Source organism: Sorex fumeus, unplaced genomic scaffold, assembly GCF_029834395.1.
Source record: "Sorex fumeus unplaced genomic scaffold, SorFum_2.1 ptg000044l, whole genome shotgun sequence".
NCBI lineage: Eukaryota > Metazoa > Chordata > Mammalia > Eulipotyphla > Soricidae > Sorex > Sorex fumeus.
Window position 1 is genome coordinate 52,702,900 of NW_026606101.1, and position 144,179 is coordinate 52,847,078.

The 144,179-nt window shown below is 42.3% G+C and overlaps 3 protein-coding genes across 3 annotated transcripts; all 3 read left to right on the top strand.

Moving 5' to 3' along the window:
• Positions 1 to 26,911: 26,911 nt before the first annotated feature.
• On the top strand, positions 26,912 to 41,739 carry LOC130030563 (fetuin-B-like). The gene is made up of 8 exons (XM_056121884.1): positions 26,912 to 27,003; positions 32,728 to 32,953; positions 33,446 to 33,559; positions 34,648 to 34,735; positions 36,317 to 36,480; positions 37,284 to 37,385; positions 39,607 to 39,690; positions 41,332 to 41,739. Exons 2-8 carry the CDS (start codon positions 32,729 to 32,731, stop codon positions 41,671 to 41,673), a joined length of 1,119 nt encoding a protein of 372 aa, XP_055977859.1. The 5' UTR covers positions 26,912 to 27,003; position 32,728; the 3' UTR covers positions 41,674 to 41,739.
• Positions 41,740 to 65,383: 23,644 nt separating this feature from the next.
• HRG (histidine rich glycoprotein) lies at positions 65,384 to 80,065 on the top strand. Its single transcript, XM_056121133.1, has 7 exons — positions 65,384 to 65,644; positions 67,654 to 67,770; positions 68,612 to 68,702; positions 71,091 to 71,257; positions 72,107 to 72,187; positions 74,766 to 74,867; positions 79,148 to 80,065. Exons 1-7 carry the CDS (start codon positions 65,453 to 65,455, stop codon positions 79,973 to 79,975), a joined length of 1,578 nt encoding a protein of 525 aa, XP_055977108.1. The 5' UTR covers positions 65,384 to 65,452; the 3' UTR covers positions 79,976 to 80,065.
• Positions 80,066 to 83,333: 3,268 nt separating this feature from the next.
• On the top strand, positions 83,334 to 114,816 carry KNG1 (kininogen 1). The gene is made up of 11 exons (XM_056121134.1): positions 83,334 to 83,673; positions 89,273 to 89,386; positions 91,583 to 91,667; positions 93,494 to 93,666; positions 94,791 to 94,898; positions 102,545 to 102,629; positions 105,606 to 105,778; positions 109,865 to 109,972; positions 110,077 to 110,163; positions 112,143 to 112,211; positions 114,622 to 114,816. Exons 1-11 carry the CDS (start codon positions 83,479 to 83,481, stop codon positions 114,685 to 114,687), a joined length of 1,263 nt encoding a protein of 420 aa, XP_055977109.1. The 5' UTR covers positions 83,334 to 83,478; the 3' UTR covers positions 114,688 to 114,816.
• Positions 114,817 to 144,179: the final 29,363 nt, after the last annotated feature.

The following is a 144,179-nucleotide window of genomic DNA, read 5'->3' on the forward strand; positions in this document are numbered from 1 at the left end:
GATTTTTTCTTGCAATATTATGATGATTTGTGAACGTGATGATTAAAACAACCCCAACCATGGTGATAGCACCAAAGTACTGTGTTAACGAGAACAGAAAATTTCTAAGATCAAGAGGGTTGGGATTTCATGCATTAGATAACCTTCATGCAAGCAGGAATTATAATTCTGCTTTCCTTGAGTTCAACAAAGTAGTAATCAACTATCAATGATCTAGTATGAAATAAGAGGCCCTTAAAGAAAAATACAGATGAAACAAGCTCAGTACTATTGATCAGTTGATAAAAATGTTGTGATCATATGCTCTCCCCCTCTCATACACATATAATGAAGATTTCTATATTCTCCTAATAAATACCTCTTCTGAAACTGTATATTTTGTATGGGTAAAAACACACTTTTCTATAACTCACTGCACTGAAACTATGTAGTTTCAAGATCTTTAGCAATCTGATGAATGAAAAAGCATGGCCAGCTTATAAGGATGTTGAATCTCTGAAAAATTTCCTGGTCTATTAGACACCTCCCACTCGAACCCTCATGTGGTTGTTTCCTCAGTTCTTAGTAGACTCTTTTTAGGGAAGTCAAAGTGAAGTCATTTAAAAAGCAATAATTGGAGGAAAATTCAAATTTCAGATTAATTTTACTCCTTGTACACAATCCTACATGTTTGAAATATGACATGAGAAAGTCTTAGTTCTCTTGGGCTTCCTAATCTTGGAAGAGCAAAGAACCATCCCAACTTATATAAGAAAGACAGGTATGTATAAAAGACAAGGTCCATTTATATAAGATAATAAATTTTTCTCTTTAGAAAAATATGGAAAAGAGTACAGAGGCAGGCGGGTGGGAGGAGTGGGAGGAAAACTGGGGACATTGGTGGTGAGAAATGCACACTGGTGAAGGAATGGGTGTTGGAACATTATATAACTGAAACATAATCATTAACAACCTTGTAACTGTATCTACTGTGATCCAATAAAGGAAAATTTAAAATAAAATTTTAAAAAAATGTATAGGCCTAAAAACAACAAAAATTAGATATATAACAGCTGCTATCTAGAATTAAAAATGAAGTCATTCAGATAGAGAAGGGAGCACCAAATAAAGGGTGTTGGGAGGATCCTCTCAGGATGGGAGAAGCATGCTGAAAGTAGACTATAGACCAAACATGATTGTCATCCATTGCCTCTTTTGCAAACCACAACACCCAATAGGAAAGAGAGAACAAAAGGGAATGCCCTGCCACAGAGGCAGGGTAGGATGGGGGGGATGGGGGGGTGGGTGGGATACTGGGACCCGTGGTGGTGGAAAATGGGCACTGGTGGAGGAATAGGTACTTGATCATTGTATAACTGAAAAAAATAAAAATAAAAGCATAAGACAGCTAAAAAAATGAAGTCATAAAAATTGTGTCATGGCTTTTCCCTCACATCATACACTATAATTGACTGATCCTGAGAGATTCATCTCTCAGCTCCAATGTATATTTTTCCAACCCTGGCCTCTCTCACTTGGTGGTAAACACTCATTGAGCAGGCAATGTCTTTATACGTCATCTGGATTTCCTACCGTCATTAAACCAATATTTGTTTTAAGTTAAGTCCCTCATCTCTTTTGGACCTTTCAGTCAAATTTACTTTTCCTCCTATTACATCTCCTTCATGGTCCTTTTCTTCACCTCTTCACCAAATCACACCTCTGCAGACATTCTTGACCTTTCTCCTCCATGTTCCCCGTGCTTGCTGAAGCCCTCACAGGGCATCTCATTGGAATGAATGAATTCTCCAAGGAGATGACTCAGTGATTTAGCCTTGGGTGCCAACTGTTGAAACAATTCCTTCTGACAGTATCAGGATGCAAAGACCATGAGGCAGAAATTAGTAAACGTAATGGAAGGAGGAGGTGAATGTAATAATAAGGAAGAGGTAAATATAACAATAAGTATATGGATTGGAATGGAGGCTGGGTCAGTATAGGCACAGTGACAGGAACAGGGACCCAGGGTTTCAGAAGAGGGGCAGGGGTCCACTGTGTGCTGAGTCACTTACTAGGTGCCTCAATAAAGTGATATACATGATAATCTTTCAGCAGCAGTATTACAAACCACAGTGCCTAAAAGGAAAAGAAGGAGGAAAGGGGGCGAGAGGAGAGAGAGATGGAGGGAGGGAAGGAGAGAGAGAGAGAGTAGAGAGAAGAAAAGTGTCTCCCATAGAGGAAGGAATGGGGGTGGGAGGGAAACTGGGAACACTGGTAGCAGAAAAAGTAACTAATGAAGAGATGAATGTTGAAATATTGAATGGCTGAAATCCAATCATGAACGACTTTCTAATTGTGTATCTTATTTTGATTCAATTAAAACATTTTTTAAAGAATAAGAGAGAGAGACAAAGAAGAAAAGTGCCTGACACAGGCAGGCTGTGGGGGGGGGGGTGGAAGAAGGGATACAGAGGAATATAGGTGTTGGGAAATGCACACTGGTGGAGGGAGGGGTGTTGGAACATTGTATGACTGGAACCCAACCACAAAACCTTTGTAACTATATCTCACAGTAGCACTGTAGCACTGTCCTCCCGTTGTTCATCAATTTGCTCAAGCGGGCACCAGTAACATCTCCATTGTGAGACTTGTTGTTACTGTTTTTGGTATATCAAATATGCCACAGGGAGCTTGCCAGACTCTGCCATGTGGGCGGGATAGTCTCGGTAGCTTGCCGGGCTCTCTGAGAGGGACAAAGGAATCAAACCTGGGTCGGCCATCTTGGCCTACATTGATTCAATTAAAAAAAAAGATTTAAAAAAATGGCCTCACTCATACTAGGCTTGTGGCACTGTGAACTGGACTTTTTGGAATAATGTAGGAAGTTCTGATTTGATCTTCAGCACCTCATGGTCCCCAAAATATATCACTGGGAGTAACTCAGAGCATTTCTCGGTGTGATCCCCAAAATAAATACGAATTTAAAAAATTAGGGCTAAGAGGGATAGTATAGGTGCTTGCAGTACCCAATTCTAAATACCATATGTGGGTTCGGAGGTACTGCCAGAAGTAAGCCCTGAGCACCTTCAAGTGAGTCCCCTCCAACAATTAAAATTAAAATAATTTCTTAATATATAAGCATCAAATTCAGAAAATATACCATACTTAGATTAGTATATAATTTACATACTATATGCATATCTGCTGTGTCCCATGGTGTTCTTTCAAGTAATTGTTCCTCCTTTCCCCAAGATTCCTGCAGAAGCATATTGGAATCACACAGTTCCTTTAGTTCCAAAGTTCTTATTTATTTTTATTTGGGGACGTGGGAATTGAGCCACCCCCGGTGCTCTCAGTACTTAGTCCTGGCTCTGAGCTCAGGGATCATTCCTGGTGGGTCTCTGGGAACCATTTGCCTGGTCAAGGATGGAACCTGGGTCAGCCACATGCAAGGCAAGCACCCTACCCATTGTACTATCTCTCTAAGACACAAAGTTTTTGTTGTCTATTTTAACCTAGAACAGGTCTTCAAAATATCTTTGTTCATCATGAGTTGACCTTTTGGGAGAGTGAACAAATTGTTCAGCAGAATGTCTCTCAGTTTCAGTTTGTCTAACCTTTTCTCAGGATTAAATGTCCCATAGGACAACCCTTCTCCAAAGGGAGATCGGAGATCCATCATTATCCTCAGTGCGTCACAACAGGAAGCAAGTCGTGTTTGCTTCTCCCATTATTAGTGATGTTGATCTTCACCATTTGGTAAAGGTGGTTGGTTGCTGGTGTTTTGCTGATAAAATTATAATTTCTCCCTTTAGAACTTTGTAGCAAATAATGATTTATTAGGATTATTTAATAAGTAGCATGTGAGAGAGGTTTTCATACTCTACACATAACCCGTTACATATAAAGTTTCCACTCAATAGTTTTATTATACACTGATAATTAATTCCTGACACCAACAATGATGGTGTCAATCAATGTAGATTTTTTTCAGGAGTCACTCCTAGCAGTGCCCAGGGTTTATTTCTGGCTCTGAACTTAGGGATCACTCCTTGTGATCATGGGATACCAAACCAGATGCTGAGGATCAAATCCAGGTCAGCCGCATGCAAGGCAAACACCCTACCCACTGCACTATCGCTCCAGTCCCTCAATGTTGTTAATTTTTTGACTCTGTCTTCTACATTTAGTAATTGCCCTTTTATTGTCTACAAGAGTTTTTTCCTTCTTCCTTATTTAGTTAAGTGTTTTGTTTTGGTTTTTTCTATGAACTGATTTTTCTGTGAAAGAATTCGTAATTCCTGGTTATTTAATTCCTAGTTAATCCTTAAATCCTTAATTCCGCTTGTGCTTTCTTAATGGGTCAACTCTCATGCTATCTATGAAAAAATATCAACTCACACTGTACCTCTTATAGCAACTCAAACTAACAATATTTTTGTCTTCCACTTTTTCACTCCTCCGGTGATAAACCTGCTTCCCACATAGCAAAAGAACTATATCACTTGCTCAAAACTGTAATACACAAAACAGGATCAGGAATCATAATCCTCTTCCATTATGGAAAAATAAAAGTACTCAGCAGTGCTCAAAATTTGTTTGTGATTCTTTTACCTTTAGACTGGTGATATATAATCAAAGAATTGAGAGGCGGTGTTTTTTTTGGGGGGTGGGGCATGGGGACTGGTATGGGCCACACTCAGAATGTTCAGGGGAGACTCCTGACTCTGCACTCAAGGATCACTCCCAGAGTGTTCAGGAAACCACAGGGGATGCTGGAGATTGAACATGGGTTGGCAGTCCTCACCAGCTGTACTATTGTCCCAACCCTCCAAAAAAATTGATCTTAAGAGTTACCTGCATTCGTTCTCCTTTCCTGTTTCATGTGCTGGCTGATATTTCTGGGCAACAATTAGGCTCATCAGAGCTGAAGTGATAGCACAGTAGGTAGGGTGTTTGCCTTGCACGTGGCAAACCCAGGTTTGATTCCCAGCATCCCAAGAGGTCTCCCGAGCACTGCCAGGAGTAATTCCTGAGTGCAGAGCCAGGAGTAACCCCTATGCATCGCTGGGTGTGACCCAAAAACAAACAAACAAACAAACAAAAAAGCCAATTAGGCTCATCATTCCTGTTTGTATTCAACTTTCCTTCTCCCACTCTACCTCAACTCCCACTTAACGGGGTAGATTTTATAGTTCTAAATATGTAAGATAATATAATTCCCCAAATATTAAATTTCTTACAGAACATTCTGAAACGTTCTCCTGGCAAATTTCAGTAATTTTTTCTCATTTTTATATTTAGAATTTTCTTTTAATTTTTAGTAAAATGCCTCCCTCCGATAGTAGTGGTGAAGTAGCCCATTGAACACATTTCCTCCGTGATCCACTCAGCTCTGACTATTTTATACTCCCTTTTCCCCCAAATTCATTAGGGTATAATTAACACAACATTGTGTAAGTTGAAGACTTGCAACATGATTTTATATACATATATGTATATATATCTATGTATAGATATATATATATATCGGACTATAGCTGAATCTCATGAAGACAATGCTTATGAGAAACGATCTCATTCCTGACATTCCATTCGCTCTCAACGGAACAAACATCTCCGAATGCAACAGTTATGTGTACCTAGGTTGAGAAGTCAACATGATGAATGAACTGGCACCTGAATTGCTCAGGAGGAAGAGAGTGGCTTGGAACGCTTTCAAGAGTGTCGAAGAAATAGCTAAGAGGACGAAGAACCTCTGGCTCCGGACACAACTCTTCCATTTCACAGCTCTTCCTGCATTAACATATGCCTCAGAGACCTGGGTCCTACGGAAACAGGATGAGAACTGAGAATGCTATCCAGGTCTTCCAAAGAGGAATCAAAAGAGCTATGCTTGGAGTATCATGCTTCACTCAAGTGAAAGAAAGAATTCAGAGTTCCGACCTCTGTTGACGATCAAGAATCAAGGATGCTGTCTTGTTTGCCAAGTCATCAAAAATCAGATGGGCTGGACAAGTAATACGATTTGGAGATGACCCCCTGGAATAGAGCCATTACTGACTGGATTCCATGGGACGCCAAAATATCACGTCGCCGCCCACCTAAGAGATGGTCAGACTTCTTCGTCAAGACCCTGAACAATCAGTTTGAGGCTCTTTGTGTTCCTGGAGCGAGCAGATGCCATTGGTCTACACTAGCACGCGACGGGGATGAGTGAAGACGTTACTGGCACCCACTTGAGCAAATTGATGAGTAACGGAATGTCAAGTGATCAAGTGATGTATATATATAAATATGTGTGTATAAGTAATTTCTCTAATAAAGTTGGCTAAACTTTCATTTGCTCACATAACATATTTTCTTTTATGTGTATTAGGTGTCCATTAAAGGCCCTCCCGTTGATCGTCGATTTGCTCGAGTGGGCCCAGTAACGTCTCCATTGGAGACTTTGTTGTTACTGTGTCTGGCATATCGAATACTCTCGGTAGCTTGCCGGGCTCTCCGAGAGGGGCGGAGGAATCGAACTCGGGTCGGCCATGTTGGCCGCTTGTAAGGCGAACGCCCTACCCGCTGTGCTATCGCTCCTATATTGGGGGAATACTTAAAAGCCACTCCTTATCACTCACATATAATTCAGACTGTGAGTGATAGTCACCTTGCTGACTATCCTCAGATCTTCGGCAGTTGATATAGTTGATAACATCGATCCTCTTCACCCATACTTTCTTTTATTAGATTTTTTATTTCTACCTGTCTTCTATCAGACTCTACTTACTTCCTAATCATCATTCCAAATCTGACCCTACTTTATTCTCGATCTTGTAGTTTGCATTAATTCCTTCCACTCTGTTTGAGTGCCATCTTTCATTTAGTTGCAAATATTATCTTCTCTGATCTGCTAATATACTTCCTCACATCTCAGACCATCCCCTCCTCTTTTGTCCAGTCTTGCACTTCTGTCTTTCATCCACAAATTTCTTACCATATAGTCCTCAGGCTCCAGCTCTGTAGATTCTTTTCACTCATTGGCTGAACCAAAATTGCTGTGTTCTAGAATTGGAATCTGAGTTTCTACAACCATTTTCCCAATGTTATTCATATTTAAAAACAATGTCTAACACTCAGCTCCAAGGAGGACGGATCGTTGCATTTGGGTTTGTTTTATTAACATGTTTACTCTGATGCAACAGTGGATCTCATTTTTAAAATGTGGTTTAATTAACACAAATTGCAGCAGCAGTGACAGGCTTTATAAGTGTGAGTGCTAAACTTCTAAACTGATTTTTTTTTTGCTTGAGAAATTAGTGAGCAGCTAAATCTTTTTCATCTAATTAGATTGAGTTGCCCTTGATTTCAGAGAGCCTACCACAAAGTCAAGCATTCTGGAGATTCTTAATAAGATTTGCTGATTTCAAGATTCTACCATGAATCTACCTGTAGCACAGCTACTATGTGTGCCAAGCACAGGTGTGCATTATGCCCTGTGAGACAGGTTTCTTCCATTTTATAGATCTTGAGACTCTGATGGAGGGACTCTGGCACTGTGGTAGAGGGTGTGGTGTTAGAACGCTGTGTGCTTTAAACCCTGTTATTCACAGTATTGTAAATCACAGTGCCTAAAAAAAATTTTTTTTTAATTTCACTTTGTCTTTTTAGTTATGAAAGCAGTAGATGCTCACGGAGGAAACTCGGTGTTAACAGTTCACTTCCTTTGAGAAAATGTCTTTTCATCTCCATCCTTACTGAAACTGAGTATTGTATTATTTTTCCTTCAACCTCCACTGCTGTTGCTATGATATCATCTATAGGATTAGACACATTCATTAAGGAGTTTTCTTAAGATTCTTTGGTGTCAACATTTTCTCCAACATTCACGGTGTGCACACCCAGACTGCTCAACTCACCATCAGATCCCCAGGGTGACAAATTTCTCCACTAAGTCTTGAAAAATAAGCCAGTGAACCCCAAAGTAATACTCATCTTTGAAAGACAGCAGTACTTCTAGCCAGGTAAGACAAAACACCCAAGTCTTACACATCACACAGCAGTGATTCCATTGTTGAAATCCACACCCACCACTGTGAATCCTAAGCGGAGAGCTGACTATCAAGCCCTCCTTCAGAAGCTTCCAGAAGCCTTTTATTCCTTCATTATTTGTTAGACCTAATACATAACAATCATGTTTTGGGTTGTGAGTTATTTCCATGATTACTTTATTGTCCATAAGGTAAGAATAATTAACTTTGTTTCCTTGGGTGAGTCTTAACTCTTTACTACCACTTTGTCATATCTGATTGTCATAGATTATTCAGAAAGCCAATTTGCTTCATGTTAAGGCCTACAGTGAATGTTGAGTTTTATGAGTTAGAGCTAACACACCAAGCTTATTTGTATGTTGCCGATATCTACCATACCAAGGGAAAAATTGAATCCTGGTCTGCTGTATGCCAGGCAAGCTCCCTACCCACTGTACTATCTCTCCAGCCCCATAATTAACATAGTTCTAAGCCTGAAGTATACACTAGGGCATCACAATAGAGAAACATGATATAGGTGGAAAATTAGTTTGTGTTGGGAAGTTATATTGCGGAGTGGGTTTTATTAAATTCAAGGGAAACATTACCATCCACATTTGCATAATCCTCTTTCAGTCATTTAAAAGTTCTGACTCAAGCTCTTTTCTTCAAACTTCCTCCCATATTCTCTTCCCCATACTCTGCAGGCGCTTCCATCCTTCTACTTCTTTCCCTAAAGTTCTTGAGTTCCTCTTTGGCTTACCTCATTAATATTGCTTTTCTAACTGTTATTTGTCCTGATTTTCTTTCCATATCAAGCAAATTCCATGAAGGAAAGTGAAGTAGGCAGACAGATTGAGAAACCACCCTCAGTTTCCTCCCTTCACACACACACACACACACACACACACACACACACACACACACACACACATTCTCCCCAAAGCAGTGAGTTCTTGAGAAGTAATTAAACCAAACTAGTCCTAAAACTGCTAATACCTACTTGTGGACCAAGGAACTTAGGCCTGATCATACCTTTAATGGCACCAGCACAGACCCAGAGAAGTCTGGACCCCTCTACAGAGAGAAGTTCCTCTAGAAACAAAAGCCGGGAAATGCATATCAAAGAAGGACCATCAAAAGTTCCAAATTCTTCCTTTTGGTAAGCACCAACTTGGGGGAAAAAACCTATTAAAGTGGACTTGAACAGGAAGCACAGCAGATAGGACAGCTCAGCACTTAGGCTAATCAAGCACATGTATGTACTGCATTTCCTCTCCTGAGATGGGTTCTCTCTGCCTTTGGAGAAGTCTGCATTCTTTCTTGAGTGCTTTACTCCCTGCCCTCGCCTCTTTCTCCCCCTTTTTTACCTCCTCCCCTTCTTCCTCGAAACTCCCCAATAAAACCTGGTTTTACTTCACAGCATCTCCTCCTGAAATTCTTCTCGGCAAGGGAAAGGCAGCAACCTGAAAGACCTGAGAGAGATCCAGGACTGACTTTCAATTCTTACAAAGAGCAATTCCTCACTTCAGAGTCTACAGCTCCCCGCCAAAATCAGGCAGTAGGGATCAAGTCCCATGCTGCAAAGAGCAGGTGGATGTCAGGTTCAGTTCGATGCTGCCTCATGGGGCTAGTGAGAGATGAGGTCTGTGCCGTGCCGGGGCTTATCTCAGTCTTTCTCCACTTCTAAGATCTCCCAGACATTCCTGGGGTGGCAGAGACGGATAGAGAGAGTGAGGTCGATTTTCTCCCTGACTCTCTCCTCCCTACTTCACAGAAGTCACTCAGAGACCCCCATGGCATCAAAAGCAAATCCAATAACCTTTCAAAGAATCTCAAAATGTTGCAGTCATTTAAGTATTTGAGGTTCTTCTATTAAAATAATTTATAGTTTTCAAATTTCCAACATTCAAGTTCTGTGCTAAAACTTCAACATTTAGGCTTTTACTGTTAACTGTTAAATGTTTTTAAAGAATTTTCTGTACTAGGACTGGGGTGATAGCATAGCAGGTAAGGCATTTGCCTTGCACCCGACTGACTCAGGTTCAATTCCCAGCATCCCATATGGTCCCCCGAGCACTGCCAGGAGTAATTCCTGAGCCAGGAGTAACTCCTGTGCATCACCGGCTGTGACCCCCCCCCCAAAAAAAAATTCTGTGCTAAATCTGTATGGGTGTCTTCCTCATAGCAAGGATATTTCTCAATATATTAAAAGTAGAACGACCATATAATTCAGTAATTACATTCTTACTTATCCACTGGGCACAAATCTGAAAAGTTACATGCACTTAGGTTGATTGCAGTGTTACTTCCAATAGCGAAGATCTGGAAACAATCCAAGTTCCCAGGACAAATGTACAACTAAAAAAACTGACGGTATGTATACACGACAGAAGTTTCCTCAACTATAAAAAAGATGAATGATTGCTTTTTTTTTAAAGATGGATAGAGAAAAGTATGGAGAGAGATATGCACTCAGTTCTCTGAGCATCTCCTTGGCCTTAGTGGAGTGTTATAGACAGAGAGAAAGGAAGGGCTGGTGATGGGTGAGCTTTTGGCAAGTAATAAAACTAAGAAGAAATTGCACCCCCCACCTCCACCCCACTGAAGTTGCTTAAAGGCAGAAGAATACATTTGAAATGCAAATCCTGATCTCTTTGGAGATGGAGAACCTGGAACACTACCCAGATGAGAAGCTGAGGCCTCACTTAGAGGAAGGTGGACCCCCTCAGAAAATAAGCTATAGGAGAATCTAAAGGCCATAAATAAGAATATTTTTTAAAAGAAAAACAACAATAACAGTGCAAAGTTTTCCCTGTGACAATGCCTAGATTAATTTTTATGTATGTGGAAACAGGCCAGGACAATTGGGAAGAATTTTATATAATCTCCAAAAGCCATTCAATGTTATTCTTCAAGTATTCATTCTTTCTTTATTTATTGCTAAAATAAAACCCAATTTTACTGTGCATTGTTTAACACATATAATGTAATATATAAGAAAACTGGTATTCTGGATGCTAATCATGACTTACTTTGACAAAAGTCTTGTATGGGAGGTAATGCTATTAAACAGATTATGTGATGTTTGGATCCACCCCCTCAATGGAGTAAATCAGATGTCAAATACTTCATCTCTAAGAATATTTATGTGATAAGAAGGATATCCTGGAAAGAGGGAGGTTTCCCATTCAGGTCAGTGAGTTCTGAGTTCCTGCTTCTTATCTAAAAACTCAGCTCCACGGGTAAATACTTGCACTTGCTTTTGTGAAACACCCATCCGATTCTGCACACAGGCACTTCAGAGCATGGTCTAGCACTGCCTAAGGAAGTCATTCAGGGAGTGGCCCTAACCACACAATGTAGGCTATGTGAGTGAGCTCCCTAGCATTGTGCAATGCTAAGCTTTTTTTTTCCATGCTCCCCCAAGCCTGTCCTTCCTCTCTTTTGTATGCTGTCATATATGGCTCACAAGCATTTTAATTTATTGGCAGTCTCTTTCACCTTCTTCCTCTGTGAAGTTTGTCATGGCTGCCACAGATGGTGCTAAAGAAGTCACAGACCCAGCCATATCCAACATGCTGGCAGAAAGGTAAATCAAATCTGGTGGGTGGCAAAGCCCGTTCAAGAACACATTGTTAGAGCAAGTTAACCTCCTGGGATTGTAGAAAAGATAAAGCAGGGCACAATATCCAGCCAAGCCATGAGTTCTTCCTCAATTACTTTCTCAATTATTTACCTCTTGGTGACTTTTTAGTTACAACTAATTCATCTTCCAAAATTACTGGATTTCAGGATTATTTTTTAATCTATGTGTGACAGACACCATAAATAATAGTTGGTGTATATTTGGATAGTTACACTTTTATAAAATTCAATTTTTAATTGAATCAAAGTAAGATACACAGTTTAAAAAGTTGTTCATAATTGGACTTCAGTTATGTCATATTCCAACACGCACCCCTTCATCAGTGTACATTTCCCTCTACCAATGTCCCTAGTCTCTCTCCCACCGACCTCCACCTCTGCCCTGGCAGGCACTTTTCTTCTCTCTCTCTCTCTCTCTCTCTCTCTCTCTCTCTCTCTCTCTCTCTCTCTCTTTCTCCCCCTCTCCCTCCCTCCCTCTCTTCCCTTTTGGGCGGCATAATTACACTTTTTAAAAAAAATCATTAAGCTATAATAACATGAAGCTTTCAAATAGTTGAATAACAATTAAAAAATCACTCAATTTTACTCTGCTTGTCAAAGGGTATTTCACAGCATTCGGAAGTCATCTCTTGCCAATGAGAATGCCTTGTACTAAGAAAGTCTCAGACACAGTTTTGTAGAGATAATGTTATAGCAGACACAGGTGCTGAAGTTCTTGGTTTCAAGCAGTCGATATTGAAAGGAAGGGGCCAGACACCGCATGGTTGAATTCAGAAAAGACGTTATTTAGGGGAAAAAAGGAAAGGAAAGGAAGGCAAGGAAGTTCTCAGATATTGGGAGGGGTCTCCTAAAGCAGGATCCTAGAGAAAGGCACATGCCATTCCCATTTTATTTTATTTTGTTTGGGGCGATACCCAGGGGTGTTTGGGACTTACTCCTGGCTCTGCACTCAGGGATCACTCCTGGTGGGCCTTGGGGGGACCTATGGGGTGCCAGGGATTGAACTGAGGCCAGTGAAGTACAAGACAAATGCTCTATGCACTGCATCACTGCATCACTCTATGCACTGTGTTCCCCTTTTATGGCCCTTTAACAAAGATGAGAGTTATCAGCATTCTTTCATTCCAAGAAAAACAGGGCAGAGGACACGGAGATGATTGTCTTCTGTTTTCCAAATCCAGAAGGGCCTGGGTCATCCAGGTTATCAGGTGCCACGTAGGCCACCCTCGTGACCTTCCATACCCGATGATTCCCTTTCTCTAACCGGGCCCTGCCTGCTGCCCTTGTCCACATCAGCAAGATTCGTTCAGTGCTGCCAGTTCCCCCAACAGCTCTGCAGTGGCAGAGAGAGCGCAGGGAGCACCCAGAGACTGCAGCACTCTCTCCTCTCTGTTTCTTTGGGGCAAGAAGTCAGACCCGACACACCCCTGTCTCTGCATTGCCTTTCAGAACAGTTTATCACTGTCTCTGCCACTGGACTGCCCCTTCCCGTTTTCATCACTTTCATCACTTTTACTCTGACAGTCCCTGGTGCTGCTCCTTCATGGTCCTTTCAGGCTGCAGTGCTGCTCAACCCTGCCCCAGCCAGCTTGACTGCTCCTGCTCAGGGTTCCACTGTCTGACATCTGAATCACTCCTCATCCATCTGGCCTGCTACTCCTGTGGCTGCCATTCACCTTCCCCCATCGCCACACCCTTGAGGAGCAATTGTCTCTCTCGGTGTGGCAAACCTTGCTCCACCTTGGCCCTGATCTGAGCAGCCTTTTATTCCACTGCTCATTAAGCTTTGGGGAGGTGGAACTTGACTTGCAGCCTCTCTGTGGGCTCAGGGTGTGCAGGTTCCCACATCCCCCAGTGGATCATTCGCCCATTCCCATTTCCTACCTGCAGGTCCTGCTGAGAAACTTCTCCTGGCTCAGTTAGATGCCCTGTAAATGTTATTCCTCTTCTTTGGACCACAAGACTCCCCACCCTCCTGCTCTGACTCTTCCCCTCAATACAAAGGCTAATCCTCCTATTTGAATCTGTTAAATCCCAGATCACACTCCTGTAACTCCACCCTTAACAGACTGAAACTTCTAGTTTCCAAATAGAACAAATACTTCAGATAAAAAGAACCCCTCCCTGTGGGGACTGGAGAGATCGTATATAAGATAGGTACTTGGCCCTGGGTTAGATCCCCAGCACCCCATAGGGTCCCCCCCAAGCACTGCCTGGAGTAATTCCTGAATGCAGAGTCATGAGTAAGTCCTGAACATGGCTGGATGTGACCCAAAAGCTAAAAAAAAATCCCCATAACCCCTCCCCCCCAATTCCCTTCCCTCCCTAAAGTTCTGAAGTCACCCATTGTAATACCCTGCTCTTGTTCAGAGTAGGTGGGTTCCTATTGCCTCCCTTCCCCTAGTCCTTTGCCCATCCCAGAATCCCTTCTCTTCAAGGTCATGCATTTCTCTGTCACTCCTCTCTCCCACCCCTTCCCTTCCCAAGAAGCCTCCTTTAAAAATGTTCTCATAGTGGAACCGGAGAGATAGTACAGTGCATAGTGAAGTACACTTGCCTTGCACACAACCAACCTGGGTTTGAACCCTGGCACCCCAAGTGGTCCCCCAAAGCACTGCCAGGCATGATCCCTGAGCTCAGAGGCAAGAGTAAGCCCTGAGACCACCAAGTAAAGGGTGCTAGAAGACCCGCTTGGGATGGGAGATACGGGCTGAAAGTAGACTATAGACCAAACATGATGGCCACTTAATACCTCTGTTGCAAACCACAACACCCCAAAAGAGAGAGAGAGAGAGAGCAAGAGGGAATGCCCTGCCACAGAGGCAGGGTAGGGTGGAAGGGGATGGGGTGGGAGTGGTGAGAGGGATGCTGGGACAATTGGTGGTGGGAAATGGACACTGGTGGAGGGATGGGTACTCGATCATGGTATGATTGAAACGCAAGCACAAAAGTTTGTAAGCCTGTAACTGTACCCCACGGTGATTCACTAATAATAAATAAATAAATAAGCCCTGAGCACAGCCAGATATGCAAAAACAAACAGTAAAAATTAAAAATGTTTCCATGTTTTTTCTAAAATTTCCATGCTCCGGGCCGGAGCGATAGCGGGTAGGGCGTTTGCCTTGCACGCGGCCGACCTGGGTTCGATCCCCGGCATCCCATATGGTCCCCCAAGCACCGCCAGGAGTAATTCCTGAGTGCAGAGCCAGGAATAACCCCTGAGCATCGCTGGTGTGTGACCCAAAAAGCAAAAAAATAAAAAATAAAATAAAATTTTCATGCTCATTAAATAAAAATTGGAAAATACTGGAATTCTCAAAGAATAATGTGATGTCTTCCATCATCTCAAACCGTTGTAATACAGATAACTTTTCTGTTATAGTCACTCTAGTTCCCATGCCACTTCACTGGAGGTTGAGTAAAACACAGTACAATTGTCCTGTAGACTCAAAGGTCAATTCAGCTTTTGTGTTTGTTTGTTTGTTTTTGCTTTTTGAGTCACACCTGGCGATGCTCAGGGGTTACTCCTGGATCTGCACTCAAGAATTGCTCTGGCGGTGCTCGGGACATGGGATATGGGATGTTGGGAATCGAACCCTGGTCGGCCTCGTGCAAAGCAAACACCCTACCTGCTGTGCTATTGCATCTGTTTTCCAACTGCACTTGCAACATAAAGAAAATTGAATACACTCCACAGAGACTGGCACACATAAAAAAAAATGAACTAACAAGCAAACAAAAAAAAAAAAACAAACAACCAAGAACAGTATCTGCCACAGAAGCAGGCTGGAAGTAGGAGACAGGTGGGAGGAAAACTGGGGACATTGGTGGCAGGAAATATACACTGGTGAAGAGATGAGTATTGGAACATTGTATGACTGAAATTCAATTATAAAAACTTTGTAACATGTATCTCATGGTGATTCAATTAAAAAGAATTTTTTTAAAGAGAAAGAACAACCATTACTGGTGGGGATGTGTTGAGAAAAGGACACTCATTCACTGCTGGTGGGAATGCCAAATGATCCAGCCTTTTTGGGAAGCATTATGGACATTCCTCAAAAAAAAACTAGAAATTGAGCTACCATCACTGAATCACTGTCCTCCCTTTGTTCATCGATTTGCTCGAGCAGACATCAGTAATGTCTCCATTCGTCCTAGCCCTGAGATTTTAGCAGTCTCTCTTTACTCGTCCTTCCCAGTGGTGCCACATTGGAGGCTCTTTCAGGGTCAGGGGAATGAGACCCATCATTGTTACTTGGTTTTGGCATATCGAATACGACACAGGGAGCTTGCCAGGCTCTGCCATGTGGGCAGGATACTCTCGGTAGCCTGCCGGGCTCTCCAAGAGCGAGAACTAGACAATAACAGATCCAGGAGTTTGGTTTTATAGTCTCTGGATCTTGACCGTTGATGGGCTTAACTACTGGAAGATGGGGGATCTGGGTGGAGGAGGCTCAGTCCCGATCCAAGCAGTCTTGGAGATCTCAGCCCCAGGTCCTGCACACTTGGGTTTCTCTGCCAATTCTTTCATGCGTGAGGCTTGTTTGAGCATATGGAGAGTGGTCTTGGGCATGGCTGTGGCTGGTTCCGGAGATCTTCAGCTGCTGGGGCCCTGCTTGGTGGGGGGAGGGGAACTCAACCCATCCCCCTCCAAGGGGCCTCAATGAAAACAGCCAGGCACAGGGGCAGTAGACTCTGCATTGTTCTCTTTCAGGAGCTTGATTTTGTAGTCTGTGGGTCTTGGCCATTGATGGGATTACACAGGCGCCAGGGGAAGTTGGGAGGTGTAACTGCATAACTGCTGGAAGATGGGGGATCTGGGTGGAGGAGGCCCAGTCCCAATCAGAGCAGGCTTGAAGATCTCAGACTCGGGTCCCACACACTTGGGTTTCTCTGCCAGTTTCTTCATGCTTCCATATGAGCTCCATATGACTCAGCAATACTGATCCTGGGAATATACACCCAAAAACAAAATGCAGAAAAGTCGTCTTCACTCCTATGTTCACTACAGCATTATTCATAATAGCCAGAATCCGCAAACAGCCTAAGTGCCCAAGAACAGATGAATGGATAAAGAAACTGTGATACATATATCTCATGGGATACTATGCAGAAACATAACTCACTCCTGGATCTATGCTCAGGGATCACTCCTGGTAGGGTCAAAGAACCATATGAACTGCCAGGGATCCTTTTGACCAGCTGCTTGCAAAACAAGCACCCTACCCTCTTTGCAATCTCTATTATCTCTATGACCCTATAATAAAATATTTTAAAAAATTGTAACATAAAAGCATTATAGTTTTAGGATAAAAGATACTTTGAATCTTATAGGCCTATCCAGTATTTTTACTGTTCATTTTTAATTTAAAGGTTTTCAAATTTATTTTTATTTTATTTTACAAAAGTTTTATTTTGTTTTATATCCCACATATGAGAGACGTCTTTGTTTCTTATTATGGAGTTGGTGACACCTACATACATATTGATGAATAAAGCTAAATTGGAAATTTCACAAAATTGAAAAACAATTATAATTGAATAAAAGTATTTTCAAAACCAGGTACCTTTTTGTAGATACATAAGTTAAAATTAATAGCATGAATAATTTGATCATGATACATTTTTAATTTTACATGAAATAGGCAAATTTTACAATATGCAACTGAGTAAGATAAAAAGAGAAGAGTTTAATTTTTTTTATTTTATTGAATCACCATGAGAGAGTTTCAAGCTTTTATGTTTGGGTTACAATCACACAATGATCAAACACCCATCCCTCCACCAGTGCATATTCCCCACCACCAATATCCCCAGTATACCGCCCCTTTCCCACCCTCCCCCTGCCTCCAATGCAGACATGATTCCCCATAATCTCTCTCTACTTCTGGGCATTATGGTTTGCAATACAGACCCTGAGAGGTTATCATGTTTGGTCCTTTATCTACTATCTGGACACATCTCCCATCCCAACCGATTCCTCCAGCCATTTTTTTTCTTAGTGATCCCTTCTCTATTCCAGCTGCCTTCTCCCCTTTGCTCATGAGGCAGGCTTCCAGCTATGGAGCAATCTATCTGTCCCGTGTATCTACTATCCTTACGTGTCAGCCTCATGTTATTTTGTTTATACTCCACAACTGAGTGCAGTCCTTCAATATCTCTCTCTCTTTCTGACTCATTTCACTTAGCATGATACTTTCCATATCTATCCATTTATAAGCAAAGTTCATGATTTCATCTCTCCTGACAGCTGCATAGTGTTCCATTGTGCAGATGTACCAAAGTTTCTTTAACCAGTTATCTGTTCTAGGGCACTTGGGTTGTTTCCAAATTTTGGCTATTGTAAACAGTGCTGCAATGAACATATAGGTACAGATGTCATTTCTACTATGCTTTTTTGCATCCTCGGGATATATTCCCAGAAGTGGTATTGCGGGGTCATATGGAAGCTCAATTTCTAGTTTTTGAAGGACTATCCATATTGTTTTCCAGAAAGGCTGGACTAGTGGGCATTCCCACCAACAGTGAAATAGTGTCCCTTCTCCCCTCACATCCATGCCTTCACTGGTTGCTTTGGAACAAGGAAGGCCTCTTCAACAAGTGGTGCTGGGAAACCTGCAAAAAAAATGGACGCCAGGCACAAAAGTCAGATCAAAGTGGATTAAAGACCTCAATATCAGACATGAATCCATAAGATACATAGAGGAAAATATAGGCAGAACTCTCCATGACATTGAAGCTAAAAACATCTTTAAGGATGAAACAGCACTGACCATGCAAGTGAAAGCAAACATAAACAAATGGGACTACATCAAACTAAGAAGCTTTTGCACTTCAAAAGAAACAGTGACCAAAACACAGAAATAGCCTACAGAATGGGAAAAAATATTTACCCAATACCCTTCTGATAAGGGATTAGTATCCAGGATATACAAGACACTAGTAGAATTGTACAAGAAAAAAACCTCCAACCCCATCAAAAAAAAATGGGGAGAAGAAATGAAGTTTTCTCAAAAAAAGAAATACAAATGTCCACAAGACACATGAAAAAATGCTCCACATCGCTAGCCATCAGGGAGATGCAAATCAAAACAACAATGAGATATCATCTCACACCAGAGACTGGCACACATTCAAGACTTTAAAATTTTTTAATGAGAATCTGCAAAAGGGTATGTTGTACAGTCAACCTCTATGGAAAGCAACATGGAGATCTCTAAAAAAAAAATAGGAATAGAACTCACATACAACCCAAATCTTGGCATCTATTCCCAAAATACAAAATCATTAATTTGAAAGGATATATGCACACCTATGTCCACTACCACATTTAGCACAATAGCCAAGAAAGGAAAACAACACAAATGTCCAACTACTAGTTGAATGGATCAAGAAGTTGTGCCATGTATACACCATGAAATACTATGTACCTCTAAGAAAGAACAAAATTATGCCCCCCCCCAAAAGAACAAAATTTGCACCATTATGTTTGCAACTAGAGGATATCATCCTCACTGAAGTAAGAAAGGAATAGATACAGAATGATCTTACTCATTTATGAGACTTAAAGATACATAGCAAGGTAGCAACAAAGCAACAAAGGTATCACAGTGAAAGAGCTGATCCACACAATTAAGTTGCTGGCGGAAGGAAATTTAAGGGGAGGGTTTGGGGGTTCAATGTGGAAGAGACGTCGATACACTGTTGTTGGGTGTGGCATTGAAATTATGTGCATGAGAAACCACCAATGATAGAACTCTAGCACTGCACTGTAGCACTGTCCTCCGTTGCTGTTCATCGATTTACTTGAGCGGGCCCAGTTGTGAGACTTGTTGTTACTGTGTTGTGGGCTGGAGCATAGCACAGGGGTAGGAAATTTGCCTTGCACGCGACAGACCCAGCCGACCTGGGTTTGATTCCTCCGCCCCTCACCGAGAGCTCGACAGGACTCTAATCAATAAAAATAATTGAATCCCTTTGATGCTGTTTCCTTGGTTTCTTCAAGGTGGTTATCTTGGGTGTATTAAGATGAAATCCTGGGGCTGGAGAAATAGCACAGTGGGTATTGCATCCAGCTGACCCAGGTTCGATTCCCAGAATCCTATATGATCCACTGAGCACCACCAGGGGTAATTTCTGAGTGCAAAGCCAGGAGTAACCCCTGAGCATCGCCTGGTGTGACCCAAAAAAATGACAATAATAATAATAATACGAAATCTTTAGAAATAAAAGTAATTTAAGTGTCTGTCATTCTTCAAAAAAAGAGAAATTGAGTTTCCATTTGAGCCAGCAACACCACTACTGGGGTTATATCTTGGGGACCAAAACACACTGCCAGAAGTAACTCCTGAGTGCAGAGCCAGGAGTAACCCCTGTGCATCACCAGGTGTGACCCAAAAAGCAAAAAAAAAAAAAAAAAAAAAAAAGAACGGCAGATAGGTTCTTGTAAAAGACAAGACCCATCTAATAAGCTAATGAATGTCTCTTTAGAAATTTATGATAAAGTACGGAAAATAATATGTAAATATTAAGCATAGTTATAGAAGGATCTAAAATCCCAACTAATGTTGTATAAAAATTGTCCTTTACTTATCCTTCACATCATTCACTGTAATTAATTGATCCTTAGGGATTGTCTCTTGGCTCCAGCAGGTCATCTTCCAGCCCTGGCCTCTCTCTTGGTAGTAAACACTCACTGAACACATTATCTGGACTTCCTATAGTCATTAAACCAATATTTGCTAAAATAAGTATCTTTCCATCAAATCTATTCTTCCTCCCAATAGATCTCTATCATGGTCTCCTTTCTCACCTCCTCCCCAATAGCTCTCCACCTGTTCCTCACCTCCTTCTCCCTTGATACCTATCACCTACTTGCTGAAGTCCTCACAGAGTATCTCACTGGAATGAGTGGACATTGCAAAGAGATTACTCAGTGATTTGGTCCATGGGTTCCGATTGTTGAAACATTTCCTCATGACGTTATCATGATGAAAGGCCATAAGGCAGAGAATACTAAACGTAATGGAAGGAGGAGACGCTGGGCTGGAGACTGAGTCAGCATAGGTAGCACCAGGCTTCATAGACCAAGGGCTCAAGAATTGCTACAGGGCTCACCTTGCTGAGTCACTTACTAGAAAAGAAGGTATCACTCAGACAGGGAATGTGACACTGAATGAGGCACTTGGGAATCATGTATAAAACTGGTGTTGTAAATGTTTCAAACCAAAGCAAGGACACAAAATCTAAATATTCTCATTGGAAAATTGACAGGGTCCAGCCCCAGTGAACTGGATCAAAGCGAGGGCACCCAGGGAGATTAAGAAGCAAAACAAGGGGGCCAGAGAGATATTACAGCAGATAGGGCATTTGCTTAGCACATGGTCTACCCAGGGTTCTATCCCTGGCATCCCATATGGCCCCCCAAGCACTGCTAGGAGTAATTCCTGAGTGCAGAACCAGGAATAACTCCTGAGCTTCAGTGGTTGTGGCGCCCAAAAAAGTCCCAACTGTCCTTCATGTTCAATATTTATTGCTTTGAACCAAGACTCATAGAAGGAGAAAAACAGTACTCTCTGATGATGAGCCAAACTATCCTAATCTAACTAGAATAGGCTTTTACAAATCCGCGGGCCTCAGCATGTTGGAACAAACGTCTGTATGTGAGCTTATCTCAGGGGATTGTTACCTCTGGGAAGAAAAGCAGAGATCAAGTAGTCACTGGAGCCGTGCTCCGATGACTATAACAGCTGGTGCCAGCTTTCTGCTCCGAGTTCCCGTTTTCCTGCCCATTCAGCGTTTTCCCTTATTCTTTCTTTTTGTTTTGCTTTTGCTTGTTTAATTTTTTTATTGAAAATCTGTGAAATAGACCATTACAAAACTATTCATGATCAGATTTCAGTCATACAATGATCCAACGCCCATCCCTCCACCAGTGTACACTTCCCACCACCAATATGCCTCTATGGCAGGCACTTTTCTTCTTTCTTTCTCTCCTTTTGTGCATTATGGTTTGCAATACAGGAACATAGAGGTCATTGTGTTTGCTCAGGGCATTCAGTATTTTTACTGGGAAGGTAAGGCTGGAGTAGCTTTTACAGCTGGGTGGCAGCTTTGGGATGTGATGTGATTGCCAAGGCTTTTAAAGTACAGGAGGTGGGGAATGGTAGGCCACCCCGTCTCTAAGAAAGGAGATTTCAGTCACAAAACCCGCATACCCAAATTTTCAGTAGATTACATCTCCGTGAGGTCTCTCCTGAGATGACGGAGTCCAGCTGGGGGCATGTCAGCGATTTTGGATTGTGGAAGCAAATGGCTGCCAGTGGCTCTGCTTGGGTAGGTGCCAGGCTGATGCGCCCCCCTCCGGTTAACCCCAGTCTCTTCAGTCTTGCACGGATCTGAGATTAACTGCAGCTTTTGATCTCTTTTGAGATTTATTTATGGTTCTCTGAAGCAAGGGCGATAAAAGAATGTGGATCGCTGAGTCAAAGGTGATTTGTGGTTGTGGCTCCCACATACCTAATATTTGGCCATTTAATTTCTCTGAAAAGTTCATCCCGAGAGTTGGGGTCTGGCAATGTTGGGATATCAGGAAGCTTGAAGGTGCCATCAGGCTGCTGATGCACTTACCCCATGCGTACAGATTGACCTGCTGGTGGCACCGCATCCCCCTCTTTCTATTTTAAACCTTAGTTCCCAATAGGAAATCAGCTTAAAGTTCGGATTTCTTGTTCTTAGAGATAGTCTGTTTGGCCAGTATAAAAATACACACTAGTTAGCCTGATAATACATATGCAGCTCACTCAGAGCTGGCACACCATATGGTATCCCAAGCCCACCAGGAGTGAGTCCTGAATGTAGAGACAGGAGTAAGTTCTGAACAGAGCCCCCCACCCCAAATATATATACATATATATATAAAATATACTACAGTATATGATATGTCATATATTAGTATGTGATGTGTAATATATATAATAGAGCAGTCTTTCCCAATGTGGATCTTAATCACTACCACCAGATCAGAGGTGTGCTGAAAATATTGGGGATAGTACCAGATGAAATTAGCAAGTTCTGTAGGTTTGCTTAAAGATGATAGATTTCTGGTGGTGGGGCATGGGGGTGGTGAAGATACTGAATTTTTTTCTTTTGAAAGGAGAATTTCAGAAAAAATAAGCTTGTGAACTTCTATGCAATAGACTAAGATTTTGCCTGTGGAATTCCTTTCTCATGGTTCTAGAAATTCTTATTTACAAGTTCAAAGCCATGATGTTGGGATGGAAGAATTATTGATGAGACCACTTTCTTCTTAAAGACAGTCACCTGTTTGCTACATTCTCACTTGTTCAGTCATTGATATTTTCTCACATTCTTTCTCTTTGTCTCTCTGCTATGTGTACATATATTCACAGCATTGTTTTCCTAACTAACTAAGAATAAGTTCTAGTTTTAATGTACTTCTCCATCCCCAAATACAATGTGTCTTTTCTTAGAAAAAAGCACATTTTATTACAGAACCAAAGTTTCCTCATGCAAACATCTGTAGCACTGTAGCACTGTCCTCCCATTGTTCATCAATTTGCTCGAGTGGGCACCAGTAACATCTCACAACAAATTGTGAGACTTCTTGTTACTATTTTTGGCACATTGAATACCTCACGAGTAGCTTGCCAGTCTTTGCCCTGTGGGCGAGATACTCTTGGTAGCTTGCCAGGCTCTCCTAGAGGGGTGGAGGAATAGCACCCGGATCGGCCACGTGCAAGACAAATGCTCTACCCGCTGTGCTATCGCTCCAGCCCAAACATCGAATTCTAAAAATGTAACAATTTTATCCTATTATACAATTTACATTCCACATGCATATCTTCCTGCCAACAAGGACACTCTTTCAAGAAATCACTTGTTATTTTCCCAAGATTCCTCCAGAGGTACACTAGAATCACAGTTGGTTTTTTGTTTGTTTGTTTGTTTGTTTGTTTTGGTTTTTGGGTCACACCTGGTGATGCACAGGGCTTACTCCTGGCTCATGCACTCAGGAATTACTCCTGGTGGTGCTCGGGGAACCATATGGGATGCTGGGAATCGAATACGGGTCATGTGCAAGGCAAACTCATACCCCCTGTGCTACCGCTCCAGCCCCAAATCACAGTTTTTTTAGTTATAAAGTTCTTGTTCTGAGCTTTGATCTAGAACAGTTCTCTCAAATTTCATTGTCTTTCATGAGTTGACCTTTTGGAAGAGCACAAACAAATTGTTCTATAGAATGTTCTTCCCTAGTTCCGGTTTGTCTAACCTTTTGCCAGGATTAAACACAGATATTACCTCCCTTTCCCCTAGGAAGATCAGAGTGGGGATCCTGTGTCAGTGCCTCACATGGGGAAACACATAGCATCTCCTTCCAATATTGGTGATGCTGATCATTTGATTAAGGTGGGATTGTGTTCCTCTTTTCTATCCTACGTAGGACTGTAGCACTGTCCTCCCGTTGTTCATCGATTTGCTCCAGCAGGCATCAGTAATGTCTCCATTGTGAGACTTCTTGTTACTGTTTTTGGCATATCGAATACACCACAGGGAGCTTGCCAGGCTCTGCTCTGTGGGCGGGATACTCTCAGTAGAGTTTCCGGGCTCTCTGAGAGGGACAGAGGAATTGAACCCAGGTTAGCTACATGCAGTACAGAAAAAAAAATAATTCTTTCTTGGGGGGAGGGGGGTCGCCTGGCAGTGCTCAGGGCTTACTCCTGGTTTTTCTCAGATCATGTAATTATAATTTCCCCTTTATCGCAGTAGCAGTCAACATTCATTATAACCATGTGGTAATATATAATCTGTAAATAAATATTAGGCTTTCATTCAGCAGTTTATCATAAACTGATAATTCTTGCCTGAATCAGTTTTTACAATAATGGTGGCAACTCTATTTTCTAACTCTGTCTTCTACACTTAGTAACTTTCTTTTTAATGTCAGCAAGAGATAGTTTCCTTCTTCCTTATTTAATTAGTGTCAGTATGGATTTATTATTTGCTCTTTTATTTAGTAGGCTAAGGAATATCATTATTTCCCTAGAGGTTGTTTCCATTTTGGTAATAGTCTCTATCAAGTGTTCTTCTGTTCAATTCCTTTTGTTTTTGTTTTTTTTAACATGAATTGATTTTCCTGTGAAGACTTCCTGAATCCTGGCACAAGGGCTTTCTGTACTCTCTCATGGTCCAGTTCTCATTTTTGTTATCTATTTATAATTATGAATGCATATCAAACCTCTATTACTAATCCAAGCACACAAAATTTTTCTTGTCTTTCCACTTCTTCTCTCCTTCAGCAACAACATGGTTCCTAAAGAACAAAAGAACAATAGAATTCACTCAGTTGCAACACACAAAATAGTATCAGGAAACACTATCCTCTTCCACTGTGGAAAAATAAAACCTGTAAGCAGAGTTCAAATTTTGTTTGCACTTCTCTTTTCTTTAGACACATGACATGTATTCAAAGAACTGTGTTCAAGAGCTAATAAAAGTTAGCACTCTCTCTCCGCCCCCCTGCTTTGGCATGTCTGACTGTGCCTGTGAAAAATACAGGCTTTAGACTCTTTGTTCCTGTGAGTATTTTATTTCTGATCTTCCCCTGCACCACCTAATTCTAGCTTTCTAGAATGTATTTTATAGTTTTTAATATATAAGGCATTTACATGACCTCCAAATTCAAGTTTATACAAAAGAAAGGAACACTGTGGAAACTTTTCCTGGAAATTTTTCAGTGATTTATTTTTATCATGTATTCATCCAATAAGACTGTTGGGGTAGCCCACTGAACACATCTCCTTGATCCAATTGATAATAGCTGTCCTTTATCCCTTTTCCACCTGACTTTATTAAGAAATGATTAAATTTCAACAGCATGCAAATTGAATATTCACATGTTCATTTGATATACATTCTTCATGAAAATAATTTCCATAATAAAGTTAGTTAACACAGCCATCACCTCCCATGTCATTTTCCCTTCTCTGTGTGTGTTTGTGAAGAGAATATTTAAGATCTACTCCTTATCATCTTTCAAGTATAAGACTATGAATGATATCACCATCCTCAACATTAGTCAGATCTTGGTCATCTGATAACTAGAAGTTTTAAGTTTGACCACCCCCTCCCATTTGTCTTGCCCTTCAGACCATTCCTTTTGTTGGTGTGTTTTGTTTTGTTGGCACATAAAGAAGCATTCAGAATTTATTTCTGCCTCTATGGTCAGAGATCATTATGTCCGTGCTCAGGGAACCATATATGGAGTCAGGGATTGAACCATGACTGGTCACAAGCAAGGCCTTGAGCCTAGCACTATTTTTCCAGCCCCTCCTGTTCTTTATTTCTTTCTCAGAGTCATCAATCCCCAACATTCCACCCAAATTCAGAAAAGAAGCAACTGAATCATAGCTGAGCTTTTCTGAAAGAAAATATGACAAGGGTCAAGAAGATAGTTCAAAGGGCATGTCTAGTAAATGGGAGACCTCTACTTGAGTCCCAACAGCACATGACCCTCTGAGCATCACTGGGGTAGTACTGATGTCCCTTGAGTACTGGTGGCTGAGAGGCTGAGACCCGAGTGGTAGCTCCCAGCACCACTGAGCAAAACAGGACCACACCATGGGGACCTGAACACCAAAGTGTACAAACCACAGGTTAATGTCACTCGGTGTGGCCCTTGGATGTCTGAACACCGCTGGGCTGACCTCCCCCATCAAGAAAATGCGACAAGCCTATAGCCCCTGCATGGGCATGTGTACTGCAGTCAAGATCTGGTTCTATTAATCTGATAGATGTTACCACACACAGGGTGTTGGAAAGACAAATGCTTAGTTGTGACACAGTCATCACATGGGAATGAAGATACCTCCCAACAAGCTTGGTGAAGATTAAGCTCTGTACTTCCCATTCAGTGTACACAGTAGGCACCCAGCAGAGTTACTATTCTTTTTGTCTCTGTGATCCGTGGAGTACCATAGGAGACGCACCTATGCTGACTCCCAGCTCCCCCCTCTCTGCCTGGTGTGGCTTGTAAGGAATCCTAGCCATTTCAGGGCGGCTGCTAGAGACAAAAGCTCCCCATAGGAGATGAAATGGTTCTCTACATCTAGTATGGTGCCCTATAGAACCAAAGGGCACCAACTTAGTGTGGAACTTTGCAATAAAACCCCCCATCGGCAGTGAAACCCATGAGAACCTGCATCTCTAGGAAAGAAAATCATTCTTCTGCACAGTGGCTGTATCCTTTCAGTGGCTTGTGAAGGGATTGGTGACATAATACTGGAAGAGCCCTGGAATGAGCAGCGCCAGGCAGGTCCTCGGAAAGAGATTACAGGTGATTAAAGTTCAGCCTTCCGCCCCAGACCCCGCCTCTCATCCAGGAACCAGGGTGTAAGCCAGGTGTGACAGGTCGCTAAAGGAAGCTGCGACCTGACCAGGGGATTGCCTGATGTTCCACGAAGTGACTGTGCGCAGGGTATAAAAGGTCCGCGAGAAGGGAAGCTTGTGAAATCCTGGCGGGGAGACGCAGGAGAGGTCTCCCTCTCCACTGAAACAGCTCGCTTCTGGTTTGTTCCATTAGCTGCTTGTGTCTGCGGGTCTGCGTGGGCTCTGCAAACCCTGGAGAAGTGACCTGCCAAGCTGAGACAACCTCCTCCAATCTCATTCCCCAATGTGAGTATGAGACGTGGGCTTGCCGCGCCTACCCACCTTCGCCAAAGGTGCCTTCTGACTTCTCAGAATCTCCTTAGTGAGGTGCTTAGTGGAAAACTTAGTGGAATCTCCTTAGTGGAAAACTGTGCCAGGCATTTTATTTGGGTGTGGAATGTCAGCTGCCTTACACCCATCCTGTGGACCCACCATTGGCCGCATTTTATCAAAGAAGACGTCACGACGAAGTGAAGGCAAGAAACTCACCTTTGATCACACAGCTGGCAGGGGCGGAGCTGGGATTCCAACTTGTCTGAGCCCAGAGACTGTCTCTCAGACGCGGTGCCTGAGCGATCTGAGACAAGAAATCCCACTCTGCACACTGTAAGGTTAATTGGTTCTAAGACTATTTTTTGATACTGAAAAATCTCAACATTCTGATGTTTTTCCTACAATGCCCAAATATGATTAGTAAAAGAGAAAATTCCGTGCATAGGGTGCTTAAGAGACAGACTTCTAAACGCTGACCTGAGGTTACTATGGGGTGGGTATCCATTTGGTAGGGAGAAAATTGGAAAGGCAATGGTCCTTACGGTGTCCACGAGGTACCTGCCTGTTTGTCCCTCAAATCTCAACCCAGGAGCTGAAACGATGGCACAGCAGGTAGGGCACTTGCCTTGCACACGGCTGACCTGGGTTTGATTCCCAGCATCCCATATGGTCCCCCTTGGCACCGTCAGGAGTAATTCCTGAGTGCAGAGCCAGGAGTAACCCCTGTGCCTCGCTGGGTGTGACCCCCCCAAAAATTTTTTTAAAAAAAAAACAACCCAGAGCCCCCTCCAGAAACCCTTTCTTGACCCAGCAGAACTAGTTTCTCATTCTGTTGCTTCCATAAGTGTCCTCTCATTGAGGGCTGGGCTTTGCCTTCCTCTAAGAAACAATGGAAGTTTAGTGCAAGCCCTGACTGTAAGGTCAGGGAGGCCACTTCATTTCTGTGCACCTCCATCCCCATCCTCGTACCTTGGGAATGATTGTGAGACTTGCCACTCTGGTGGGTGGTGAGTCTGAAGTGAGAGGAGGACCACAAGGTGTTTGGCACAGGGCTGGGCACATCCTAAGAAAATCATCACTTATTTTTTATGATTTCTTATGCTGGAGCTAGGCAGGATAGGGAGAATTGTTCTGTGTGTGTGGAGGGAAGGAACAGAATGGAAAGGGAAGAAAGAAAAATCTCCTGTGGGGGTCTTTGACCAGGGGCAGTGCCAAGTTCAAGGTTTTGCAGCTAAGGCTGCTGCCCACTTTTTTGGCATTCCTGGTTTAGCCCTCCAGTCATGCTAGGTAACTACTCCTATAACTCTCAGAGTTCGGGTCCCGTGTACTGCACCCCTTCCAGCTCTACAGCCAATAGTTCCTCACCTACCTGATTTCTTCTTGGTCTAACGCTCATAGTCCTTAAAGGTACCTGATCACACCTGCGCCAGGGAGGCAAGAAGCCTGCTACCACCTGGTCTGCTTCAAGAACAAGAGGTCCTTTCTCCAGACCTGCTCACCTATTTCTCCTAACTTGGCTCACCTGGTGTTGGTTCCATTCAGGTGGACCTGGGAAAAGGTGACAATAGAGTCACGTGGGCTCACCATAATGTAAAACCAGGTGATGATCCGAGGAACAGCCATGGTACCCCCAGCAGAGAGCTGACCCAAGGGGAGTATGACCAGGGCCAAACCAGGCTGAATGGATCCCATCTGCTCCGTTTGTTTGAGTGCTGCCTCTCATTGTAGCTGCAGAAATGGTCTTCCCCTCTGCACATGCTATCCCCTTCCTCACATCTTAGACCTTGCACTCCTGTCTTGGCACTTTTCATCCCTATCTCCCACCCTCCAATCTGCTTCCATACAGGTCTCAAGCTCTATGAATGTCTGTTTTATTTATTTATTTTTTAACTAGAGAAAAACTTTAGTTACATAGAATTTGAATTCTAGTTTTCACCACTCTGATCCTAGTGTTGCTCATATGTGAAGATAGTGTCTGACAGCTCTAAGGAGCATGTGTTTGATTTCCTTATTAAGCTTATCAATCATTGTGTTTGGTTTGCTGAAGCTTAAGCTTCTAATATTGTTTCCAAAAATTAATGTGGAACTATTTCTTATTTAGTTAGATTGGTTAACCCTTGATTCCGCAGAGCCTGCCACAGAGCTATTAATCTAGAAAAATCTAAATAACGCTGGTTGAATTTCAAGAAACTACCTTGATTCTACCTGCACAACAGCTACCTGTGTGCCCAGCACAGCTCCAGCCTTCCATATGCATGACCTCCTATGAGGCAGGTGCAAAGATAAAAGAAGCTCATTTTGAGCTGGAGAGACAGTATAGTGCATAGGGTGTTTGCCTTGCATGCAACCAAGCCAAGTTTGATCCCCACCCCTATGGTCCCAAGCCCTGTCAGGAGTCCAGGAGTGATTCTTGAGCAGAGAGCCAGAAGTAAGTCCTGAGCACCACCAGGTGTGGCTCAAGAACCAAAAAAATAAATAAATGAAAGTAGCCCATTTTACAAATCTGGTTGCTAAAATGTATAGTGATTTTGTTCACATTCATTGTTAGCTCATATTTGTTTATTCTTATTAGAATGAATGGGAATTAAAAATTAAGCTATTGCTTTACAGTTTACTCTCATGAGAATATTCTGAACCAAAAATTTCTCTAACAATTCTGTCTCTAATTTACTGATGATTTTTTTATAGGCTCTTCATCTTCCTAAAGCTCTGTTTTCTCATCTGGGTAATAAGCTAATTGAATTTGCTAAATGACTTTAAGTGTTGCTTTTCATAAGTCATCTATATCATTATGTGCTCAAGAAGATTATGATTTATTTAGACTTCAAGATCATGGTTATTAAATGAGAGAGAAAAAACTATTTTGCAGTCAACTTTAATGAGGAGTGACTTTTTTTAAGAGTCACAGTCAGTGGAGTTTGGGGGTCTGGGGACCACACCAGGTGATGTTCAGCATGATATTTTAGGCCTAAATGTTCATGTGTAGGCCCAATACTATTCAACTTGGATCTGGAGGCCTTTGCAGCCAGCAAGGCAATGACTGTTGGTACTTAGTGGTCACCAGGCTACACCAAGAGGTGCTCCATTTGATGCAAGGGATTGAACTCAGAACCTCACACATGCCAGTCAGGTAATCCACCACATGAGTCATATCCCCAGCCAGTAATTTAAATTTGATCACAATAGGTTACATGAACAAAATTAGACTTATTTCTTACTTTGACAAAGACTGAAGTTTTAAGCAGGTGTAGAGAAAACTCTTTTTGGTTTGTTAATGTCAATACAAGTCATTGTTTTTAGTTTAGTATGAAATTAAAGGTTTAGAATTCACATAAATAATAACATTTTTTCTTATACTTTGTCTACTGCTTTCCATCATGCTTTAACATGATGGATTTAGTTCAGGCCAGAGGGTGCAAAACTTCAGTTTTGTGAGCATAGGAAATTTTGGCTTAAATGAATCCGCTCTTTTTCTCCAACCTTCAGAAAGACTCTGTCACTGTCACTGTCCTCTGTTCATTGATTTTTTCGACCAGGCCCAGTAACGTCTCCATTGTAAGACTTTGTTGTTACTGTGTTTGGCACATCGAATACATCATGGGTTGCTTGCCAGGCTTTGCCATGCAGGCGAGATACTCTCGATAGCTTGATGGGCTCTCCGAGAGTAGCGGAGGAATCGAACCTGGCTCAGCCATGTTGGCTGCGTGCAAGGCAAACGCCATACCTGCTGTGCTATCGCTCCAGCCCCAGAAAGACTACTGAGTTAATATGTAAAGTGACTCTATAAGACTGTACATCTTTGTGCAGCAATTCCTACATTCATTTCAGCACAGATATTGTGGGGGAAATGCAAAAACTGGAAAATGGGGCTGAGGCTGAGTGGGCTGGGCAATTCGTCTGGTGGTCCAGGATTCCATGGAATATTCTGTGTACCCTAATCTAGAAGCGTCCCTCCATTTTTGGCTTTAGTGAGTTTGATTTTTGAGTAGAATGACTTTGAAGATAGTTGAGTTTTGTATCATTCCAAACAATAGAATATTTCTGAACATCAGCAGAAATTAACAAAGAGCAAGCGTGCTCGGCACCCCCCTCCCACGTCTGGGGGGATGAGGGCGGAACCCCCATGCAACCACAGAGCGGCGGGGAAGGGAGGGCTCTGCTACGGGTGGCTGACAGCACAGGAGAGGAGGGACCAGCAGCTGGGGGATCTGTACCCCAAAGGTGGAGCCATAGCACAGTGGTAGTGTGTTTGCCTTGCGCGCAGCCAGCCCGGCTAAAACAGGTTCGATTCTTCCACCCCTCTTGGAGAGTCCAGCAAGCTACCGAGAGTATCTCGCCTGCACGGAAAAGCCTGGCAAGCTACCCGTGACCTATTCGATATGCCAAACAGTAACAACAAGTCTCAAAATGGAGACGTTACTGGACCCGCTCACTTGAGCAGAATTGATGAACAATGGGAGGTCAGCAGAAATTAAAAGAGAAAAGCCAGAGTCCAAATTAGCATTCATGGATATTCCTGCACCTGAAAAATAAGTATCTTTTAACAACGGTATTGGGCTTTGACTTCGTAACAAGTTTGCTTCCAGAGAGCTCAGTAGAAGGGAGTGTAGATTTAGAGTGAGATTCCAAAAATGTTGACCTACCAGTTCTGGGAGGTATTTTCTTTTTTTTTTACTTAAAGTATTAATTTTAAGAAGCCCAAATCAGGCCAAACAGAACTTTCAAGTTACATATCCAAAGAGCTTAGGACTTCCTGGAGCTTCACGTAGCTGATGGAAGGGTTATACCTACTTGTATGCTCTGTTGAGAACAATGAGTTTGGGAATGAGACAGGAAAGGTAAACTGTCTGAAAACCACCAGCGCTGGGATTCCAGACACCAACCCCGAGTTAACTATTAAAGTTTCCAAGGACAACATGGGTATTAGCTGCAGGGCAAGTGCTGCAGGACTTAGGAAATTGTGCTAAACCTGCAGACACTGGTTCAAATGCAGCCCTGGACACAAAGAGAATCCAATCATAACTCACTGACAGCTTTGATCCATGTGTTTACTATGTCTCCTGATCAAAAGTTAGAGAACATGAATCTATATGCACACACACACACACACACACACACACATACACACACACACACAGCACACGCATGCGCAGAAAAGTTAAATCAAAGCATCAGGGAGATTGAAGGTTAGTTATATTGGCAAACCCTGCCAATGCACTAACTCCTAGAAATCCATGTTTAGATTTTAAATCCTGATCAATAGTTTAGATACAGTAATAAAAGACGCAGATGGCTTCACACACCTACAACCAATCTGGCCTGCCAGTCCACACGCTGACCTGAGCTTTGCTCCCCACAGAATGATGCTGCTCCTTTCCCTGGTGCTCTGCGCCCTCACTGCAGGCTGCAGAGCTTCATTTCCAGCCCAGCAGGCTATCACACCATCCCCCATCCAGGCCCGCAGCTGCAATGACAAGGATGTGCTGTCTTTTGCTGATTTTGCCCTGGACGACATCAACAGGGACAGGAAGGATGGCTATGTACTCAGCCTCAACCGAGTGAGCGATGCCTGGGAACAGAGACAGGTAAGCAGTGGCCCCTAGACGGGCAAGTTTCTCACAGGTGCTGAGGCAAGGAACCCTGAGGCATGCGGGGTATATGGAACCAAACTGAAGAGACAGCTCAGAAGTCTGTTCTTCTCTGCTGAGTTGGGCTGCAATGTTCTCAGGGACTGTTCTTGGGGACAAGTACTAATAGTTATCCTACTTGACACTTGTTAAGGGTTCTAGAGAGTCAAGAAGGAATTTCACAAGTATCAATGGCTTGACTATGCCATTGAAAAAGGTGGGGGGAGCTGGAGCGACAGCACAGCAGGTAGCCAACCTGAGTTCAATTTCCAGCATCCCATAATGGTCCTCTGAGCACCACTAGGAGTGATTCCTGAGTGTAGAGCCAGGAGTGACCCCTGTGCATCGCTGGGTGTGACCCAAAAAGAAAATAAAAAGACTGCTTTGATTAGTTTTTTTGTGTTTGTGTTTCATGTGGAATGTGTTATAATTCTCCATCCCTGCCCACAGGCTGATGGTATGGGATCTTTGTTCTATCTTACCCTGGATGTGTTAGAGACAGAGTGCCATGTGCTGAGTGGGAAATCCTCAAAGGACTGTGAGAAGAGGAGTCTGCATGAATCAGTAAGTGCCTGTATCAGGGACTCTGTGGGGAAAAAACACTTCCTGCCTGAGGAGTGAGATTGCTTAGCATGGGGCATCTAAGTAGTCACATGATAATCTCCTGGTCATGGTACCCATATGGTAATCCCAATTCTATAGACAATGTAGAGGTGAACTAATTGGAGGGCTGGAGTTATTTTGAGAGTCTCTTTAGTAATATGAAGAAAATAAATGAAAAGTTGCCGCCAAATTGTTTCCTATCTCCAGGACCTTCCCAGATCCTGCCCCCAATGTCTAAATTGTGAGGATGAGATCTTCAGTAAAGGACTTTATGCACATGTTTAAGGCAGACTGAGTGACAATGGAGGACTAGTCTACTTGATTTATTTTGCTTTTTTAAAAGAGTATTTATGATGTTTGCAGCTAGAGAGTAAAAACTTGGAGTACAGGAGCTCTCAGAAGAAGGAATTTGTGGAATTATTTCCTGGGTACTTGAACCTAATGAACCTCAGGATCAATCCTTTAAAATAATAGCCATGGAAGAGACTTGGAAATAATGGTTGGGGCCGGAGTGATAGTACAGTGGGTAGGGCTTTTGCCTTGCATGTAGCTGACCTGGGTTCAATCCCCAGTGTTCCATATGGTCCCCCAAACACTACCAGGAGTAACTCCTGAGTGCAGAGCCAGGAGTAACCTTTGAGCATCGCAGGGTGTGACCCAAAAAGAAAATCATGGTTATTATTTATATTTATTTGCAAATTATCCTGACATTATTTCTTTAATCAATAAGAAAGCATAATGGGAATGAAGAATTATGTTAAGAAGGAAGCTGTTTGATTAAGATATTATCTTTTCTGGGGCCAGAGAAAGAGTACAGCAGGTAGGGCACTTGCCTTGCATAAGGCCAACTCGGTCCCCTAAGGTCCCCTAAGTCTATGGAGTGCAGAATCAGGAGTAAGCCCTGAGCATTGCTGGAAATGTCCCCAAAACCAGAAATAAAGTAAAAATAATAAACAATATTTTAAAAATAAAAATCAAATGCCTATCGAGGGGTAGTGTTTTTGGCTATAATCTTTCAGTACATTATAAAATGTGTTCCTTGGTTTCAGGTTTATGGTCAATGCAAAGCATTATTTTACATTAACAAACCAAAGAGAGTTCTCTACACACATGCTTATAACTGCACTCTTCGTCCAGGTAAGAAATAACTCTAATTTTGTTCATTTAAGTAAGAGAGTGGGGACAGCATTTAAACTTCTCGCACCCAAATGTATAAGAGTTTGCCCTTCTATTTATCTAAACCCAGATCGTTAATCAATTTTTATTCTCCACAATTTCACAATTCAGCTTCCAAAGTCATCACAATAGCTCATCATGTGCACTGCATCAATTCCTAAAATTTAAGTTTGACAGAAGAGGCATAACTCCTAGGTTAGGTCCCCTGGCTCCCTTTCAAGACATTTCTGCCAGTATTTCTTTGGTTATGTGCACTCTGTGCCCCTTCACTGAATGCCTCGCAATTTTCTGAGCACACGCTATACTTTCCAAGTGACTCTTGCCGAGCCACTCCTTCTGCAGAGGTTCCCTCCCTTGATATTTTCTGTCCCTGGCTCTCTTGCCCATCCTTTTAGAATCTCTTGAAAATCTGCTGCCACTGCCACGCTATTCTATATTCAAGAACAGAATGGCACCTTCCTGTGCCGCATCCCTCTAAAGCTTTAGCTCCACCACTCATGAAGCACAGACCTCATACATTGCCCTGGTTTGCAAGATGCATTTGAAATATGCACCTGCAATGATTTGGGTCCTGCTTGAGAGAGCAACAACCATGATCTGGGAAAATAGAACATGATGGCTTGTCAATGATTTTGTGCATGTGAGTCTCCAGGAAGATCTTGTTCAAAGGCATATACTAATTTGATCGGCCTGGGCTAGTTCTGGGATTCTGTATTTATTTCTAACAACCTCTAGGTGGTGCTAGTACCTCTGGTTTCTTTCAGGGACAAGAGAATAGAGCAAATATTTTATGAGTCACAGTTTAAGCTCCTGATTTTGAAGATGAGAGTTGGTAAAATAAATTAGAAAACAACCAGTAAGATGGTCAGGACCTCCTCTGCTGTCATAGGCACCAATGCTTTGGGAGGCCATGAGACAATCTATGCAAATAGGTTTCGGAGAGGCTGAGTGTGAGAGCAATCCCCCATAATCTCCTTGGGCTCCAGATGCACTCGGATAAATAATTAATGAAAACAATGTGTTTACTCTGTGAAACAACGTTTAGACCAGTTTTCTCCTATTTGGGGGAGGGGCGTTCCCAAGAAGTACTCAGGGAAACTTGGGGTGATTCCCAGAGCTACTCAGCTAACCGGTCTGAAAGATTTGATGTTCAGGTGCAGTGATGTGGTGCTGCTCAGGACCTGTGGTGCTCAGGCCACCAGAGCAAGCTAATGACACTCTCAGAGAACTTCCAGGGCTAAACTCAGTAGTGCTCGGAGGGGCCATGGTTTTTAAGGGTCCAAATTTGAGTGCGCATATATATGTATATATATGGGGTAGAGCTTCATTGCTTAATTTTCCAGTTATGAAAGTAATGCATATTCATTACAGAAAACTCTGTGCTGATGGTTCTTTTATTGCATCAAATATCTTTTTCTATCTTTATTGAAACTGAGTATTTTATGCCCCTTCTTCTATCTTTGTCTCTGTTATAATTATACACATAGGACTGAGAATCCTTTAGGGGTTTTATTGCTAAGACGCTTTCTTTGGCATTCACAGTTTCTCGAAGAAGTATTCAAATGATGTGTCCTGACTGCCCCAGCCCCAGTGACTTGTCAAATCCTAGTGTGTTAGAAGCCGCCACTGAATCTCTTGCAAAATACAACCGTGAAAGTGCCTCAAAGCAGTATTCTCTTGTCAAAGTCACCAAGGCAACTAGCCAGGTGAGACTGAAAACCCTTGCTAACACCAGTGATGTGCCTCATTTCAGCTGCCACAGGTTTAAACAGAAAGAATGTCATCTGACAACAACTCAAGAGATACTTCTTAATTCTTTTATTTAATCAGTTTTTGTCGAGGTATCCTAGCTTACCATAGAATTACTATTACTGTTTCCTCTTTGTAGGCCTCCCATACCATGCCCAATACCAGCCTTTTCTGCATTCTCTACCTTTTGAGACATGCTAGCTCACAAATCATATTTTGGTTCTGAGATATTCCATGGATTTTTCACAAGGTCTGTGACTCCATTTGTTTCATTGGCCTTAAGGCGAGAAGGGAAATAGATCCAGTCTTCTTGGGCTAGTTCTGCTTAGATTAACTGTTCCCTTTCTCATCTGGTTGACACGGATTACTTAGAACATCACTCTGTATCTTGTTAAGGTCTGGAGTGAGTGTTGAGTTCTATGAATTAAGGGGAAATTAAGGCTCATTGTATTAGGTTTTGATATCTACTGTACTGAAGGAAAGCTAATCTAATAGAAATCTATGTCAGAAAAAAAATCTCACCCAAAGGAATGTTTTTAGAGCCCATTCTTGTCCTTAATAAAGAAATAAAGGTGTGACTGTCCTTTCAAATAAATAAAATAACAAAATTTTGATGATGATGGGGATCACAAAAACAGGATACCCATAATGAAAATTATTCTAAGAATATGTGGTTTTAGTCAATATAATGCTGAAAACCCAACTCATTTTTCATATACATAGGAGTAATTTTTATTTCTCAACTCTTGTTTCATACCAGTGGGTGAATGGCCCTGCCTACTTTGTGGAATATTTAATCAAAGAGTCACCATGCACCAAATCCCAGGGCAGCCGCTGTACACTTCAGAGCTCTAACGCTGAGGTGAGTATTTCTAAATTTTTCAAAATTTCAGCTTCTGGTTTTATATCAGATACATCTATTGAGCATATTTTAAGTATGTTATCCTCAAGGTATTATAATTTTTGTTTTCCTCAGTGGCAACCAGAGATTATGCTTCCCATCTGCAAAAATAAAAAATTTTCTTTTGACTATAGGTGTGATTTAATCAACATATGATACCTTTGGGAGGAAATGATCATAGGAGGATCTCTGTCACTGTCACTGTCCTCCCATTGTTCATCGATTTTCTCGAGTGGGTGCAGTAATGTCTCCATTGGAGACTTTGTTGTTACTGTGTTTGGCATATTGAATATGTCATGGGTAGCTTGCCAGGCTTTGCCGTGCGGGCGTGATACTCTTGGTAGCTTGCCGGGCTCTCCAAGAGGGGCGGAGGATATAAAATATAAATGAATCTCCTCAGTGATTATGATGGTTACATTTGAAATACAGCATGCTATTCCATTCCTTGTACTGATCTTCAGAATGACAAAGTTAAACAGGCTTTTATCTTAAAAATGTATCTGAGGGGCTGGAGCAATAGCACAGCGGGTAGGGTGTTTGCCTTGCACGCGGCCGACCCAGGTTCAATTCCCAGCATCCCATGTGGTCCCCTGAGCACCGCCAGGGGTAATTCCTGAGCGCAGAGCCAGGAGTAACCCCTGTGCATTGCCGGGTGTGATCCCCCCCAAAAAAGAAAAAAAAATGTATCTGAAATGGGGGCAGATGACATAAATGGATTTTTCTACCTAAGGAATTTATAATCTACTTCCATGGCTAAGAGACAATTGATAGATTAATAAAAAGGAATCAACTTAAATACACTTTAGTAATGAGTATTTTTAAGCGTTCTCTTTTAGAAGTTGAGACATTTTGTTATAATATTCTATGAATACTTTCAAGCTGCACCCTATAAATTTACCATAAGAAACTACTGATAAATGAAAACTTAGAGCTTTAATGTCTTACAGTTTTTATTACTGTCTTAACTTTTTTTGATTCAATGTAGCATTCAATAAAGGAAAATTTGTTTAAAAATAAAACAGAGGAGAATAACATTTATATAAAGATACTCAAGATTATAAAACACTAAGAAAGCATTTTCACAATATATTAAGTGATAAGCAGTTATAAAATAATATAGATTATCCTATTTTATTTAAATTATTAATATGTAGAGAACAAGATTAAAAGTTATCAAAATGTTTCAGTGGTCAGGTACATTTTATGAATTTTTGGTTCTTTTTTGCTAATGTCTTCTAAATAATTGTTGTATTTGTAATAATAAAATATGAGTATATTTAAAATAGAAGAATTTGAAGGAACTGTGAGTAATTTTGTCCAGAATAGAAAATTCTGGTAGATAATACACAAATAACTGCTATATCACGATCACGACCATCCTGTTGTTCATCGATTGCCTCAAGCAGGTTCCAGTAACGTCTCCTTCGACCTAGCCCTGAGATTTTTTTAAAAGTGCCATATTCAAAGCTCTTTCAGGGTTAGGAGAATGAGACCCATCATTGTTACTGGTATTTGGCATATTGGGTATACCACGGGGAGTTTGCCAGACTCTGCCATGTGGGCAGGTTACATTCGGTAGCCTGCCAGTTTGTCCAAAGTAGGAATGAGATGATAAGATGTCACGCAGCCGCAAATGCGGCCGCGCGCTTCCAGGAGCTGAGTGTGATAATCTCTGGATCCTGGCCGTTGTTGGGGTTACACAGCAGTTGGTGGGTGTAACTGTCTAGCTACTGGCAGGTCCAGTCCCAAACCGTGCAGGCTTGGAGATCTCAGCCCCGGGTCCCACACACCTGGGTTCCTCTGCCAGTTCTTTTATGCGTGAGGCTCATCCCATTAATTAACTGCTATATGACAGTTGAAAAAAATGTTTTATAGTTGACAGAAGTGTAGAACTAAAGTCCCAAAACAGATGATGAAAAGACAGTTTCTACACCAAAGCAAATTTCTAATATTCAGAGTTGACCTATTAAAAAAGCTTGAGTTTTCATCATTGAAGGAAACTCTATGCATTTTAGGTAACTATGTGGTAAGGATGATCTAAACAGAAGTGGAGCAGAGCTTGTCTTTTGCATGTTTGAAATGTTGGCAGGTAGATATCCACATAAATCAGAAAGCAAAATGACTTCCATTTATCATCATCATAACTGAAATATTCACACAACATTGTGTTTTGTTTCATTAGCCTGTTGGTCTTTGCCAAGGTTCTCTGACTAAAATCCAGACAGAAAAATTCATCTCCGTGAACTGCAACTTCTTTAAATCACAGGTATTTTTCTAATTCTTTATCATTCTTTTATTTCAATTTCAGCTATATCTTTTTTTTTATTTTCCTAAAATCTGTGATTACTACTTTACTCAGGGTGTACTAAAGCCACACCTACAGGACAATGGTGAAAGAATTATCATGCTCTAACCACAATGTCGCCCACAGAATAAGTTACTCTCTTTCACAAATAAAGACCTACTAACTTGGATGCCTCAGGCTTCTGAGACAAAACTTCAGTGTTCCAAAAGCTCTCACACTGACCAATACAGAGAAGTTCATGTTCTGGTATAATATTCCTTCCTTTTTTTAATTTTTATTAGTGAAGCACCATGAGGTACAGTTGTAGACTTACAAACTTTCGTGCTTGGGTTTCAGTCATACAATGATCAAGTATCCATCCTTCCACCAGTGCCCATTCTCTACCACCAATGATCCCAGTAGTCCTCCCACCCCCACACCCCATATCCCCCACTCCCACCTCACCTCTGTGGCAGGTCATTCCCTTTTGCTCACTCTTTCCTTCAGGGTCTTGTAGTTGCAACAGAGGTACTGAGTGGCCATCGTGTTCGGTCTATAGTCTACTTTCAGCATGCATCTCACATCCCAAGCGAGTCCTCCAAAAATCCTTTACTTGGTGTTCCCTTCTCTATCTGAGCTGCCTTTTCCCCCAGCATGTGCTGTCAGCTTCCAAGGCCTGGAGCAGAGCTCCTGGTACTTATCTTAACTATTCTTGGGTGTTCAACCCCATTCTGTTACTTTATATTCCCTAGATGAGTGCAGTCTTCAAAGATTAGATGATCACATGTTTGCGGGGAGATGTCAGTATGGAATATTCCTTCCTTTTGCAGAAGAATTTATTTAGCACTCCCATAAATCAGGCTGGGGGGAAGGTTGACATCAGCAACTTGGGTTCCAGTCCTGCTCTACCACCAAGAGCTGTGTGACGATGGCACATCCGGCCTCTCTGAGTCTCAACTGCCTCCTGGGTAGCTGGGATGGCAACAGCTCCTCCCGCAGATCCCTGGGAAAGAGTGTGCAAGGCCCTGAGTGTTGAGGCTGAGTGACCTGGGAGAGCAGAAACCATCACATAGTGACTGCCATGGCTCTACTGGAGCAGGGATGCAGCTCACTGGGACCTGGACCAGGTCACTGTCCTCTCTGGACTGTTGTTCAGATTTAAGTTCACATGACTTGCCATCAGATTCTAGCAGGTTTTGGTTCACCCTGGCCTTTTTCTCTTTTACTTTTTTTTAAAGAGGGAAGCTCCCAAGCAGTGCTCAGGGGATCCAGAGGCCACTCCTGGTTATTTTTTGCCTATTGAATGTTCCATTGATACTAGGGCTCAAGGATACAGTGCTCTTCTTTGGTGCCAGGAATTCCCAGGAACACCTCAGTGGTGCTCAGGGAGCCATGAGGTACTGGAGAACCCCAATGTAATACATGCAGGGCATGAACCCTGCCTGGGTACTGTCTCCTTGGTTCTCTGTCTATTTTCAATCCTTTAGTCAAAGGCCAATTCTTATAGGTGATTTCTCTTTGAAAAGTTCTACCAGGAAGGAACAGCACAGCTTAGACTGGTACTAGGCACAGTGAGGGTTTCGCATGGGAACACTCCCTCATTCTAAAGTGTTCTTATTTCAGGCGGCTGGTCTTGGAAGTAAAACCTCTTCTGTAAAACAGCAACCTGCAAGGCAACCCAAGCAGAAAAACACAACCCCCTCAACCTCAAAAGGATCTGTCCAGAACCTTCCTGACTTGGATGATGAGAAGACCAAAGGCTCCCAGAAGGCTCCTGTGGAGGCCTTCCCTGTAAATCTGGATCTAACCACCAATCCCCAAGGAGTTACCGTAGACATCTCCTTCCTCTTCATCGGGGCTGGTAATGAGAAGCTGCTTGTAAAACCTTTCCCCAAAAAAGACAAACGTTCTGCTCAGTGTCCAGGAACAGCTGAACAGGCCAACTCTTCTATCCTTCCCCCATGAGAACCACATAGAAAATTCCATGGGGACTTGGAGTCCTGATGGATATGAAAATGGGTACAAGGGAATGACAGATGTACACCATGGGTAATAAATACATATCTCTGACTACACCTGGTCTCAGTATGTTGGCTGGAAGTGGAAATAATGATATCGAACTCTTTATGTCTTCTGCCTAGAAGTTTCCAGTTTGTAAAAATTTAGAGCTGGGGGCCAGAGTGATAGCACAGTGGGCAGGGTTCTTGTCTTGCACACGGCAGCCTAGGTTTGATCTCCAGAACCCTATAGGGTCCCCTGAGCACTGCTAGGAGTAATCCCTTGCTCAGAGCCAGAAGTAACACCTAAGCATCACCAGGTATGGCCCCCAAAACAAACAAACAAACAATTACCAAAAAATAAAAGTTTAGAGTTGGGGCCCTAAGAAAGAGAAGTGTGCCTGTGACCGGGCTAAGCACAGTGGGAACACAAACCACAACAATTTTTATCCCTTGTAATGATTTATTTCTGTAAAGATACTAAAGAGGCCAACATGACATTCAATCATATTTTTCCATATGTAATATGTAGGATAACATTGGTTTGTCCTTCCTCCCTTGCCACAAGGAACTCAGGTTTATTGAGGCTCTTTCATTCCATTGTGTTTATCTGTAAACTCTTTCCTATGCTCTCCTCCCCAACCAGTTAATCAACTTTTCCCCCTAATCAGACTCTGTTAACTTGTAAGGTCCGATTCCTCAGAAATCTATGATTTTATATGTATGAGTGAAATAGGCAGAGTCTCCTACCCTATGCCTGACTGTCTCCACCAGGGCCCAACAGCTGAAGACCACCGAGGCCCAGCCAAGGCCATGCTGGGAGCACTCTCCACACACTTGGATGAGCCTCACGCATAAAAGAACTGACAGAGGAACCCAGGTGTGTGGGACCTGGGGCTGAGATCTCCAAGCCTGCACAGTTTGGGACTGGACCTGCCAGTAACTAGACAGTTACACCTACCAACTGCCGTGTAACTCCAACAACGGCCAGGATCCAGAGATTATCACACTCATCTTATCATCTCATTCCTATTTTGGTCAAACTGGCAGGCTACCAAATGTAACATGCCCACATGGCAGAGTCTGGCAAACTCCCCGTGGTATACCCAATATGCCAAATACCAGTAACAATGATGGGTCTCATTCTCCTAACCCTGAAAAAGCCTTGAATATGGCACTTTAAAAAAAAAAATCTCAGGGCTAGGACGAAGAAGACGTTACTGGCACCTGCTCAAGGCAATCGACGAACAACAGGGTGGTCGTGATCGTGGTTGAGTGAAATACTACCTTTCTCCTCTCCTTCTGTCTTTTGAATAGTTTACTTTAAAGCAATCTCCTTTTTGTATAGATACAGGAAGACAGTTAATATTATGCTTTATAACTTAGGATTTAATTAGCTTTGAATATTATTCACTCTTGGGCATCTGCTTTCTCGACTTAAGCCTCAGTTGCCCTTAGTTCCTAACACCCCAAAAGCAGGGTCCCGACGAGGGACTGGATGGACCCAGGGCAAGCGGTGAGCTACCCTGGCATCGAAATGGGCCAGGCCAAAGTGCCACAATTCTTAACTATAAGAGCTTGATCATAGACAAATGCTGTCATGATCCAAAAGTAACGATGAGATTAGGACCCTGCTAGGGAGAGGAAAGACTATCTGGCCTGAGCACTGTAGTCTGAGATCGAGGTGGCCCTAGAAGAGCAATTCCATAAGCTTAATGTATTTCTTACTGTGCCCATACAAAATGATTAACATTATGAATGCTTACATGTTTGTTGGACAAGGAGAGGAGAAACCCACTCATGGGATTCCCCTCTAGGGTGGGTCGACCTGCTAATGAGACTCTGTCCTAGAAGTGGCTTTCCCCGAGGAAAAGAACTCTACCCCTATTGATTGTGACCACACCTATGTGTAATTGTTATCCCAACCCCTCATGCTGGGGAATATAACTAGACTGTAAGAGTGGGCTGGAGAATCAGAATCCAGACTCCAGAAGAGAAGGAGAAAGGGGAATCCAGATCCAGATTTCAGAGCCAGAAGGAGAATGAAGGGGGATCAAAGAGGAGAATGAAGTAGCATGGGGGAGGCAGAGGAGAGACAGGAGTGAATGGAGAGAGGATTGGAATAAACTGCAACTAAGACCAACCAGCCTGGCCCTCGTTCTTTCCTTCGCCTGCCCATTGTCATCGACCTCCCCGGGGTGGGGGAACTGGCGTGAGACTACCGAACGTCGGCGGCGGGAGAGATAGACCGCTGCCGTCTTTTTGAGTTTACACAGTAATACATATAGATAAATATATGTGTGATTATTTCTATATATGTATATATGAGACAAGTTTACTCTCAGAGAGTGAAACACAAAAAAAATAAACACAAATCTTTAAAGAGGACTTACTCCCAATACTCTTTAAGCTTTTCCACGAAATTGAAATATCAAAAACACTTCCAAACAGTTTCTACGAAGCAAATATCACACTGATACCAAAAGCAGACAGAGATACCACAAAGAAAGAGAATTACAGGCCGATATCCCTGATGAACACAGATGCAAAGATCCTCAACAAACTACTAGCAAATAGAATCCAACTACTCATCAAAAAGATCATACACCATGACCAAGTAGGATTCATCCCAGGGATGCAAGGATGGTTCAACATTCGGAAATCAATCAACATAATCCACCATATCAACAAAAGAAAAGATAAAAAGCATATGATCATATCAATAGATGCAGAGAAAGCATTTGATAAGATCCAGCACCCCTTTATGATGAAAACCCTAGCCAAAATGGGTATAGAGGGGACCTTCCTCAACATAATTAAAGCCATCTACCACAAGCCTACAGCAAGCATCATCCTCAATGGGGAAAAACTGAGAGCCTTCCCTCTAAAATCAGGGACGAGACAGGGATGCCCACTCTCTCCACTGCTGTTCAATATAGTACTGGAAGTACTTGCAATAGCGATTAGGCAGGAAAAAGATATTAAGGGCATTCAGGTAGGAAAGGAAGAAATCAAGCTCTCACTATTCGCAGATGATATGATACTCTACTTAGAGAACCCAATAACTTCCACCAAAAAACTCTTAGAAACAATAGACTCGTATAGTAAAGTTGCAGGTTATAAAATCAATACCCAAAAGTCCATGGCTTTCCTATACGCAAACAGTGAGAGAGAAGAAAGCAACATGAAAAAAACAATCCCATTCACAATTGTGCCCCAGAAAATCAAGTACCTAGGAATCAGCTTAACTAAGGAAGTAAAGGACCTGTACAAAGAAAACTACAAAACGCTACTTCAGGAAATAAAAGAGGACATGAGGAAATGGAAAGATATCCCCTGCTCATGGGTCGGGAGACTTAACATTGTCAAAATGGCAATACTACCGAAAGCATTGTATAAATTCAATGCAATCCCTATAAGGATACCCATGACATTCTTCAAAGAAATGGAGCAAACACTCTTGAAATTTATATGGAACAATAAGCCCCCACGAATAGCTAAAGCAATTCTTGGGAAAAAGAAAATGGGAGGAATCAACCTCCCGAACTTCAAACTGTACTACAAAGCAGTAATAATTAAAACAGCATGGTACTGGAACAAAGGCAGAACTGCAGACCAATGGAACAGGGTTGAATACACTGACATCTCTCCTCAATCATATGCTCATCTAATCTTTGATAAAGGTGCAAGTAATGTGAAGTGGAGTAAGGAAAGCCTCTTTAATAAATTGTGTTGGCATCACTGGACGGCTACATGCAAAAAAATAGGCTCAGAACTCTGCCTAACACCATGTACAAAAGTAAGATCAAAATGGATTAAAGACCTCAACATCAGACCAGAAACCATAAGGTACATTGAAGATAAAGTTGGCAAAACCCTCCATGACATTGAAGCTAATGGTATCTTCAAAGATGCCACGCCACTGGCCAAGCAAGTGAAAACAGAGATAGACAAATGGGACTATCTTAAACTAAGAAGCTTCTGCACCTCCAAAGAAACAGTGACCAAAATACAAAGACAGTCTACAGAATGGGAAAGGATATTCACCGATTACACATCTGACAAGGGGTTGATATCCAGGATATACAAAATACTGGTTAAACTCCACAAGAAGAAAACATCCAACCCCATCCAAAAATGGGGCAATGAAATGAACAGAAACTTTCTCAAAGAAGAAATCCGAATGGCAAAAAAGCACATGAGAAAATGCTCTACATCATTAATCATCAGGGAGATGCAGATCAAAACCACAATGAGATACCATCTCACACCTCAGAGACTGGCCCACATTCAAAAGAACAAAAGCAACCGATGCTGGCGTGGTTGTGGCGAGAAAGGGACACTCCTTCACTGTTGGTGGGAATGCCGACTGGTTCAGCCCTTCTGGAAAACAGTATGGACGATTCTCAAAAAATTAGAAATTGAGCTCCCATTTGACCCAGCAATACCACTCTTGGGAATATATCCCAGAGAGGCAAAAATGTATAGTCGAAGTGACATCTGCACTTGTTTGTTCATTGCAGCCCTCTTTACAATAGCCAGAAACTGGAAGAAACCTGAATGCCCAAGAACAGATGACTGGTTAAAGAAACTTTGGTACATCTACACAATGGAGTACTATGTAGCTCTTAGAAAAGATGAAGTCATGAAATTTACATACAAGTGGTACAATATGGAAAGTATCATGCTAAGCGAAATGAGTCAGAAAGAGAGGTATAGACATAGAAAGATTGCATTCATCTGGGGGATATAAAGTAACAAAGTATGAGATTAATACCCAAGAATAGCTGAGATCAGCACCAGGAGGATTACTCCATAACTTAGAGGCCAGCCGGGTATCCTAGAGGAAAGGGCTATTCAGATAGAGAAGGGAGCACCAAATAAAGGATGTTTGGAGGATCCTCCCAGGAGGGGAGATGCATGTCGAAAGTAGACTATGGACTGAACATGTTTGCCACTCAATGCCTCTTTTGCAGACCACAACACCCAAAAGGAGAGAGAGAACACAGGGGATTGCCCTGCCACAGAGACGGGGGGATGGGGGGATGGGGGTGGGAGGGATATTATCCATGGTGGTGGAAAATGGGCACTGGTGGAGGGATGGGTATCTGATCATTGTATAATTGAAACCAAAGCACAAAAAATTGTAAATCTACAACTTTAAAAAAAATAAAATAAAATAAAGGGGAAAAAAAAATTTCTGTTATAATAAACTATTGCTCAAACTTAAAAAAAAAAATAAACACAAACACATCCCTCTATAAGACATTTTGTGGGGGCCGGAGTGATAGCACAGCAGGGAAGGCTTTTGCCTTGTACACAGTCAACCTGGATTCAATCCCCGACATCCCATATGGTCCCCCAAGCACCACCAAGAGCGATTCCTGAGCACAGAGCCAGGAGTTACCCCTGAGCATTGCTGAGTGTGGCCCAAAAACTAAAAAAAAAAAAATTGTGACATTTTGACTACAAGTTTGCAGATAGAATTATTGTCCTCCAACCAGCCTTAGTTTTTTTTTATGTTTTGTTATAGTTTGATTTGGGGGCCACCCCAGTGGCAGGTTTAGGGCTTGTTCCCGGTTCTCTGTTTAGAGATCACTCCTGGCAGGGTTTAGGGGATCATATGGGGTGGTAGGAATCAAACCCAGGTGGGCCTGGTATGCTCTATCAGCTGTAGTATCGCTCCAGCCCCCAGTCCCCAGCCTTATTTTTTAAGAGGGGGACATATTTGTGCCCTGGTTTGCTTGCTTCAGAGAAGTAAACTATATTTGCATGCTATTGCTTTTGGTTACTTCCCATAAGAATGAAAAGTAATTATGTAAAAAAAAGTAATTATGTATATCTATAGGTGTAATATAGGATCTAGGTACACATAGCTGTTGCATTCAGAGATGGTTGTTCCATTGAGAGCGAATGGGGCGTCAGGAACGAGGCTGTTTCTCATAAACATTGTCTTCGTAAGATTCAGCTGTAGTCCTACCTTTCCACACTCACAGTCAAAGTCGGCCAGCATTTGTGCCGCTTGGCTGATGTTTGGTGTTATTAAAACAATGTCATCAACAAAGAGGAGGTGGTGTAATTGCCGACCATCTATCTTCACTCCCATTCCTTCCCATTCCAGTCGTCGCATGATGTTCTCGAGGGTGGCACTGAAGAGTTTCGGTGAAATGGTATCACCCTGCCGAACCCCTCTCTTGACATCAATGATCACTTCTTTGTAGAATGGTGAGATCCTGGTAGTGAATCCGCAATACAGCTCACGGAGGATCTTGATGTATTGGGCTTGAATGCCCTGATTGGCTAGGGCTTCAATGACCACTTCCGTCTCCACAGAATCAAAGGCCTTCTTTAAATCAATGAACGTTAAACAGAGCGGCATCTTGAACTCCTGAGAAATCTCAATGAATGCAACAGCTATGTGTACCTAGGTCGAGAAGTCAACATGACAAATGACCTGGCACCCGAGCTGCGCAGGAGGAAGAGAGTGGCTTGGAACGCCTTCAAGAACGTCGAAGAAATAGCTAAGAGGACGAAGAACCTCCGGCTCCGGGCACATCTCTTTGATTCCACTGTTCTTCCTGCATTAACATATGCCTCAGAGACCTGGGCCCTACGCAAACAGGATGAGAACACTATTCAGGTCTCCCAAAGAAGAATAGAAAGAGCTATGCTTGGAATATCACGTTTCACTCAAATGAGAGAAAAAATCCAGAGTTCCAACATCCGTTGACGATCAAGAATCAGGGACACTGTCTCATTTGCCAAGGTGTCAAAAATCAGATGGGCTGGTCACGTAATGAGATTTAAAGACGACTGCTGGACTAGAGCTGTTACTGACTGGATTCCACGGGATATCAAAAGACCGTGTGGCCACCCACCTACCAGATGGTCAGACTTCTTCGTGAAGATCATGAATGATCAGTTTGAGGCTCTTCATGTTCCTAGAGCGAACAGATGCCATTGGGCTACACTAGCACGCGACAGGGACAAATGGAGACATTACTGGTGCCCGCTCGAGCAAATCGACGACTAATGGGAAGTTAAGTGATTAAGTTAAGTGAATATAGGATCTCAAACATTTTAGAATCTGTCAGAAACAGAATGGTGTAATGGGTGATTTGACTAAAGAGACATTATTGAAGGGACTGGAAGAGGCCTTGTGGGTTGAATGAAGGAGATTTCAGGGCTTGCTGAGATGTCTAGAAAACAGAAAGCCTTTACACTATTTAACAGGATTTAGATTTAACAAGACTAGGGGAAGTCAGGCCTGATTTAGGAAAGCTCAGCTGTGAAGGCGCGCCCCCTGGTGGAGGGTTGCCTGCGCTGCCTGAGACTGGGCTCAAACTTAAGGATCAGGAAACCAACATCTGCCCTCTCGGCCTCCCTCTGATTGGCATCCAATGGCGTTTTGACTTTATCAGTACACCAGACAGTAGAGGAACCGGCGTCATTCAGTGCATTCAATATCCTCAACGACAGAGACAAAAGGGAAAGGCAAAGAATAGATCTGTGGCAAACAAGAAAACTTCACTAGTCCCATGGAATTTCTCTAAAGGTGCTCCCCAGCGTTCTCCCCTGGGGTGGTGGAGGGATATATGGAAGGAAACTTGAGATTGAATGCCAACTTGGGTGGACCCTAGTACTATCACAGAGGATGCAGGAATAGGAGTAGATTTGACCAGGAAGTTGCTGAGTTGAGTTGCCTTTATTACTCTTAAAGGAAACATTCTTTTCCAACTTGACTAACCTTCTTGTTAGAATATGCAGTACGGGGTTGAAGCAATAGCACTGCAGGTAGGTTCAATTCCCAGCATCCCATATGGTCCCTTGAGCACCACCAGGGGTAATTCTTGAGAGCAGAGCCAGGAGTAACCCCTGTGCATCGCCGGGTGTGACCCCCCCAAAAAAAAGCACTGTAGCACTGTCCTCCCATTGTTCACAAAATTTGCTTGAGTGGGCACCAGTAATGTCTCCATTATGAGACTTGTTGTTTAGCATGTTGTTTTTGAATGTGCCACTGGGATTTTGCCAGGCTCTGCTGTGCAGGCAGGATACTCTCGGTAGCTTGCTGGGCTTTCCGAGAGGGACAGAGGAATCGAACCTGGGTCGGCTGCATGCAAGACACAAACCATACCCGCTATGCTATCGCTCCAGCTCCAAAAAAAAAAGCAAAATGAGGAAAAAAAAAGAAAAAAAAGAATATGCGGTACAATTTTTTTTTTGAGGTGTGGATGTGATTTTGGATAGTGTTCAGGGAATACTCCTGGCTCTGAGCTCCCAGAGTTTCTCAGTCTACATGTGGTGCTGGGGCTCAAATCCAATCCAGCTGTCTACTAGGCAAGCATGTAAGCCCCTATACTCTCCCTTTGACCTAGAGTCAACTCTTGCTTTTCCCTCAAACTATCTCACATAGGCTGTATACCACAAACTCCAGGTACTTCTTCCTTTAGACAACTTCCTGTAAAGCCCTCAGCTCCCACTTGGTTTCATCTCTAGATCACAGCTGTTCTGGCTATTGATTGATCACTACTTCAAAATTTACATTCAGGCAAGCTAATCCAAGTCTTGCTAATAATAATCAAAACGCTACAGCCATTAATCATGTATGGTCCTTCTGTTTAAACAATCAGTGCTTTGAAAGTCATCAACATTAATCTTAAAATGTCAAGCTTTGGGCATTTCTAATTATAAGGTATTGAGTGTTCTCTTTGAAAAACCGTTTAAAGTGACTTACTCCCGGGACAGACATATTACAATGGCTAGAGCTCTTGGTTTGCATATGGGAGGTCCACGTTCCATCCTGGCATTACTTTACCACTGGAGGTGGAATAGCCTCTAAGCAACACCAGGTTTGGGCCCCCAAACAAACAAATAAAAAAAGAACAAAAAGTGACTTATTAAAAATTATAAAATGAATTATCTTGTTAAAACTAAACAAAATATTTGAATGTATATCTCATTTTTTAAAAGACACAGGGGCATATAAGCACATGAAAATATATCCAGTATCATGTCACTAGGGAATAAAAAGCTAAAACAATGAGAGACCACTGTATGCCTTTTCAGAATGGCCAAAACCTAGAACACTATCTAAATTGAATGCTGATGAAATGTTGAACCAACATGACATTCACTGCTTTGTGAACACAGAATAATGTGGTCACCCTAAAACAGTCTCACATGTCTTAAAAAAGCTAGGCATACTAAAGGGGAATGCCCTAATACAGAGGCAGGGTGGGGTGAGGGGGATAGGGGGGTGGGAGGGCTACTAGGATCATTGGTGGTGGAGAATGGGCACTGGTGGAGTGATGGGTGTTTGATCATTGTATAACTGAAACCCAAGCATGAAAGTTTATAAGTCTACAACTGTACCTCATGGTACTTCACTAATAAAAAAAAAAAGCTAGGTATACTGTCATACAAGAACTTTGCATACTACTGAAAAATAAAATTTGACAACAATGAAATATTATTCAACATTAAAAAATATATTGGAGACTGGAGCAAGAGTACAACAAGTATCAAGATGCACAACCACTGCTCGGCTCTTTCTAGAAGAGGGGAAGTAACAATCTAATCCAGAGGAAAGATTAAAGGAGCCCAAATTAAGGACAGTCTATTGACCAGCTATCTTTTACTCTCTAAATACTCCAATTCATGAAAGACAAAGACTGAAAACAGTTCTACAATATAGGGGCTTAAAAAGACTCTAACTCTGGAGCCAGAGAGATAGTACAACTTGTAGGGCATTGCTTTGTACTTGGCCAACCTGGGTTTGATCCCCAGCACTCTATATAATCCCTTTGTGCCTCCCGGAGTGATCCCTTAGCACAGAGCCAGAAGTATGTCCTGATATTGCCAGGTGTGGCAAAAAAAAAAAAACCCACGAAAAACAAAAGTAAATAAAAAGACAATGTGTGAATCCAGTCTGATAGTGGATGATTCTTGGAATGAGGAGGAAAGACTGCTCTAAAGAACACCTTTTGTGTAGCTGGCTCTAGACTATAAATTCTATAACAATATGTATGTGTTTCTGTTTCTGATACTAATAGGTGTATACTTTTTAACTCTGGTCTCAGAGAAAGTAAGATGCCTTACCAGCAGCTCTCCTGGAGCTATAGGAGAAACAGGCTAGAGTTCTAGCTCTTGTCACATCTCAGTAAGTTCTGATATGGAAATATGTGATCAATAGATGTCACCACTGCTACTGTCAATGTAAGAAGTTGTACTAAATAAATTGCCATAGATTGGTTGTCGAAAACACCTTTATTATAGCAGAAACAATTTTAACACTTTATACATAAATTTTTTGATCACTTGATCACTTTACTTCCCATTAATCGGCAATTTGCTCGTGCGGGCACCAGCAACGTCTCCATTTGTCCCTGTCGCATGCTAGTGTAGCCCAATGGCATCTGTTCGCTCTAGGAACACAAAGAGCCTCAAACCGATCGTTCACGATCTTGATGAAGAAGTCTGACCATCTGGTAGGTGGGCGGCCACGCGGTCTTTTGACATTCCGTGGAATCCAGTCAGTAACAGCTCTAGTCCAGCGGTCGTCTTTAAATCTCATTATGTGATCAGCCCATCTGATTTTTGACACCTTGGCAAACAAGACAGCGTCCCTGATTCTTGATCGTTGACGGAGGTCGGAACTCTGAATTCTTTCTCTCATTTGAGTGAAATGTGATACTCCAAGCATAGCTCTTTCAATTCCTCTTTAGGAGACCAGAATAGCATTCTCATCCTGTTTGCGTAGGGCCCAGGTCTCTGAGGCGTAGGTTAATGCAGGAAGAACAGTGGAATCAAAGAGATGTGCCCGGAGCCGGAGTTCTTCGTCCTCTTAGCTATTTCTTTGATGCTCTTGAAGGCGTTCCAAGCCGCTCTCTTCCTCCTGCGCAGCTCGGGTGCCAGGTCATTTGTCATGTTGACTTCTCAACCTAGGTACACATAGCTGTTGCATTCGGAGATGGTCGTTCTGTTGAGAGTGAACGGAGCATCAGGAACGAGGCTGTTTCTCATAAACATTGTCTTCGTAAGATTCAGCTGTAGTCCTACCTTTCCACACTCGCTGTCAAAGTCAGCCAGCATTTGTGCCGCTTGGCTGATGTTTGGTGTTATTAAAACAATGTCATCAACAAAGAGGAGGTGGTGTAGTTGCCGACCATCTATCTTCACTCCCATTCCTTCCCATTCCAGTCGTCGCATGATGTTCTCGAGGGTGGCACTGAAGAGTTTCGGTGAAATGGTATCACCCTGCCGAACCCCTCTCTTGATATCAATGATTACTTCTTTGTAAAATGGTGAGATCCTGGTAGTGAATCCGTAATACAGCTCACAGAGGATCTTGATGTATTGAGCTTGAATGCCCTGATTGGCTAGGGCTACAATGACTGCTTCCGTCTCAACAGAATCAAAGGCCTTCTTTAAATCAATGAACGTTAGACAGAGCGGCATCTTGAACTCCCGAGAAACCTCAATGAGCTTGGTTATCATGTGGATATGGTCGATGGTGCTGAATCCTGCTTCCACCAACCACCAGAGACCCAGGGATTGGATTGCGCACAGAAGACCCACCCTACCCCTACTGGGACCATACATAAATAATCCTACATAAATTTTTTAATATTTCAAAACATATGGGACTGGAGCCATAGTACAGTGGGAAGGGCACTTGCTTTTCATGCAGCCAACCCAGATTTGATCTCAGGCATACCATATGATTAACCAAGTGTATACCAGAAGTGATTTCTGAGTACAGAACCAAGAGTAAATCATGAGCACTGCTGGGTATGAACCCTTCCAAAAAAGTAACTTCAAATCATACCATAACTACAAAACTGACCCTTGAATGTCAAGGTTAGATATGGGAGTGATGTCGGTGGGCCCCATGGGTGACTTATGTGAAGTGGGGAGGAGAAAAATGGTCACTTTCTTCCCAACCACCTCTGCCACCCAGGACCCAGGATTACTGGGTTCTTGTCTCACCTCGCAGAAAGGAATTTCTGGAGTAGATGGTCACAGTCACGGTCCTCCCGTTGTTCGTCGATTTGCTCAGGTGGACCCAGTAACGTCTCCATCGTGAGACTTCTTGTTACTGTGTTTGCCATATCGAATACATCACGGGTAGCTTGCCAGGCTTTGCCGTGTGGGCGAGATACTCTCGGTAGTTTGCCGGGCTCTCCGAGAGGGGCGGAGGAATCGAACTCAGGTCAGCCATGTAGGCTGCGTGCAAGGCAAACGCCCTACCGCTGTGCTATCGCTCCAGCCCTGGAGTAGACAAGCAGTAAAATAAATAGATTTTATTTGGAGGATTTTTAAGGTGTGGAGGGGGAGAGAGTGAGAGAGTAAAGTACTCAACACGGGCTTCTCCAAGGGCGAAGAGAGCCCCTACACGCAACCTAGTATTAGACACGAAAGCATGGAAGTGCACATCTCAAGAGGGGAGATGCAGGTGACACATGTGCTCCACCACATGGGTGCAAGCAGCACATGGGCTCAGGCAGCAGATACGTGCCCTTCCTTTGTTCAAGGTGGCCTTTATAGGGTTTCTCCAACCTGCCCCCAAGTGGGCCTGTTGCTAGGGAGGTTACCAGGGAGGTTGGGAAGGTGATGGTCTTCTTTGAAATTGCTTTCCTGGCCTTTTATTTCTGCAAGAGCTTCCCTGGGTCTGTTGCTATAGATAGGTGAGGGTCTTATCAGGCCTTAGTTCCTGTTTTTCCTATTTTCTGCAAGGCTGGCTTTTGCCATTGCCTTGGGAGGGGGCCTTCCCTGTCTACCTGCCTACATCAGAAGGATCCATTTATACTTTTTTTCTCCCTATGTTTTCCTCGTTCACAAATTCAACCAACCTGCAGTGTTGGTTGCTTAAATTCCCAGATGTGGAACTTGTATGTATATCAAAGTTACATGTGAATGTTCCACTGGGGGAGGAGGTACACTTTCACCCTGTATTGCTCAAAAGTTAATTGTTAAGACCTTATGTCGAGATACTGAACCAGAGGTGACAAAGGGACCATGGTGGAGGGACTTGGGTGAACAAACAGCAACTTTGTTCATCAAAATCATAAACTCTATTGTAATCATTTTCCCTAAACTATAACTTTTTTTAAAAAATGTTTTAAAATGAACATTTGGTCTTGCATTCCTTCTTGAATTTGGTTAGAGGAAAGAAGTTGAGGTGCACAGAGACGTCTGTAGATCTTTGAGTAGAAGTTGTGCCAGATCTTTGAGAAGAATTTGTACCAGATCTTTTTCTTCTTTTTAATTTTTATTAGTGAAACACCATGAGGTACAGTTGTAGACTTACAAAGTTTTGTGCTTGGATTTCAGTTATACAATGATGGAGTACCCATCCCTCCACCAGTGCCCATTCTCCACCACAACTAATCCTAGTGTCCCTCCCACCCCCCAGTCCCCATCCCACCCTGCCTCTGTGGCAGGGCATTCCCTTTTGTTCTCTCTCTCCTTTTGGGTGCTGTGGTTTGCAAAAGAGGCATTGAGTGACAATCATGTTTGGTCTATAGTCTACTTTCAGCATGCATATCCCACCCTGGGAGGATCCTCCCAACACCCTTTATTTAGTGCTCTCTTCTTTATCTGAGCTGCCTTTTCCCCTAGCATGTGTGGCTGGCCTCCAAGCCATGGAGTAAACCTCCTGGGAATTTGTACCTTGCTACTTTGTTAGAATTAACTTGACCAATTTTCTGGAGGGGAAAATGCAAGTTGTCACAATAGCAGATTCTTGAAAAGAACCAGGAAGTAGTGGGGAGAGGAAGAATGTGAAGATCCTTGAAGAAAGTTGCCCCAAATCTTAAGACATTTCTCCCATAAATGTACTACAGTAAAAGGGGCTGCCTATATCACCCTTGACCTCAGTGTTCAGAAAGGAGAAAGACAGAGAAGGAAAGAAATCACGGGGCAAGAAGAAAACTGGAGGTAATGGATGAACAGACATCAATATTTCAGTTACACTGGTGATGTGGGAGACTGGTAGCCACATATCCAAAACACAGACTCAAAAACACTGTAAGTGTGAGCTCTAAGCTGCAACCACTGAAACTTTGTGATATGCATGTCAACTTGACAGGCGGGGATCAGGTGGGGGTTGGGGTAGGGAGGAAATTTGGGAACACTGGTGGAGGGAAATTAACATTGATGTTGAAATATTTTATATCTAAAATACTATCAATAGCTTCGCAAATCACAGTTCTTTAATGAAAAATTAAAACAATAAATAAATCAATGAAAAAGAAAATGTTATAGCACAGCGGTAGGGCGTTTGCCTTGCACGCAGCCAACATGGCCGACCTGAGTTCGATTCCTCCGCCCCTCTCAGAGAGCCCGGCAAGCTACCGAGAGTATCTCGCCCGCACGGCAGAGCCTGGCAAGCTCCCCGTGATGTATTCGATATGCCAAACACAGTAACAACGAAGTCTCCAATGGAGACGTTACTGGGCCCGCTCGAGCAAATCGACGATCAACAGGAGGGCCTTTACCTTTACCTTACCTTTCTATTTAATGTCTGGAATTTTCTTCCTTAAGCATATGTCTCTCTAAGTTTGGTGAAATGGGTTCTTTGAGACACTGGAAAGGTTTCTGTCAGTCTTATTTATTTATTTATTTATTTATTTATTTATTTATTTTAGCAGGTGGGTAGGTCACACATGGCAATACTCAGGGATTACTACTGGCTCTGCATTCAGCAATTACTCCTAGCAGTGCTTAGGGGACTATAAAATACTGGGGATTGAACCTGGGTCATCCACAAGCAAAGCAAATGCCTTACCTGCTGCACTATTGCTCCTGTCATGCTTCTTGTAAGATGTACTTCCTGTATTCTTCATAGATTGTATTTTCTCACAGAATAAGACAATTGAAAATAGACATGTCCTTGAGATTTAACAGAATAGCCCTACCCCAACAGAAATGACATGACTACAGTCTTAAGAAATTAATTTGTCTAAAGCTACACAACCACCAGTATTGATCCTCAAGCCCCAAAACAGTGATTTTTGTGGTGAGTGGGTGGTGTTTGTTGTTCTCCTTCCTCAGGGATCTTATTGAGTCATATTCAGATACATAGAGTATTATCCATTAACTACGGGGCAAAGCCAATATACACCCCCACACCTTCGATCTAGTTTCAGCTAATGTAAGAGCCCCTGGCTTCTGATGGGCCTGTTTCAAGGACAATGACCTATGCAAGAATTTGACTTCACCCTTCTCAGTCTGGCCCTGGCCTCAGAGGTGGGTCTCCTGAATGGGGTCTCTTTTGAAGTTAATGAAGAACCTTTTATTAAAACAGAAAGAGAATATAGAGATAGTACAGGAGTAAAGCATGTGCCTTGAATGTAGCCAATCCTGGCTCAATACCCAGAATATATGGTCCCCTGAACATTGCCAGGCCAAAGCCAGAAGTAAGCCCTGAGCTCAGGCAGCTGTGACCTTCAATTAATTGATTCATTTAAATAGAAAGCTCTTAAGTATATTTATATTGAGGATGCATGGTTATATAAAATATAATAAGAAAATAAAAAAGAAAATAGAATAAGAAATATAAGAAAATAGAATAAGACATCTAATTGAACTGGAGTTTTGAATGAGAGATATAAAACATGAAGTGAGGAAAATCATGAAGAAAAATCCAGAGACTAATATTTGATGATGACTAAGGAGATATAAACAGGGAACGGCTTGACCTTGTGAGATAAATCTTGTGCCGTCAAACATGACAGAGAATAAACAGTGTAATGGGCCCAGAGTGAGAGTATACTGGAAAGGGCACTTTACCTGGGTTTGATCCTCTGCACCCCTTATGATCCCCCGAGACTGTCAGGAATGATCTTGAGCACTGAGCCAAGAGTAAGCCCTGAGCACCTCCAGGTATGGCCCCAAAATAAAAGAAAACAAAAATTGAGAAGACCCCAAAACAAAAGAAAACAAAAATTGAGAAGACAGTCTGAATGACTGGTCTTGCCAAATAAGGAGGTAAAAGTTTAGTTTGCACCACAACAATTTTATTATGTTATTGTAAATATGAGCCAAATTATAGTAGGTGAGATAAGACAGAGATTTTATAAATAAATCTTAGTTATTAAAGGAGTTTGGTAACTGGCACTTTTGGTGGGGAAATGACAGTGACAGGTTCAGTGAAATTTTTTCTTGTTTTTGGTGAAGCAAGACAATTTTTATTGAAACTTTTTAAGAAAGATTTAAAGTGAAAATGTGTTTGAGAGAAAACACAGTCTTCTCCAAGTGGAAATAAGCAAGCAAATAAACAAAGGAGCGAGGTAAATGTTCAAGGGAGAACACAGGCTTGCAAAGCCAGCCAAGTTCAGTGGAATTTCATTCAGATTGGGGAAAAGTGTTTGGAAAAGAATTAGGTAATAAACTCTAATAATCTTACAGTATCCATATTATTTTTGGAGATCTATTTCTGACACTATCCTTAGATTATTCAGAAATGTTGAAAAATTTTATGCATAATGATTTAAGTTACCATGTTACCTTAAAACTTTGTTAATAATCTAAATATCCAACAATAGGAGAAGGGTTAAGTAAACTATGATATGTCTATTTCCTGGAAGACTGGCAAAGTTTTTTAGTGAAGGCTGTGTCGTAACATAGAAAATGTTCACGTTTTAGTGTGGTTACAAAGCTGGATAGATCATTGAACCTACAAAGTTAACATGTTCAAAGCTCCTTTTGGAACAGAGATAGGAGGTAGAATTAACACAACACATAAAAGTGTTAACAGAGTTAGTGTCTGAGGTGCAGAATAATAGATCTTCTCAGTATTTTTAAATTTTTTTTTAGAGAGCCTAAAACTTCTTTTAATTTTAAATAACTATTTAAAAAAAAGAGAGCTTTTTAAAAAAGGTTGGAGAGATAGTACAGTGGGCAGAGTGCCTTCCTGGCATAGACCTGAACTGAGTTCAATCCTCGGCATCCCATATGGTCCCCTGAGCCACATTAGCAGTGGTCCCTGAGTACAGAGCCAGAAGTAAGTCCTGAGCACTGCCAGGTGTGGCCCCAAACCAAAAAGTATTCTTAAAATAAGCCAGAGTGATAGAACAGCAGATTGGATGCTTGCTTTGCACATGGTCAACCGGGGTTTGATCCCCAGCACCCCAGATGGTTCCCTGAGTGTTGGGAAACAGAATCCAGAATGCTGGAAATCCATATATGGAATGCTGCCCTGGAATTCCGACCTTGATAGGGATCCTATCTGTTCTATCTCTGTTCCCCCTCCTGGAAGAATTTCCCCTTTAGAAAGCCCTTTACATTTATATTTATCCTAATAAACTAATGCCTTCAGATATGTAATAGTCTACTCCAGATAGACTAAGCTTGTTAGTCTATCCGGAGATAGACCTGACCAAAGAATGCTGTTATTCTCCTTTAATGATTATTGGTTCCAAACAATAAATACTGTTCATGGGGACAGTTGGGACTACCAGTTCATTAGGCTGTTAGCCCCTGACAGCATTATCTCTTTATTTCTGTTTCATTTCTTAATCCTCATGACACCCCTGCATCAGGCCTGTTCACTTGGGGCTGGTCCCCAGCATTCAAGCACTATCAGGAGTAATTCCTGAGTGCAGAGCCAGAAGTAAACCCTGAATATTGCTGGGTGTCCCCCAAAGTAAATAGATTAATAGATAGATAGATAGATAGATAGATAGATAGATAGATAGATAATGAAAAAAAGGGGGGAGAAAGACACGGGACTTGAGAGAGTGAAGAAATTTGAGTAGATGGTACTATTTTCCGATTAAGATTATCTGGAAGTGTTTGTGATCATTGAAAAGGGGGAGGCTGGGGTTAGGGTAGAAAGGATTCTGTGGAGGGCAAAGGACAGCTTAAGTGAGTCCCTGAGACAGTTACTGAGAAACTTACTAAATAAACAAGAGGTCACGGTCCTCCCATTGTTCATCGATTTGCTCGAGCGGGCCCAGTAACTTCTCCATTATGAGACTTGTAGTTACTGTGTTTGGCATATTGAATATGTCATGGGTAGCTTGTTAGGCTCTGCTGTGCGGGCGAGACACTTTCGGTAGCTTGCTGGGCTCTCTGAGAGGGGTGGAGGAATCGAACTCGGGTCGGCCATGTTGGCCACTTGTAAGGCAAACGCCCTACCGCTGTGCTATCGCTCCAGCCCCCAATAAACAAGAGAGAGGGGGATTAACATGTTCAACTTTGAAGATATACCGGCAGGAAGATACCTGGAATATTTGTTTTATTTAGAAACTGGGAGTTTCAGTCAATTGAGGGTAAAGATGTGTAAGAGTGGTTAGAGACTTGAGAGATGCAAAAATTATTAGCCATAGTGTGGAGGGGGAAGGGGTCAGACACAGAAGAGGACCAGGACAGTGGGAATTCATGTTGTCCCACTGAGGAAAGGGAGCAACATTCGCCAGCACATCATGGCAAGCACCAGGAATTCCCTCAACCAGAGGTGGCAGGTGGGAAATAGGAATTAGTCAGCTGTGGGAAATCAACTCCTTGCTCAATGAGCCCTCAGTGAGACTGAACATCAAGTTTAACCTGTTCAAAAGGTAATGAGATATAAAAAGAAGTTGAAGCGGGACTGGAGAAATAGCAAGGCGGGTAGGGCATTTGCCTTGCATGCAGCTGACCTGGGTTCAATTCCCAGCATCCCACATGGTCCCCTGAGCACTGCCAGGAGTGACTCCTGAGTGCAGAGCCAGGAGTAGCTCCTGTGCATCGCCAGGTGTGACCCAAAAAGCAAAAAAAAAATAAAAATAAATAAATAAAATAAAATGCTTAAAAAAAAAAAAGAAGTTGGACCAAATTTTACCCTCCATGAAGAGGACAACTGCTCCCTGAGTATGTGGCAATGATAATAAGAGGGTGGTAAAACCAGAAAAGATGGGACGAGATTCTGATGATGGGTGGGTGGGTCATCACTAGGAGTGTTGAACTAGGCTGAGAAGCAGAGAAAAGCTCAAAAGCTGTTTGTGAAATAGGTGAGCATATGGGTAATTGTAACAAGAATGGGAAGGGAGAGCCAATGGCAAAGAAGAAGAAATATTTGGGAGATAATGATTTTTTAATAAAAGTCTAAAAGCAGGTGCCTGCAAGCTAGCATAGAAGATGAGGCTTTTGCCTTGCATGCAGTTGATCCCACTTCAGTTCTCAGAACTGCACATGCTACCTTGAGCACTGTCAGGGGTCAGTCCTAAATAGAGAGTCAGGAAGGACCTCTGAGCACTGCTGGGTATGGCCCCAACCCCTCGTTTTTATTAGCGGGGGGAGGGGAGAGTTGCACACTCAGCAGTGCTCAGGGCTTACTCCTGGCTCTGTGCTCAACAATCACTTCTGGAGGGGCCTGGTGAATCATATAAGGTATCAGGGATGGAACCAGGGTTGGGCTGTGTGCAGGGCAAGTGCCTGACCTGCTATATTAACACTCCAACTCCCACGCCCATTTTTTTTTTTTTGCCTTTTGGGTCACACCTGGCGATACACAGGGGTTACTCCTGGCTCATGCACTCAGGAATTACTCCTGACAGTGCTCAGGGGACCATATAAGATGCTGGGACTTGAACCCAGTTCGGCCACATGCAGGGCAAATGCCCTACCTGCCATGCTATGGCTCCAGCCCCCCATTTTTTAAAATATCCTAAGAAGCAATGCAGAGCCAGAAGTATGCCATGCCAAGTTTCTGGCATCCTGTCTGATTGCCTCGTCCTCTACCCTGCCAGGAAAGAATATGTTATCCCTCCCACTTAGTTCCATGTGTTTTTGCAGGGATGAAATGAAATCTGCCTTATGTGATGTCCATGCTGTACATTATATATTGTTGCTGTATAATACCTAATTCATTCACTACCCAGAGCCCCACTATTGAGTACCAGTTATAGATTAGAACAATTCATGTGATATGAAAATTTACACAGGGTAAATTTACTCATTGGAGACATTCATTCAACACCTGAACACCAGTGTACTCTTTTTTTTTTTAAGATTTGTCTTTATTCCAATACCATGCCGTTTTGTTTATTTATTTATTATTTTTTGCTTTTTGGGTCACACCCAGCACTGCACAGGGATCACTCCTGGCTCATGCACCTAGGAATTACTCCTGACGGTGCTCGGGGGACCATATGGGATGCTGGGAATCAAACCCGGGTCGGCTGCATACAAGGCAAACGCCGTACCTGCTGTGCTATCGCTCCAGCCCCAACACCTGTGTACTCTTAATTTTAATCTTAATTAAGGCCGATTTAATTTACTGGTTTTCTAACCTATAACATTACAGACTGAAGGTGAAGAGAGTGCTGATAGAGCCAAGGGAGGAGAGGAAGTTCAGGGGGAGGGAATGGGGAAAACTGGGCATCATGGTCTTCGAGAGAATTCAGAACCTTAGAGTGGGAGCTGCAGCCTTTGTAGCACCGCACAGAGCAAGTACCTGGCCTGGTCCAACCAGGCATCCATGGTTTCCAGAAAGCAGAGATGGTTTAAAGGGGTTGTTTTCAGTGGGCTGGAGCGATAGCACAGCGGGTAGGGCGTTCGCCTTACAAGCGGCCAACATGGCCGACCCGAGTTCGATTCCTCCGCCCCTCTCGGAGAGCCCGGCAAGCTACCGAGAGTATTCGATATGCCACACACAGTAACAACAAAGTCTCCAATGGAGACGTTACTGGGCCTGCTCGAGCAAATCGACCTGAGATTTTACCACTACGAATGATATGTTTTTTCACTGTTTAAAACAGGGCTGGAGCGATAGCACAGCGGGTAGGGCGTTCGCCTTACAAGCGGCCAACATGGCCGACCCGAGTTCGATTCCTCCGCCCCTCTCGGAGAGCCCGGCAAGCTACCGAGAATATTCGATATGCCAGACACAGTAACAACAAAGTCTCCAATGGAGACGTTACTGGGCCCGCTCGAGCAAAACAGGGCTGGAGCGATAGCACAATGGATAGGGCCTTAGCCTTGCACACGGCCGACCTGGTTTCGATTCCTCCGCCCCTCTCGGAGAGCCCGGCAAGCTACCAAGAGCATCCCTCCTGCATGGCAAAGCCTGGCAAGCTACCCATGACATATTCAATATTCCAAAAACAGTAACAACAAGTCTCACAATGGAGACATTACTGGGCCCGCTCAAGCAGATCGATGAACAACGGGAGGACAGTGCTACAGTGCTAAACTCTCATAAAAGAGGGAGGGGAAAAAACAATAGCAACAGTTTAGTTCAGAGGACTGGAACACACAGCTTGCATTTGTGAGGCTCTGTGCTCCATCCCCAGCACAACATGACTGTTTGGATATTCCTAGGTGTCGACCTACTTCCCCTCCTCATATTGAATCTTCTGATTCGGCCTCAAACATTCCATCACCTGAGACTATTTGTCTTTTGTGTTCCTTCTTCCTAGAATTTTAATTTCTCAGATATGTTCATATCTTGCTTATTTACTCCTTTCAATTCCATTTCGAGATCGGAGGCATTTGCATGCTTTCCAGTAATGTGGACGGAAACTCAATTCCATTTCAACATTTCCAGAGCGTGCTTACCCACTGGTTGCAGAACTCTAAATTCCTTGCCTGCTATGTCAAAAATGTGCCCCAATTCACACAATGAAATGCTATGCAGCTCCAAGAAGGAACAAAAATCACGCAATTCGCAGAAATGTGGATGAAACTAGAGAATACCGTGCTGCGTGACGTCAGTCAGAAGGAAAGGGACAGGTGTAGAATGGTTTCTCTCATACGTGGAACTTTAAGATGCACAGCACGGTAGTAACAAAGGTCCAAAGGCAACACAGTTGGTGAACTGATCCACATAATTGAGGGGAAATGAAAGGAATGGGTGTTAGGGTCTTTGGGCAAGGGATGGGTACACTGATGATGGGTGTGGTATTGGCAACATGTCCATGAGAAACCATTATTAATAGTACTGTAAACCATCAAATCTCAATTAAAACTTTTATATGTGTCCCAAAACCAGAATCTTTTTTTAAAAAAAATTATTAGTGAAACACCATGAAGTACAGTTGTAGACTTATAAATTTTTGTGCTTGGGTTTCAGTTATACAATGATCGAGTACCCATCCCTCCACCAGTGCCCATTCTCTACCACCACTAACTAATCCCAGTATCCCTCCCACCCCCCATATCCCCAATCCCTCCCTGCCTCTGTGGCAGGGTATTCCCTTTTGTTCTCTCTCTCCTTTGGGGTGCTGTGGTTTGCAAAAGAGGAATTGAGTGGCAATCATGTTCGATCTATAGTCTACTTTCAGCATGCATCTCCCATCCTGGGAGGATCCTCCCAACACCCTTTATTTGGTGCTCCCTTCTCTATCTGAGCTGCCTTTTCCCCTAGCGTGTGCGGCTGGCCTCCAAGCCATGGAGTAAACCTCCTGGTACTTATTTCGGCTATTCTTGGGTGTTAGTCTCCTATTTTGTTACTTTATGTTCCCCAGATGAATGCAATCTTTCTATGTCTGTCCCTCTCTTTCTGACTCATTTCACTTAGCATGATACTTTCCATGTAGTACCACTTGCATGTAAATTTCATGATTTCATCTTTTCTAACAGCTACATAGTTCTCCATTATGTAGATGTTCCAAAGTTTTTATAACCAGTCATCTGTCCTCTGGCACTCAGGTTTTTTCCAGATTCTAGCTATTGTAAACAGTGCTGCAATGAACAAACAAGTGCAGATGTCACTTCGACTATACTTTTTTGCTTCTCTGGGATATATTCCCAGGAGTGGTATTGCTGAGTCAAATGGGAGCTCAATTTCTAATTTTTTGAGAATCGTCCATACTGTTTTCCAAAAGGGCTGAACCAGTCTGCATTTTCACCAGCAATGAAGAAGGGTCCCTTTCTCACCACATCCGCACCAGCACCAGTTGCTTTTGTTCTTTTGGATGTGGGCCAGTCTCTGTGGTGTGAAATGATAGCTCATTGTTGTTCTGATCTGCATCTCCCTAATGATTAATGATGTAGAGCATTTTCTCATGTGCTTTTTAGCCAGTTGGATTTCTTCTTTGAGAAAGTTTCTGTTTATTTTGTTGCCCCATTTTTGGATGGGGTTGGAAGCCAAAACCAGAATCTTAGTAATTCTATTCTTTTTTTTTTCTTTTTGTGTCACACCTGGCAATACACAGGGGTTACTACTGGCTCTGCACTCAGGAGTTGCTCCTGGCGGTGCTCAGGGGACCATATGGGACGCTGGGTCTATTCTACCTGAACTTTCCGGTGTGAGATTTTCAGCACACTACCACTCCACCCATCCCACCCCCACTTTGGGTAATGCAGTCTCCAGCGGACTGTAATGTTATCATCCAAAGAGGCTATGGTTGGTGGAGATTTTTGACTGAGACAGGGAGGTAGATGGAGAAATTATTTTTCTTCTTGCCTCACAATCCACAAAGACATATGCAATGTGTATGGTCAAAAACAACCTTGGACCTGTTACCTACTACAAATATCCAAATTTGTGCAGATCACAATGCCACTCAGTCCCCTAGGGCATGACTCAACTTTTGGTCCCCAGAACCTGCTAATCATTTACAGCATGTTGACAGATATTTTAACCAGGGGTCAAGGTGAGTGTTCCTAGTTCACCATGTGTAAAGACTGCTTAATCAAGTATTTGGACAAACAAATGTGTTTGTATGTGTGTATGTGTGCAGTGTGTGTGTTGTGGAACACCTGTATAAAATTCTCTACAGTGTTATAACAAGTGGTTGGAATGATTTGCCCTTTGTAACAAAATGAAGGCTTTCACTGCAGTGCTGCTTCTGAACCTTTGCATCACGCTGCCGTATGCTTTCGCTCTGAGTCCCACAGAATGTAATGCAGTTGAGGCTGTGGCTGGGAAAGCCCTAGACCTGGTCAATAAAGGACGACGGGATGGCTACCTTTTCCAGTTGCTGCGAGTCGCTGATGCCCACGTGGACAAAGGGGTGAGCTGAGTAGGTAGACCATCAGGGGCATTAGAGGAAAACACGGCTCTAGCCCCTAAGCTTACTGCTTTGCACAATGAAATGGCTTTGGGCAGAGTTAACTGTTCATTTTCCACTGCTGCTCTATTTTTTTTTATTTCCTAATATTTGTTGTTTGACCTTAACTATGAATCATATGATAGGCATTTACACTATGCCAAATCAAATGTTCAATAGTGTAAGTGCAATAAATAGAACAGGGCTGAAGACAATGCTCAGTGGGCTATTTAGATGCATTGTGTGTGGTACTACATTGTCTATCTGCTACCACCAAGAGCAAACCCTGAACACAGTCATGGGAAGTCCTTGAAAAATACTGGGTGTGACCAAAACACACACACACACACACACACACACACACACACACACACTGTTGGTCTTGCCCTTAAGGAACTAGTAATCAGCTCACACTTACACATTGGCAATCTATGTAAGATAGGATATATTCAAATGACCAGGTGAATGGTATTGAGACTTGAGCAATATAATGAGAATGTTCTATTGATATTGGATGGGAGGAAACTTAATTTTATTGCTAAAGAATGAGTAGCACTCATTCTCATAAAGATTTGAATAGGACGAGAGACTGAGTAAAGACATTCCAAGAGAATCCCAATCCCTATTTAGGGGGATAATAGGAAAAAGCATTAAGGAGTGACTGAATATAAGCAGGAAATTCCTTAAATTTTATATGGGTACTAGAGTGGCCATTAAGTTGGTAGGGAGATGGAAAGCTTATCTTATAGCAAAGCAACCCTACTATCATCATGTAAATTATATGCATATTTGGAGATTACTTAAGGACTTGACAAAGACTATGAAGGGAGGTTTTCCCACTACTTCCCTCTCACTCTCCCCAAACTCTACCTTACAGTGGAACTGCTGAAATCAGAAATGTCAAACCACAGAGCACCACAGAGGGAAAAAGAGAAATCCATAATTTATGTATTAACATAGAGATGAAGGTGTTACAGTTACAGACAAAAAAATCAGAGTTTAAGAATTCAATCAAAAATTTAGTGATTATGGGGCGGGAGCAATAGTATAGTAGGCAGAGTGTATGCCTTGCACATAGTGAACCAGGGTTTGATTCTCAGCGTCCTATTTGGTGATGGAATGTGATTATTACTAAATTAGCATTATTAAGTTTTAGTGATTATTACTCCAATTTCAGGTTTTCTGCATCATCTACAGTACACAGGATGAATCAGCACAGAGCTATCTCTGAGTTGTAGTATAGATGGTGTGTGGGTGAACTGGGAAGGCCCTTGGATACTTGGGGAGATAGAACAGGTGACAGGGAAATGAACTTGGAAGCTTTACACATGTCCAGGAACAAGATGAGGACCAGATCCTGAAGAAGGAATTAGGGCAGGAATAATTAAGAAAAGATAAGAGATATTGCAAAGAAAGTCCCTATGAGACCTGTGACTGGAAAGCAAAAGCGAAAAAAAAAAATTAATGTTTATAGGGCAATTTCAAAGCTAGAGCCAGCTCTAAGTGATGGTGCCAGAGGAAAAAAAAGACATGGAAAGTTGAGAGAAGAGGAGCTTAACTGTAATAAAAGATTGTGGCTTTGACTTTGGGCAAGGCAACCACGTTCAAGGTGAGAGTTAGGTAGGAGGGTAGAATTGCACAAACACGTTGAAGACCAGAGTATCATCACTGATGTTTCTAGCCTTGGACCTTCAACACTCCCTCCAAGTCAATGCTGCTATTTGGAAATTGCTTTCAAAAGCTCATGAGCAGAAGCAGCAGTATGCACAGCTAAAAAGAACATTTTTGAATTATTCTTTTGAGGCTGTCTATACACATAAATAGATTAACTCACACGAAGGTAGGACATCTGCTAAAATCTGAAGGAGCAGGAATTAATGTTTAAGCAAAAATACAGATTTTACTGGGGCAGGGGGGAGGGGGCTCTGATCTTCTGCATGCTGCTCACCGTTTCTTCTTGGCTCTTTTCCCAGGAATCTTCAACTGTCTATTATTTAGTTTTAGACGTGATAGAATCTGATTGTTCGGTCTTATCCAGGAAATTTTGGGATGACTGTGAGCCAGATTTTTCTAGACATCCAACTCACACTGTAAGTACATAAGACACCATTCCCTTTCTCATAGTTTTTATTACCTTTATGTACTGTTCTTATTCAGAGCAGCCTAAGCTAGCATAGTATAAGAGTAAAACCAGCTTCTACCTCTCACTTCATAAAAACTATGTTGAACTCGAGTAATATTCTCCTTAGAGATCCATACCAAAACAACACAGTTCAAGATATATCAGTGGAACTGGGGTTCCCGTGGAATAGCAAAACCAACATGAACCATTGGGTAAATCATTTAAGATCCTTAGACTTCATGTCCTCAAGTGCAAAATAAGAGGAGGGTTCTAGAACAGGTTTACTCTCAAGCCCTTGGTAGCTCTGATTGATTATGACTCTAAGGATGTATGAACTTATATTTATATCAATTGAAAATTGGTCCGTCTAGTAGAAATATAACCAAAGAGATTCATTGCCATTACCATGAGAAATCGGGTCTTGTTTCACACGTTGCACATGGATTCTCAGATCCTAGACTCTGTCCTAGGAGAACAGAAAGATGCATAAGCAGATATAATTTGCAATTCCAGAAAATAGGATGTTCACACACCTGGAGTTTGAGTATTTTTCCCTTGAAAATATTTGATTTATGATCATGATCCATTTAAACAGTTTCCCCTTACTTCTTGTGCAAATGTTGGGTGTTTATTGCATCCAGTTCATAGAAATAAACTGAGAAAAATACAGGTTTTAGGAGTTGATTTGTTGGAGACAAAGTACAAATAAAGGTTTTAAATGGACAATAAAAGTATTTGACATCACTTTTTTGCTCCCTCATATCTAACCTGAAAACAGCAGTCTGCAATGACAAACCTCTTTCTTGCAGGTGATTGGGAAATGTAAGGTAATAGCAACAACACGGTTGAATGAATCTCAGTATCCACGAGTAGATCACTTTAACTGCACCACAAGTTCTGGTATGGTAATCTGTTAAATGCTAATGAATTCTAGGTTAATATAGATTTCAACTGTATAGTGGTATTTATCATGTTATAATATGATGAACACGTCAGAAATGGCTATTGCCCACATAGACTAAATTACTACTCACTCTTTTAAGGAGAGAAATAAAATATGTTATTTTGTATTACTGATATACCTTCCTTTAAAGATGTTCAGTACATAAAATAGGGAATTTGTCAGAGAAAGTACAGTACCGTAGAGAACACAAGTTCTGGTGTTAGATTTGCTTAAAATTGAATCACAGTCTCATCACTTACTAATTATATGGGCTTGAGGACAAGTTAGCTTCTTTAAGATTTCCTCTTTTATAGGATGAGGATAATAAAGCATTAACCCTTCCCATTCTTGGTGTAATTAAATATGATGGTCTCTGAAGTGTACTTTGCAGAGCAGTTAGTTGGTCCTCAATAACTTCTTCATTTATCTAGAAATCTAAAAGTTGGACTAGAGAGATAGTATAGGGGATTAGGTGCTTGCCTTGCTCATGGCTGATGCTGGTTCAATCCTGAACACTGCAAATGGTTTCTCTGAGCAGCACCAGTAATGATCATGGAGAAAAGAGCCAGGAGTAAACCTGAGCACAACTGGGTGTCTGGGTGTGACCTGAAAAAAAATGAAAAAAATATGCATATATACATGTAAATATATAATTTACAAAGAAAATATACATAGTTATCATAATTAATCTCACAAAAATACAAAATAAAAATGATGATACTTTGTATTTTGGAGATAAAGTGAGGCTCGAAGATGCTTAATGTCTTGGTCTTGCGAACACAGGCAAAATCCACTAAAGTTCCATGCTCTTTTTATTTCTTTATTTTTTTCAAAAAAGAATTTTCACCACATTCCTTTTAAAATATCAAATCTTGGGGTCGGAATTATAGTACAATGAGTAAGGTACTTGCTTTGCACACAGCTGACCCGAATTCAATCTCCAGTACTCCATATGGTCCTTGGAGCCCCTCTAGGATCTCTAAGCAGGAGTAAAACCTGATTACAGCTGCATGTGACCCAAAATGACATAAATAAATAAACAAACAAATAAATGATAGCGAGTCTTGAGCCAGAGAGACAGTACAGTAAGTACGGTACTTGCCTCACCCGCACCTGACCCCATATGAATTCCCAGCACCCCGTAGGAAGGTCACCTGGGCACCATCAGGAGTAGTCCCTGTGTGCAGAGCAAGGAATAACCATGAATACCAAAAAAAAAAAAAAAAAAAAAACCAAAACACCCAAATTTGTTTTGTTTGTTTTTTTTTTCTTTTTGGGTCACTCCCAGCGATGCTCGGGGGTTATTCCTGGGTCTGTGCTCAGGAATTACTCCTGAGAGTGCTTGGGGGACAATATGGGATGCCGGGGACCAAACCTGGGTCGGCCGCATACAAGGCAAATGCCCTACTTGCTGTACTATCGATCCGGACCATAAAAAGCAAATCTTGAGTGCCAAAAGACAGAATAGGGGTTAGTCACTTGTTTGGCATGCAGCTGGCTCTGATTTAACTCCTGCACAACATGGTCCCCTGAGCACAGAGGCAGGGGTAACCTCCAAGCATAGCTGGGCATGACCCAACACCCCTGTGCAAAGAAAACTTTAAGATGACATAAAATAATAATAAAAACTGCCAACCAACAACTGTAAGATGTTGCTTTTTAAAAAGATTGAGCCGGGGACAGGACTACAGCTCAATGGAACCAGGATTTTAGTCTGACCCCTGGCACCAGGTGGCTGAATGTAGCCCAGGAGTCTACTGCTGGATGTGGCTGCTATAAAAGTAAACAAATAAAAGCTGAACTATATCTTCTCTCTTCAGCTAAAACTTTACGAGAGTTCATTCAAATCCTCATACTTTACAGATGACGTGAGAGGTTGTACATCATAGGCAGTGTCCAAGAGAAATTTGAGCACAGGGTGAATCTAGGTTTGGATTTCTCCCTGCTGCTAATTTGTTGATTTAATCTCAAACAAGTTACTTATCTTGTCCCATCCTCAGTTATTTGCATCTGCAAATTGTTATTCTTGTCACCATGACCAAGCATTAGCATCTGTTTTCTTTTTTTTTAACTTAATTTTTATTAGTGAGACACCATGAGTACAGTTGTAGACTTACAAATTTCTGTGCTTGGGTTTCAATTATACAATGATCAAATACCCATCCCTCCACCAGTGCCCATTTCCCACCACCACGGATCCCAGTATCCCTCCCATCCCCATCCCCCCACCCCACCCTGCCTCTGTGTCAGGGCATTCCCCTTTGTTCTCTCTCTCCTTTTGGGTGTTGTGGTTTAGCATCTGTTTTCAACCCTGTAACTGCGAATCTGCTTTCTTCTTCCCCCAGTCTCTTCAGCACTGACCAATACCAAAGACAGTCCTGTACTCATTGATTACTTTGAAGATACTGAGCACTACAGAAAACAAGCTGAAAAGGCACTTGAGAAGTACAAAGAGGAGAATGGTGACTTTGCCTCATTCAAAGTGGACCAAGTGGAGAGAGTGTCAAGAGTGGTGAGCCTCACTTAAAGAGCAGCTAGAAACTAAGAGATTGGACATGAATTTGACTGGGGCAAACAGTATCCCTTGAGCTCTCCATTAGCTGTGCTAGGCTAGCTGCATTTAAATCAAAAATCCCGTGGTAGCTTCAACAGATAAGTAGCAGATACTCAAGAATTAGCCTCCGTTGTTTTTTAAATTGGGAGAGTGGGAAGGGTTGATTAGGATTATGTGAATCAGTGAATATCATCCTGTCCTGATGGACTTACACTATGATTCAAAGAAACTGCAACACCCAATATTACACTGGAAGTAGACAGTTCTCTTGGCTGAACCCCAGGACCCTTGCACCTCCTACCTGGAGATAGTCTCCTGCTGCAGCTAGAGAATATTCACCAGGGATTTGGGAAACCCATAGTGAAATGTCTTAAGATGCATACACATGATGGAATAAATACAGTGCATTTACTTTCACCAGAAAGAGTTCCAAGACATTGTAAAGGGGAAAAATATGTTCCAGAACAAAATTTAAGATTATCAGTCTACAGACCTTCAGGTGCTTGTCTTGCAAGCATTCCAGGAACTGTCAGTCTTTTTCTGACCTTTGTTCCCTTGTCTGTTTCCTTCTTATGAGACTTCTGTTCTACCTGCTCCCTAGCTTCATGCTGTGACTGCCCACCTTTTACATGATTTTCACTTGTAGCCTTCTAAGAATATCCTTGGAGTACACAGAGGGTCCTGTGGCCCCTGATTGAGAAATGCTGCTTGATTTCCAACAGTATATCGGAGATTAAGTGTTGACAAACAGCCTGTTTTGTTAACTTTCTGTGTTCCTGATGCTTCTTTGCTTTTACTCCATTCTAGAGAGGAGAGGAAAGAACCAATTACTACTTTGATTTCTCTGTGAGGAATTGCTCTGCTTACCACTTTCCCAGGCACTCCAAAGTGAGTATAATAAATGTCTGTGAAACATTAAAACATTTTGAGTGCACCTGCTATGTGCCAGATACCCCCTGGGTAGTTTACACCTAGGCTAACTTATAACTGACCTAGAGGTGAATACGATGTTTATCCCCAACTTGCAAATATGAAAGTTAAGTAAATAATTAGAATATGGTTTTAAATAATACATTTTATGCTCCCAAACTTAAAACTAAGATTTTTTTCACTAATTATGATGTAAAAGACTCATAGCTAACTGTATAAAGAAACTACACACATGATATTTTCATTTATGTCATCTCATCTGCTCTTCAGTTGAGCCCCATCCATGTAAAGGATTTGACCGCTGTTCACTGGAATGTAATACTTTGCTGCAGTTAAGGTTAGACTACAGCTCAGATCAAGGAGATATTGCCCTAATCACTGATAACTTGATACCCATGATCCTGCAGAAAGATATTAGTAATACCCAGCATTTTTTTGTGATGGCCTAATTTTGACAAAATGTGTCTACATATGTTATTCCTTCACTGCAGTCTCATAACAATCTGAAGAGGCGCTAGGATTCACTTCTTTTTTTCTCCTGAAAAAGAAAACTACATGCCTAAGGGCACTTAACTAAAAAAGTGTTAGGATACAGGGTTTTTTTAGTTATCACCTTCTAATTTCAAATCAGAAGGGTTTCTGGGGTTTAATAATACTTTTTGCTAGGGATAATAAAGAGGAAGGCATTATAAGTTCCATTTCTGGCTTTTTAATTTTTTTTTTTTTTGCTCTTTTGGGTCACATCCAGCGAGGCTCAGGGGTTACTCCTGGCTCTGCACTCGGGAATCACTCCTGGCAGAGCTTAGGGTACCATATGGGATGCTAGAAATCGAACCCAGGTTGGCCGTGTGCAAGGCAAACACCCTACCCACTGTACTATAGCTCCAGCCCTGGCCTTTAAATTTTTTGACCTGAAACAGTTTCAGGCTGGAGCGATAGGACAGCGGTAGGGCATATGCCTTGTATGCAGCCAGCCCAGCCGAGCCGGGTTCAATTCCTCCGCCCCTCTCGGAGAGCCTGGCAAGCTACTGAGAGTATCTCGCTGGCACGGCAAAGTCTGGCAAGCTACCCATGACATATTCAATACGCCCAAACACAGTAACAGCAAGTTTCAAAATGGAGACGTTACTGGGCCCGCTCGAGCAATTCGATGAACAACGGGAGGACAGTGACAGTGACAGAAACAGTTTCAGAATCTTGCTAATGACCATCAAAAAAGGCACCTCCCTCCTTATTCCCAATCCAATAAACCAGTAAAATTCTTGATGTTGATACTATAAACCTAGCACCAAAACATGGTGGCTTAAAAAAAAAACTCAGTGCTAAACATTATAGTTAAATCCTGCTACAACTTGTGGGTAGATAATATTATAAAAACATTTTCAAAAACTGAGTTTCAGAAATTTTATGTAATTTGCTTAAACTCACACAACTGGAAAATGATGAAGCCAGAACTGTGAGATTCTGAAACTGTACTTAGAACCTCATGCTTTATAACTTCTAGAAGAATTTTCTCCTTGTCCTAGACCAAAATCAATCAATGAGTTTAGAGTTCTCTGGAGCCTGGAGTGCCTACTAGCTATTCCTAGTACCAGAGTAACCAGCAGTCACTTTAACAGGGTTCATTCAAAACCTTCTTTATTCCAGCTCCTTCCTTCCCAACACTCCTCTCCAAAGGACTAGTCAAAATTATGTGGATCCCTCTGCTGCAATATTCTTCATTCTGTCACCGTATAGCCAACTTTATCACCGAGGATTAGGATAAAGGCAAGGCATCCGTGATGTGATAGTCTTTACTAAAACCTATGTTAGTAGAGAACCTGTGTGATTCTCTACCATGCATAGGGAAAGTCCTACGCATGGTAGAGAACCACAGAAATGTGTGCTGATGCCTTCACAACCAATACTTCCTCCCAAATGCTGACCAAGAAACATGGTTTAAAACCTAGTGGAGGGGGCTAGCAAGATAGTACTGCAGGTAGGGCGCTTGCCTTGCATGCAGCTGACCCAGGTTTGATCCCCAGCATCCCACATGGTCCTCTGAACACCACCAGGAGTAACTCTTGAGCACAGAGCCAGGAGTAATCCCTGAGCATCGCCAGGTGTGGGCCAAAATCTTAAATTAAACACACACACACACACACACACACAAAACCTAGTGGAGGGCCTGAGTGATACTATAGTGGACACAGCACTTGCCTTCTACACAGCAGACAGAGTTCAATTCCCAGCACCCCATAGGGTCCCCTAAGCCCTGCCAGCAGTGACCTCTGAGCACAGAGCAAGGAGTAATCTCTAAACACTACCAGATTGTAGCCCAAAACAAATAAACAAAACCTTGGTGGAGTTGTTGGTTAATGTTACTTAGTTTTTATAATGCTTTCTTCCTTTCTCAAATGTCTAGAAGTTCATATGTCTAGCTGGGCACCTTCATACCACCTACAAGTGTGCACTTACTAGACCATATGGGTATTAAGTTCCCACTTCTAAACACAGACACAGCAAACACACACTGATGTTTCTCTCTTTTTTGTAGGTTTTTGGATTCTGCAAAGCATATTTTTCCTATGATCCACAAGCCTCTGACTTGGAAAATCCAAATTATATCAATGTAAACTGTGAAGTCTTTAACATTGAGGTAAGTTGACGTAGTAGCTTCTGTTATAAGCAGTGCCAGTCTGAATGATTATTTTTTCATATTTATAGTGTATTTTACATTTTGGACAACATGAGGAGGAGGCTGGGAGAGGACAGAGAAACACAGAGCAAATGGGTCTCTGGGGGGAAAGGGTGAAATTGTTAGAATGGCACCCAAAGTATGGAAATTTTCCCAAGCATTGGGGAGGGATGAAGTTTGGCAGAAAAGTAAAATCATGATCAGTTCCATCAATCTTTAATGAAGTTGAAAATGACCCCTTAATAAGGGTTCCAATGCTGAGCCTGAATAATTCCTAGCTTTTATCAGGCATGGAAGCAAAAGGGAATAAACTAGTTTAAAAATAAATGTATCACGTTAAGGGATATTAAATAAAATGCAAAACAATAGTTTACATCTGTACCAAAACCCTTTGCTCTATAACAGGTATCATTCACAATACTCTTATCAGGGAAAAATCGAAAAGAAAAAACTAGGTGTCAAGTCAAAAAGTGGGGCTGGGGGCAGTGAGAGGCTGGAGAGATAGTACAATGGGTAAAGTACTTGCCTTGCAAGCAGTTGACCCGGGTTCAAATCCCTGTACCACCTATGGTTCCCCAAGCAGTGCAAGGAGTGTGTCCTGAGCACAGAGCCAAGAATAACTCTGAGAATCATTGCGTATGCCGCAAAAAGATAAAAGATCTTAAAGTTTTGAGGGAATGGGACAGCAGGATTATCACCATGAAAATAAATCCCCAGATTATTGCTTATGTATTGGTGCTACCAGTGTTTGTGTCCAGGGCCTCTGAGATTGAATCTGAAGGCATGCTCTTTCCCAGCCGCTCCCTTTTAAATTAAAATCTGTAAAGGAGAGTGAAGAGGTGAAGTAATCATCCTCTAGGAGAAAGGAAGACTCGTGCCTTTAAACTTTTGTACTCTATTAGGCATATAAATTACTAGGCACTCCCCACCTATTGCCCTACAGATGAGTATCATTCTGTAACATAATTTCATCACTTTTTTGTCAAAATGAGAAAAATAAGGACAATAAAGTTGTTAAAAAAACAATTATTCCATGTAAAGATTCAGTCTTTATGATTGTCTTTCTAATTTGTGTGTTGCCAAAATATTTTTATTTCTGTGAAATGGTGATAAACAGTAGGTTTTATTTGCATTCTAAATTACAACTTTGTTAGATAAAAATTTGAGAATTTCTTTTTGGTATTCTACTTCTAAAATTCATGTGCGGGGGCCAGAGTGATAGTACAGTGGGTAGGGCATCTGCCTTGTATGCGGCTGACCCAGGTTCAATCCCCAACATCCCATATGGTCCCCCAAGCACCCCCAGGAGTAATTCCTGAGTGCAAAGCCAGGAGTAACCCCTGAGCATCGCTGGGTGTGACCCAAAAATAGCAAAAAGAAAACAATTCAAAAATAAAAATAAAAAAATAAAATAAAATTTATGTGCAGGGGCTAGAGCAATAGTACAGAGGGTAGGGCACTTGCCTTGCACACAGCTGATTCTCTTTCTTTCTTTTTTTTTTTTTTAATTTTATTGGCTGGAGCAATAGCACAGTGGTAGGGTGTTTGCCTTACATGCAGCCAACTTGGCCGACCTGAGTTTGATTCCTCTGCCCCTCTTGGAGAGCCCAGCAAGCTACTTGCTACAGCAAGTATCTCGCCCACACGGCAAAACCTGGCAAGCTACCCGTGACGTATTCGATATGCCAAACACAGTTGTTACTTTTAGTAACTTGTTAGTCTCACGATGTTACTGGGCCCACTAGAGCAAATCGAGGAACAACGGGAGGACAGTGCTACAGTGCTATTGAATCACTGTGAGATAGTTTCAAGCTCTCATGTTTGAGTTACAAACACACAATGATCAAACACCCATCCCTCCACCAGTGCACATTCCCCACCACCAATATCTCCGGTATACACCCCCTTTCCCACCCTCCCCCTGCCTCCAATGCAGACATGATTCCCCATAATCTCTCTCCACTTTTGGGCATTATGGTTTGCAATACAGACCCTGAGAGGTTATCATGTTTGGTCCTGTATCTACTTTCTGCACACATCTCCATCCCGACCAACTCCTCCAGTCATCTTTTTCTTAGTGATCCTTTCACTATTCCAGCTGTCTTCTCCCCTTTGCTCATGAGGCAAGCTTCTAGCTATGGAGCAATCTAATCTGTCCCATGTATCTACTATCCTTACGTGTCAGTCTCATGTTATGTTGTTTTATACTCCACAAATGAGTGCAGTCCTTCTATGTCTGTCCCTCTCTTTCTGACTCATTTCACTTAGCATGATACTCTCCATGTCTATCCATTTATAAGCAAAGTTCATGACTTCATCTCTCCTGACAGCTGCATAGTATTCTATTGTGTAGATGTACCAAAGTTTCTTTAACCAGTCATCTGTTCTAAGGCACTTGGGTTGTTTCCAGATTTTGGCTATTGTGAACAGTGCTGCAATGAACATATAGGTACAGATGTCATTTCTACTATGCTTTTTTGCATCCTCGGGATATATTCCTAGCAGTGATATTGCGGGGTCATATGGAAGCTCAATTTCTAGTTTTTGAAGGACTGTCTGTATTGTTTTCCAGAAAGGCTGGACTAGTGGGCATTCCCACCAACAGTGAAAGATTGTCCCTTTTTCCCCACATCCACGCCAGCACCAGTTGCTTTTGTTCTTTTGAATGTGTGCCAATCTCTGTGGTGTGAGATGATATCTCATTGTTTTGATTTGCATCTCCCTAATGGTTAGTGATGTGGAGCATTTTTTCATGTTCCTTTTGGACATTTGTATTTCTTTTTTTGAGGAAACTTCTGTTCATTTCTTCTCCCCATTTTTGATGGGGTTGGAGGTTTTTTTCTTGTACAATTCTACTAGTGCCTTGTATATCCTGGATATTAATCCCTTATCAGATGGGTATTGGGAAAATTTTCTTTCCCATTCAGTGTGCTCTTTCTGTATTTTGGTCACTGTTTCTTTTGAAGTGCAGAAGCTTCTTAGTTTGATGTAGTCCCATTTATTTATGTTTGCTTCCACTTGCATGGTCAGTGCTGTTTCATCCTTAAAGATGCTTTTAGCTTCAATATCGTGGAGAGTTCTGCCTACATTTTCCTCTATGTACCTTATGGATTCATGTCTGATATTGAGATCTTTAATCCACTTTGATCTGACTTTTGTTCCCGGCATTAGACAGAGGTCAGAGTTCATTTTTTGCAGGTAGCTCTCCAGTTTTCCCAGCACCACTTGTTGAAGAGGTTTCCTTGTTCCACTTGACATTTCTTGTTCCTTTGTCAAAGATTAACTGATTTGGGGGTCTGTAACAGAATATTCAACTCTGTTCCATTGGTCTGCAGGTCTGTTTCTAGCCCAGTACCATGCTTCTTAATTAGTACTGCTTTGTAGTACAGTTTGAAGTTGGGGAGGGTGATACCACCCATCTTCTTTTTCCCAAGGATTGTTTTAGCTATTCATGGGGGTTTATTGTTCTATATGAATTTCAGGAGTATTTTGTCTATTTCTTTAAAAATTGTCATGGGCATCCTGATAGGGACCACATTGAATTTTTATAGTGCTTTGGGCAGTATTGCCATTTTGATAATGTTAATCCTCCCTATCCATGAGTAGGGGATGTGAGCTGACCCTCTTTCAACCCCTGAATCCACACAAATTGTTTCCAAGCCTCACCAGGAGTATTCCCTGAGTGGAACCAGGAGTAAGCCCTGGGCACCACTGAGTGTGATCCCCCCAAAATTAATTAATTAATTAATTAAAGTTTCTTTGTGGAAAAACTGAGTTGGGATATTGAAAGGGAAGACCAATGGGGACATGGAAGAAGGGAGGTGGGTACAACAGTGGTGATGGGTGTGATGATGGAGTCAATGCACTGGAAACCACTAACAATATTGCAAATCACAGTACATCAGTCAGTTAAAATTTTTTGAAATAAAATTCATTTGTGGGGCTGGAGTGATAGCACAGCCGGTAGGGCGTTTGACTTGCATGTGCCCTGACCCAGGTTTGATTCCCAGCATCCCATATAGTCCCCTGAGCATGGCCAAGAGTAATTCCTGAGTGCATGAACCTGTGCATCGCTGGGTGTGACCTAAAAAGCAAAAAAAATTTTTTTAAATTTTAAAAATTAAATAAAATAAAATTCATTTGTAAAATGCGAAAGTCTGAGAATGATTTGTCCAAATCAAGTGAAATATATGACTTCTTTTGCATTAGTTAATGCTACTCACTTCTCTGTCCTTCACCAGGAACATAGAAACATGAGCGGTGTCCATCCCCTCTTTGGCCATCACAACCACTCTTGGCATGAGCATTCTCATGAAAGGACACCTCCATTTAGGCCCAAGGGATCCAGAGACCATCATTCCCACAAGACACATAAATTTGAATGCCCACCTTCTGGAGAAGATGAAAGGCCACCATCTCAAATAGGATCTACCTCACCATCGCTCTCTTCAAGGTCAAGATGTCATCCCCACCATCTTGACACCGATGGGATCCATGGACCACCTCATAACCACAGTTCGAGTGAGCACCATCCCCACAAACACCATCCCCATGGACACCGTCCTCATGGACACCACCGCCATGGGCACCACCCCCACAGTCAGGAGGCCCCTGGTCAACACTCCCGTGAACACCATCCTCACGGACACCATCCTCATGGGCACCCTCCTCACAGGAACCATTCTCCTGGGCACCATCCTCACAGACACCATCCCCCTGGTCATGGTTTCCATGACTTTGGACCCTGTGACCCACCACCCCATAGGCAAGGTCACCATCACCGCCCTCATCATCATGGCCCACCACCAAGGAATTCAGAGGAAAGAGATCCAAGAGGTCCAGGTAGAGGAAAGTTTCCCTTCCCAAGGGGCCCTTTTGGAACTGTTCACCAACTCCCACCACTGAAGACAGGAGAAGTTCTTCCTCCTCCTGAAGCTAACTTTCCCATCTTCTCATTGCCACATCACAAACATTCAAAGCCAGAGCTTCAGCCCTTTCCTCAGTCACCCTCTGAGTCATGTCCAGGGAAGCATAAAGATGACTTTCCCCGAGTCTCCAAGTTTTTTTGAGATTCAAAATACATCTAATTTTCTTCCTAAAGGAAACAGAATTACCCTTTGAATTAAAGCTGGAAATAAAATATGACCAGTAAAATGAAATGTTTGGTACTTCTTATCCTTATTTTTATTCTTAGGACAAAGCAGAATTGGGGAGAGGAGAGAGCGATCTTAGTCCTAAAGAAGCTAAATCAGAAGCTAATTCTGTTGCTGACCACTATGTCACATAAGGAAAGTCTCTGATTCTCAGAATTTCTTTTTCCCAGAATCTTTTAGTTCTAGCATCTCTATTTGATTAGCACTTTCACAATTGCTGAACATACCAAGAACTATCACTTCAAAGACTATTCTTACCAGACAAACTTAAGTTTTCTAATTGTTATTTCTATTCCTCTAGATTTTCTTTAGGAAGCATATGTAGTTAATTTAATTATAAGTAAAAAATAAAACAACTCATGTTAGAAGTTGCAAAAAAAAGTTGCAGATATAAATCACAACCATAAATTTCAGTGCACAAGAAATAACACCTAATTTGGGGGCAAATTAATTTCTATTTCAGATTACCATCCTACAGGGTAGCAATATAACAGAAAATCTGACCTCAGTCTGTGGAGTTGCTCCATCCTGCTTCTTCCTCCACAAGGTTCTGCCATAGTTCTATAATCTCACAGACTGCCCAAATGATTGGATGGTGGAATAAGAGGGAAGTCTGGCTTTTTATCATTGGTTCACCAAGCTTCTCCTACTGAGAGATTCCTATTGTCCTGTTCAAACCACTCTATGGGCTAATGCATGTGCTTCTACTGATATCAAACCATGAGTTTAAGTTTGCAAGGGAGCCAATGAGCATGGTTCCTAGGAGACGGCAAATGCCCCAGGATTGCCATTGCCCCACCGACTGCATGCCCAGAAAGCAGGGTAGAGGAATTCTCAGTCAGAGTGCTGAATCCTGCTCTCTCAGAGATAGAAGAACTTGTCTCAAACAGCTTCTCTAAATTTATTTTTGGTGCCAAAGGGATCTTCTTCTACACTCTAATTTTCTTTTCCTTTCTTTTCCTTTCTATTGTATCCTTTCTCTGCAAATCGAGGCATAAGCATTCAAACACAGGTTGATAATTTAGTTTTAGGACCAGAAAGATAGGGAGGGGCGAAGGCATATGTCTTCCTGTTGGCCAACCCCGATATGATCCCCGGTACTACATGGTCCCCCAAGCAATGCACCACTGAGGAAGCCTAGTATCTCTGGGAGGGGCTTTCAGGTCTCCTGAGCACAATTGTGAGACAGACCCCCACTACCCTGATCAAAAAAAAAAAGAAAAGAAAAGAAAATAACCAGTTTCTCTCCATCTGGCTTACTGAAGCAATTTCACCAAGTCAGGCAGATTGATGGAGGAAGATAGAAGAGGTGGGGAGGGGAAAGGGGAAAAAATAAGGCAGGAGACATGGAAAGATTTCTGAGCTGGGAAGAAGGAGGAATTCACATGCAGGAAGAAGCTGAAGCTGAAAGAATGTAGAATGACAGATATTACAAGAAGGAGAGGGTTGGAAAGGAACTCAAGGCCAATTATAGTTAGCGTCAAATGAATCCTCTAAAACAAGACAAGCAGATGACTGGAGATATAGCACAGCAGGTGGAGAAGTTGCCTTGCACACAGTTGATCTGGCTTCAATCCCTGCCAGGAGCCATTCTTGAGCACAAGAGTCATAAGAAGTCCTGAAAACTGCCAGGTATGGGCCCAAAATAACAACAAAAAAGATGGAAACAAGACTAAGTCTGCACAGTTTGGTGTCACTATTTGTAAAACAAACAAGAAAAAAGGTGACGTGGAGGAGTCCGAACAAGGTTCTAATTCCGGTGTCACAATATACTAACTGTAAGATCTTCAGCAAATCTGTAACACATGAGGGATTACCTTCTTTCTGTTTTATAGGTAAGAAAACCAAGGTTGCATCTAGACCAAATCGTGTTTCTACCATTTCACTGCAAGGTCACCCTAAAGCCTCTTTCCTGGACCTTTCAGGAGGCTGAATTGCCAAGCGAGGAGGGGCTTTTCCATAAACGCCACTCAGAGAGAAAGTACAATAAGATGAGCACATGCTTGGCATCCAGGTTAAATTTCTTAGTACCATCCCACGGTCCTCTGAGCACCTCCAGGAGCAAACACTGAGCACAAAGCTAGGAGCAGTTCCTGAGGGCTGCCCAAAATAAGCAAAAACAAACAAATTTTTAAAACCCACTGCAACAATTAAGTGAATTATCCTTTCCTGGGGACAAGGAAAAAAGGTAAGACTTGAGGGCAAACCCCTACCAAGGGTGAGCCCCTTACTTTAGCCTACCCTTAAATTTCCTCTCTCCAGATGATTTCACTTAACCAAATATGTTGCTTACACTTGGTGTGAAAGAGAGACGTTCACAAAACTAGACTCAAGAAGCAAGATCGAGGGAGGCTTCACTCAACCTTTCCTTCACTCTTTGCTCTCTCCACTGTCTTCTCCACCCTCAAGAGCATTTTCCTTTCTAGAATTGGTACAACTGAGTGAAGAGAGAGACTGGTCTGTACAAAGGAGGCTGGAGAGAAGCAAGATCAGATAAAAGATGCCCAGATTTGACTCTTCAAGCCTGTGGTCTCCCTTGAACACCTCTCTCACTTGCTTATTTCTCTGCCTCCTACTTCCACTCTAGAGAAGACTAGAGTTAATACACTAATGTGTGTTAAGTCCTCTCTTAATACACAATTCTTCCTCTCTCTCTCCTTACTTACTCTTTATAAGTAAGTTTCAATAAAAACCATCTTCTGAAACACAAACACAAAAGTTTGTAAGTCTGTAACTGTACCTCACGGTGATTCACTAATAAAAAATTATTTTAAATAATAAATAAATAAATAATCATCTTGCTTCACACAATACACACACACATACACACACATGTACAATGCCCATATTTTATTTTTAGTTTTCACCAATATTCTGATGTGAGTTTCCCAGCACTAACTTATGCCCTTTGCATGAGCTCAAAGGCATGTGTGGTGGTGGTAGCAGTCCACTGCTCTGCAACCAGACAGCCTCCTGGAAATAAATCACACTGAGATGAATTTTCACATCTTATTCTTGAAGGCATTGTTGCACGTAATGACCCTTGTAATCTGCTTTGGGAAGTCACATGGGAATAACAGAGGTAGTTAGGGATTTTCCCTCTAAAGTTTTTTTGCTCTATAAAGTTGTGCAATCACTTGTGAATATGCTCTATGCCCTGACATTCTTCCCAACCGCAAACAAACCAGGTCAACAACCCCAGTGTTGTAATGTTCCAGCCTGAAATTGGATAACCCTGCAGTCATTTGTCTGCCTGTTAATAAAGCAAACAGTACATGGCAGTAGAAAACCAGCCAGCACTCCAGGCTTCTGAGGCAGAGGAGAAGGGTCTAGAGAAAGTTAAAAAAAAAATTTGATCCAAGTTGTTTCTCAATTCTTGGTGAAACAACTCTCTGCACCTTGAAGGGAGCAGTCGAATCATGAAATTAATTACCATCCTTTTACTCTGTTCCAGGCTGCTGTCAAGTTTATGCCAGGAACATACCTTAAGAGAAATTGACTGCAATGACGAGGATGCATTTCTGGCTGTGGATACTGCTCTGAAGACATATAATGACAATAGCAAAAGTTGCAACCAGTTTGTATTGTACCGCATAACTCAGGTCAACAAGACAGTGAGTATATTGTTTAACCTTGACGTTGTTTGGGATTTGTGGTTTCACTTGAACCCAGACCTCAGATACACTGACACACTCATACTAGAGATACACATGCATGCATGCACACTCACACTACAGAAGAACTATAATCAAAGGTAAAAGCTTATAGCTCTTAGAAAAAAACTCTCTGACCTAAGCATAGAGGGCAAGTTATGACCAGTCTTTACACCCTCAGGGTTGGAGTCCTGGGTGATCAGAGAGTCGATATCCTGGGGAGAGATGAAACAAAGGTAGATTTTTAAATAATGTAAAAAAGCTCTAAGCAGATCTCCAGGACTTTGGGGGGAAATGGATGCTTTAGTGAGCATGTTTAAGAAAATCTGTATGCACTCTCAGGAACAGGAAACAGAACGGTGAGAAACTGGGGGGAATGCAGAGGTGGTCAACGGTGTAAACTTCCAATTGTAAAATGAATAATCTCTGAAGTTCAATGTATAGCATGGTGACTATAGTTTATAATACTGCATGAACTTGCTGATAGTAGGTGCTAATACAATTATACAATGTTGTTAGAATTATTATAATCCTACTAACTTATACTACAAGAGTCGGTCTAATATAATAATGTCCCATATACTTAAATTTTGCTAAGAGAGTAAGTTTTTAAAAGTATTCCCACCTTTAAAAAATAACAGGTATGAGGTAATGATGGTGTTAAAGATCCTGTTTATATGTATACTTTGTAGAAGTATACATATTGGGGGCTGGTGTGATCTTACAGCGGGTAGTACATTTGCTTTGCCTGTGGTCGATCCTGGTTCAATCCCTGGAATCCCATATGGTCCCCCAAGCAGAGACAGGAGTAACCCCTGAGTACCGCCAAGTGTGACCCAAAACACCAGAAAACAAGAAAGAAAAGGGAAAAAAAAGTAAAAGAATACATATACCAAATTATCACATTTTATACCTTAAAAAGTAAAGTAAGTAAAGTAAAGGCCCTCCCGTTGATCATTTTTTTATACCTTAAACAAATACTAATTTTATTCTAAAGTTATACCTCAGTAAAGTTGGGTAGGGGAGGGAAGGAATGTCTAGATGACAGAGATGAAGTCTAGAGTCAGAGATGAAGTCAGAGCGTTTCTACTACATGAGACCAAATGTCTCCCATCAAGGCCATTTGGCTAAAGGTCACCATTTGGTAGCAGCAATGTCTAGGTGGTTTTTTTTTTTAACTAAATGCACTTAGGTTGGGAATAAATTCCTTCAAGAGTCTTTAAAATTCAAATCTTTTCATAGTTTATTTAAGTGCATTTCACAATCACTGTGTCTCTGTACTGGTTGAGAAATTTTTTCCCCCAATGGAGAAAAATGAAAGTCATTTGAATTATATGAATTAAAAAACAGCGTAGGGGGCCAAAGCGATAGCATAGGGGGTAGGGCATTTGCCTTGCACCGCGGCCAACCCGGGTTTAATCCCCAGCATCCCGTATGGTCCCCCAAGCACCGCCAGGAGAAATTCCTGAGTGCAAAGCCAGGAGTAACCCCTGAGCATTGCTGGGTGTGACCCAGAAAAGAAAAAAAAACCAGCCCAGGGAGACTTTATTTTTATTAAGTCAAGTAACATTTTATTGATAACAGAATATGATCATAATGCATAAATGATTATAAGTATAGTCTGATGCAACATTAGTTTGCTAGTGTCTTGTAATGTATGTGTATATATATATATACACAAATCATTTTTTTTCTTTAATGAATTACCGTGAGATACAATTATAGACTTACAAACTTCATGATAATGTTTCAGTCATACAAAGTGTGAGTATCTGTCCATTCATCCATGCCCATTCCCAGGAAGAATTTTTTCCTTGAAAAAAAAATTGAACTACTTTGTTTCATGACTTAGTGCAGTCATGTGGGGAGTTCTGTTTTCTAGTTCTCCCAAGACAGTTTATTGGGGTTATCTTCATTAGCTGACCCTCGTGACAAAATGTAATTTGCTGGGGGCGGGAGGGGGCGGAGGTGTGGGGTGAGGGAGGTTGCTGTTCCTAAAATATCCACAAAATCGCTCTTTACCTCCCTGATGGGCATACGCACTGTACCTCTTGCTCCTATTTCCGTTTCTGCTCTATCAAGACTTGAAACCCAAGAGGAACTTCACAGACTTCCTTCTTTGACTCCATCATCTCCCAGATGCAAAATTCAAGCAGGCTCTGAGAGCACTACCTTGAGAGCCAAGAGATGTGAGACTAGGTAGGGCTGCTTCTTTCATTCCAAAGAGGTGACCCTGCCCAGGTCACAGCGATCTATTTGGATTTCCCTGAGCTTCAAAGTGAAGGACTAAGTAGTAGCATCTCTCAGGTTCCTGTGTAGGGAGCATCCACACATCAGCATTTTGCACTTGAAACTTCATCTAACTTAGAAGAAGATGCACTTGAGAGGGTTTTTGGTTTCTTTGCACTTTGCACTTGAGAGGGTTTTTGGTTTCTGTTTGTTTTGAGGTCACACCTAGTTGTGTTCAGGGCTTATTCCTGGCTCAGTGCTCAGGGATATCTCCTAGCAGGGCTCGGGCACCACATGGAGCGCTGGGGATCTAACCCAGGTCAGCTGCATGCAAGGCAAGCACTTTCTCCACTGTACTATCTCTCTGCCCCCTGAACTTTAAACATTTTATTTACTGGACTGGAGAGATAGTACAGAGGGGAGGGCTCTTGCTTGTGTCTAACTTGGATTCAATCCCCAGCACCCCACGTCACCTCCTGACCCCCACCAGAAATGATTCCAGAGCACAGAGCCAGAACTAAGCCCCAAAATAACACCAGATATGGCCCCCAAACCAAAGCAAAAAAAAAATTAAAATATCCCTGGCACCACCAGGAGTAATCCCTGAGCACAGAACTAAGAGTAAGCCTTAAGCACCACCAGGTGTGATCCAAAAGTCAAAACAAAATCAAACCTCCCCCAAAAAATAGGTAAAAATATTCATAATTAATCCCAAATTCCAGAGATGATTGTTATAGCTGTTTTAAAAATAAAAAGTTCAGGCCTGGAGTGGTAATAGAGCAGGTAGGGCATTTACCTTGCATGTGACTGACCTGGGTTTGACCCTAGTATTCCATACAGTTCTCCAAGCTTTGCCAGGAGTGATCCCTAAGTGCTGAGCTAGGAGTAAGTCATGAGTGTCACAGGGTCTGGCCCCCAAAACAAAACATAAGTAAATAAAATAATTAAAAAGATTTTTAAAGTTCTCATTTGTTTTCTAGTAACAAAAAATTATATCCTTTTGTTTAAAAAAATTGGTCTGGCAGTTCAGGAATATGTTTAAAAAGTGAAAGGTTACACCCACCTCTTGAGAGATATTTTAATGGTTTCACTGCATTATTCTCCAGATTTTTTTAATTAATCATTTGCATGGAAATCGGTTTCTATGATAATGTGCAGTACTATGAATATGTAGGGATGTAAGGGGAAATATTACACAGCTCTTAGGTTCCTCTCAGGTTGATCAAGAAAATTAACCTCAGACATTAGCAAGCAAAAAAATACCAAATGTTCAAAGTCATCGGAACTGCAAATTTTTTCTATAGAACTGAGCTTACGTGGTGGGGTCCAAGGGTGGAGGAGTCTCTGGGGTGCTGGTGGATGGAAGCGGACTCTCTAGTAATAGAGAGGATGGATGTATGAAAAGTATGATTAAAGTATTGTAAGCTTGGTACCTCAATAAAGGTAGTTTTAAGAAAACAATTGTAATTAAATATGTATAGAGAATTCATGTGACCATAAGTTCTAGATTAATGGAATAGACTGAGGCATCATATACTGAGTTTAGAAATGGAATAAGAGCTTAGGGTATTGAAGAGATAAGAGAGAGGTCTTGTGTGATAAAAAGATGGTCTTACATGACCAAAACCTGCCTCTAAATTTTAGCCCTGCTTTAAGATAGGCTTCTCAAATAGAGAAAATATTTGATTGAGTAGCCCTCACCTTACACAACACTGCCAGTCTTCATTCTTCTGAGTAATAACAGTTTCTCTTGAAGACCATGGGCTGTTGATTGGCTTTAGTTTCACATGCTAAGGTGACAATGCATTGGGTAAAGAAGTATGCTGACATCTTGGAGAACCTAATTTAAGAAAGTCCTATTCTTGTGAAAGGATATTCGTGGAATACACATCCGACAGGGGGTTGATATCAAGGATATACAAGGTACTGGTTGAACTCCACAAGAAGAAAACATCCAACCCCATAAAAAAAAATGGGGCGATGAAATGAACAGAAACTTTCTCAAAGAAGAAATCCGAATGGCTAAAAGGCACATGAGAAAATGCTCTACATCATTAATCATCAGGGAGATGCAGATCAAAACAACAAAGATATATCATTTCACACCACAGAGACTGGCCCACATCCAAAAGAACAAAAGCAACCTGTGCTGGCGCGGATGTGGCGAGAAAGGGACCCTCCTTCACTGCTGGTGGGAATGCCAGCCCTTTTGGAAAACAGTATGGACGATTCTCAAAAAATTAGAAATTGAACTCCCATTTGACCCAACAATACCACTCCTGGGAATATATCCCAGAGAGGGAAAAAAAGTATAGTCAAAGTGACATCTGCACTTGTTTGTTCATTGCAGCACTCTTTACAATAGCTAGAATCTCGAAAAAACCTGAGTGCCCAAGAACAGATGACTGGTTAAAGAAACTTTGGTACATCTACATAATGGAGTACTGTGTAGCTGTTAGAAAAGATGAAGTCATGAAATTTACTTACAAGTGGTACTATTTGGAAAGTATCATGCTAAGCGAAATGAGTCAGAAAGAGAGGGATAGACATAGAAAGATTGCATTCATCTGGGGAACATAAAGTAACAAAATAGGAGACTAACACCCAAGAATAACCGAGATAAGTACCAAGAGGTTCACTCCATGACTTGGAAGCTAGCCACACATGCTAGGGGAAAGGGCAGCTCAGATAGAGAAGGGAGCACCAAATAAAGGGTGTTGGGAGGATCCTCCCAGGATGGGAGAAGCATGCTGAAAGTAGACTATAGACCAAACATGATTTCCACTCAATGCCTCTTTTGCAAACCACAACACCCAAAAGAAGAGAGAACGAAAGGGAATGCCCTGCCACAGAGGCAGGGGAGGATGGGGGGTGGGAGGGATACTGGGACTCGTGGTGGTGGAAAATGGGCACTGGTGGAGGAATGGGTACTTGATCATTGTATAACTGAAACCCAAGCACAAAAATTTGTAGTCTACAACTGTACCTCATGGTGTTTGACTAATAACAATTAAAAAAAAAAAGAAAGTCCTATTCTTTAGATATTATTTTACTGTGTGTGTGTGCGCACACCCACACACACACACACAAAATATTGATTAAAATACTGGAAGGTATGAATTATTTACTTGAAAGAGTGCTCAATGTAGCTGCAAATATAGATATGTAGCTATATTGAGTACTCTTCCAAGTAAATATTTATACTTCCAATATTTTAATCAATATTTTGCTTTAATTGAATCAAATCAAGATCTGTACCATCTCTCTTAAATTGTTTGCTCTTGGGTCAGTAAGATAAACCCTGTGCACTCTGCATTTTTTTATTTTTCAGAATGAAGAAAGGCCATTTTTTTTAATTTTCAACTACGAAGTCAAAGAAGGCAACTGCCCTGTTAAAAATGGCAAAACCTGGCAAGATTGTGACTATAAAGAATCACCAGATGCTGTAAGTATGCAGAGTCTTTATGGATCTTCAGTTTTTCTCATTAAGCCTGCAAGATTAGGGGAGGCTAGAATTATGCACATTAAAATGGTTCAGGTTGTAGCCAGAGAGATAGAACAGTGGGCAGGGTGCTTGCCTTATACACAGAAGATCCAGGTTGTGTCCCTGGCACTCTGTGTGTTTCCCTGAGCCCTACCAGCAGGGATTCCTGAGTGCAGAGCCCTACGTCTGGTAGGGCATTTACATTGCATTCAGCCCACCCAGATTCAATCTCCAGCAACCTATATGGTCCCCCAAGCCTTACCAGGTGTGATCCCTGAGCACAGAGCCAAGAGGAAGTCCTGAGCACCACCAGGTGTTGCCCTAGAACAGACAAATTAAAAGACTATAAGATTTTTATACACTAGTCACTGTCACTGTCACTGTCCTCCCGTTGTTCATCGATTTGCTCAAGCGGGCCCAGTAACGTCTCCATTGGAGACTTTGTTGTTACTGTGTTTGGCATATTGAATACATCACGGGTAGCTTGCCAGGCTCTGCAGTGTAGGCGAGATACTCTCGGTAGCTTGCTGGGCTCTTATACACTAGTGCTGGAGATAATTCATGTTGTAAATCATGCTTCAGTGGGGTATGTACATAAATGTGTAGAAAAGTCAAATGTCATGAGAAAATAATCCTAATGTCCAATAGGGACTCATGGACCAGGCCACAGAGAGATATCAGATCAACATTTGGACCAAACTTGAGGGTTAGTGAGAGGAAAGAATGGGCACTTGCAGTGTGCATTTCTAGTCAGAAATCTGCTCTCCTCCAACTCGCTAACCACTCTGAACTGTAAAAGAGAATGCCCACTGACCTCATCAGGCTGTTGGAGGAAAATGAACTCCATTACAAACGGATCTTATTTTAATGGGGGTATCTTAACCAACTGCCTACCATATGCCTGATATGGTGCAGTTAACTGTCTTACCTTAATTAATGCAAATTGTAATCATGGGCTGGAATGATAGCATAGTGGTAGGGCATTTGCCTTGCGCACAGCTGCCCCGGCTGACCTGGGTTTGATTCCTCTGCCCTTCTCGGAGAGCCTGGCAAGCTACCGAGAGTACCTCACCCGCACGGCAAAGCCTGGCAAGCTCCCTGTGACATATTCAATATGCCAAACACAGTAACAAGTCTCACAATGGAGACATCACTGGGCCTGCTCAAGCAAATCGATCAACAATGGGAGTACAGTGCTACAGTAATCATGGACCATCTCTGTCCAAGAAGCAAGCCACTTTTCACTCTCCCTGGATGAAACTACTCAATGTTGTATGTACTTTGACCACAACATTTGAAAGGGGAATCAAGAAGAGAGGTTAGCAGTCTTGTTGTGTACATTTGAATGAAAAAAAATCTCTCCATGGGTCTAAAACAGCTCAAACTTTAAATTCTCTCTATTTATATTGCACCCATCCATTCCCACTTCTCATGAATCACGGTATCACTGTCATCCCGTTATTCATTGATTTACTCAAGTGGGTGCCAATAACGTCTCCATTTGTCCCAGCCCTGAGATTTTAGCAGCCTCTCCTTACTTGTCTTTCCCAATGCTGCCATATTGGAGGCTTTTTCAAGGTCAGGGGAAAGAGACCCGTTATTGTTACTGTATTGGGCATATTGAAGACATCACAGGTAGCTTCACAGGCTCTCCCATGTGGGCGGGATACTTTCAATAGCTTGCCAGGCTCTCCAAGCTGTTGTTGTTGTTGCCTACTGTCTGAACCCCATCAAATATGGTGTGGTAATTATGTAAAATGGGTAGGGAGTGTCTTATGATGTGGCCGCACAGTCCAGGAATGTGTTCACTCATATGTGAGGCTCAGCCCGAGTGTGTGGAAAGTGGCCTGAAGTGTGGTGCAGTTGGGTAGTACCCAATCTTATGAATATAAGTGGTTTTGAAAAACTAATCATCAAGGTACAGAGACAAAAATTCTTCAAAACTCTGTTAGATGGACCCAGATATCCAGCTCAATAGTAGAATGCATTCCTTGTATGTATGTAGGTAGCCCTGGGTTCAATTCCAGATACTGAAAAGGGGAAGAAAGCACATTGAAACATTTGAAATATTAAGATTTCTTCTTTGGTATGCTTTCATCTGTTTTATATTTCTTTTTCTTTTGCTTTTTTTTCCTTTTTGTCTCTGCTCTTTTTTAGGCTTCAGGAAAATGCACGGCCACTGTGAGAAAGGAACTCAATGATGAATTCACTGTAGCTTCCCATTCCTGCCAGATTACTCCAGGTACTTGATATATTTAATGGCACTGTCTTGGGGGATAATTAGCTGTTTCTTTGTGCTGGAAGCACAGTATAGACAATATGGCCCTACTTGGAAGGGGAGGTCAAATCTACAGTGGTTATATCATTTGCAGCAATTTGGGAGAAGGTTAAGTAGGGGTGTAGCATAGTTTAAGCTTAGGAGCCGGGCTCCTGTCAGTCTCTGCCTGGTGCTTTCCCTGGACACCTGCATCGGGTTAGCTGTGGGGGTTCTGTGAAAGGACAAAGGAACAAGAGACCTGCCTTTAGCCCCTAGAAAGAAAAAAAAATATGACAGCTTTGAGCTCAGACTGTTGACAAATTGTTAAAATTCTTCACTTTCTTGACTTTCCTTTTCCAGATCTATAAAAGAGGATAAGAGTAATGTTTACGTCTCAATTTTTTTATAGAACAGAACCTAACTGATAGGAGCAATTACAAAACGTATAATTATTATATAAAAATAATAATAGTTAACAGCGAGCATATATGTGTCGAGCACAGTTCTAAGCACATTGTTGAATCCTCATAACCACTCTCAGGCAAGTGTCAATACCCCCATCTTACAGAGCGGAAAACTGAGATCACAGCAGCTAAGTCTCTTGCTTAAGATCCATATTCAAAATTAGCCTATTGGCTATTTATTATATTATTAGGTGATAAAGTAGGTCCTCAATAAACCAAATTCTTTAAGAATACCATTATGGGGGCTGGAGCGATAGCACAGCAAGTAGGGCATTTGCCTTACACGCGACCAAGCTGGGTTCGATTCCCAGCATCCCATATGGTCCCCCGAGCACTGCCAGGAGTAACCCCTGTGCATCGCTGGGTGTGACCCAAAAAGAAAAAAAAAGAATACCATTATGAAACAAAGCTCAAGTTCAGAAAGGTAAATTTGGTCAATTGGTTAGCCTGAGGTGAGCCTGAAAAGCAGATGGCTGCAGAGAATGCAGAATGAGTCAGGGAAATCAGTAGCAAATGCTGCACACACATTTCCAGAGCTTCTAGCAGAGGCAGGACTGGGGTGAGACCAGGTTTTAAAAGTTAGAAGAGTTTCCTGAGCTATTGAGAACCAGGCAGATCCCATCAGGTTGACCAACTGGCCGACTTTACATTTCTGAACTGGAGCTTTGTCTCCTCAGGAAAATGTCCCTCAGTTCACATTGAGCCCCTGCCTTTCCATCCAGCCTCACCTCACCCCAGCACCAGGCATGTTACAGCTAGGGGGAAATACATGCGTACTGGAATGAATTATGGCAAAATTCATCATCCCCTAGGCCAGGATTCAAAGTGTCTTAATTAACACTTAAAAATAAATAATAATAACCTTCCTTTCAAAAAAATCTTTAATGAATTAGCACTGTAGCACAGTCCTCCCATTGTTCATCGATTTGTTCGAGCGGGCACCAGTAACATCGCCATTGTGAGACTTGTTATTACTGCTTTTGGCATCCCGAATACGCCACAGGGAGCTTGCCAGGCTCTGCTATGCAGGCAGGATACTCTCGGTAGCTTGCTGGACTCTCCAAGAGGGGCAGAGGAATTGAACCCAGGTCGGCCACGTGCAAGGAAAATGCCCTACCCATTGTGCTATTGCTCCAGCCCTTAAAGAATTAAAGGAACTAAAATAAGCTAGAAATTATTAGCCACAATGGTATGTCTACAAGGTGTTTCTCGAGAAACAATTGTTTCTCCAATGCCTAGAAAACAGTCTTGCGCTCTTTCTTCTCTAATGCATACGATTTGCTGCAAAATTTATCAAGGTCTTCTTAAATTATTTTACTAATTTGTTAATACTCTCCTTTTGTCAAGGGGAGGGGCCTATGATAACTCATGAGTACGAGTGCCTCGGTTGCATGCACCCCATATCCACAGAGGACCCTGACCTGGATTTGATCCTGAAACACAACATTCAACATTTTAACAACCACAGTTCTCACACCCACCTCTTCACTCTTAAAAAAGTTCAAAGTGCCCAAAGACAGGTTTGTTCTTTAAATTTTCCTTTCACCCCTTATTATCAGAATGTGTTAGATTGTTATGCTTAGGGTCTCACTACGTGAGAGAGGGGCTCTTCTAGGTTTTCCTATGATAGCACAGGAATCAAAGGATTTTCTCTTTTCTTCATATAGATTAGGGTACTGAAATATGAGAAGGGTAAAGAATTGGTTAATCAGAGTCCCAGCCTTTGAGATCTATTTTAAATGTATGGGTAGTTACCATAACATGTTCTTCCTAGAATTGGTGAAATACTTGTTTTAACCTTAGGATTTTAAGAAAACTAGATCATCACCTAACTGCCAAGAGTTAAGGGTGACTCCAAAATATTAAGTTGTACCTATTTAAAAGTTGGCAAGACTTCATGGTACCCTCTCCATGATAGTATCCTATTATAAAAACAAAACAGAACAGGCACCTGAAAAGCTGGTGCTTTCATCACCTCAGGGGAGTTCAGTAAGCCTTTCCTTACTTCGAATGAATCCCTCGAGTGCAGCCTCTAATTAGGAGGGACTCAATGTTAGTAACAGTTTTTGCTCTTAATAGACAGTTTAACTTGTTTTTCTATAAGAGGCATATTCTATGCAATTATGTCCCTCTTGAAGGCCAGACTGATAGTACAGCAGGTAGGGCATCATCCTTGCCCAGGGCGGGCCTGGGTTTGATCCCCGCATCCCATATGGTCCCTCTAGAGAAGCAATTTCTGAGTGCAGAGCCACTGGGTGTGGCCTCAAAACAAAACAAAACAAACAAACAAACAAAAAACAATTATATCCCTCACTATTCTTGTAGAATACCATCATTATTATTTCACCTGAATACAACACTTTTTTCTGCCTCCTGGTAGGGAATGTATTACTTAGGTAAATAAAGTAACTCTACCAATATTTCTTTTCATGTTCACATGTATAAGTGTGTATATGTAGTGCGTAGGTGAGTTTTTATGGGAATTTAAAGGCTCAATATTGATTTAGTAAAGATGTTTACCTAGTAATAACAAAGTTCCAATTTCTTCATCATTTATGATAAGATAGGCAGTATCTTAAGCTCTTTATAAATCTATGAATAACTTTTAAACTTCCCTTTAAATATCCTATCAAAATTGTTTCAGGTGGTGCATGGATGGAACTATGACATATCTTACTTAATTGAGCAAACTAATTGTTCCAAGGAGAATTTTCTATTTCTAACTCCAGAGTGTCAACCCCTTTCGAATGGTGTAAGTAGGCAAAAATATAATTTTGCATTTTGTGTCTAGTATTTACAAGTTGCACTTTGTGTCTAGTATTTACAGTAAGTACTTTGCATGTTGTGTCTAGTATGTACAGGTGTGTGAATTCCAAAACTCCGTGGGAAAACTCTGACAAAAGTTTTAGAAGACTTTCATCTAAATTCATAGTCATCACTTTAAAGGGACTAGGGAGATAGCTCAAAGAGTGAGAAAGCATGCTCTGCATGCAAGAGCCCCGAGTTCAATCTTGAGCGCCAGACAGTACCCTGAGCAGAGCTAGAAGTGACCCTCCTGCAACCAGCTAGCAAGGTGTGACCCAAAAGGCAAAACCAAAAGTTTTATCCACATTCACTTGGGACCTCTAAAATAACTAGTCAGGATGCCTTACCTACTTAGTCAAAGGATCTGTGTAGCTAGTAAGAAAACACTGGTTTTGCATGTCTGCACGAATTCTTTCCCTATATCTCTTCTCACAGAATTTACAGAGCAACCTGGGTGGCCCCTGGACAAACACCCCAATTCAAACTCATCCCTTCTAGTTTTCTCAACCGCCTTTCCCTACTTTGTCTTTTGGGGAGTATAGTAGCACCCAATTGTGCTTCGTGGCTACTCCTGACTCTGTGCTCAAAGACTGCGCCAGCAATATTCAAGGGACCATGCAGTGCCAGGGAGGGAATCCAGGCCTCGTGCATGTAAAGCATATACCTGATCCATTGAATGATCTCTCTGACACCCTACTTTATCTTAGTGACTCGTTTTTAGGATTGTGACTTACTATTTGATTTTGTTTGTATCGTTTGTTTTGTTTGCTTGTTTGGGGGCCACACCTGGCAGTGCTCAGGGCTTACTCCTGGCTCTGCACTCAGGGATCACTCCTGGTGGGACTCATGAGAGCTTTTGGGGTGCGGGAGATTGAATCTGGGTGACATATGCAAGGCAAGCACCCTAACTGCTATAGACAGCTCCAGCCCCTATAACTTGCTATTTGAATGAAAATTATGTTAAAATAGAGTATCTTAAGGAGGTAGCAGCCAGTGCACTTTAGGATAGTTAAGACGTGATGACCTAATCTATCTTCATTTTTAGCAGAAAATTGTGTTTTAAGCAGGGGATTAGTGCAAAACCTTTAATCTAGCTATTCTGCTTCAAAAGTCTATTACATGATAAATCCAAATCTCAAATCACTAATTTTGGTGTCATTAACAGAAAAGCATTGAAAATAAATATTTACAATATTAGAGAAGGATGAAGTAAATTAGAGCATATCCATACCTATGATACAGTCATCAAAAATGTTTTTATCAGTGACATCATGATAAACTAAGTTATGTAAAACATACAAAAAAAGGAGTATATAAAACTATTCAAACTGATTCATTCCAAAATGAACATAAATATTAAAAGTGATAAAAACAAGTATGCCAGTATCAGAGTCATAGTACATCAGGCGGGGTGTTTGCCTTGCACACAGCCTGTCTGGGTTCTATCCCTGAACATCACCAGGTGTTACCAAAAATAAATAAATAAATAAATAAATAAAAAGCAAGTATGCCGGTATATAAAGTATAGTTAACATTTAATTGGCACTCTGTTTTTTTTTTCTGATTCTTTACATATTTTGGAAATCTTTTTTTTATTAGTGAAACACCATGGGGTACAGTTGTAGACTTACAAATTTTTGTGCTTGGGTTTCAATTATACAATGATCAAGTACCCATCCTTCCACCAGCGCCCATCCTCTACCACCACGGGTTCCAGCATCCCTTCCATCCCCCATCCCCCCATCCCACCCTGCCTCTGTGGCAGGGCATTCCCTTTTGTTCTCTCTCTCTCCTTTTGGGTCCTGTGGTTTGCAAGAGAGGCGTTGAGTGGCAATCATGTTTGGTCTATAGTCTATTTTCAGCATGCTTCTCCCACCCTGGGAGGATCCTCCCAATACCCTTTATTTGGTGCTCCCTTCTCTATCTGAGCTTCCTTTTCCCCTAGTACGTGTGGCTGGCCTCCAAGTCATGGAGCAAAATTCCTGGTACTAATCTCGGCCACTCCTAGGTGTTAGTCTCCCATTTTGTTACTTTATGTTTCCCAGATGAATGCAATCTTTCTGTGTCTATCCCGTTCTTTCTGACTCATTTCGCTTAACATGATACTTTCCATGTAGTACTACTTGTATGTAAATTTCATGACTTCCTCTTTTCTAACAGCTACATAGTACTCCATTGTGTAAATGTACCAGAGTTTCTTTAACCAGTCATCTGTTCTTAGGCACTGAGGTTTTTGGGGGGTTTTTTGTTTGTTTGTTTTTAATTTTTTTATTTATTTATTGAATCGCTGTGGGAAAAGTTACAAAGCTTTCAGGTTTAGGTCTCGGTCATGCAAATATCAATCACATTTCCCTTTACCAATACTTATTTTTCACCACGAAGAACCCCAATAAACCCCCAACCCCCACCCCCACCCCCAATGCCTGTGGGGCAGATGAATTCTAGTTAACACTCTATCTACTTTGACTAGCTTCACTGTTTCGATAAAAGTTGCACCATTATTATTTAGACTTTACCCCCCCCCCCCAAATCAGCCATGCTGAAAAAGCATTGTGAAATGATTTGCTTTCTACAGCTGGGTTCAAGAATTAAATGATGTTGCGTGGCCGCCATTGCGGCCGTGCAGTTTTGGATTTCTGCTATTTTACTTATTAACCCTGGAAGTATTTCTACTGAGAGTCAGATAATTAAGAGATTGGTTTCTATGCTCTGGAGTCATGGCCGTGCTGGAGAGCCGCTCGTGGGGGGCAACTGGTGACCTCGGTAGGGCGTGAAGGACGGGCCGGAACGCCCCCGTCCCATGAGGTTTCAGACGCGCCCCATCCCCGGTTCATACCTGCTCTCCACAAGGCTCCCGTGTGGCCGCCATCTTTCTTTCCAGAGAGGAGAGGGCGAGTGGGGACTCAGGTTTTTTTCCAGATTCTGGCTATTGTAAAGAGTGCTGCAATGAACAAACAAGTGCAGATGTCAGTTCGACTACATTTTTTTGCCTCTCTGGGATATATTCCCAGGAGTGGTATTGCTGGGTCAAATGGGAGCTCAATTTCTAATTTTTTGAGAATCGTCCATACTGTTTTATATATTTTGGAAATTTTTAATATGTACATATTATTAATTAACATCATTTTATGAAAAAAGTGCTATCTGAGTTGGAGTGATAGTACAGCAGGTAGGGCACTTGCCTTGAATGCAGCTGACCCAGATTCAATCCTCAATATCCATATTGGTCCCCTGAGCCCACCGGGAGTGATCCCTTAGTATCACTGCATGTGGTCCAAAAACAAATACAAAAGTACTATGCAAAGTGAAATAAGCAAGACACAAAAGAAAAAATATTGCACAATTTCACTTAGATGATATATCTAACATACACAATTTCATAGCAAAAAAAAAGTAGATCAGAGTTTACTAAGGGCTGAGAGAAAGAAGAATGGGAATTTTTTTTTAATAGAAAATAACGTTTCTGGGGCCAGAGCAACAGTACAGTAGGTAAGGTGCTTGCCTTGCCCTACCTGCTGTGCTATTGGACCCACCCTAGGTCCAATCCTTGGCATCCCATATGGTCTCCTAAGGTCTTTTAGGAAGAATTTCTGAGTGCAGAGCCAGAAGTAACCTCTGAGTATCACCCGGTATGACCCAAAAACAAACAAACAAAAAGAATCTTCCTGTTATAATGAACACTTTAGGAAGTAGATATCAATAGTTATGCAAAACTTTGAATATATTTCACGCCACTGAGTTACATACATTAAAATAGGTTGTAGCCAGAGAGATAGAACAGTGGGCAGGGTGCTTGCCTTGCACACAGTGGACCCGGGTTGAGTCCCTGGCATTCCACTTGTTGCCCTGAGCCCCACCAGGAGGGAATCCCTGAGTGCAGAGCCAGGAAGAAGCCCTGAGCACAGCCAGGTATGCCTAAAAAACAAATAATTATAAAGAGAAGATAAAAGTGGGGCTGGAGCAATAGCACAGTGGGTAGGGCGTTTGCCTTGCACGCGGCCAACCCAGGTTCGATTCCCAGCATCCCATATGGTCCCCTGAGCACTGCCAGGGGTGATTCCTGAGCGCAGAGCCAGGAGTAACCCCTGTGCATTGCCGGGTGTGACCCAAAAATCAAAAAAAAAAGAGAGAGAGAGAGAGAAGATAAAGGATAATGGTTTGGGTTGGAGAAATAGTTCAAAGGTCAGTGCGCATTCTTTGAATGTAGGAGGCCTGGGTTTAATCTTCAGCACATCCTGAACCCCTGACCATTACAGGGAGTGACCCCTGAGCCCTGAGCCTCGAGTACTGGTGGGAGTGCACGAGTGAGGAACATAAAATGAACATACATTACAAAGAAAATAACGAAGGGGTCAGAGCAATAGTACACAGAGCAGTTAAAGGACACAAAATAATCTACCTACAAGGCCATTTCCTTCAAATGCTCTCCAAGGACCAGCAGTATGAGTATTCTGAGGGAGTTTGTTAGCCAAGCAGAACCTGGGACTCCACCCCATGCCTACTGAATCAGCATCTTCTCTGTAACAAAATTCTCAGGCAATTTCTGCATCATAATTGAAATGCACTTCTACAAGAGGTTTTCTATTCTCTCCCCCTCCCAACTACATATTGGCATCACCTGACTACTTGTAATAGATGCCTGTTATCAGGGCTCCTCTCCCTTGACCCCCCTGACCCCCCTCCCCGCCCTAGACTTTTTGATTCAACTGATCTGGAGTGAGTCACAGAGTCCGAAGGTCTCTAAAATTTTTCCAGTGAATCAAATGTGTTGCTGGTAGCTCTTGGCAGCTTCCAGCATCCTTCTCCCCATATGAAATGAAGGTATTATGAATGTGGTAATCCCTGCATCCTTTAAAAATATGACGTTCAGGCTGAAGAAACAGTAAAGAGTTTAAGGTTCTTGTCTTGCATGAAGCAGACTCTGGTTCTATCCCTGGCAGCACATGTGGTCCCTGAGCAGTGATTCTTTTTGTTTGTTTGTTTGTTTGTTTGTTTGTTTTCTTTTTGGGTCACACCTGGTGATGCACAGGGGTTACTCCTGGCTCTGCACTCAGGAATTACTCCTAGCGGTACTCAGAGGACCAATGGGATGCTGGGAATCGAACCTGGGTCAGCCGCGTGCAAGGCAAACGCCCTACCAGCTGTGATATTGCTCCAGTCCCTGAGCAGTGATTCTTGAGCACAGAGTCAGGAGTTCATCCTGAGCACAACCAAGTGTGGCCCAAAAATGACCCCCCACAAATGACATTTTTTATATATGTGCTTCTGTGTAAAAAAAAAAAGTAAAACATTTTAAAAAGCACATACCCAAAAGACGTCATTAGTATAATTAGTGTATTTCCTTCTGCTTGCTTGCTTGCTTTCTTTCTTTCTTTTCTTTCTTTCTTTCTTTCTTTCTTTCTTTCTTTCTTTCTATTTTCTTTCTTTCTTTCTTGGTGGGGGAGAGGTGGAACTGGAGGATGGGTGTAGGAATATGAATAGTTGTCAGTGACATTTTTGTTCTTTAATAGTTGTAATTAATTACATGCTGGGATGTAATTAATTACATACTTTTTTTTTCACCTAAGAATGTTCCTATATCACTAAAGCTCTTGATAAACTTCTCTGTAAATAACTAACATTCTAGTGAAGATACCACAGGGGTTTTGTTTGTTTGGGCTTTTGGGTCACACCTGCAGTGCTCAGGGCTTACTCTTGGTTCTGCAGTCAAGGACCACTTCTGGCAGTACTTCGGGGACCATATATATGCCAGGGATTGAATCTGGGTTGGTTGTGTGCAAGTGCCCTACCTGTTACACTACCTCTCTGGTTCCACCATCATTTGTTGTTGCTGTTGTTGGATTTTTGATGTTCTTCTTTTTTATCATTTTCCTTTTTTTACTTTGTAAGTTGTTTCCTTTTTACTGTTGTTATAATTAATAATTCACTAAACATTTTAAAAAATAAAGGTGTTGGGGCTAGGTAGATAGGACAGGGTTCACTCCTGACTCTGATTCAGTCCCTGGCATTTCATTGCTCCAAAGCATCTCTGGGTCTAATCCTGCAAACCCCTGAGGCACCACCAACTGTGATTGTGATGGGACCTGACTCCACAGACCTGAGCAGCTCTGGCACTGAGGCAGGGTTAGTTGGCCAAGAGTCAACAGGAGTGCCCCCACACAGGGGGCCCTGAGCACTGCTTGGAAGGCTCCCTCTGCTAAAAAAAAAAAAAATTCAAATAAATATATAGTCTATTTTTCTAGATTTTGGTCCAGTTCAACACAAACTTAGAATAAATTAGAAAGAAAAACATTTACATTATCACATATCATAATAATTAATTTGAGAATTGGCAAAATATTTTATTTTAGATCTTAGCTAAGAATTTAGAATGTCATTTAATCAAGTTTTATTTTACATTTACACTTATAAAGTTATTTGATTTTATTTATGTGTATATTTATATAGATTCAGTACCTTGCTCTCTATACTTATTTCTATATTTTGTTCAGTTTTGTTTTGAGTAATTAAGAAATAAATTATTTTGTTTTATTTTAATCTTCTTGTAATAAATTATTAGTATACCCAAATGTATTATTTTAATAATACAATCACTTTATTGAATTCTTATTAAGAAACTGTTATTAATTCTGATGATTTTTCTAGGTATTAACATTACCTTAAGCAAATAATATCTTTATGTCATTTTCCAATACTTTTGTTCTTTTTCCTTGTTTCAGTGAGTTTGACCAAATTTCTCGAGTTGTTTTTTAAACGATTACACCACTTTATTCCTGATTTTACTATAAGTACCTCTAGAATTTTGTCACTATGTATATTTGTTGGGTTTGAGGTAGACACTTTGCTGTCTTAAGTATTCTGACATTCCTGCTTTAAAGAGTTTGCTTTGATTTGTTTTTAAATTAGGAACGGATTTTATACTTAGCAAGTGCTTTAAAATATGCATGTAATTATGATATTTGTCTACCTTCTATTCAAGTTGTTTTGACATCTTTCTTAACAGTAATGTCTAGATTACTAAAGTTTATGGAGTAGCACTTAGCACTGTAGCACTGTCCTCCCATTGTTTATTGATTTGCTCGAACGGGCACCAGTAGAGTAGCTTGTCAGGCTTTGCCGTGTGGGCATGATACTCTCGGTAGCTTGCCAGTCTCTCTGAGAGGGGTGGAAGAATCGAACCTGGGTCAGCTGCGTGCAAGGCAAACACCTTACCCACTGTATGTGAATTCTATTTTCTTTTCAGGTTTGATAGAGCTTTATAAAATGAATTAGGTAGTTTGCCATTACATTCCATATTCCGAAGCAGTTTGTGGAACATTGAAACCTATATTTACGTATTTTTATTTGTTTGGTTATGTTTTATATCTTATTGCTATCTCATTTTATGTTTCTATGTGTATGCAGATGTGTTGGTTACTGCTTTTAATGTTATTGGTCCAAGTGTTTCTAGGACTTTTTGTCGTTAGCCTATGCTTTGTTTTGTTTTCTATGCAATGATATATCGAGCTGACATCACACTTTTAATTTTACTAATTATAAAGTTTCTTTTAAAAAGCTTCAAATTTTTGCACCTGTGTGCTTTTTTAAATGCAGGCTTCTGGTGAGTGTAAAGATAATGCATCCGTGAATACCAATCTAAAAGTTGACCACATCTCACAGAAGTGCCAACTTTTTCCAGGTATGAAATTGTATTAGTTCTACAATAGTGCAAACAGTGGGCTTGTTTCTTCTTGGAAATTATGCTTCGGTTCCCATGATACATCACAAATCCTTTATGACCTTATTGTGGACACTATGCCCCACTCTGACCAGCTGTGCTGATAAGAAGATAATATAGTGATAGAGGGGAAATGCAGAAAAACTGGATCCCAGGTTCTGTGCTAATTGAACTTCCTTAGATACAAGATCCTCTGTGTCAGGTGGTGTCCAACTGGTAAGAATTGTCTCTTTTTTCTTTTTGAGGAGTGTTGGGGGTGGGGGTTGTTGGAAATTGATTTCAGGATTTCACACATGCAAATAATGTTTTCTGCCATTGAGCTGCATCCCCTTCCTAAATTTTATCATTTAAAAAAATATTATTGAGGGCTGGAGTGATAGCACAGTGGATAGGGCATTTGCCTTGCATGCTACCGACCCAGGTTCAATTCCCAGCATCCCATATGGTCCCCCGAACACCACCAGGAGTAATTCCTGAGTGCAGAGCCAGGAGCAACCCCTATGCATCACTGGGTGTGGCCCAAAAAGCAAAAAATAAATAATTAACTAATTAATTAAAAAATATTATTGAGGTACCAGGGTTTACAGTATTGTTCATCATGCTTTTCATGGGTATGTTATTCCAACCCACCAGATAACCTGCTTCCTTCTACCCTTGTTCCAAGGACCTTACCAGCAACTCCACTTCTCCCATCTAAGCTCCGTTCCTTAGACAAAAGTTCTGCTTACTTGGATCATTTGCTGTTCCCTTACTATGTTTCTCTTTTATCGCATTTTTAAGCATTCCAAATAAAATCTCCTTTTTCAAATTGTAGTACTAGAAATCAAACCTAAGGCCCCATATAGGCAAGGCAAGTGCTCTACAGCTGAACCATGCCCCTGGTCCTGAATAAAATTACTTAACTTTTTCTAAAAATAACATACAACTTTTTCTGCATGTTATTATTAAAGAAGAGAATTGGTGTAAATTTATGATTTTCTTGTTTGGTTGGTTGGTTAGTTGGTTTTGGATTTGAGGTTCACATCCAGTGGTGCTTAGGACTTACTCGAGGCTCAGTGCTCAGGGATCATTCCCGGTAGGGCTCAGGGGGCCATATGGGATGCTGGGGATAGAATCCAAGTCGACCACATGCACAGCTTAAGTGCCCTGCCCACTGCATGTCATTCCAGCTCCTACTCTGCATTTTTTATAGCAAGAGCTATCTTTTCTCACAGGTAAGAAATAATAGTCCAGGGGGGTATGGTGCCACCAGCAAGTCAATCTGTACCTGTGAGGCAAGTGCATCAGCAGCCTGATGGTGCCTTCCGACTTCCAGATACCCCTAAAATGCTGCTGTGCCTTTGGCCAGACCCCAAAAACTTGGGGAAAAGTTTACCAAGAAATTAAATAGCCAAAAGTTAGGTATGTGGGAGACACACTCACAAACCACCTTCAGCTCAGCTATATGATTGGAGGCATGGCCTCTCTGGTTCCTGATCGAACTGCCTAACGGTCATGATCCCAGAGACTCAGAAACAAATCTCGAAATGCATCTGGTCCCTGCAGTAGGTTACTGGCGCTGGGCCACCCCAGGTGGGAATAGATTTTGTACCTTGGCCTGTTCCCCCTGGCAGCCTGGTGGTCGTCATCCTCCAGAGGCCACTGGACAGTCAGGTTTGGGCCCTCAGTGATGAGTCACATGGGGCCTCATGGGATGTGGGTGGAGCCAGCCCTTTCCTCCCCATCCCAACAGGACCCTGAGTCGCCACCCATAAATGGCCTCTCTGGCTCCTGATCAAGCTGCTTAACAGCCATGATCCAAGAGACTCAGACACAAATTTCAAAACCCAACAGCTCTTAGCAGAAATGCGTCTGGACCCCGCAGTAGGTTACTGTTTCCAGGCCACCCCAGGGGGGAAAGGGTGCTGTCCCTCCACCTGCTCCTGGCCGCCATCTGCCAAAGGCCATTGAACAGTCACGTTTGGGCCAGCAGTGATGAGACTCGTGGGGCCTCACGGGATGAGGGTGGAGCCAGCCCTTTCCTCCCCATCCCAATAAGACCCCAATTCGCCGCCCACTAACAGCCTCTCTGCTCCTGATAAAGCCGCTTAATGGAAATGGCCCCAGAGACTCAGAAACAAATCTCGGAACCCAGCAGGTTTGGGCAGAAATGCGTCCAGATTCAATTGTTAAAATTTTAGAATTTCAAAATTGTGCAGCCACTACTGCAGCTGCACAACATCATATGTTATTCATATCCAACAATAGAAAACAAATTACCTACTGTTGCCTTTTCAGCACATTTGAGTGTTGGGGTAAAATCCCAAATAATAATGGTGGGGTCTAGTGTCAAAATATTGAATGTGATCAAAGTAGAGAGAGAGTAATATGGAGGTCATCTGCCCCACAGTTAGGGGGAGGGTGTGGGATGGGGGTATACTGTGGGTTTTGGGGGGGTGGAGAATGGGCACTGGTGAAGGTACGGGTGTTTCATTGTATGACTGAGAGTTAAACCGGAAAGATTTGTAACTGCTCTCATGGTGATTCCATAAATAAAATTATAAAAAATGAAAAAAAAAGAAATAATAGTCCATGTTCCACAAAGAGGAGCATTACTGAAGCAGCCAGCTCATAGGACTTAAGATTCTCATTTTAGAGAGTCGTTCCTTTAACCTATACATTGCTTTTAGCAGTTTCCATCAAAAGTACAAAAACTTCGGGAAATATAGTATATTTACTGAAGGATTAATACTTTCTGATTGAAAGTTCCGCACCAGGCTCCGAGGAGAGAAAAAGAGGAAGGGCAGAAGGTAAAGTCAGTCAACCTGCCCACACTTACTCTTGGGCTGCCCTAATGCCCTGGAGAAATAAGGGAGATGGATGAAGTGAGTGTACAAGAAATTCTAGGATAGGTTGCTACTTTAGTGCACACCAGGACTAAAATCCTGTCTCTTTCAGAAGAGGATCCTCTACCACCACCTCGAAGGATCTGTGTTGGCTGCCCCAAAGAGATACCTGTGGACAGTCCCGACCTGGAGGAGGTTCTGAATCATTCTGTCAGGAAGTTGAATGCAGAGAATAATGAGGAGTTCCTTTACAAGATTGATAAAGTGAAAGAAGCAAAGGTCCAGGTCTGTAAATTATTCTAAAAACAAAAAACAATGGTTTTATTATAGTCTATGTGCAAATTGCTTGCTGATTTTGCTGTTGGTCTTGGCTCTAAATTGGAAAAATGGTATAGCTGGTAATGGGATTTAGTAGATTTCAAATTTTTATCCCAGCCTCATTGTGTGTTTGGTGTAGGATCTTGAACTACTCATTTAGAATCATTTTCTATCTATAAAGGACAGGGTGAGAGCCTGGAGCAATAGTACAATGGGTAGGCATTTGCCTTACATGCGGCCAACCCTTGTTTAATCCCCAGCATCCCATAGGGTCCCCCCAAACACCACCAGGAGTAATTCTGAGTTCAAATCTAGGAGTAATCCCTGTGTATTTTTTTTTGGAGTGGCCCCAACAAAAAAAACAAAAAAGATAGGTGAGAATCAAATAAAATGAGCTTTTCAACTAAGAACTTGTATACTCCAAAGTGCTATGTAAATACTAGCAACTGTTACATAATTAATAAAATTCAAGCCACCAAAAACTAAGGCTCTGTTTATGCCATTGTAGATGATGCTGTCTCTCACCACTACTTGATACCTCCTGCTCTGCCACTTTGATCAGTTTGTCATTGCCCAGATGCATTGTACACACCTCATTTTTATTTCTCTTCAATCCCACTTCCTGGGGTGCTTTCCCCTTCTCAATTGTACCTTCTAAAGATTCCTCTTTCCTTCCTTGACCTGTGAGTAGAGTGCTCAGTCTGGGAGTCAGGAGACCAGTTCTGTCACAATACCAGCCACTCATCATGGGTAATCCCAGACTGTCATTCTGTCTTTTTGGTCCATCTGTAACATGTAACATGAACAGTTACGTTGGAAGAGCACAACAACTTCCAACTTAACAATAACAACCAAATATTCATGGGTGGATTCCCATTAAAGTATCTCAAAGCTAGCTTCTCTAAATATACACTAACAAAATAAAAATAAATTTTAAAAAGAGTCAGTATGATTTTTGTAATCTCATTTTTTAAATCTCACCTTTAAAAAAATTATACTTTGGAAAGCTGGAGTGAGAGTCCAGCAGGTAGAGATTTGCCTTGTACACAGACCCAAGTTCAGTTGCCAACACCCCATATGGTTTCCCAAGCCCAGGAGTAATTCCTGAGTATATAACCTGAAGATTGCTGGGTGTGGCCCAAAAGCAAGCAAACAAAAACAATATGGTAGACAATAAGATATAATTTAATATGCTTTATGCTCTTGGTTGTTTTTATAGAAAACAACACTATAAAAGAGACAATGCCTCAGATTATTCATAGTGTTGGTTTTTAGGTGATGGCATAACGGGTTTCATATTTTCATGTTTGTAATTTCCTATATTCACTTGGTAATGATGAAAACTGCACTGTAGCACTGTCCTCCTATTGTTCATCGATTTGCTCAAGCGGGCCCAGTAACATCTTCATTGTGAGACTTGTTGTTACTGTGTTTGGCATATTGAATACATCACGGGTAGCTTGCCAGGCTTTGCCGTGTGGGCAGGATACTCTCAGTAGCTTGCCAGACTCTCTGAGAGGGGTCGAGGAATCAAACTCAGGTCGGCCAAGTTGGCCGCGTGCAAGAAAACTACTATTAAATAAATGGAAACTTCATCTCTAAACTATTCAGGCACTGCTTTACATCCTGAACACCATTGGCCCTTCTCTGACTTCACTTGCATGAGGCCCAAATAAGATACTTGTAACATATTCAAAATTCAATGACACAGAAATAGGTCATTCAATAACACAGGAATAAGCTATCCACTGCCTTATGTTGTGTGTCAGAGGCCTGCAACCAGAGAGAAAACTACTCCCTCTCAAGCATGACTTCCTAGTCTTCTTGGTTGTTAGTTTTCTCTATAAATTAATGACTTACATTCTAATGTGTATGATTGCTTCTCAAAGGCAGCTATAGGTAGCACTGTAGCACTGTCCTCCTGTTGTTCATCGATTTGCTCGAGCGTGCACCAGTAACGTATCCATTGTGAGACTTGTTGTTACTGTTTTTGGCATATTAAATACGCCACGGGGAGCTTGTCAGGCTCTGCTGTGCGGGCGGGATACTCTCGGTAGCTTGCCAGGCTCTCAAGAGGGAGGGAAGAACCGAACCCAGGTGGGCCGCATACAAGGCACGCGCCCTTCCCACTGTGCTATTGCTCCAGCCCAAAGTAATAAATAAAATTTATTACTTATAAATTAAAGTTGCCAAGTCAATCTGAAATAGTCTAAGAATATCAAACTTACTTTATTATTATTGTTATTATTATTATTTTGCTAAGACAGCTATAATAGTGCTAAAATCTATGGTACTGGTATATAAATTTATGACATCCCATCACCATCAAAGTACCCATGGTGCTCCACAACTATCTTTATGTTAACCCTAGTTCAGTCTTTATTCCCCTACTTCTCTCCTCAAACTTGGTAATCGGTTTTGCAAACCAAGGGGTTGTCACTGATTAATCAATACTTTCTGTTCCCTTGTTTTGTTTCTCTATGTTCCACAAATAATTGAGATTTCAAAAAATAATATTCAGAGCTTGGGCCTTAGCTATAGTACAGTGTGTAGGCTATTTCCCTTATACCTGGCCAACCCAGTTTCAATCCCTGGAACCTCATATGGTCCTCCAATCACTGCCAGGAGTGATCCCTGAGTGCAGAGCCAAGATAAGCCCTGAGCACCACCGGGTGTGGCCCCAAAGTCAAATTCACACACACACACATCACATATATATATATATATATATATATAAACATATGCACACACACACACCTGTATATTAAAAGTGAGGCTGGAGAGATAGTACAGGGGTTAAAGCACTCAGTTTGATCCCGAGCACTGCATATGATCCCCTGAACACAACCAGGAATGACCCCTGAGCACAGAGCCAGAGCCAGGATTAAAACCTCAGCAACACTGGGTGTGGTACAAAAAGAAACAAATTAAGAGAAGCAAATTTAATTCACGTAATTTCCATAGTGACATTATCTTAAGACTTCTCCAAATCATAATTTGACGGCGCAAATTTTAAAGAATAACTTTTCCTTTTCCTTTCATCTGATTCAGCTTCACTTGAGCAACTGAATACCTAGTGAACAATCACAGTCACAGTTAGACAATAAAATTAATTTCATTCATTCATTCATCATCCTGTTTTTCATCAATTGCCTCGAGCAGGCCCCAGTAACATCCCTTTCATCCTAGCCCTGAGATTATATTCAAGGCTCTTTAGGAGAATGAGACCAACCATTGTTACTGGTATTTGACATATTTGGTACGCCATGGGGAGTTTGCCAGACTCTGCCCTGTGGGCAGGCTACATTCGATAGCCTGCAAGTTTGTCCAAAGTAGGAATGAGATAATAAGATGTCATAAAAAGATGTCCTGATAAGATGTCATTCGCGGCCGCGCGGTTCCGGGAGCTGGATTTTATAGTCTCTGAGTCTTGGCTGCTGATGGGATTACACGGCACCAGGGGGCCAGGTGGTGGGTGTGACCCCCGCCTACTGGAATTTGGAGGATCTGGGTGGAGGATGCTCAACTCCAATCCGAGTAGGCTTGGAGATCTCGGCCCCGGAACCCGTGTGGCTTTGTCCCTCTGCCAGTACCTTCATGTGTGTGGAGAGTGGTCTCAGCATGGTGGTGGCTGGTCCTGGAGGTCTTCCGCTGCTGGAGCCCTGGCGCAGGGCGGGGAGGAAAGCTCAACCCGCTCCCCTCCAAGGGACCCCGGCGAGGAACAGCCAGGCGCAGAGGCAGGAGACTGCACTGGTCTCGTCCGGGAGCTGGATTTTATAGTCTCTGAGTCATAAAAACATAAAAATTAGAAATATGGCCTGATTTACACCCATGTACTTAAACTGAAAGTTTCATTTTCAGATATTTATATGTTTTGGGTATAAACTCTCATTTGACCAACAAAATTAAGACTTCACTATTCTTCCTTAAAAATTCTTTGGGTAAAACCCATGTTTTATTTATATACATATAATATACATATGTATTTGTTATAGACATATATACTTCTTATATATATGTTAAGCACCTACTTTGCATTGATTAATTTTTCAGGTAGTTGCTGGAAAGAAGTATTTTATAACTTTCACAGCCAAAGAAACCACATGTTCTAAGGAAAGTAATATAGAGTTGATCAAAAGTTGTGAGTTCAAACAATCTGCGGTGAGTAGAAATGCACTTATTCTAATAAATGTATTTGATGCTTTATACTTTAGTATCTTATTAATAACACTATTATCTCTTTTGACTTCTGTTTTCATGGACAGTCGGATCTAAATTGTGTTGCTGAAGTTGTTATAGTACCTTGGGAGAAAAAAGTTTACCCTCGTGTCAGCTGTAGATCAGCAGAAGTGGTATGTTTCTCATTATAAGTCATCTTGGGATGAATTGGTTTACTCTGAAAGGCATACTTTGGAATTGGAAATTAATTATAACAGGCAAAGAAGTGGTATAGGGGTTAAGGTGCTTGCCTTGCATATGGCCAATCCTGCTTCCCCCAACACTGCATAGGGTCCCTCAAACACTGCAAGGAGTGATGCCCAAGCAGAGCCAGGAGAAAGCCCTGAACACAATCATGTGTAGGTGTGGCAAAAAAATAAAAAGAAAACAAGCAAGGAAAAGAAAAAAAATTGTTATTGAAACATATTGGGTAATGACCTTTAAATAACAAGGAGAAAGCTCACATTGGTGTTGATCTGTTTTTTATGATAGAAAGGAGAGTAGCAACTTCTTTAATCACTTCTTACACACTGTCAGTGGGCCCTGGTTAGACAACCCATCTGTTAGTGAGGTTGTCTCAGCTGAGAGGAGCTAACACTCCTCAGTACCCCTTCTCCCTGAGAGCCTAGTCACTGCTTCTCGCCCCCACGGCAGCCCTGCGCTAGGATGGCCTTAGGAGTGGGATTGCAGTTGGGAAAGGAGCAGGTGGGTTGTCTGACTAGAGATGCAACTGCACCTCAGGCTCCTGGGCCGCTGTGAGGGGGAGGAGAAAGCTGGAATCAAGAGGAAAACCAGTGATTACTTATAAGCATATTTTAATGTACAGATTTGCAGTTGAAGAGAAACCTGGCCCTATTTTCTGTGTTAAACCCCTTTTGGTGCTATTTGAGTTTGTTCTTTGTTCTTTTATCCCCATGAAAATGGATGGCCTTGCTCTAGAGAAGAATTAAACTCCTGAATTTTCCAAAAAAGGAAGTTTCAGCAAATACCCTGAAATCAGAAATTCCTTAGGGGCCTCATACTCTTACTATGTTGCAGCTAATTTAGCTGCCCCTTAAATTCAAGTGACTATCTTCTCCCTTTACACTACTTCAGAAATAAAGCAGGTGACAGGGTTTTCACATCTTCCAAGACTGACTTCTGTATCTTTCCTTAAAAGTAGTCTTTGGATATTTATTGCATAAGTACTACTTCGCCCAGTTGGAAAAAAAAAAATACAAGCACACTATAACACAAAGGCAGTATTTCCAACTTATAACATGTCCTAATGTGTTTCAATCCAACAAAGTGATTGTAGATATACATTTTTTATATTTAATTCATGAAGCTACTTAGGGACTTTTGGGTAGAACAAAAGCAGTAACTGAAGGGTTGGAGTGATAACACGGCAGGTAGGAAGTTTGCTTTCCATTCTGCCAACCCGGGTTCAATTCCCAGCATCCCATATGGTCCCCAGAGCACCGGCAGGAGTAATTCCTGAGTGCAGAGCTGGGAGTAACCCCTGCGCATCACCAGGTGTGACCCAAAAAAGAAAAAAAAAGAAGCTGTAACTGTAAGATAAAGTAGCACTGTAGCACTGTCCTCCCATTGTTCATCGATTTGCTCTAGCGGTCCCAGTAATGTCTGCGTTGTGAGACTTGTTGTTACTGTGTTTGGCATATTGAATATGTCATGGGTAGCTTGCCAGGCTTTGCCGTGCAGGCGAGATACTCTTGGTAGTTTGCTCGTCTCTCCAAGAGGGGCAGAAGAATCAACCTGGGTCAGCTGGGCCAGCCACATGCAAGGCAAATGCCCTACCGCTTAATATATACCATGTATTTACATAGACCATAATTTACATAATCAATAATGTACTGTGATTATATAAATTACTACATGAAAATTTCCTAACTTATAGTGAGTATTATTAAGAATAAAGATACCTGAAAATGATAAAATTAAGACTAAAAGATACTTATCTTCATACTTTAAAGAATATTAATATAGTATCTCAAATTTTAAAAGATCTTACTTCATTGGAAGCTGATGTAATATTGCAAGGTCTCAGTTTTTTCTTCATTTGATTTGGTATGGTTTTCATAGTAATACATTTTTCTTAATATTTCTTATTTAGGATCTAATGGTGAGAAGACCTCCAGGTTTTTCACCTTTCCGATCGATGGGTCCAATAGAAAGACCAACTGTAAGTCCACCCCCTACTTTTATTGCACCTGTGCAAGATGAAGAACGAGATTCAGGAAAAGAACAAGGACCCACTAATGGACGTGGCTGGGGCCATACAAAACACAGAAAACATGGCCTTGGCCATGGTCATAAACATGAGCATAACCAAGGCCATGGGCACATAAGGGAACATGTCTTTGACCATGGGTATCAAAAGCATCATGGTCTTAGCCATAGACATCAACAGCAATATGACCGTGGTCAGGGACATCAACTGGAACTTGACTATGAATTCCCAAGGAGCCATGGCCTGGGTCATGGACATCCAAGAGGTCATGGCCTAGCCCATGGACATAAACATGAGCATGGCCATGGCCACGGAAAGCATAAAAACAAAGGCAAAATCAATGGAAAGCACAATGGTCGGAGAACAGAGCATTTTGCAAGCTCCTCTGAAGATAGTACTACATCTACTACACAGATACAAAAGAAGACAGAAGGACCAACACTTATCACTTCCCCAGCCCAGGCAGGTGTAGAAGTTAGCTTTTCAGACTTTCAGGACTCGGATCTAATTGCAACTGGGGTGCCTAATACAGCACCAACTCCCACAGAGGAGGATGATGATGACTGGATCCCTAGCATCCGGATAGAACCACATAGCCTTTCATTCAACGTGATATCTGATTTTCCAGAAATTACCTCCCCCAAATGTCCTGGACAGCCCTGGAAGACAGTTAGTGAAATGAATCCAACCACAGAAAAGGAAGACTTTGGGGATTTTGATCTCTCTGATGCTTTGTATCAATTTATTCAGCCATAATTATTGGTTTAACACTTCATCATCCTCTCTCCCCATTGTCCAATTAATTGTCTTGATATGTTGTACCAAAACCCATTAAACTTCAGAACAACCTAGAGAGAGCCAGAAAGATAGTACAGGCATTAAAGGACTTACCTTGCATGTGAGAATATAGGTTCAATATCAGGCACTGTATCCTCTGAGCACTGCCAGGAGTGATCCTGAATACAGAGCTAGGAGTAAGCCTCGACTACTGCTAGGTGTATCCCCAAAACAAAAACAAGACAAAACAGAGCAGCCTAGAGAGAAGTGGTGAGACCTTCAGACCCTCAACAGGGATTCATCATTTTCTATGAACAGCATAAAGTAACAGAATTTTTTTTTCTTTTTGGGTCACACACAGCAATGCTCAGGGTTACTCCTAGCTCTGAGCTCAGGAATTATTCCTGGTGGTGCCTGGGGGACTATATGGGATGCTGAGGATTAAACCCGGGTTGGCCATGTGCAAGGCAAATGTCCTACCCGCTGTGCTATTGCTCTGGTCCTATGAACAGAATTTTAAATCCTTTCTCAGTCTTCCTCACAACTCAAAAATTTTCTTAGTTGTCACAAAAATGGACACATAAATGTGCCTTATGACCCATTTGCTTTATGATAATGTGTACTTTAAAATATACATCCTTAATTTTTGTACAGAGATTCTTGACATTCTGGAAACACTAGAATTTATAACCTTGTATACATGTGGAAGTAAGAAAAGTCAAGATACTGATACATGTATCCTTGTATACATGTGGAAATAAAGAAGTCAACATACTGAATACCAAGCTTCTTAATGGGGGAAAATAATAAAAATAGCAGTGACCTCCAAAGTTCAGAGACAAGAAAAAGAGATTAGAGATTGGCTAAAGAAGGCAATGAAAAGGGAATAATTGTTTCTAAAATGAGTTGACTCACATACTCCCACTTGACAAAGCTAGGCTGATAATTTTCTTGCTGGGTGATAGTTTTTCCTATAAGTCAATAAGTTCTTTTTAATCATCACGTACTCTTTGCAACAAAGGTTAATGAGGAGTTTTCTGTTTACTTGGCTAGATTGAGAAATTCTTCATTTTCACCTTTCTGAGCTTAATAATAAAGAGAAGTAGAAGTTCCATAAAGGCAGGCTTGCAAAGGAAGCCTTTATTGAAAAACAATTGACAAGGATCTGTCAATAAGATAAAATGAAAATTTTGTCCATAATTTTATGAGGAAATTCCTCTCTAGCCTTTACATTCAAGTCACTTTTTTAATTTCTATTGAATTTTTGAAAAAAAATATATGGTTATTCTTAAATGCCTAAAAATGTGCAAGGAGCATACACTATAACCTTGTGAAGCTTTTGGCTAGGGAATCAAGATAGAGCTTTAAAAAACTACACTCAATTGTGGATGTGTGTGTCACTGCTTTAAAAAAAAAATTACAGAATGCATTTGAGCCTTTTTGTTCATTTCATTTCAAAGATCTGTACTTTTAAATAAAGAACAATTTTATATCAGGAAGAAGTTCTCCTCTTGTCAACTGGCTGTTTCATTTTTCTTTTACTGAATACTAACACCAGATTAACAGCGTTTTACTATACTTACAGACGGAACAAATGATTTGCGAGTATAAGGGCCGACGGGGAGCACCAGGAGCTACAGTAGCGCAATAGCACCTGCAACCTCTGTCAGAAACTCTGAGCAGAAGGACAAGAAGCTGGGATAGAATTTTGATAGAGAAGAATGCCATTTTACTGCTATGCTGCTGAGTAAAACAATAAAATTCCGTCTTGATATTCTCATTCATGATTAGTTCACTGTGGAATCCTTTCAGCCACACTCATCCTGCAACAAAGGAGTTCATCAGAGAATAAGTGCCATGGCCAACTCTGAGGTATCCAGTGAAACAAGGCACGAATCCCTTTGATGGAATTTCCCAACCCCACATCTCATTGTGGGTGCTAAAGCAAGAAACAAGGGCTCCTTTCTACCCCAGAAATCTAGAGAATCTGCCTACTCTCTCCCTCCTTTCCCAGGCCAAAACTAAGAGCAATTTGGGGCCAGGGTGACAGTAAGTGTATAAGGCTTGGGTCGAATCCTCAGCATCCCAGATGGTCCCCTTAGCACTGCCAGGAGTAATCTCTGAGTAAGATTGGCTGTGGCCCCAAAACATTTTTTTTAAGTTAAGAGTAATTTGTCCTGTTTCCTTACTATTTTTATTATCCTGACAATTACCAAAAAAGAAAAAAAAATCTTTGTTACTGTCTACCAATTTCTCCACAGAAGAAAATGCATAATCTCAAAAATAAATATATAAAGAAAAATTAAAATTATCTTTCTGATCCAGACAAAAGAGAAAACCTGCAGAATAAAAAGTAACAGATTTAAATTTTTCTGTAATAAAAAATATACTAAGTGGGCTGGAGAGATTGCACAGCGGGTAGGGCATTTGCCTTGCACGCGGCCAACCCGGGTTCGATTCCCAGCATCCCATATGGTCCCCTGAGCACCGCCAGGATTAACTCCTGAGTGCAGAGCCAGGATTAACCCCTGTGCATCGCCAGGTGTGACCCAAAAAGAAAAAAAAACATACTTAGCACGTGTTTACTATAGTCATTTACCATGCTAGAGAGTTTTGTTTAGTGTGCAACTTAAATGTCACAGTCACTCTGATGTCCCCTTAACAATCTATGGGTATTTTTTGGTTTTTTGTTTTTTTGGGGTTTTTTTTTTTGTTTTTTTTTTTTGTTTTTTTTTTTTTTGCTTTTTGGGTCACACCCAGCAATGCACAGGGGTTACTCCTGGCTCTTCATTCAGAAATCACTCCTGGAAGTACTCAGGGGACCATATGGGATGCTGGGAATGGAACTCGGATTGACCGCATGCAAGGCAAACGCCCTACCTGCTGTGCTATCGCTCCAGCCCCATCTACAGGTTATTTTCACTGTCTGTTTTTGGTTTTTCAGCCAGACCTGGCAGTTCTCAGGGTTCACTTCTAACTCTGTGCTCAGGTTTCCTCAGGGAACGACTCCTCAGGGAACCGCATATGGTGTGAGGGATGAACCAGGGTTGAGTGTGTTCAAGGCAAACTCCCAACCCACTGTACTTTGGCTCTGGCTCATCACCTTTGTTTCATCTGAAAGAAACTAGCTCATTGTCACACAGAGCTGACAGTCAAACTCAGACCTTTGACTCTATTACACCATATTATCAGGAAATTTTATTGTCAGTGTTGTTATTATTGATTCAGGTCACCTTACTGCTGACCATATTGTCAAATGATATATGTGACTTAAAATATCAATAAGGGAAGTGGAAAGCGGGAAGCAAGAGAGATAATAGACTCAGGGTAGAGTGCTATTACTTCTCTCCTCTACCCACCTCAGTTTCTCTGGAAAGTACCTGATTGGAGGGAACTGGACTGATAAAGTTGACCACAAGTACATGACTGCTAATATCCGACGAACTCCACTAGGCAGCTTTCAGGTTCACTTGGTCTACTCAGTGTGGGAAATGGTCCCCACCACCAGTACCTGGAGCCATTGAATTCTTAGGGAGCCATGACCTCAGGTTAGATTGAAGGATTGCTCTTTGTCAGAAAAGAAAAATCATGCCAACCTCTGGGAAGTTCTGTCTTCCGGGTCAATTACCTACCCTCCGGAGAAAAGAATTTCAGGAGAACAGTAACCTGATTTAAATGATTAATTTAATTAATTAAACAAAAATAATTTAGGGAAATATGAGGAGGGAGGTAGAAAGAGATGCATCCAAGGAGAGAATGGGGGCTTCTTTAGAAGAGTGGGAGTCAAGGGTGCCCTACAAAGTAAAAGAAAGGAATTCCACTTTCAGATTGAGTTATGGGCAACCCCCAGAATGGGGAATGCAGCTTCTTGCCTTTTCAAGGTTGGTTTTATAGGGCCTTTCCCAGACTAATCCCCTTCACACCTTTCTACCCAGATAACAGTAATCCTAGGGGATTGTCTTGAAGGTGGGGGGGAGGGGCGGGGGGCAGGGGGGAGGGAGATTTGTATTTTTGGTGGTACTCTCAATTTTCTATCACAGCCTTCTTTTTTTCTTGAAGTTTCTCCCTTTCTGTGGTAATCGGCCTCTCTGGGGTGGAAGGTAGTGTCTCACATGCTGTATCTCCAAAACAGTGCAATCTTTATTCTACTGGGCTACTTCAGGGCAATTTCTCTAATATTTCTCAAGATACTCATTACCAGGAAATGACACCCAGTCTATCATCTCTCTGCTTCATTAATGAAAAAAAAAAAATAACATAATGAATTCTGATTCTGAGACTGAAAAAGAAAAGTCCTGATCATTTGCGGAAAGGTGAGCCAACCTCATTAATGTGATAGGAAGACGCTGAAGAAGTCAAAGTGCCAACTTAGAAGTCCAAAATGGAGGACCGGAGCCATAGTACAGCGGGTAGGGAGTCTGTCTTGCACACGACCAACCCAGGTTCAATCCCCGGCATCCCATATGGTCCTCCCAGCACTGCCAGGAATAATTCCTGAGTGCTGAGCCAGGAGTAAACCCTGAACATCGCTGAGTGTGACCCAAAAAAACAAAACAAAAAAAAAGACAAAACGGAGCCCAGTTGGGAGTTTAGGTAAAAGTGGGCAGTACAGTACACATACAGCTCTTGAGCAAAGACATTCTATGGTCTTTCATCTGTTTAAGAGCCATTACTCTGAAGATTTTGGATGGCATTGATGAGAGTGCAAAAAGACAGAGCTTAAGGCAGTGTTCCCAGTAGTTTGTCATGTTTAAAATGAAGAAGCACTGCTTAGGGCTAGTATCTGAAGACAGTTCTCATTTTTCTCTATCACATGGTTTATCATGTTTTTCTCTAGATAAAATGAGCATTAGTTACCTGTCACCCAGTACTTAACCTTTAACTCTTGTACAATATGTACAACGTCCTCCCACTCCCCAGTCAGACACACCCATGCCCGTGACTTGACTCTGGAACCACCCAACTCCGTCTGTTCCTGCTTCTCTTTGGTTCAGTAATGTGTTCTTTTCCAGTCCAATCCACATTCCTAACATTGTCTAGGACCTCAAGAAGGATGCCCTTATTGGATTTTTTTTTCCTCACCTCTTCATGCTCAGGGCTTACTCTTTGCTCTGTGCTCAGGGATCACTTCTGGCAGAGCTTGGAGGATCATATGTGGTGCCAGGTTGAACACAGGTTGGTATCCTACCGTATACCAACCAATCTGGAGTTTCTTGATTAGCACTAGTGATGACATCAGGGTCAGACCCTTCTCCATCAGCTCTCACTGAAAGAGATGGCTTTACTGGAAATAATCTCTTTTCTTTTGCTGATCAACTCTCTGACTATAAAGACCTTCCACCCAGTGCAAGCACTTGAAGAGTCTATTTTATTTTTTTCTTTTTTGGTCACACCCGGCGATGTTCAGGAGTTACTCCTGGCTTATGCACTCAAGAATTACTCCTGGCGGTGCTCAGAAGACCATATGGGATGTTGGGAATTAAACCCGGGTCGACCACATGCGAGGCAAACTCCCTACCTGCTGTGCTATTGCTCTAGCCTGAATCTTTTTAGATAGGATGCTGCCTGATTAATAAGTTGTTTATTTCTTTTTTTGTTTATTTGCTTTCGGGGGTCACATTTGGTGGTGATCAAGGGTTACTCCTGGCTCTGAACTCAGGAAATATTCCTGGCAGTGCTTGGGAGACCACATGGGATGCCAGGGATCCAAACCAGGTCAACCGTGTGCAAGACTTGGAAGGACGTCCAATGCCCTACCTGCTGTACTTTGCTCTAGCCGCTTCATGAGTCACTTAATGAAATGAGTTAGATCTCTAATGTATACTGTGTGTGTGTGTTTGGCCACACCCAGCGATGCTCAGGGGTTACTCCTGGCTCTGAACTCAGGAATCACTCCTGGTGGTACTCAAGAGACCATGTTGGATGCAGAGGACCAAACCCAGGTGAGTCACATATGGTAGCTATGGTCCACTCTCCTGTAAGAGCTAGAGGTCTATAATGAAGTGGTCTAGAACCTTTTATAACTATAAAAAAAAAATGTGAGCACTCTTTAATAATGATACATGAGAAACTGTAGTGAGTTAAGGAAAAAAAAAAAGTTTGCCAAAGTATGGTGTTTGCTGTTACTGTGCCCTTCCCAACTATTAGCTGAGGTAAAGGTAAGGTAAAGGCCCTCCCGTTGATCGTCGATTTGCTCGAGCGGGCCCAGTAACGTCTCCATTGGAGACTTTGTTGTTACTGTGTTTGGCATATCGAATACGTCACAGGGAGCTTGCCAGGCTCTGCCGTGCGGGCGAGATACTCTCGGTAGCTTGCCGGGCTCTCTGAGAGGGGCGGAGGAATCGAACTCGGGTCGCCCATGTTGGCCGCTTGTAAGGCGAACGCGCTACCCCGCTGTGCTAAATAGGCGGAGTCCTATCTGTGAGTCACGGGCTCAGAAGAATCAATAGTCCTTCCTTTGCAAGTGCTTCTGCATCCAAGATGTGATTCAGCTTAAATCTTAGACTGTTGAATGAGAATTCTTTGTGGGAAGGTGGGATGATTCTAAGAAACCTAAAACGGATTCCAAGATCTCCTTTTCTGGTTTACAGGAAACTGCTGCCCCCCAGAGGATAGAGGCATAGCTGAGCATCTTTAGCGGAAACCCAGAGTCCCTGGAAGAAAGGGCTTTCTTTCTCTTCTTAATACACAGTTCAGTTCTGTCTTTTCCTCCTTGGAATGGGAGGCAAGTAAAAAGAGTTTAACTTACGGAATGTGAGCCAGTGACTGAGAAAGGAGAGGTGGGAAGAGGAGGAAAGCGAGATAGAGGGAAGGAGGAAGAAGGGAGAAAAAGAAGGAGGGGTGGGAGAGGGAGAAAGAGAGGGAGGAAAGAGAGAGAAAGAGGGAAGTAGGGAGGAGGGAGAAAAAGAGAGAGGGAGGGAGGGAGGGAGGGACGGAGGGACGGAGGGACGGAGGAGGGAGAGAAAGAGAGAGGGAGGAGGGGAGAGGGGGGAGGGAGCTGGAAGAGAGAGGGAAAGAAAGAAAATGTGTTCAAGAGAAACAGCCCAGGCTAAGCTTGTGTGTGGCTGCGAGGAAAGTCTGGTGTCAAGTCTCACGCTATTTCACTAGTACTGCATACTGGGAAGCCAAAAGGCCAGAAGGCAGAACTTAGTCTGACTCTGAACCTGTGAATGAATCCATGGAAAGTGTTTGTAAAATATAAGAACTGTAGCACTGTAGCATTGTCCTCCCATTGTTCATCAATTTGCTCGAGCGGGCCCAGTAATGTCTGCATTGTGAGACTTGCTGTTACTGTGTTAGGCATATTGAATACGTCACAGGTAGCTTGCCAGGCTTTGCGGTGTGGGTGGGATACTCGGTAGCTGGCCAGGCTCTCCGAGAGGGGCGGAGGAATCAAACTCACTCGGGTTGGCCAGGTAAACGCCCTACCCACTGTGCTAAGAACACTGAAGAAAATGAACCCCAACCGCCCCTCTATCACATGTGTTATCAGTCAACTGTTTGATTATACTGATGCCTTGTTCATCGACATTCCCAGACATACCAGCCTTACAACAAAGAGTTGATAAAAGAGAATAACCTGCTTGTTTCCCAGCAGGTGAGAAAATAATTGAGCTGGAAGCATTAGGTGGTGGTGGGAGGGGGGCCTTGGAATACAGGTGCTTAGCAAACTATAGTGGATGTCTTGTATTCTAATAATCCTTCTTTCCATTTGGTACATTCTAGCCAGGATTTAATGTATTGAATGAAATATAAGGATCTTGTTCAATCTGAAAACCCCCATTGCCTTCTCCCCCCACCCTTTTATTAACTTAAAACATTTTTACAATGTTTTAGGGGTTGTTCTTTGTCAGTTATTGTTGGTTTCAACCCTTCAAACCATTCATTTTCCATTTTAATAATACTCACTATACTAACCATTCAGACCGGGGAGGGGGATGATGACACAATTATACCCTCAAAGTGCAACAAGTAAGCTAAAGTTCATTTTATTTGTTTTTAATTGAATCATCATAAATTATAAAGTTGCTAAGATATTTATGATTGGGTTTCAGGCGTATATTGCTCCAACACCAATCCCTTCACCAGTGCTCACTACCCTCCACCAATGTCCCATTTCCCTCCCATGCCCCAGCCTGCCTTTGTGGCAGGCACTTCAACCTCCCCCCACTCCACACACACACACACACACACACACACACACACATTATCCTCCTGTTCCCTTGCCTAATTTATCCCCCTCACCCCTGCCACAGTGCCAAGCTTCCTATTAAAGACCAGTTCCAGCTCCTGCTCTTCCTTTCTATTGCCGATGGGCATTTGATATTCCCCAATGAAGTTTCTTTATATCCCACATATGAGAGGGATAATTCTGAGTCGGTTTTTCTCCCTTAGGCTGATTTCATTCAACACGACACTCTCCAAATCCACCCATGATGCAGCAAATTGCATGACTTTATCTTTTCTTAAGGCTGCTTAGTATTCCATTGTGTATATGTATCATAGTTTCTTTATCCAGTCATCTGTTCATAGGCATTGTGTTGTTTCCATATTTTGGCTATTGTATATAGAACTGCAAATAGAGTGCAGATGTCTTTTCTGATTTGTGTTTTTGCCCTTGGGGGTATAAAGTATAAAGTATAAAGTATAAAATATAAAGTATAAAGTATAAAGTATATTTTGGCTATTGTATATAGAACTGCAAATAGAGTGCAGATGTCTTTTCTGATTTGTGTTTTTGCCCTTGGGGGTATAAAGTTCATTTTAGAAGATTGACAGTTAAAAGGTTCTTGACTAGAAACAGATGAATTCTAAATGGAAAAATGGTTTTGTCTTTATTTGGGGTGGGAGGAGCACAATGGATGGTACCCAAGAGCTACTCCTGACTCTGCTTGTTCCTGGCAGTACTGGGGGAAACATGCAGTGCCAAGGATCCATCCCAGGCTTCTCTGTGTGCAAAGCATGTGCTCAGTCCATGAAGCTGAAGCCCTAGAAAATGTAAGTTTAGACAACAATTAAAATTTAATTACACAAAATTAAAGCATTAATTATGATATTAAAATAGCTAAATGATCGACAAAAAGTGTGAACAGTGAAACTGCTAAGACTAAAAGGAAATTATCTACTCTCTACCTTGGAGGCCTAGTGAAGAGTTGTTTATCTGATTCTGTGGTAAAAACTCTGAAAACCTGTCTAAGATGGGCAAGAAAGATAGACACAAGGATTACACACAAAATTCTTGTCAGGGACAATATATTCCCAAGTTTGAAATATCTTCTGTGTCCACATAAATTGGGATGGTTGTAGGGGCCAGAACAATACATAGTACAGCCTGCAGAGTGCTTGCCTTGCATATGGCCAATCTGGGTCAAATTCCAGGCATGGCACATGGTTCCTAGAGCGCACCAAGTGTGATCCCAAAGCACAGAGCCAAGAGTAAACCCTGAGCACTTCTTGCTGTGGTCCAAAAACAAACAAACAAACAAACAAACAAACAAACAAATTGGGATAGTTTTCCATGACAAATTACAAAGGAACTTGGCATGTTTTAACAGATACATTGTAGGATGACATTGCTTTGTCCTTTCTCCCTTGCCACAAGGAGCTTACCTGGTTACACCCATCACAGTGCTCCCAGTCACTCCCATTCCTTAGTTTATCTGTAACCACTTCTCTCTGCTCTCTTCCCCAACCAGTTAATCAGCTTTTTCCCTAATCAGAACCTGTTGATTTGTAAGGTCAGATCCTTCTAGGACACTGAAATTGTAAGTTATTGCCTTTCTCCTCTCCTTATGTCTTTTGAATAGTTAACTTTAAAGCAATGCCCTTTTTGTATAGATGCAGGAAGACCGTTAATATTATGCTTTGTAACTTAGGATTTAATTGGCTCTGAATATTATTCACTCCCGGGCATCTGCTTTTTTGACTTAAACCTCAGTTGCCCTTAGTTCCTACCGCCCCCCAAAAGCAGAGTCCCGACGTGGGACTGGATGGACAAGGGCAAGCGGTGAGCTACACTGGCATCAAAATGGGCCAGGCCAAAGTGCCACAATTCTTAACTATAAGTTAAGAGCGTGATCATAGACAAATGCTGTCATGATCCAAAAGTAATGACGAGACTAGGACCCTGCTAGGGAGAGGAAAGACTATCTGGCCTGAGTACTGTAGTCTGAGATCAAGATGGCCCTAGGAGAGCAATTCTATAAGTTTAAGGTATTTCTTACTATATCCATACAAAATGATTTATATTATGAATACTTATATGTTTGTTGACAAGGAGAGGCGAAACACACCCATGGGATTCTGCTCTAGGGTGGGTCTTCCTGCTGAGAGAGTATCTGTCCTAGAAGCGGCTTTCCCTGAGGAAAAGAACTTTACCCCTATTGATTGTGGCCACACCTATATCTGGGCTGGAGCGATAGCACAGCGGTAGGGCGTTCGCCTTACAAGCGGCCAACATGGCTGACCCGAGTTCCATTCCTCCGCCCCTCTCGGAGAGCCCGGCAAGCTACCGAGAGTATTCGATATGCCAGACACAGTAACAACAAAGTCTCCAATGGAGACGTTACTGGGGCCGCTCGAGCAAATCGAGGATCAACGGGAGGGCCTTGACCTTGACCTTGACCTCAACCCCTCATGTTTTGGGATTTAACTAGACTGTAAGAGTGGGCTGGGGGATCAGGATCCAGACTCCAGAACCAGAAGGAGAATGAAGGGATATTGAGGAGAATGAAATGGCATGGGGGAAGAAGAAGCAGGAGGAGAATCAGAGGAGAATGGAGATGGGATTGGAATAATCTGCAACTGACACCAACCAGCCTGCCCCTCGTTTCCTTCCTTTGACTGTGCATCGCCATCGACCTCCCAGGAGTGGGGGAACTGGCGTGAGACTACTGAACTACCAAAAGATAGACGGCCGCCGCTGCTGCCTTTTTTGAGTTTACACAATACATCAATGTCTTTTTAGACTTTTTCATCTGAAATCATTAAGAGTAATAAAAAGTCAAAATGGAGATTTTTAAAAAAGAAAAAAGATAAAGAGGGTGAGGCAAGGATAAGAGAAGAAGAATGATGAGGAGTGGGAAAGAAGGACCACTACACTCTAATCAAGGCTTTTGAAAAAAATGGATGTAAGTGAGTAGAAATACTGCCACTGCAAAGAAGAGTAGCAAGGATTTGAGAGAAAGGGATAGAAGAAGATTTCCTTTTCACAGTTTATCCTTTTGTTCTTTTGCATTTTGTATACAGTATGCATGACAGCTTGTCAGAAAGAGAATAAAGTCCATTGCCAAAATGAAAACTCTTCTCCTGAAACCTATACCATATTGTAAAGCTCCAATTTTAGAAAGTGAACAAAATAAAATAAACCCCTTCCAAATGACAATTTCATATGCTTAACTTGTAACGCAAGAATTACACTTTCTACAGATGTAACTGAACACATGCAAATGATGGCGGTGTAGAGGGGTTGGAGGCATCAGCGTGAGTTAGCAGAAGGAGGCAGGATATCTAGATGTCTCTTTCAGTGTATCTCAAAAACTCAGATTACAAATGGAATTTATTGACATGCTCTATCTTGATCACCGTTTCACTGTCATCCCGTTGTTCATGATTAACTCGAGCGGGCGCCAGTAACGTCTCCATTCGTCCCAGCCCTGAGATTTTTAGCAGCCTCTCCTTACTCATCTTTCCCAATGCTGCGATATTTTTTTTTTAACTTTTATTAGTTCACACCATGAGGTAAAGTTGTAGACTTACAAATTTTTGTGCTTGGGTTTCAGTCACACAATGATCAAGTACCCATTATCCCTCCACCAGTGCCCATTCTCCACCACCACTGATCCCAATACCCCTGTCACCCTGTCACCCTCCAATACCCCCTCCCATCCTACCTGCCTCTGTGGCAGGGCATTCCCTTTTATTCTCTCTCTTCTTTTAGGTGCTGTGGTTTGCAAAAGAGGCATTGAGTGGCAATCATGTTCGGTCTATAGTCTACTTTCAGCATGCATCTCCCATCCTGGGAGGATCCTCCCAAAACCCTTTATTTGGTGCTCCCTTCTCTATCTGCCAATGCTGCCATATTGGAGGCTATTTCAGGGTCAGGGGAATGAGACCCATCATTGTTACTGAATTTTGGCATATCGAATACGCCACGGGTAGCTTGCCAGGCTCTGCTGTGCCAGCAGGATACTCTCAGTAGCTTGTTGGGCTCTCCAAGATATTTATATATATATATATATTCATTCATTCATTCATTCATCATCCTGTTATTCGTCGATTGCCTCGAGCAGGCCCCAGTAACATCTCTTTCATCCTAGCCCTGAGATTATATTCAAGGCTCTTTAGGAGAATGAGACCCATCATTGTTACTGGTATTTGGCATATTTGGTATGCCACGGGGAGTTTGCCAGACTCTGCCCTGTGGACAGGCTACATTCGATAGCCTGCAAGTTTGTCCAAAGTAGGAATGAGATAATAAGATGTCATAAAAAGATGTCCTGAGAAGATGTCAGGGGCAGGGAGGAAAGCTCAACCGGCTCCCCTCCAAGGGGCCCCAGCGAGGAACAGCCAGGCGCGGGGGCATATTTCCCTCTATGATTTGTTGCCTATCTCTGAACCCCATCAAATATGGTGTGGTAATTATGAAAAATTACTATCTTGATAAAGGTAAAGGTAAAGGCCCTCCCGTTGATCGTCGATTTGCTCGAGCGGGCCCAGTAACGTCTCCATTGGAGACTTTGTTGTTACTGTGTCTGGCATATCGAATACTCTCGGTAGCTTGCCGGGCTCTCCGAGAGGGGCGGAGGAATCGAACTCGGGTCGGCCATGTTGGCCGCTTGTAAGGCGAATGCCCTACCACTGTGCTATCGCTCCAGCCCTATCTTGATAGTTTATTTAATTATTTTAATCAGCATTTTTTAAGTAGAAAAAATGGGAGGGGGCTGGAGAGAGTACAGTGGTTAAGGTGCTTGTCTGGAGTGATCTAGACCTGTGTTGGATCCTTGGCATCTGAGAGCACCTCCAGAGTAATTCCTGAGTATAGAGGCAGGAATTGCCCCTGAACTTCACAGAGCATGACCCCCAAAACAAAAATTGTCACTGTCACTGTCCTCTCATTGTTCATCGATTTGCTCGAGCGGGCCCAGTAACATTATGAGACTTGTTACTGTGTTTGGCATATCGAACAGTCACAGGGAGCTTGCCAGGCTTTGCCGTGTGGGCGGGATACTCTCAGTAGCTGACTGAGCTCTCCAAGAGGGGCGGAGGAAAAAAAGATAGCAAAAAAGTTATTTTTTCCTGGGACTAAGTAAGGTGAATGCAAATTAGCAAATTTTTAAAAGTCTGGCAAATCTGGCCGACAGACAGGGAGAAGACCCTGGTAATGAGTTTCTCAGAAATAAAACCAAGATGTGATTTGGTTTCAGTCTTCAGCCCTATAGTAGCCCAAAGGCATGCAGATGAAAATCACTTCCTATTTAAAGTTAAATACTTTAAGGCCTGGAGCAATGGCACAGCGGGTAGGGTGTTTGCCTTGCACAAGGCCAACCCAGGTTTGATTCCCAGCATCCCACATGGTCCTCTGAGCACCGCCTGGAGTGATTCCTGAGTCAAAGCCAGGAGTAACCCCTGAACATTGACGGGTGTGACCCGCCCCCAAAAAAAGCAAAAAAAATAATAATAAAGTTAAATACTTTAAATACTGAGCTCTTTGGAAATGCTCAGTAAATGAGGCACCACCCTGAGTACCCTCCTCAGGAAAAAAAGAAGCTCAAAGAATAAGAAAAAGACCACCAAGAGTCCAGGCTCTTCCTCCCCACTCTAACACACACACACACACACACACACACACACACACACACACACACACAGATTAACTTTTAGGTATACAAAACTCCTGGATAAAACAATTTATCCATATCAAAACCACCCAGTCACTCAATTTTTTCTACCCTTTTTTCTACCCTTCTACCCTTGTTCTCTCGCTTTCTTTCTCTCTCCATATTTCTCTAAATAAAGCTGCTTTGTACACCTAATTATTTGTTTCCTCCTGAAACTTCTGCAAGTTAAAAAGGTGATCCTGGAAACCCTGGACAGAGGAAAGAACTAACTCTTCCTTGGGGTCAGGGCAATAGAACAGTGGAAAAGGCACTTGTTACATGCTGATAACTTGGGTTCAGTCCCCAGTACCCCATCTGGTTCCAAGTCCTGCCAGGAGTGATCCCAGAGCACCTCCAGGGGTAACCCAAAAAAACAAGAGAAATGTTTTTAATTAAAAATATTTTCCTGGAGCTGGAGCAATAGCACAGCGGGTAGGGCGTTTGCCTTGCATGCGACCTACCTGGGTTCAATTCCTAACATCCCATATGGTCCCCGGAGCAACACCAGAAGTAATTCCTGAGTGCATGGGCCAGGAGTAACCCCTGTGCATTGCTGGGTGTGACCCAAAAAGCAAAAAAAAAAAAAAAATTATTTCCTTTTTCCCAGAAAATGAATTTATGAAGAATTTTTTTGTTTTGGGTGTTGGAAAACCTGGCTAAATTTTTTTCCTTCCAATTTGATATATATATATTTATATATTTGATATACATATATATTTAGTGGTTTATACTGTTTTCTCTCCTGTCCTCCGTTCTGAGTGTTATATATAGCACTGTAGCACTGTTCTCCGATCACTGTTCATCCATTTGCTCCAGTGGGCCCAGTAACGTCTCCATTGTGAGAGTTGTTGTTACTGTGTTTGGCATATTGAATACGTCACAGGTAGCTTGCCAGGCTTTGCTGTGAGGGCGAGATACTCTCCAAGGGGGCAGAAGAATCAAACTTGGCTCTGCCAAGCTGGGCTGCACACAAGGCAAACGCCCTATCGCTGTGCTATCACTCCGTTCTGTATATATATTTTGACTATTTACTGTCACTGTCACTGTCCTCCCATTGTTCATCGATTTGCTCGAGCAGACCCAGTAACGTCTCCATTGGAGACTTTGTTGTTACTGTGTTTGGCATATTGAATACGTCATGAGTAGCTTGCCAGGCTCTGCCGCGCGGGCAAGATACTCTCGGTAGCTTGCCGGGCTCTCCAAGAGGGGCAGAGGAATCGAACTCGGGTCGGCCCTGTTGGCTGCGTGCAAGGCAAACGCCCTACCGCTGTGCTATCGCTCCAGACTATTTACTAGATTAAGTAATATTTTACTTATCAACTGAGCCAAATATTTGTGTGCAATTGCGTTTCTTTACCTTTCAAAAAAAAATTTTGTACAGTATAAATGAGTGAAAAAAGAATTTTTTTTCTTTTCCTGCAAGAGCAATTCCTCACTCCAATGTGATATCACAGCTAGCCCAGAAGTTGGATGATGGGCTATGTAGATCAAGCAGACTTCAGAAGTAGTCCAATGGTGGACCAGCAGAGCCCCTGAGACAATAGCATCCACACTACAAAGATGCTTGTGACTTTAGCAGTCCTAACTCTCCCAGGCATTCCCCTGGATGACCAAAGTTAGTATAATGTAGCCAGGCAGGTAGATAGGGAAGGCTCCCCTCTCTCAAGGCAATGGCAATGAATTTCCTGAGAAATAATACCCTAAAATTGCAAAATGCCAGGTTTGCAGAAAACAGGAACTAAGGCCTTGATAAGACTTTCACCTCGCAGGGGCTGGAGTGATAGCACAGCGGGTAGGGTGTTTGCCTTGCACGTGGTCGACCTGGGTTTGATTCCCAGCATCCCATATGGCCCCCAGCACCTCTAGGAGTAATTCCTGAGTGCATGAGCCAGGAGTAACTCCTGTGCATCGCCATGTGTGACCAAAAAGCGGGGGTGAGGAGGAGGAAGTACTTTCACCTGGCACCAACAACAGGCCCAGAAAAGGCGGGACCTCCCTCTTAGACAAGCTCCAGCAGGAACAAAAGGCCAGAAATTTCAAAGAAGACAATCCCCCTTGGCAACCTCCCTAGCTACAGACTTTTACCTGGGTAGAAGCCCCACATGTCGGCAGGTTGAGAAAACTCTATAAAAACCACCTTGAATAAAGGAAGGATGGTTTATATGCCGATCATATATGGCACCTGCATCTTCTTTCCTGAGATGTATCCTTTCATACTTCCACAGCTTATGCTAAGGTGTGTGTATAGGGCCTCCTCCACTTTGGGGGAAGCCCACGCTCTCTCTTGGCCATGTTACTCTACTCTCTCCCACTTTCTTTCCCTCCTTCCCCTTCAAAACCTCCAAATAAAATCTGTTTCACTTCACTGCTCGTCTACTCCTGAAATTATTTTCTGTGAGATGAGACAAGAACCCTGAAACCCTGGGTAAGCCCTGGGACTGACTCCTTTTCTGCAAAGAGCAAATCCTTGCTCCAACCAGAGTCCCCTGGCTACCCCCCCCCCCCCAAGACACACACACACACACACACATACACACACACACACACACACACACACACACGAAAGAAATCAGGTGGTTAGGATCAACTCCTAGAAGACCAAGCAGATGTCAGGTGTGGCTTGACGGCCACCTGGGAGCCCAAGGTGAGCAGGGGCTCATGGCAGACTTTATCAGTCCTAGTCTAATCTGCCCAGCGGGTCCTGGGGTGGCAGAGGCAGATTGGGAAAAAGTGACTGAAACTCTCTCTCTCTCTCTCTCTCTCTCTCTCTGTCTCTCCTCCCCACCTCACATAAGCCACCCATAGGGCCCACTGACATCAAGTAGAACAAAAAATGATAACACTCTTCTCTCCCTCTCCCCCTCCCTCCCTCCCTCCCTTCCTCCCTCCCTCCCTCCCTCCCTCCCTCTCTTTCTCTCATATATAACAGTTTTTATTTGGAAGTTCTGAGAAAGAAGGAAGGAGAGGGAAGTGTCTCCAAAGGCAGAGAGAGCCCCAGGACACCCCCTAGCATTAGATATGAAAGTACACATCTCAAGAGGGGAGATGTGGTTACATAACACACGTGCATGGGCACCACATGTGCTGGGCAGTGTATGTTCCAGCACTTTGTTCTTAAGCTACTTCCCTTGCTCACTGCTTCATCCAAGTCACCTGGAGATATAGTCAGGTCAGGTGGCCTAGAAATCAATGATTTGGAATAAATGAAAAATGTCTAGATTTTTTTAAAAAAAAAAGTCTACAGAAATAAAGTCTGTTTACTGCTGACTCATTTCTATGTTTATCACACCCCAACTGCCAATGCAAAGACTGATATCTAAGGAGAGCCACCACCTACCCAACCACCAAGGCTTCGCTTCCATTTGGGCAAACTCTTCATAACAAAATTTATTACAAATAACATGAGTGGGGGCCAACGAGAGTACAGTGGGTAGAGTACTGGCCTTGCCTTTGACTAACCCAAGTTTGATTCTGCGTACACAGCTCTGCGTCCCTCCAGGGCTGATCTCTGAGCACAGAGCCAGGAGTAAGCCCTGAGCTTTGTCGGGTGTGACCTGAAAATAAAAACAAAAACAAAGTTAGCCAAAGAAACAACAGCAAAATAATTCATAATGGAGGGAACAGGAGGAAATGTTCTACCGCACTGAGTACTTCTCCTTAATGCAGCAGGGTTAGGAGAAAGGTTATTTTTTAATGCGTTTTATTGGTTTTAAATCATTGATTATGCAATAAAAAGATAACATTAAAAGCACCAATAGAACTGCCATTTGTTTTAAAGTCAGACAGCTTGAAACAGCTTTGTTTTTAAGTACCTTTATCTAAATTATCGGTGTTTCAGGAAGTAAATGAGGATCTATCTAAAGTCCAAAGGATAAAAACGGTTTCTTAAAGACCAAGGAAATAGCTCAAAGGACTGAGTGAAAGTTTTTGTTCATTAGTTTAGCTATTCGTTCAAAATGTTTGGAGTGCTTGGCCCCAAGGGATGGGGGAGGTGGACCATAATATTTTAAAGTGGTTTTCTGGGGGGTGGGGGGTGGAGCCACTGGCAAGGGGATAGCCCAGAGGTTAGTGCACCTTTGTTGCAAGGGTGGGAAGTGAGTATAACCCCTAGAGCCATCACCTGTGCCCAGCACAATCCTGGCAGCTCTACTGTTGAGCCTGGCAGCTCTGCTATGACTCTTGATGCCATGGGTGATTCTAGCCACATCACTGACAGGTGTGTGTGAACACCACAACTAAAAGGTGTGACTCCTGCTCCACAAGGAGTTACCAACCCTTATAAGTGTGTGAGCACCTTTGCCAGGATTAGACATACTTATTCCTGGCTCTGTACTTAAGGATCAGTCCTGAGGTGGTTAGGGGACCATACGTGCTTCCAGGGACTGAACCCGGGTCCGCCATGTGCAAGACAAACTTCTTACCCACTGGTCCCAAATTTTCCACTTTTGTAAGGATTGATTGCTTTGCTATTTTTCTCAGCCTCTGGCAATGTAAAAGGGTTTCAATTTCTTCACACCCTGTCAACACTTGTTATTTTCTTTGAAGTTTTCGCTTTGTTTTGATAATGGCCCATCCTAATGAGTGTTAAGTGCTGTCTCCCAGTGGTTTGGATTTGCATTTCTCTCATGATTAACGATGGAAAAGGTTTTCTTTTCACGTGTTTATTAATCTGATTTAAATCTTTTGCTGTGGCTTTCCCTGATGCTGCTTTCAGCTGCCAGAGTTAGAAACCCAGTCTTCCTGGCTGACACCTTTGCAGGGTGTTGGGAAAAGTCCTTGTTATGTCTGGGAAGGGTGTTCCAGTTCCACTGGCTTCTGGTGATGCAGTCTGGGTGGCCTTTGAGACTAGGAAATGGGGAGAGTTCTGATGGAATGATTTCCCACAGGGCCCAGTGGGAGGTAGAAGGGCCCATGGTAGGCTCCGTCCGGGCTTTCCGTGTCTCCCTCGTCTAACACCATGGTCTGAGCAAAGAGAACCCTCTTAGGGGTGGAATCAGCTTCCCTGCTAGGCCTCCTGCTGGGTGTGGTTGGGAGAATAGTTTCTTCTGTGGGTTTGGCTGACAGTGATTATATTAGTTTATTTCATTTCAGGCCACACCTAGCAGTGCTCAATCTTCCTCCTAGCTTTGGGATCACTTCTGATAGGGCTTGAGGGACCAAATGGGGTATCTGGGATAAAATGCATCCTGGTTTCGAGCAAGGCAAGTGCCCTACGCACTGTTCACTCCAACCCATTTACAGTGTTTGGCCAAAAGAATGCTTCTTTTTGATTAGAGAGCAAATTATTGCTGGATCTGATTCCACACCTGTGCCCTCCCTTCTTCTGAAATAGTCTGTTGCCTGATCTGGGCTGCTCATTTCTTCAGTTCCAACTAGGGAGATATGGGGCAAAAGAAAAACCTAGACATGGTCTTACCACCATGTGTATCTGAACGTTACTAGCCAGTCTGACTTCTTTTCTCCACATCTCCATCATCTTGTATTTGCTTTATATATAAAGTCCAGAGTTTCTAAGCATGAGATCCAAATTACAATAACCATGCTTAAAATGAGCCTCTCTGGGGCCGAAGCGATAGTACAGTGTGTAGGACGTTCACCTTGCACACCGCCAACCCGGGTTCAATCCCCGAACTCTGCCAGGCGCAATTCCTGAGTGCAGAGCCAGGAATAACCCCTGAGCATTACTGGTGTGGCCAAAAAAGTCCAAAAAAAAAAAAAAAACTTGTCAAGGGCAGGAGGGAATCTGGGACATTGGTGGAGAAAGTCGACACTGGTGGTGGGATTGGTGTTGAATCACTGATGCAGAAATCTAGTAATTCAGACAAGAGTTTGTTTCAGGCACATTTCTAAGTTTGGTTATTCTCCCTGTGTGCATTTCAGATCTCCCTATGTTGCTGGGGGGAATCAAATCCCAGGTTTCCAGCATATAAAGCATGTGCACTAGCATTTTGAGCTCTCTCCACTCTCAATTCAATCACTGTCACTGTCACTGTCCTCCAGTTGTTCATCGATTTGCTCAAGCGGACCCAGTAACGTCTCCATTTTTTTTTGAGACTTGTTGTTACTGTGTTTGGCATATTGAATACGTCACGGTAGCTTTGCCATGTGGGTGAGATACTCTTGGTAGCTTGCTGGGCTCTCCAAGAAGGGCGGAGGAATCGAACCCGGCTTGGCCGGACTGGCTGCACATAAGGCAAACGCCCTACCGCTGTACTATTGCTCCAGCCCCATTAATTCAATAGCAAAAAATAAAATTTATGAAAAAAAATAGAGGGCCAGACTGATAGTACAGTGGACAGGGAGCTTGCCTCGCACACAGTTAACTAGGGTTCAATCCCCAGCACCACATACAGTCTCCCAAACTTCAATGACCCCTGAGCTCAGAGTCATGAGTAAGTCCTGAGTACTGCTGGGTGTAAACCACCCCCACACCTGCAAAAAAAAAAAAAACCTATGAAACATGAGTATTCATCAAAGGGAGATCACTGAATAAATTGTGTGCCATACATATTATTTAGCCGCTAAATACTTCCTCTGCAAAGGAATGAGTAGCAATGGTTACCAATCAGGAAAGGATTTGGAGAGAAAGGGATAGAAGACTCCTTTTCACCTTTTATCCCTCTGTTCTTTTGCATTTTGTATAGTATGACAGCTTATCAGAAAAGAGAATAAAATCCATTGCCAAAATGTAAAACTGTACCCCGGAAACCTATACCATATTGTAAAGCTCAAATTTTAGAAAGTGAATAAAATAAAATAACCCCCTTCCAAATGACAATTTCATATGCCTGACTTGTAATGCAGAAGTTACATTTTCTACATATGTAACTGAACATGCAAATGATGGAGGTGTAGAGGGGTTGGAGGTAGCAGTGTGAGTTAGCAGAAGGCGGGAGGGTATCTCGATATCTCTCTCAGTGTATCCCAAGAACTCAGAAGGTTTCATATGGAGTTTATTGACACGCTCTATCTTAATAGTTTATCTAATTGTTTTAATCGGCATTTTTTTATTTTTTATTTATTTATTTATTTATTGAATCACTGTGGGAAAGGTTACAAAGCTTTCAGGTTTAGGTCTCAGTCATGCAAATATCAAACACATTTCCCTTTACCAATACTTATTTTTTACCATGAAGAACCCCAATAAAACCCCACCCCCCACCCCTCCCCGTCCCTGTGAGGCAGATGAATTCTAGTTAACACTCTATCTGCTTTGATTAGATTCATTGTTTCAATAAAAGATTCACCACTATTATTTAGAGTTTACCCCCCCCCCCCAAATCAGACATGCTGAAAAAGCATTGTGAAGTGATTTGCTTTCTACAGCTGGGTTCAAGAATTAAATGTTGGTTTTGGATTTCTGCTATTTTACCTATTGACCCTGGAAGTATTTCTACTGAAAGTCAGATAGTTAAGAAATTGGTTTCTGTGTTCCGGAGTCGTGGCCGTGCTGGAGAGCCGCTCGTGGGGGCAACTGGTGGCAACTGGTGGCCTCAGTAGGGCGTGAAGGGCGGACCGAAACGCCCCCCTTCCCATGAGGTTTTAGTCGCCCCCACACTCCCGGCTCATACCTGCTGTCCACAAGGCTCCCATGTGGCCGCCATCTTTCTTTCCAGAGAGGAGAAGGCGAATGGGGCAACACCCTTTCCCCTCCGGCAGACTTGATGGCCTGGATCAACGCATAGTCCGTTCACTTTTCTGCTCCAAGCTGCCGGGTTCTGCATTAAGTCCTTGTGCTTCTGGGCCTGTGGCCGTGCTGGGGAGCCGCTCGTGGGGGGCAACTGTTGACCTCGGTAGGGCGTGAAGGACGGACCGGAACGCCCCCCTTCCCATGAGATTTTAGTCGCCCCCACACCCCCAGTTCATACCTGCTGTCCACAAGGCTCCCATGCGGCCACAATCCTTCTTTCCAGAGAAGAGAGGGCGAATGGGGCAACACCCTTTCCCCTCTGGGCAGAAATGATTGCCTGGATTAACGCATAGTCCTTTCACTTTTCTGGTCCAAACTGCTGGGTTCTGCATTAAGTCCTTGTGTTTCTGGGGCTGTGGCCGTGCTCCAAACTTAACTCTGATTTTCAGGGAGAAAGATTGGGTGGTTTACTTCCCATTGATCACTTTGTATATAGAGAGATGTCGCGCGGCCGCTTACACGGCCGCGCGGTTTTGAGAAAAAGTCCTAGTTCCCGCATACTCGAGCTGTGTTTGTAGAGGCTTCTGGTCACCGGGGTTCCATCTGGGGGAGGCGGGATGTGGCACCTACCCCATCTGGAACTTGCCGGTGATCTCGGCTCTTTTTGGAACCGGTTTTTTTTTTTTTTCCCTCCGGGATCTGTGGTTCCCGCACCCTCCATGTGGTCCTTCTCTTAGGCTGAATCTAATCAGCATTTTTTAAAGTAGCAAAAATTGGGGGGCAGGGGGGTGGCGGCTGGAGAGAGGACAGTGGTTAAGGTGCTTGCCTTGAGTGGTCCTGATCTGCGTTGGATCCCTGGCATCTGAGAGCACCCCCAGGAGTCATTCCTGAGTGTAAAGGCAGGAGTAGCCCCTGAGCATCTGGAGTAACCCCTGAGCTGAGTGTGACCCAGAACCAAATTACTTTTCCAGGAGCTAAGTAAAGTAAGTGCAAATGGACTGAAAAAAAAATCTGATAAATCTGGCTGACGTGGAGGGACCCCTGGTAATGAGTTTCTCAGAAATAAAACCTAGGAGTGATCCTTTAATGCACAGCCAGGAGAAAGCCTTAAGCCACTGGGTGTGACCCAAAAACTGAAAGGAAAAAAAAAAGGAAGAAAGAAATTATGTTATGTATCTATGTACATACAAATATGTGTGCTGCGTATTCTGTGTTTATTTGGTTTGGGGGCAACACCCAGTGAAGTTTAGAGTTTCCCATTGTGTTTGGCAGAGAAATAGGGAAAATGTGTCTTATCCATCTTTCCAGCCGGAAGTGAAGTAAACTACATTGTTTTAGTGGCTTCAGAGACCATACGGAATTCTGGGGGTTGATTCTGGGCTAGCTACCTGCAAAACAAGTACCCTACAGCTGTACTGTCACTCCACCTAGCCCAGCCCCCCATTCCACCCCACCACCATAACTTCTTTTTTTCTGTTTTGTTTTGTTTTTGGGTCATCCATCTGGTGATGCTCAGGGGTTACTCCTGGCTCTACACTCTCTTGGTAGTGCTCAGGGGACATCTGGGATGCCCAGAATCAAACCCAAGTCAGCTGTGTCCCAGGCAAGCACCCACCTGGAATGTTATCTCTCCATTCCCAGTACAACAGAATTTCTGAGGAGAAAACCCCTTTTAAAATTTGTATTTATTTTTTTGTTTTTTTTTTTTCTTTTTGGGTTACACCTGGCGATGCACAGGGGTTACTCCTGGCTCTGCCCTCAGGAATTCCTTCTGGTGGTGCTCGGGGGACCATATGGGATGCTGGGAATCAAACCCGGGTTGGCTCCGTGCAAGGCAAACGCTCTACCTGCTGTGCTATTGCTCCAGCCGGAAGTGAAGTAAACCACATTGTTTTAGTGGCTTCAGTTACTGAGCATCTGGAGTAACCCCTGAACTGAGTGTGACCCAGAACCAAATTACTTGTATTAAACTTGTATTTGTTAATTTTAGGGCTATACCTGTTGACTCTCAAGGGTTTCTCCCAACTCAGAAGACCATGCTATGAGTGCCACGAATTGAACCCAGAGTTCATAGCACTGTCAGCCCACTAGGAACACAGCAAACCTTGTTGGAAAGTTGCATAGAAGACTCAACAGACTCAATGAGCCTAAACAATAACATAGAAGGCTTAACTAGTGCTAACCAGAACAGTAGATCCTCAGTGACTTAGTAACATCGTTGTGAGATATAACAATGATCACAAATTGACTCTGATAATTATTTGATAATTTCATTTATCTAGCAGGTAAGGGGCTGGAGCGATAGCACAGTGGTAGGGCATTTGCCTTGCACGCAGCCAACAGGGCCAACCCGAGTTCGATTCCTCCGCCCCTCTCGGAGAGCCCGGCAAGCTACCGGGAGTATCTCGCCCGCACGGCAGAGCCTGGCAAGCTACCCGTGACGTACTCGATATGCCAAACACAGAAACAACAAAGTCTCACACTGGAGATGTTACTGGGCCCGCTCGAGAAAATCGATGAACAACGGGTGGATGGTGACAGATATTTACCTTTGGGTTGCAACAAACAATATGAAGTAAATTTAATTGTGAATGCAAGAGCGGGCCGCAGATTCAGACGGTGGGTAGGAAATTGGGGACATTGGTGGAGGGAAGGACAATGTGCTGGAACATTTTATGTCTGAAATAACTGTATTATGAACAACTTGGTAAATCACAGTGTTACAATAAAGAATAATAATAAGAAGAATAAAAAGACAAGAACACTGGGCTGGAGAGATGGTCCAGCAGGTAAGGTGCTTGACTTGCAACTAGGTTCCATCCCTGGTATTGCATATGGGCCCCAGTAGTAAACCCACTGCCAGGTGTGACCCCAAAACCATAAAAACAAAAACAAAAAAAAAATAAACCAAAAATGACAAGAGCACTACCTACTAATTAATATCTCTCTGGCTCCCAATAAAATGATTTTTAGCATAAAATCAGTTTTAGCATAATTTCCAGTATATAAATGGTCTCACAGATTTCAGATTAGCAAAGAAGCATTTTTAGTTGACATTCAGAAGGCTGTCTAGTTTTAATCTCACATAGAAAAGTTAGACTCTAATGTGAATGTGTTCTATGTCACTACACAGGAGCTTCTTAATATGTTTGTACATATTTTGGTTCTTAATACTATTTAGTAAACTTGTGCAATGCAGTAGTACAGTAGGCACAATATTTCTTACAAACACATGATAGGTGGAAGACAATATGGATGGAATTTGAATCTGGATATTTGCTGGATTTTGCATTACAAAGCTTTCTTAACTCTGTAGCACTGTCCTCACGTTGTTCATTCAGTTGCTCGAGTGGGCACCAGTAATGTCTCCATTGTGAGACTTGTTACTGTCTTTGGCATATCACAGGGAGCTTGCCGTGTGGGCGAGATACTCTCGGTAGCTTGCCAGGCTCTTTGGGAGGGGCGGAGGAATTGAACCCAGCTCTATTTTTAATTTAATTTATTTTTTTTGCTTTTGGGTCACACCTGGTAATACTCAGGGGTTACTCCTGGCTCTGCACTCAGGAATTACTCCCTAGGTTCTTGGGGGACCATATGGGATGCCGAGGATGAAACACAGGTCGGCTGCATGTATGGTAAACGCCCTACCCTCTGTACTGCCGAACCCGAACCCTTCATAAATGCTTGTCTAAGCAAGAACTTAGGTGAGTATTTTCCATTTCAGAGTGATTATTTGGAAATCTTCCACAGCATCCATCAGCATCAGTGCTGAATCTATAGAAAATACTCCTATTAATTGCTGATTGACTTCACCCTATGCCTGATTGCTTTCACCCTTCAAGACTAAATGGTTGGTCACATTTCTGATTTATTATTTTCTGCATTATTATTTATTTATTTATTTTTGCTTTTTGGGTCACGCCCGGCAATACACAGGGGTTATTCCTGGCTGTGCACTCAGGAATTACTCCTGGCGGCGCTCAGGGGACCATATGGGATGCTGGGAATCGAACTCAGGTCGGCTGTGTGCAAGGCAAACGCCCTACCCGCTGTGCTATTGCTCCAGCCCCTTTAATTTTTTTTAGGTGCAGAGGTTTTGAAAATGTTTAGCATAAGACAGTAAGAAACTTTGTGCCCTCTTCTCAGCTAATGTTTCCTCAGATCTGGATTTGAACATTGACAGGTAGAAGGACAAGAAGCAACATTACTAGCCTGAGGGCTAAGCCCACTTTGTCATCTTGATTTTTTTTGGTCAGTGTCTGACAGGACTAACAATATTTTTTTTTTGTCTTTTTGAGTCACACCCAGCGATGCACAGGGGTTTTTCCTGGCTCTGCACTCAGAAATTACTCCTGAGGGTGCTGGAGGACCCCACATGGGATTGATATAGGCAGGTAGACAGGGAGGGCCCCCTCCCGAGGCAAGGACAAAAGCCAGCCCTGCAGAAAATAGCAAACAGGAACTAAGGCTTGATAAGACCCTCACCTGACTCCAGCAACAGACCCAAAGAAGCTCCTCTAGGAACAAAAGGCCAGGAAAGGAATTTCAAAGAAGACCATCACCACTCCCATCCTCCTTGGTAACCTCCTTAGCAATGGGACATTTACCTGGGAAGAAGCCCCACGTGGGAGCAGGTTGGAGAAACCCTGTAAAGGCCACTTTGAACAAAGGAAGCGCGCACATATGCTGCCTGAGCCCATGTGCTGCTTGTGCCCACGTGGCCGAGCACATGTGGTTCCCGAGCACATGTGTCGCCCGCATCTGTCCTCTTGAGATGTGTACTTTCATGCTTTCGTGTCTAACTTTCCTCTCTCACTCTCTCTCCCTCCCTCCATACCTAAAAATCCTCCAAATAAAATCTATTTACTTCACTGCTTGTCTACTCCTGAAATTCCTTTCTGCGAGGCGAGACAAGAACCCAGCAACCCTGGGTCCCGAGTGGCAGAGGCGGGTGGGGAGAAAGTGACTGTCTTTCTCCTCCCCGCTTCACATAAGTCACCCGTGGGGCCCACCGACATCAGGATACTGGGAATTGAACCCCTTTCAGCTGTTCAGCTGCGTGCAAGGCAAACGCCATACTGTGCTTAGCTCCAGCCCCAGGACTAGCAATTTTTAAATAAACAAGTGACTTTGTTGGAAGGGATTGTGGTTTTAGAACTAAACATTTCAACTACGATACAGAAGTACAGAAAATCAATCCAGATTTTAGGTTGGTCTTCTGAGTTAATGATAAAACGTTGCTCCAAGTCTTCACCATCTTGTAGCATAGCTAGGAATGTACTGGTGATGTCGGTGGGCCCCACGGGTGACTTATGTGAAGTGGGGAGGAGAAAGACAGTCACTTTCTCCCCATCCACCTCTGCCACTCGGGACCCAGAGTTGCTGGGTTCTTGTCTCGCCTCGCAGAAAGGAATTTCAGGAGTAGACAAGCAGTGAAGTAAATAGATTTTATTTGGAGGATTTTTAGGTATGGAGGGAGGGAGAGAGAGTGAGAGAGTAAAGTTAGACAGGAAAGCATGAAAGTACACATCTCAAGAGGGGAGATGCGGGCGACACATGTGCTCGGGAACCAAATGTGCTCGGCCACGTGGGCGCAAGCAGCACTTGGGCTCGGGCAGCAAATGCGCGCGCTTCCTTTGTTCAAGGTGGCCTTTATAGGGTTCCTCCAACCTGCCCACGTGGGGCTTCTTCCCAGGTAAATGTCCCGTTGCTAAGGAGGTTGCCAGGGAGGATGGGAGTGGTGAAGGTCTTCTTTGAAATTCCTTTCCTGGCCTTTTGTTCCTGTTTTGCTATTTTCTGCAGGGCTGGCTCTTATCATTGCCTCGGGAGGGGGCCCTCCCTGTCTACCTGCCTACATCATATCCCCCCTAGAGATTTCACCACCTTAAATCTTTAAGGGGAAATTGGTCGGTGGTCTATCTTCTGAAGCTGCTTCATGCTGACAAGGGGCGCAGACCCTGCCTGTGAAAGGGGGAAATCTCAAACTACCTTAGTTTATAATGGGCCCCAGGCAATGAATTGGTTGGGTTCCTGAAGTTATCTGAAAGAAAAGATCAGATGGATTAGACTGAGGGATATCACTTTGAAATGGTTAGACCCTGAAGGATTAGAAGTTCCTTTCTGACCCAGTGAGGACAATGTTGTTTGCTGTCTTAAAAAAAACAAGAGTTAAAGCAACAGAAACCAAAGCAACATGCCATACTGCCATACCCATCTCTATCATTAAAACAATGAAAAGGATTAACTCTACAAACAGGTTTGGTTGATCGAAAAATGACTTGTGTCCAGATTTTTCTACTGGACACAGAAACACCAAGCCATTTTCTGGCTTTCTCAGTACAGATTGGAAAAGCTTCTGCTTCCATACACTGAAGCTATCAATAAGAACCAATAGATATTTATACCTTGAACATATGAGCATTTGATCATTTGCATAAGGTCAAGCTGCTGATCATCCTCTAAGTTCTTTGATGCTGAACAGGTATTAGGAGAGGAGGATCAAGATTTCCTCTAGGTTCATTACTGGCACAGAAAGCACAGTTCTGAGTTACTTCTACCTTACTTGCTATTCAGTTCCTTCCCATGGAAGATGGTTTTCACTAGTGTTAAAGCATGACCCTTTAATAATATTCCACTGCATAGGTCCAGGAGTTAGTAACTTTCCTTGTTGGGTAAATCCATCAACTTCCTTTTGGAAACCTCCAATGTCCATCGTTCCTCTTCTGCAGAGCATTCTGGCTTAGAGGAAATATTCTCTGGTGTTAACCCCACGATGCAACAAAAATTAAGAGCTGTTAACATCCTTGTTCTCTCCAAACGACTGTTCACAGAAAATGAGATTCAATACAAAAAGTATAGAAAGAAAATTCACAGTATTTTAGAACAAGCTATTAATCCATTCTAACTTAACCAGTTTAGATGCCCTTTCTTGACACTTTGGCCAATTCACAGACTGGGGGAAAGCAATTCTGCACTTTGAGATGAGCTTCACCCTAGTAAAGCTCGAACTAGTGACAGCATGCATAACATTGAGTTCCCTTATACATTAGGCTGTTTACCTATAGTCAGTAAACCAAGTTTTATCTAAATTTCCCAACGAGGGGTACCTTTTAGATCAAGATTAAATACATTTATTCAATCACCTCTGTAGAATTAGAATCTGATTCTTACAAAAAAGCAAGTTGCAGAAACATGGTTTTCTCTCCACCTTCATTTTAAAACTTTGCAAGATAGTTTAACAAACCTGGCTTGTTCTTTTGCATAAACACGGTAAGATTAGAGAACTCTCCATTTGGGATACCCCATTATTTACTGAGAAGTCCTGGGGATTGGCTAAAGACAGGAGACACACCAATAGTGGCATTAATCTTATCTGGCACGTCAGAGCTACCCAGGCCTGGCCAGAATATGTCCCACGATGAACTGATTGATGGCCTCAAGCCTTCAGGTTGAGCTGGATGTAGCTTTGGGCCTCATTTTCCACAGAGATGTCCTGGCAGAAAGAAGTCCATCCCATCCCTTCTTCAGGGCTGGGAGAAATCCTGATTTCCAGGTTTTTCCTTGACGCCGAGAATAGGCCCAGACTGAGATAGTCATTGCAGAGTCCTGGATTCCTCATTCTCCATAGCAGTGATGATTTCCACATCTTTCCTCAAGCCGGCCTGCCTCTAGGGTCGCCCTGAGGTTTGTAGGGTGCTTGAAACAGTACCCGTTAAATCCCTGCTCCTGTCATTTAGACAGATCCCCTGACTGTTCCCTGGAAGAGGGCTTTGGGGTCCCATAGTTGGTTTTTCCAGTCTGCATGAGGGGTAGACCCTATTACAGAGAGGAAAGACTTATCTGGATTTATGCAAACCAACATAGTGCCATGAAACATCAAAAACATACTGAAGGTACAAAAGAAGAGAAAAGCAAGCATTTCACTTTACTCACAGAGATGTAATACACCTGTTTGCTGTGGGTCCTAGTCAGAGAAGCTAAAATCTGTAAAGATAAAGCATACATTTAACATGTTTTCAATTCCATTTCAAAACCCTTGATTTCCTGCAACTTTTGAAAAATTCAATGATCTTAAGAGCACTGTAACAGGAGTCCAGACAATCCATCAATCATCTTTTCCATAGATCTTACCACAAAGGTGCTAGAACAATTCTGCATGTGATTTAAAGCGTTTCTTACAACAAAACAATTTGATCAGTTCTTTTTCTTAAAACAACCTCAAACCTTCTACACATTCCTTTACATACATTCTGTAACTTTCATTCATTTAAAAATCAACTTCACTTTAACAGAATTCCTTTCCTTTCTTCCCACTGACGATATCTCCATCCATTATCTTTCTGACTTATGGCATACATCTATAGTAGTACAATGTACAATGTGATCTCCCAAATTTAGACACAAGTTACCAACCATCTCACTTAACATGACAAAACTGTACTCTGCAGCACTATTTCAAAAGCATTAGATCAGTTCCATAGATATTCAAAATGCCTTAAAAATGCTCACAATTAAAGCTTTTACAAGGTATATCCACTGGGCAAAAGATCACTTTACATGAGAAATTAACCAGGAGACATCTTAAAATTCTGATTTACAGGAAAACACAAATACAAAAAGATTAAAACACTCATAGATTATCATGAAACAGAAAGCATTTCACACTTAGGTACAAAGTTCTCAGGTCAGGTCAGGGCTAGGTTGATACCTGGAGACAAAGCTTGGCATAGAATAAAATTATCAAAATAATAGCATGCACTTTTAAGCAATAGACAGGCTGATTAACAACATAGTTAGTAAAATTTCCCACATTTTCCATGCAATTCTCCATTCTCAGAAACTATTACAGAAGGCTGACATCTGAGGTGAACCCATTTTATAACTCTTAGTAGTTCTAGAAATTTTAGTTACCAAGAGTCTCAGAGATCAAATCAAACACTGGTAGGATAAGTTTTGCAACCAACTTTATAACTCTAGAAACTCATATTTTAAAATAAACATGAACCTGTTTTTATGTACCACATTATTTCAACTCACAAGATTTTCTAGGTCAAATATTCTAATCCAATGCAGATAAAAATATATACATTGATATAACAGCATAAAACCCTTGAACCACCAATTAATATAAAACATGATAAAACCTTCTTTGGCTTAATTTCAGTAGTTCTTGTACCTTATTTAAAATCATGAGCTTTCTACAACAGGTACTTCTTAACAATTCCACAAAAATACAAACATGCTTTCAGACACAGAAAAAGCCTTTTGGATTTTTTTTTAACCAAACTTTGATATCAGCATAAGAAAATACTTGAATTGTTGTGTGAGCACAAAAAGGATGGCAACAATCTATCTTTCCCACCGCCAGCGTTCTGTAGTTTCCCCCACTCCAGGGAGGTAGATGGAGATGGGCAGGAAAAGGAAGGAAACCTTATGGCCAGGCTGCTTGATCTTAGTTGCAGTTTATTCCAATCCTCTCTCCACTCTCGTACCAAAGACTAGCCTGCCTAGAGCTGGGAATCTACAACCCAAAGATCAGGCCTGGCTAGATCGGCATATCTAAGAACTGCTAGGTTCTGTGAGAAAAGGGAAACTGCCTCTTACAAATTTTTCATAAAAGTTAGCTGAGGCTTGTAA

Bases quoted from the DNA above. Each gene is read 5' to 3' on its own strand.
- LOC130030563 (XM_056121884.1), top strand. From the start codon at position 32,729: ATGATGCTGCTCCTTTCCCTGGTGCTCTGCGCCCTCACTGCAGGCTGC. The intron at 36,481-37,283 runs GTGAGACTGAAA...GTTTCATACCAG, and splicing joins TCACCAAGGCAACTAGCCAG to TGGGTGAATGGCCCTGCCTA. The intron at 39,691-41,331 runs GTATTTTTCTAA...TTCTTATTTCAG, and splicing joins GCAACTTCTTTAAATCACAG to GCGGCTGGTCTTGGAAGTAA.
- HRG (XM_056121133.1), top strand. From the start codon at position 65,453: ATGAAGGCTTTCACTGCAGTGCTGCTTCTGAACCTTTGCATCACGCTG. The intron at 65,645-67,653 runs GTGAGCTGAGTA...CTCTTTTCCCAG, and splicing joins ATGCCCACGTGGACAAAGGG to GAATCTTCAACTGTCTATTA. The intron at 67,771-68,611 runs GTAAGTACATAA...TCTTTCTTGCAG, and splicing joins CTAGACATCCAACTCACACT to GTGATTGGGAAATGTAAGGT.
- KNG1 (XM_056121134.1), top strand. From the start codon at position 83,479: ATGAAATTAATTACCATCCTTTTACTCTGTTCCAGGCTGCTGTCAAGT. The intron at 83,674-89,272 runs GTGAGTATATTG...TTTATTTTTCAG, and splicing joins TAACTCAGGTCAACAAGACA to AATGAAGAAAGGCCATTTTT. The intron at 102,630-105,605 runs GTATGAAATTGT...TGTCTCTTTCAG, and splicing joins GAAGTGCCAACTTTTTCCAG to AAGAGGATCCTCTACCACCA.